The sequence below is a fragment of the Oxyura jamaicensis genome, chromosome 2 (genome assembly GCF_011077185.1).
Source record: "Oxyura jamaicensis isolate SHBP4307 breed ruddy duck chromosome 2, BPBGC_Ojam_1.0, whole genome shotgun sequence".
Classification (NCBI taxonomy): domain Eukaryota; kingdom Metazoa; phylum Chordata; class Aves; order Anseriformes; family Anatidae; genus Oxyura; species Oxyura jamaicensis.
In genome coordinates, this window is record NC_048894.1 from 69,229,187 (window position 1) to 69,373,365 (window position 144,179).

At 44.0% G+C, this 144,179-nt stretch overlaps 2 protein-coding genes across 8 annotated transcripts; one reads left to right on the forward strand and one right to left on the reverse strand.

The window, feature by feature from the left end:
- Positions 1-3,364: 3,364 nt before the first annotated feature.
- SSR1 (signal sequence receptor subunit 1) lies at positions 3,365-23,269 on the forward strand. 5 transcript variants are annotated; one of them, XM_035319420.1, is made up of 10 exons: positions 3,365-3,527; positions 4,768-4,886; positions 6,166-6,253; positions 6,431-6,693; positions 7,358-7,434; positions 9,064-9,142; positions 9,954-10,047; positions 10,580-10,594; positions 12,496-12,559; positions 22,453-23,269. In XM_035319420.1, exons 1-10 carry the CDS (start codon positions 3,449-3,451, stop codon positions 22,535-22,537), a joined length of 963 nt encoding a protein of 320 aa, XP_035175311.1. In that variant the 5' UTR covers positions 3,365-3,448; the 3' UTR covers positions 22,538-23,269. The 5 variants fall into 5 exon arrangements, with proteins under 5 accessions (XP_035175311.1, XP_035175313.1, XP_035175312.1 ...); XM_035319422.1 differs by having other exon boundaries at positions 3,366-3,527; positions 22,449-23,269; XM_035319421.1 differs by lacking the exon at positions 10,580-10,594 and having other exon boundaries at positions 3,366-3,527.
- Positions 23,270-23,548: 279 nt separating this feature from the next.
- On the reverse strand, positions 23,549-105,286 carry RREB1 (ras responsive element binding protein 1). 3 transcript variants are annotated; one of them, XM_035319416.1, is made up of 11 exons: positions 105,220-105,286; positions 90,049-90,168; positions 88,579-88,781; positions 83,851-83,940; positions 82,285-82,448; positions 64,365-64,521; positions 63,075-63,211; positions 49,999-50,188; positions 45,476-48,215; positions 30,166-30,912; positions 23,549-26,929 (listed from the first exon to the last, which is right to left on the reverse strand). In XM_035319416.1, the coding sequence occupies exons 1-11, from the start codon at positions 105,257-105,259 to the stop codon at positions 26,409-26,411; spliced, it is 5,109 nt and encodes a 1,702-aa protein (XP_035175307.1). In that variant the 5' UTR covers positions 105,260-105,286; the 3' UTR covers positions 23,549-26,408. The 3 variants fall into 3 exon arrangements, with proteins under 3 accessions (XP_035175307.1, XP_035175308.1, XP_035175309.1); XM_035319417.1 differs by having other exon boundaries at positions 64,377-64,521; positions 105,220-105,284; XM_035319418.1 differs by lacking the exon at positions 105,220-105,286 and adding an exon at positions 94,776-94,920.
- Between the last annotated feature and the right edge of the window lie 38,893 nt (positions 105,287-144,179).

The following is a 144,179-nucleotide window of genomic DNA, read 5'->3' on the forward strand; positions in this document are numbered from 1 at the left end:
TGCATGGGGTTGTTGTGGCCAAAGTGCAGGACCCGGCACTTAGCCATGTTGAACCTCATCCCGTTGGCCTCTGCCCATCAATCCAACCTGTCCAGGTCCCTCTGCAGGGCCTTCCACCCTCCAGCAGATCAACACTTCCCTTCAACTTCGTGTCGTCTGCAAACTTACTGAGGGTGCACTCAATTCCCTCATCCAAGTCATCAATAAAGATATTAAAGAAAATGGGCCCCAACACTGACCCCTAGGGAACACCACTGGTGATACTTCACTCTGTTCACCACCACTCTCTGGGCCCGGCCGTTCAGCGTTTTTAACCCAGCAAAGAGTGTACCTGTCCAAGCCATGGGCTGCCAGCTTCTCCAGGACAATACTGTGGGAGACCATGTCAAAGGCCTTGCTGAAGTCTAGGTAGACTATGTCAACAGGCTTTCCCTCATCCACCAGGCAGGTCACCCAGTTGTAGAAGGAGATGAGGTTGATCAGGCAGGACTTGCCTTTCATGAACGCATGCTGGCTGGGCCTGATCCCCCGGTGGTCCCACATACATTGTGTGACAGCATTCAAGATGACCTGTTCCATCCCTTTTCCTTGCACCAAGGTCAGGCTGACAGGTCTGTAGTTCCGTGGGTCCTCCTTACGACCCTTCTTATAGATGGGCACATCTGCCAACTCCCTGAGTACCCTTGGGTGGATCCCATCTGGCCCCATGGACTTGTGACAGTCCAGGTGGAGCAGCAGGTTTCTGACTCCACCTGAACTATGGGGGATTTCTTCTGCTCCCCATCCCAGACTATCCAGGTCAGGAGGCTGAGTACCCAAAGGATAAGTGGTCTTGCTTGTAAGGACAGATGTAAAGAAGGCATTAAAAACCTCAGCCTTTTCCTTATCCCCATTAATCATGTTCCCCCCCTGCTTCCAGTAAAGGATGGAGATTCTCTTTGGCCCTCCTCTTGCTGTCAATATATTTGTAAAAGTATTTTTTGTCATCCTTAACCACAATGGCTAGGTTGAGCTCATACTTGGCTTTGACCTTGCTGATTTTTTTTCTCTGCATATGCTGGCCACTTCTTTGTACTCTCCCCGAGCTGCCTGCCCTTTCCTCCACCAGACCTAATCTCTTTTTCTCCCAGACATTCAGCACAAATTCCCTGTTCAGCTACGCCAGTCTTTTTCCCTGCCAGCTCAAATGGCAAAATGATCCAAATGGCACAATGATCCCTGTCTAGCCCTGCCCTGAGCTACGAGTCCAGTGCTGCCATGTTTGCTTGCATCTTGAAGCAGCACTGGAGCATTCATGGGGCACTGAAATGAAGCTAACATGACCTGACAGAGATGAGCTTACCATGGGACAGTTCTGTTGCCTCTGTACTGTCACTTCCCAAAGCTTCCAGATGCAAGGATACTGGCTCTTTGCCTTGCCAAATGCAAGTATCCATGAAGAAATAATACTCTATTTATATGTATATAAACAGCTATTTGTTTTTTGCTGATAGTTTAAAAAAAGAAACACACATCTGGGGGAATCGTTTAAGTTCAAAATGAAAACCAGAAACCTGAGGTAAACTTTATTTTCCATCCATAGGCATTCAGAATGCTCACTCTTTTTGTGATACATGTTATGAAACTGAAGGCGCTTTTCCTCATAATAATTCTAGCCAAAATTCTAACTAAAAAGTTTTTATTTATTTTTTTTTAATGCAAGGATACAGTGCTTGTACAGAACTATGGCCACATGCAGAATTCCCACAGGCAAGAGGAACTCCTACCATTCTTTCCAGACTTCTCAGAGTTATCATCCAACATTTGAGATGTCAAACAGAAAAGCTGCAATAATGGCAATTATTGTCAACACTTAATTTCTTATGTCTGTGAATATACACCCAGTTTAAACAAAACAACAACAACAACAACAACAAAAATCTCCACAGCTTGCTCCAGTTATTCATTTAGTCTTTTTTTTTTTTTTTTTTTTTTTTTTCAGATTATCAATTGTTCAGATTATCAATTGTTCATTCTGGATAGGATACTTAGCACAAAAGAACCATGGCCTAATAAGGTTTTAGGCACAGCTGTGATATTGCAGTTAGTATGAGACAGCACTGACCACTAAAGGTGGTCAGTGTATCTCTCTTATTTTCAATGCACACTTATAATTAACTCCTATCTGCTCCCACCACATGTAAACTCCACACAGGTTAATTAGTAACATAAGGATCATTTATCTCAGATGAAGATGTTAAGTCAGACGTGTTTGGCCAAAGATTATGTTAAACAACTTACAGCCCCTTGCAGAAAAGGTAATGCTATACCATTGGGTGGATATTATCTGACTATAAATACTTTTATAAGCAGAAATGGATGTTCTCTAGTTTTCATAATGATGCTTCACCTACTGCCAATACTGAGCAGCATTTCAGCAACATTTTCAGCATGTTAAAAATAAGACTGAAATAAAACTTACATAGAAAGGTAGCTTTTTGTTGTTTGTTTGTTTTAATTTGCAGGTTCAAAATCAAATCAATGAAAATATGGAAAACAAAACACTGAAGAAAGCTGCCATTTACTACTGCCATCATAGGAAGTTGCATTTGCATGGGACAAATTAAAGTTCCTGCAAAATACAGAATACATCCAAACACTACCTGTGTTTCATTATACTCTCTGGGTGAGCCACTGTTATTAACTGTGGGAGAAGAGAAAGCTGGAGGGCAGTTCTGTTCCTTGGTATTTTCACCGAGTGTTCTGACTGCGGGATCTGAGCTGGCTTTTTCATCTTAGTATGCTTTACATTTAAATGTAACCAATTAAATTGGAATAACGGGCCACTTTCAAAGACATTACCTATCACCCTTTGAGAAGCCTTTTCAGTTAAACCATCAAAAATACGACTGAAAAGCAGAGTGATCTAAAGGAAGAGGGCTTCTGTGAGATTGCGGCACGTGGGATTGTGGTAACGTCAGACTTAGATACAAGAGATTTTGTGAGCATGTCAGCACAGCACGCTTTATCCTTGCTCCTCCCCAGGGCGCGTTAACCTGCTCTACAAGAAGAAACCCTGCCTCGCCGCCTGTCCCCCTGCCCTCGCCATGCGCTGACATGGCCCGGCACAGCCGCCATTCCCCGCCCCCTACCCCCCCGCGCCTTGCCCCACATGGGCCACGCGCGCTAAGTGCCGCGCATGCGCACCGAGCACGGCCGCCCCCAAAGTAACGCCAGCCCCTTCCCCCGCGGGAGCGACAAAAATCCCGGGCAGGCGGAAGGGGCAGAGCCGCGCACGCGCGGGGGCGGCGGGGCGACGTGTGCTAAACCCGCGTGACCTCCCCGCTCCTCCCAGGCAGCGCCACGTCCGCTGCGGCGCGGGGCGGGGCCGGATGGCGGCGGCCGCCATTTAGAGGGGAGGCGGGCGGGAGGCAGGGTGCAGGGCGCCGCGCCGCAGCCAGCCACCACCATGGGCAGCGCGAGGCGGCTCCTCCTGCTGCTGCTCCTCGTCTTGCCCGCCGTCGTGCCGCCCGCTGGCGGCCGCGCAGGTAGGGGGGCTCGGCCGGGACGGGCAGGGGGCGGTGTGTTGTGTTGTGTTGGTGCGGGGGTTCGCTGACGGCTCCCAGGTGCTGCTAGGGCTGGGCAAAGGGAAGGGGAGCAGCCGCCTCGCCGCGCGCTCCCAGAGGGCTGTGTCAGGCCTCCCCGCAGGGGGAAGCTTTCCTGTCCTGCTCTTGCCACATCATCGGCTCGTCTTTTCATCCACTTGAAGAAAACCCTAAATTACGGGTTGGGAGGATGTGCTAGTACAGCTGCTGGTGAGGGATAGCCGTAACTTAGCCATAGCCTAGTCGGCTGCAGGGGTTTCAACTAAAAATCTGTTATTTGCGGATTTACACTCTCTAAAACTTCATCATACAAAATCACTGCACTTACATATGATTAATTATCTTCCACTATACCTTCTAAAGACCGTCAAGTGAGGTTTTCTATTTGCATTTCCTAGCACAGAGTGGCAGCCCTCAAGTCCTTGGGCACACTTGTGGTGTTCAAGGATTTTTATTCCATGTGAAAGCTTCTAAATATTTATTTAACTTGTGTACCCAACTGGCTCTCTTAAGCTTGTGCAATTCAGTCATCCATTCACTTTTGTTCTTCTACTTTTTTGGGGAACCTTAGCTTCATCAAACAAAACCTATACTCATGTGTATTTGTGAAGAGTTCTTAGCCTCGCCTGTATGTGTTCTAAATACAACCCGTGTGAGCTCTGTCCTGTGGCCACTCTTCATATTAATCCTCTGTACGTGCTGTTTAAAGGTATGAGACTCAGTGCCATAAAGGTAGGGAAAGAGTGAACTCTCTGACTATTCTTGTATTGGAACATTGCTCTGAAGCTTTCTGGTTTTAGAAGGAAGAGAACTCCCCAAACTAGTTTACTCATAATAGGAACTCTAACTTTTACATTCATAATAACAAAAAATAAAATACCGTAATAACTTTAGGTAAACTGGTTGCTCTTTGCTGTGCAAATGCTGAAGTTTTGGTTTTCCAGATGTAAAGCTTTCCGTTTTGAACTCACTGATACATAATTGAGCAGTTCAAAGTAATTAGAGAATGAATGGCTGAATGGTCAACATAGGCAATCACTTGAATGTGAATTTATTTGCAGTGAAAGCTTTAAAAAAGTTTGAGACTTTCAGGAAGTCGTTCAGGCAGTTTGAAAACTATACTGCAGTGTCAGCTCTCTGTTGGTTAATGAAGTATTGAAAAGCCTTTGTCTTGTTTCTGTAGGTTCAGGTTTATTAGTTGCAGCTCAAGATGCTACAGAAGATGAAGAAGCTGTGGAAGATACTGTAGTTGAAGATGAAGATGATGAAGCTGAAGTTGAAGAAGATGAGCCTACAGACTTGGTAACTGTACATGAATGTTATAAGTAGCAATTGGAACAGAAGTGCTTGCAGCTATGGAGCTATACTTGAATATATTTGTTAGCATTGGTATTTCTAAGTAGTTTCTCTAAAGTCTCAAATTAAATTTGACCTGCTTGAAGTTTCAAAAGGATTTGTCTTTTCATGAATTACCAGCCCAAGAATGCACATGGGGACAGCTAGGTTTCTAGAAAATACCAGAACTGCATTAGGATGAGAAGGCTTGCATAGTATAAGAGACTGGGTACACTGTTGTGTGATTCTGTTAGTTTTTGGTTGATGTTGGTGAGCTTATGGTTGTCCAAATTCGCTAAATGGTTGATGTGCTAGGTATTCAGTACTGATAGTGTATTTAACCTTTCAAATGTAACTTTAATAGTGTATGACTAAGCAGGGTTACAAAACAGCCTACTTCTTAGGCAATACATTTTATATGTCACTGAAATAGTTTTACATTTAGAGTTGACTTCAAGATGCTAGGCCCAGTTCTGGTTCATGGTCTTCCGCTTCCCTACCAAGTGGCATGTGTACAACTGATTCAGTACGCTGCGTGCTGCTTCAGAGTTGTCTGAGCAGCAAAACCAAATGATTGAACTAACTAATTGGTTCAGTAGACAGTGAAGTTGGGGACAGCCTTGTTTTCATTTGGTGGAGGCAGTACTGATCCCTTGATTGCTACCTTGATTGTTTTTGAAAATAAGCCATTAAAGATTCTAATTACCAAACTAAAAAGTGAATAATCACAAAGGTGAGCTTGAACAAATGAATTTGTATAACCACTTTGTTCCAAGAGTGTAACTGTTTCCATGCAACAGAATGCTTCTTAAAACTGAATAAAAGCTTCTATAAGCGCTCTGTATGGAAACAATTCTCCTTTGCTTTGTCCATATATTTGGAAGTGCTTATCTTCTGAGTAGAAATAGCATAGATGTGATTATTTAACACTTAGATTCTACTCTTTTCCATCTGACCCTAAACAGAAACCTGCTGTTGCTTTCTGATCAGAAACTTCGCAATACAGCTAAGTTGAGCTGAGTTCAGTCACCATGTCAGATACAACAGCTAGAAGGATAAATGCTGAAAACAATGTTAACTTAGAGGGAGAATGCTATCTTACCTCTGCAGTGGCAGGAATTGGTACTAATGCTTATTGTATGTGTTGACACACTGATAACTGTTGCATAGGATTCTCATAAAACAAGCATGGTCTTTGCTTCACTGTTCATTATAGGATTTTTTTTTAAAAAGTCTCTTGTCTTAGACAGAAGAAAAAGAGGAAGAAGACTTGTCGGGAGAACCTAAAGCCTCACCTAGTGCTGATACAACCATATTATTTGTGAAGGGTGAAGGTAAGAGTCCTGTGCTGACCTACCAGCTTTCTTACTGTTGCTCAGAATATATCAATGTGTGTGTTAAACAGTGAGGCTTTTTTTAAGGAAAAAAGTCTGTTCTAGAGACTCTGTTTAGAAACAGGGGCTAGGTGTGCCGTACCAAGTTTCTAACAGTTAAATACTTCTGTGTTTTAGATTTTCCAGCAAACAACATTGTAAAATTCCTGGTAGGCTTCACCAATAAGGGTACAGAAGACTTCATTGTTGAGTCTCTTGATGCTTCTTTCCGGTACCCTCAGGACTACCAGTTTTACATCCAGAACTTCACAGCTCTCCCTCTGAATACAGTAGTTCCACCACAGAGACAAGCCACGTTTGAGTACTCTTTCATCCCTGCTGAGCCTATGGGTGGTCGTCCTTTTGGACTAGTTATCAATCTCAACTACAGAGATGTAAACGTAAGCCTGATGTTGTAATTCATTTCAATCTCTTCTGTTGATGTGGAAATGTCAGGAAGGAACTACTTAGTCAAGTTACTGTTTCTTCAGACCTTGCTTCTGAGATACTTAAGCAAATCACTATATGCCTAAGGATAGTAAGAGATTGCCTGTATGTTTCACAATTGTCCCTTGTGTATGTTACACTTGATATTTATATTAACAATGGAATTTGGAATGTCATTGAATAGAGTAGCATATAGTAACTTAAAAAAATACCAGAAAGCTTTAATTTCACTATTAAGTTAGGGCTTTTACAAACTTAATAGCCTGAATCCCATCTGTAAATTTGATACTGTGAGCAAATAATCTTACCCTGGGAGAAGACTTTATCCAAAACCATAAATGGGGACTAAAGTAGACATTTTTCCTTTTAGTGCAGGTTGGAGGCTCCTGTACCTTCAATGTTTTCTTTGTGCTAAAAAGATCCCTTCATATGTACTACATATCTCATGGTACAGGAAATAACATCTTCAAGGCTAGACATGACTTTCCTGCTAATATCTAAATTTTTATTTGTACTTGCAGTTTTATATGATGAGTTCAACTTGCATTATTTATAAATGTAATCAAGCCTTATCTATGCAGAATTTACTTTAAATATTTTGTGGGAACTTTGTTATAGGGCAACATGTTTCAAGATGCTGTTTTCAATCAGACGGTTACAATTATTGAAAAAGAAGATGGACTGGATGGAGAAACGTAAGGAAGCTGGAGATCCCAATTTAGTTGGTGCACTGGTTGAATGGGTTATTAATGGGGACCAATAAGAGTAGTTCTTGTACCTTTGTTTTATTGAGTTTTAGGTCGTGTGTTTTGCTGATGGTGTAGAAGGCACTGACTTCTGCAGCATTGGTAGACTGAAAATGTGAGTTTTTCCCTAAATTAAGATCTTCATTAACACTAGGGATCTTCAGGGTTGTTACTGTGTCAATTAACAGCTTATGCAACTGCTTTGCTCAGAGGATTTAGCCTGGAATAGGACCTGGTGTCATGTAGCCACATAGCAGTTCAAAGCTGTTAAGCTTTTTTATACTCCTGTGCCTTTTTTCTGAGTTAAAGATGCTGCAGGACCACAGGACTGGGCTGTGGGTCTTAGTGTGTAGGCTAGAATAACTTCCTTCTGGAGCATTCAATATAATAAGTGAAATACGTTTTCTCTTTAGAATAGAGGAACTCATGCTCATTCTTTGTTGCACCTCTGGTAGAAGACTTCTTTCAGGAGTGCTTTAAGGACAAGTTAGACCTGACACACCTTTTATGTTGCAAGCATGTGGTGTGCCAGTATGCTCTTAGAATATTCTAAAAGAAGTGGAACTTTAAAAGAATCTGTGTTTTTTTAAAAAAAGGTCTTCAGAAATCCTTGAAGACAACACTGAATACTTCAATACTCCTGCCACAGGCAGAATCTGTCTGAGCAAGCTTCCTCTTTTAGAAAAGCTCAACCTGAAGAAGTAGTTACTGTAGGAATTCACACTTGCCAAAGAGAATAGCATCAGAGAACAAATAATTGGTAATGTGAAAACACATGATACTGTTGTAAAAGAACCCCTGAAGAACTCAAATCATTATTCAGTACCAGTTTGAGTTGGTGTCCTGTGAATGAATAATTACTATAAAACAGGGATGTTCACTTAAGTCTCTCCTGCAGAACCCTTAACTGTTCTGTTACAAATTTGAGTTACATGATATATTCCAAGTTAAACTCTGTATATCTAAAGTCCTGCCTGCTCCCCAAAATAACTTTAGATCGTTCACCTCCTAAGATATCAACAGGAATTTTAGGTAGAATTGTTCAAAACAAAATGCATAGATTGAGGGGGAAAAAAACATTTAAAAATGATATTTATTGTTGATGGAATTTAACAGTGCAACACAAAGCAAGATAGTCTAAGGAAGGCATATCAAAGCTCTGTAAGTAAATGAGTATCCTAGTGGTACTTCCATTAATATAATTTAAAGTGCATGAGATACTTTAAAGGTATTTGTAAGTGGTTAAAGCAATCAAAAACAAATTATGTGGCCCAGCATCCTGAAATTTGGTGCTTCAAAAGAGTTCTTGCAGGTACTAGGTTTCAGTAATTACTCGATTTCCCAACCTGTATGGGATTGAACAATTAAACTCAGGGTTAGTTTCTGAAATCAGCAAAATTATTTAATATTTGTTAGCACTTAAATTTCAGATTTGTTTCTTCCCCCCCACATGTACAAAAGGGATTGGAAAAGATCAAGCTGGTGTGTGGCCAAAGTAAGGTTTTAATTTCTATGCTGCTTCAAACTTCCTTAAACACTTACGGTTTTAGCTAATGCTTTCCTAAATCTTTTGTAAAGGATCTTCATGTACATGTTCCTTGCTGGACTTGGTCTACTTGTTATAGTTGGCCTACATCAGTTGCTAGAATCTAGGAAGGTGAGTAGTGTATTTCATCTGTGTAGTTGGTAACAAACCTCTTACTGGTATGGGGGTGGGAAGGGAAGTGATTCAGTAATCACTTGCAGTGTACAATGGTACCAGTAGAGCTTCAGAAGATGTACTTTCAGAATTAAGACTGTGAAGAGTACTGCAGAAAACTAGAGATTAAAAAAATCAAAATTGGAGACACTTTGTCTAATATTCTCTGGGTCTGTTCTTTACCACAACACTGGAATGGTTGAATTGGAAGCTTTGATATGTTCCAGTCTCTAGATGTGTGTAGCTACTGATTTGAAACTTGATAGACAGCATGGGGAAGTTTGTCCGTTTGTATCTATTGTGTTAGATTAGATGTAACTTTGAAAACAACTGTCCAGCCATTATTTTTAGCTCTAAATAGCTTCCCATGAGCAAAAGGATGTAATTACTGTTTTTTTCAAATTGTATTTTTGCAAGGTTGCATAAGAGTATTGTGCTAATCTGGGGAAGTGTAATGAAACTAATCATCTAGTTTGGGTTATCATCAGCCATTTGTTTTTGTAGCAGGTGTAGTGAACTTGCAAAGGTGTTCATGAAATCTTGCTGTCTATGAAATAAGTATTGCAAGGCCTTGCAAGTATTAACACGAAGCCTAGGTGAATGAACTGCTATTGGGTAAAGACAGCTAAAGCTGTTATAAAGCCATATTTTGGCTTAACCTTAGGTTTGTCTCCTAGTGAAATAATTGCAGTTTATTAAAGTATTATTTCTAATATGTGCTACCAGAGCTTTATGTGGAAGGCAAAAATTTCTTTTCTTGAATTTTCAGAGGAAAAGACCAGTACAGAAAGTAGAGATGGGAACATCAAATCAGAACGATGTTGATATGAGCTGGATTCCCCAAGAAACTTTAAATCAAATAAGTAAGTAGTCTGTGTGCCACAAACTGGAGCAGAACTAAACTTATTTAATCAAATAGCTGTAACTGAACAGGTAGTTAATATCAATTTCTCAGAACAGCATACCTCTGTTCTACGGAATAAAAAACTGTCTAAAGCACTGGCCTTAATGATTAGATTATGTTATCAGCCTGTTCCTGTGTAGAACAAGCTTGACTGGTTGATACAGTAATGGCTGTCAATGACTTCTATGCTTTGTTCTGTAGACTCTTAACAGTATAAAATCTCTACCCAAAACCTGGATCATAAAGCAGGCTTAAAGAGTTATCTAAAAATTTCCGCAAGTTGATTGGAAGTCTGCCTACAGCCAAATAAACAGAGTGTTTTAACCAAAGACATGAAGACCTGAAATCAATGTTCTTCACAAGTACAAAATGACTAAATTCTTGATGTGAAATGCCAACAGTAAACCTAGTCTGGTTTCTTTAGAACATATGTTTGAATATTTCTAACTTCTCTTGCTGTTTCTTCTGTTCTTGCTTTCCCGTGGCTTCAGTGCAAAGTAGAAGAGGTGAGGCGAACTCTGGTGATTTAAAGAGTGGAAGTTCTTAATGTACTGTCCATGTGATAATTGGGCATGGATAGAAATATCTTCCTGCATGCAGTGATTGGTGATGTAGCATGAGTAGTAAAGATTACAGAGCAGATGCATACAGCCATCCAAACAGGAGGAAATGTATGTGTATATATTTTAACAAATACTACAAACATGTCTAATTTATTGATTAAAATATTGCTGAAGTATTGTCTCTACCAGTTCCCTTTATCTAAAATGCTGTGTACTACCTTAGTATAGTGTCAAGCTGTTGTTGAAGTGGTGGAGGACTGACTGGTTACAATTGATGGTCAAGTGTATCTTGTTTCAGTGAGAAACAAACCTCAACTTGGGGTATAATAGCCAGATGGAGTTATCTTCCTTATCCCAGATTAGCTCTTATCACCAATAGCATTGGCTGTCTGAGGTGACTTTTCCTCAGTTGAAATTAAGTGCATCCTAGAACTTTTTACTTGAAAAAGACACCCTATTTTGAAATGAACAATCTTAGTCTGACAGCTGTATGCAGCCTAGAGGACTTGCGGGCTCTAGATCTGACACAAAGTTGTGCCAGGAGTTGATGACTTAAGTACAGCTAATAGGGAAAGGAATCAAAAGTTACTACAAAGGTATGAGGGCTTGTTTCACATCTGAAAATGTCAGCTTTCTTGTACTGTACTGGAATATACAGTGAAATGCTAGTATGAAAACCTAGACAAAGTTTAGAAGGCCTCATTCTAGTAAGACTGAAGCTCTGAATGATAAACTGCTCTGAAGAGCAGGCTGTCTTTCAAAGGCTTCAAATCCAGCCAGTGTTGTTCTGTCCTTGCCCCCCCACTCCTTAAGGTAAATTCATCTCTTAAGTGCCATTTTTTTTTCTAGACTTCAGGTATTTTTTCTTAATTGTGGCTTTCTTTAATTCTTGGTTAGGTTTCATTAAAACTCTATGCTAGAATCCTTTGAGATATCTGGCCTTCAAGATCCTCAGAGGTTCTTTCCTGTTTTGTTGATGATACTTCAAACTGTACTGACTGAACAGCCATCATGCTGTTAAGAGCATTGTTTGCCCATACTCTAAACAGTGAGACTGGGAGATGATCAGTTTAAGAACTTGCATTAGTAAGCAGACACCTAGCAATCACCTTAGTGCTTTTTTTCTTCATACAAGTGTTGTTGTTCCTCTATAACACTATAATGATTAAAGATGCTACCTATGTAAGAACCATCCCTGAAAGGACAATTATAGACCTGTCAGATTAAAATGTAAGAACAGGCTTCTGGCATCCAGTGATCACAGGGCTAAAGCTGGATGACTTCACCTTTTGGAGTTATCTGATTTCAAAGTGATAACTTCATAATCAAGTGTGGATTCCTGGATAAGGGTGTTTTCTTTTGGACTGAAACACTTCTGCTGTTAGGCTGCATGAATTTGGAAACATTTCATTTAAGACAAAGCTGTCTAAAAGAGGGTCAGTCACATTGTTTAGGCAGGTAAACTAAAACCTGTAATGATAAATCATTAACTCTGAAAGTATCTGTTGAGCATGATAGTTTTCTAAACAGCAGAGCATGTGGTTTCATCAGGAGATGCTGTAGGTTTTTGTTGTGCATTTTAGTAACTGGCAAACTGAATGGCCCTTACCTTAGAATTGCATGTTACAGAATAGGAATGTTATTTCTTTGTTAGTCTGTTCAGGATGCTAATAGTTTAAAACAAGAAACCATTAATGAGATGTTTGAAGTGGCTTCTCTGGTGATGCATCACATTAGAAGGGCAGTGTGGCTTGTGTTTGGGAGGGAGAACAATGCATTGTTATATAAGAACTAATACGAAATAGCTGTAGCAATTAACGCAGCTATCATTTTTTTTCTTTTAGATAAAGCTTCACCAAGGAGGTTGCCCCGCAAGAGGGCACAGAAGAGATCAGTGGGCTCTGATGAGTAAATGTTAACTAGTACAACAGTTGAACGTTTACTAATCCTGCCTGTTTGGGATTTTTGGATTGGAGTAGTGCAAAGAATCCATATCACCATAAGGAAAATACTGCTAAACATTTGGACTGAACAGATTAACTGAATGGTGTTAATATTACTGAAAATGCACTTCTCTTTTTTGTTAAATAATTGTTGGGGTGGGTGGGGGAAGTCATTAAGATTTGTGCCTGCGTGTGTAAGCAGTTGGTCTTAACAGAATCATATTACCTGAAATGTGCCTTTAGAATCCTCTTTAATGCTGGTTTGTCATCTGTATACTTCGAAGGGTTTTTCCCTCCCCCTAATCTGAATGTCTAGTGACTTAATTTGTCTTGATTGTATCCTGCCTGTATCAGAATCTGTATGCATTTTTCCTCTCAGTAACTATTCTCTGCAGCACACGTACACTGAAGTTTGTGTGCACAGTCCTATCTCAGCAGTGAGGCACTCATCGTCTGGATTTCTGCATTTATTTAGCATTCTAAAGGCACAATTGGATGTAGCTGCTTGTAGTGGTAGATATGTTGCTGCTGTTTTGATCTGGGCATGCAGTGACTTAAATCTAAACTTATCTGCATAAATGTTAAGAAGACTCTTACACAGCAGCAGAACTTGTGAAGCATGGAATTTGTGTGCTGAATTGATATTACTACATAAATTTTTTATACCTGACTTGTTAAATGGTTATTGAATCATCCCAGCAGCTTAATTATTCTGACTGCAGAGCTACCACTATAGCGTTTACTCAAGAAATTTAGTAAGCCAGAACAACTCTAGGTTGTTCTAGGTCTTGGTTCTCTCAAGACTAGGTTGTTGTATGTATCAAAACACACAGATTTCTCTTCAAGTTGTACCAAGGACTTCAACTTCATTCCATGCACAGGAAACTGACTTTGAAAAGCTGTTGGCTTCAAGTAATCTTTTTAAATGGCTTTTTATTTACAGTTCTTAAATCTCAAACTTCTTCCCAGCTGTCAGTGGCTTGGTCTGAGTTCAGTTCATCATGCTGGCTTTCCTACTACAACACAGATGCATTTCCATTAAGTACATGTTACCTCAGTACTAAAACAGAAAAGCTCTATGTAATCAAGTCTCTTTATGCCTGCTCCAGTTCACAGAATTACTAGGAGCAGATCCTGATCTGCATATGCTGCATTCAGGAATTCACTGTTATGGGGCTGCAGAAGAACAGATAAAACAGCATCAGTTTGCTGCAACTCAGGCACTTGAGAAGGCTCAAACTGTTTCTGTCTGTGTGAGGGTTATCTGGGAGCCTCTTCAGTTCAGGAGAAGGCATTGATGTGAAACTTTTTTTTTTTCTCCCCCCTTCCTGATCCCCACATGTGAAAGAGCTTTCTTTGATCTATACTTGTTCTGCAGGGACTGAACTTCTGAGCCAATGAGTTGAGCAATGCTTAGGTCTCACCTAAAACTACTGGCAGTCTTACTACACACTGTCAATTAGCTGTAAAGATTTTCTTGACTCATCTTGGTGTGGAAAATAGAATGGCAAGAAAAACCCATCAGTGATGCTTTGTTCAACTTCCAGGTAATACACTAGAATATGCTATCCAGGTAGAATATCTTTTAATTGGGAAGATAGCTGAATGATCATATAGATCACTTAACAAATTGTTGAACAACTTTGAAACAGGTGACTGCTCTTAAATCTACTGTGTACAGGAACTTTGCCTTCACTGGTGGCTCTGTGGTAGGTTTATGGGTCTACATTCAGTCTGCACTGATACAGCTAAACTCTCATGTATTAAATGCTTTGTATGGTAAAACCCTATAGCTGCTATTGGATTCAGTATTTCAGCTGAAATCAAGGTGGTATTTTTCCCACCTCCTGGTAATTGCAAACCTTAAATTGCATTAACTTTTCCCAAGATTTCAAGATAGGAAGCTGTCCATTTGAGGGGATGATAATGAGAGCTGCTGTGGATAATAGTGGTGCTCTAGGAGAAGAGGCAAAGCACTAGAACACAGGAATGTTAACTTTTAGTATCTTAGTGTTATTTCTTCAAGTATCAGTTTGTCTCTTACTGATAACAGCAGGTTAGTCCTGGCAGCTGTCAGAAGGACAAGCTTCATCTCGATTACTTGTGTACAAGTAGTTAAATGTAGGCCATAAAGCTGAATGGAGCAGTCAGAAAGGGCTGTACTTCTGTGTGTTTCAAAACAGTTATGCTGAATACTTCCGTTATGTTGGAATGGGTGCAGTCAGGCATCACTCCCTGCTTTTATTTCTGGTCTGCATGGCACTAAAAATGTTGCAGTTGAAAGCTCTGAATTCAGGGAAGTAGTGGAAAAGTCAAATAATGTAGCTTGTCCTGTTCTTCAGTGTGCCCAACGTGCTAAGCAGTAGTTATGTTTCCTTTTTCGTCTCCAAAGGAAAGATAGTACCTACCTCATAGGAGTGACATAAGGGCTGTTTCAGGATTGTTTTGAAGCTACTTGAGACTTGCACAATAAACTTCCATGAAGATAGTAAGATATCACACTGATCTAGTGTGATGGTAACTACACAAATTCATGTTATATCAGTTTAATCCCTTCATTGAAGAGTTTAGCAGCTTTATATTAAGACTAAAATATGCAGAGGAAAATATGCAGAGGAATGGCAATTAACTGATGGGAGTATAAAGCTAGAATGAGCAGTTTCTGCAAGAGCTTAAAGGTGGGATAAGCTCTCCTCTCAAACTTTTCCATTTAACTTTAAATTTTCCCAGGGATTTTTTAATGAATGGAATGATACAGATTCTTATCAATACAATTGACAGTCAGAAGTTAAGAATGACTGATTGTTTTGGATGATTAAGTTTAGATGTACTGCAAGTGAAATGTCAATTTTAATAATTTACCTGCTGGTTTTCACTTATAAGTGAGATCAGATCTCTTGAAAAATGGTTGCAGGTTTTTTTTGTAAAGTAAACTTGAAGTTTTCATAGCATCATGTAGCTGCTTTTTTTTTTAATAAAGCATGAGTATGGCATTAAAAAGCCTGAGTGGTACTCGGTTGCTCTTTTCCTTTAAGCAGCCTGTAGTAGCAGATATGCAAAAAGAATAAAAACATGCTATACTTCAAAAGCTGCTATTTTGCAAATGTATTTGTAGTGGAAATAATAGCTAGGAATTATTCTGTGAGGCAGAAGTATTGTGTGATATTCTGGACAGTGGTTAAACACTAGGATTAAAAATGAAAAATCCTTATAAGAATAAAGGAGGGCACTGGGAAAACAACTTGTGAATCCTGACTTGTTAAAAGCCAAGCCCTAGTTCTGCATTTGCAGCTGGACTAACCTATAGGCAGTGTGAAAAGGATCTGTTAAGATGCTTAAAGGCTGCTGAAACACAAGGTGGTAACAAGGCTAAATTCCTGCAGCTTTCAGGTGCGCTGTTGTCTGAGAGAAGACTATTCCAGGCAGTGATACCTGAAAGTATCACTGAAAGTTCAGGTGTGTGTACTACATCTAAACAGAAGATAGGGTAAAACTTCTGGGGGGATTAACTCATAAAGCAAGGTAAGTGTAATCAGTGTGATACTGTATTACGTTTGTGTGGATGTAGATTCTCACTAAGGCTATGGGAAAGAATTCACTATTAAAACCTGTTTTTGTTCCTTCTCTTAGCATTTAGTGCTAGTTGGAGATAATTGAGGTGATAATATCTTATGATAATCTTCCACTTAGCCTCAGTTCATCTCTGAACTATTGTAATTAAGTGATTATGAAGTGGTAGATATTAATGCAGGTCACTATAGCAGAAGGCAGTGTCACTCATTTACAAGTAATACAAAAATTGTGGAACTAGAGGAGAACAGCAGCATATCAATAGTACTTAGGGGTGATCCATATAGTGAATTAAGGCAATAATAAGATACTTATATTTAACCCTGTAGTTAACTGATTTAGTGCCAGGCCCTCTTTTTTTGTCAATGAAGACAAAGAAACTCCCTATGGAGTAAGGTGCTGGAAAGCACTGGCTTCTTAAAGAGTAGGTAGATACAAGCTGATAGCTTGCTTTGCATTAAAATTGCCTTTGAGCTTTCTTCTAGCAACATAGTCTCACTGGTTCAATCACTTTTAGTGTATATTTGCTGCTCTTTTGTGCTTAGGTGTAAGTAATATTAGTGACATCTGTTTGATCCCTGCTTCCAGGATGCAGTGACTGGTTCCAAAATAGCATTTAGGCTCTCTTCCTACTCTGTTACTTGCCTACTGCTAGGTATGGCAGAAATGCCTTAGTTTTCTTTAAAGATAAGGACTGCAGAAGAGTAATTTAAATTATGCTTGTCAGAAAAGGAACCTTGTACAAGAACTTACTAGAGACTTTTTAATAGCTTCTAGTTTTGATAGTCCGCTACCTCTAGCCTGTACAAATGCCTCTTAACTATTTTTTGTCCAGAACTAGTTCACATATCAAAAGTAGTTCCAGCAAAGTTAAAGGAGGGTGAAAGTCCTACAATTGTGAGCTACAAGTAAGGAAGAACTTGCAAGTAGATACTCTAACTTATTTTTACATTCTGGCAATTAGAATTAACTTTCTTGATGCTGAAGTCTGAAAAGCTCAAGTACAAATATTTTGCATTTGCATTATAAAAAAATCAGGGCTAGAGCCACCTGAGTCTGCCTTAGGTATTGCAGGAGTAGGGGTAGTGATGACGCTATTCGCATACTTCCTGTCCTATGGTTCCCTAGCTATAAACTGCCTTTAGGTTCCCTGATACTGAAACTATGTAAATCAGGTCTTTCAACTCCCTGTGAGCTGACTGTTCATATACAAATAGGTTCAAATTTTGTTTTCAAAGTATTTTTACTATATTAAACGTAAGTCAGGGTGTAGTCCTCGTTACCCAAAACTCTGAAGCATCTCTTCTGGCACAACCCTGCTTCCACAGCACTACAGAAACAAGCAGTGCACAGCACTGAGTTTGGATCATGCATGCTAGATCCCAACCTCAACCAACAAGTCCACCAGCAAGTTTCCAAGAGAAAGAATAAACTGCTTTGGCTTATTTAGTAGGAGTCCATACAGAAAGGAGGAAGTCTCAAGACAGCCTAGTGCAGGCTTCCATTAGAAAGAAAAAGCTAGAATCTAAATAGCAATGTTGCTGTTGTGCTGTGTTCCTGGGATTACAGCAGCTGCCCCTGATTGACTGGAGCAGTAATACAGGCTGCTAGCAAGGACCTGTTGACAAACTGCAAAGGGAGAGCCTACAGCTGCACTTCTTCAGTAGAACACTACAAGGAACTCTGGGAGGAGTTGCTGTCACTTAATTGTTCAAATTAAGTGCCTTCATTTTTTAGCAGCTCTAAGACACCTGCTTAAGAGAATGTTTTAGATCAGAAAAACAAGAGGTATATTCACCAAATGCATGCAATAAACACAGCACAGGGCTTCACATCCTGTGCCAAAATCTGTTACTCATTAGCTGCACAAGTTGTTCACTTCTCCAGCTCCCTTCCTTTATCTTATTTACAGCCCTGGGAAGCCTTTCTGACCAGTGCAGTGCAGAGCTGGGTTGCAGGTAGCTATGCATGAAGGCTGCTGTGGTTTCAGCTCTTCAAGACATTGACAGATAACCCAGATAACAATCTGGGCTGGAGATCAAAAATCAGAACAGCTATGTTACGGTACAGACTTCTGGTGGATTGTGATGTCTACACAGAGAAAATCAAAGTATTGAGCTGTCTATCTGTGGCATATAACTGACCTGGTGTATGCAACCTTGAAGCCTGTAGTCATATAGTAAGGCTCCAGTCACAAGTATCTTGAAGGCAACAGATGAAACAGTGTTAAATATCCTGCCAGCAAAAATGGGTTAACTGGCAAAGCAAGCAAAGGTACAAGCACTGCATCCCACTCAGTGTGTGAGTTAGCACATGTCCCCCGATGTTCTGCCTCCTCCCGTAGTTGCTGCCTGGGAGCTCTGTGCAAGTAGGACTACACTTTGAGAGAGAGAGAAAAGTATTACATTCTCTTTTGTTTACAGCCAGGTAAATGCTTTTCTGTTTTTAAGCACAGGTCACATGTGGCAAAGCTTGACTTGGAAACACTGCGGAAGAAGTGTTTATGGGTTTAAGCAAACCTCTCACAACTAGCACTGCCCTCACCCTAAAAAAAAAAAAAAAGTATCTTAAGTGTAGATTTATTAGAAGTCAGATGTTACTTATTTAAAACAGCAGCTAGCTTTTGGTGCAAATGTAAGCAGTCATTGTTTTCTGTACCATCAGGTAACAGGAGCTGGAAGGAAAGGTTAACACACACCATACCAGCACAATCTCCTCATTTAGGCACTAGGCATTGCAGAGTTGTAAGCTAGTGGGTTCCTGCAGTATATTCCCTTGGCACAGCAGAAGTTAGAATTAATACTGTAGCTAGCACTACTTCACTAAAAATAGCTTTGATTCCAGCCTGTGCATACAGTGGCACAGCTGTAGGTACTTTTCCCACTAAGAATTGCAGAAAGATTAAAAGGATTAGCTCACCAAAAGCTCCTTCTTCGGAGTACGTGGACCTTATCTTTTTAGGTACAAGGTCCTTGATGGTGGTGGGAGATGAGAGCACTCAACTGCTCCGTGAGCTGAGTCTGCACCAACAAGCACACGGGCTGCTTTTACCCAAAAGTAACTGAGCTTGCTCCTGTGCCTGTTCCTCGAGTTAGGGGAGGAGCTGCTACGCCTGTGTATGCATGCACACACTTGCACAAGACCATTTTTTTAATAACCACCACAAGCACATACATTTTGCTATTCCTAATCATGCATTGCAATAGAGATGCTGAGCATTCTGGCTGATGTTTTGTCCTAACCTTCCCACATTTTTACTACTAGCGTGGCCACAGTCTACATGTTGTTACAGGCTAAGAATTACCCCCTGGGAGTCAGCCTGCAGCAAAGCTGGCCTTTACCATGTTAACCTCTGTCTCTAAGATGGTGAAAATTGATTGGGTCTTCTGCCTTTTCTCCAGCAAGCTTCTTATTTACAGTGTAATACTAACTGATGTTTGTAAACTACTTTACAACCATTTGTTGAAAGGCCCTGGAGAAGTTCAAGTGATTTCACAATAGTGTATTGCAAATGCCCATTGTACAGGGTTTCCTCATATGCTACTGGCAGTTTTCCCTGCAAGACCAAGAGACAAATCTGGCAAGGGAGAAATAAACACAACAAAGGAGGAAGCTGTTTTCAGTTCCTACTAAAAAGACTGCTACAAGGCTTTCTACCACATTGCACAGTGGCCCAGCCTATCCTGGATGCTGTGCCTTTGTTACTACGCCATTTTGTGGGGCAATTACTGACATTTTCCTTTCCACCAAGGTGAGAAGTGTTACACTCAGGGTCAGGTTCTGTAAGCCAAGTCTTCCAACTTACTAGTATTTAAAATAGGAAATGCCCTTCAATGTATTTTTTTAGGCAGAGAGGGGACTTAAGAAAGGACTGAAAATAGGAGGCAATACTGGAATTGTTGAAAAGCTTCAACAGCACTTCTCAACTCCATCTGTACTCAGTGTCAGCACCACGGGATGATTTTAGGTGCATGCTGGAATGAAGGCACCTTGGTCCCCTTCCTAGGCATATCCAAATGTTTTCATTTCCTTAGAAAATTCAAACCAACTTTCTCCTCTATTAACCACCCCATCATCACTATCACGTATGTACACAGATTGTGCCACTTACCTGAGGGGTGGCAGGCAGCCCACAACAGCAAGGTAGACAGACGGCCCCATAGCACACAGGCTGTGCAGCCTCCTGCCATCAACCCATGGTCTTCACAACTGTCCTTGAGCTGGCCAACTTCTCCACTGCCCTTCTCCTAGGGCTGCCTGCAGTTCCCCCAGCAGCAGGAGGCCTTGCTCCAAAGGACACTGCCAAAGGTGAGCTGCTCGGCTCCTGGCTGTTACCAGGCTCCAGGAGCACCTTCCGCTGAAGCAGGCAAAACCTGTGAGCTGGGTTCCTTGGAGAAACTTCTGCTGAGCATTGAGATTACAGACAGTAGACAGCAGCAAGGAGAAGATGAAGGAGCTCTGGGTGAGCATAAGGTATTGTTCTGTAAGCAGCAGGAACCCCCTCAATTATGGCTGTAGAGAAAGTTCAGGGAAGGGTTCTCTTCAGGGGTTTTCAGTGTCCTGGGCTTCAGAAGCTGTAGAATTTATTTGTGAAAATAAACTAGTAATAGCATGAGATGGGAACACAGCATAGTGTGTTCTCTGTGCTATTACAAGAAGAAACCAGCTAGTTTCTTTCGGGGAAAATAAAAAAATCTTACTGGAAAAACAGTTACATAAAGGTCTTGTTATAATACAGAACACCTGCTGCTGCTTCCACAGCAAGCATTACACCCACTCACCCACACGCAACCAACCCCTCCTTTAAGTAGTTATCCACTGATGAGCCCTGGCAGCACCAGGGGATGCTTTTGCAGCCCTTGCACCTGGAAGAGTTGCATTTGGTGAGAGGTCCTTAAAACATTGAGTAATTCTCCAGAGTACTTTTTCTGCTGTGCTCCCCCTCAGTCCCCTAGTAAGTCCCAACCAAACTTGTGCACGTCAGGACAGATGAGTCTGTAATTTCATACAAGGAACAAAGAAAGGCTCAGAGCTGCTGAGCACAAGCTGGGACATCTGCAGGACATGCTTTAGGCTCTAGAGGAGGCTGCATTAAAAATAAAATTAAAACATGGCAGCCCAGGCCAGGCACAGCACAGGGACTAGAGAGGGAAAGCACTTCATGCAGCTCCTAGGTAGGAGAGCTGAAGTGACCCGCATCACCGACTGGATACACCAGATGCCCACAGATCCGCTCTCTGCACCATGAGAAAGCCACGACACCCTCCTGGTGCCCCTCGCCACCAAGGCAGCCCAGCGGCGGCGGAGGCCTCAGCTCTACCCCAACCAAACCTTAATGCCCTGGACACGGACTCTGCACCCACAGCGCCGTGGTGAGACAGGCCCACAACACACAGGCCGCACGGTTGGGCCACACTCACCATCCACGTCAGGAGTGAGCCTGCGGCTTCATCTTTAAAAAATTAGGAAAAAAAAAAAAAAAAAGCTTTAGGGAACAAAGCGGGGAAGGACCAAGTTGGATGAGAGACGTGGAGCTCCCCTCATCTCATCCCTGTTAACTCCACGCTTCAGGCCAGCTCTGGGTATCACTGCCACAGGAGCTGGTGCAGGGAGGAGTGGAGGGAAGAGGAGAGGGAAATGCCAACAAGGAGCAAGGTTCACCTGTCCAGCTTGGTGTTACCCTGCTGAACACGCTGAACAGGGAAATTCCCTACCCAGGGACGGTCACAGTCAGACAGGCCAGGTACAAAGTTAGTTAGAAGACAGCAAGGGGCTGGGCAGACAGCTAGCGCCCTTCCGTGGCCAACATCAGGTGCTTCCAAGCCATCTACTTCGTAAATCATTGCTCACATTCTCTTCCCAGCCATATAAGCTCATCCCACAGTTTTTATTTTACACCTTCTGACACTTTTTGTACATGAGTTTCCCATCAGCCTCACAGGCTTGCAGGAGGAAGGGAGATGTCTCATGCCAATAGGTGTCAGAGGGAAAATGAGATTTTCTACAGTTCTCCCTCAGAAATCATTTCAATCCCTTCAGCCACCCCCTCAGGGTAATTCGGAGTCCTGCCTCATCAGGTTTCCTTGGTTTTAGGCAATGCTGACTGGTTTTACTGTAACCTCTCTCTGTTCAGCAGTGAGGAATTGGATCCTCACCTAAAAAAGCCATGTGGGGAGTCTTAACAGCTGCCATGATGGCACCAGAAGCTAGAAAGCAGAAGCAGGGCATGCAGTAGTCCATGGGTATGGCTCTCTGATTCTGAATTTGTTTCACTTCTCTACCAGAAAGACTCATCCCACCAAGACTTAGGATGCAGACGCTCAAATGCTCTATGGTTCCCTGGCCTCCAGAACTGCATACGCAACTCAGATGATTCTTTGGCTCACCATCCTGTGAAATGCATTTTATTTGTAAGAAAGCATATAAAATGCAACTAAGGCGGTTCCAACAAGATAAAACAAAGGATTTCTCTCGTTTGACACATGCTTGTGGCTTTCCAGTACATCCTGAAGATTTCACAGCCATATGCATTTGCGCAAAAATGAAACAAGGATGGCAGAAAGCTCCTTCTTTTACACAGAAAACAACCAATACGCTCTCCGTCACCACACCACGCCAAAAGGACACTCACTTGTGACCGTGAGGTTATGGTTAACAATGAAAGGACACGCAACCCTAAGCTAACACCTGTACAGGAAAATCAGCACCAATGTCATTTTCTTCTGCTTTCAGTTGCTATTTTAAGAAACTGCCACCAAGGAGGAGCACCATTTCAAAGGGTTTCAACTACCAGAGAACAAACGCACACGGATTTTCAAAGTGTTACAGCTATCTCTGGTTCAAACTCTGTCCAAATGAAGGAAGAGAAACAGTACTACTAGTTATGCAGGACAGCTCTGGTTTGCATGCTGTCCTTTAACAGAAAAGCTTGAAAGCAAGTTACAACAAACCCACAAGAAGAGCCACGTCCATTTTGTAACCTATAATTTTTAAATATAACATTTTATTGCTTAGATGGTTTGATACAGAACAACTTTTACTTTTATTTTGAATTTGGAAGTACTGTACAACTGAATAAAAAGAGGAATAAAAGTACCAAAACAAATGTGTGATTCTCTGTTCATGTGGCATAAACCAGTCTTGTACACAATTTGTAGCAGCAGTTTAAGTTCCCTTTAGAAAAATATGAATTCTACACATTTATTACTGTTTCCTGCATGGGATGAAATCACTAGGATTAAACTTCCTTCGTGGATAGAGAGAGGAAAGAAAGAAAGGAGACACACAGAGAAGAGAGAAAATTATGAATCATTCTGAAAATGGAATCAGACTGTCACATAGCCCCGAAAAGTTATTTCAGAATAGCCTCAAACAAGGTTCTCTCATTAAAAAAAAATATTTTTTTTCCTTTTTTTTTTTTTTTTTTTTTTTTTTTTTGCGCTTTCACAGTCAAGTGCTTAATGTAGTGATTGAATTATCTCCAAGTTAAGTCCATTGCAACTCAGGCAAAAGAATTTCAGAAGATCCTTTTTTTGTTTTTTGTTTTTTGTAAAAGCCCTGAGAGAGGAAAAAATAAAAAGATTCAAACAAAAATCGTATAGAGACAAATTAGCTGAACATGCAAACTAAAGCCTAAGATTCACCCATAGTTTAAACACATTATAAATTTCACAGTTTAATATTGGGGGAGGAGGGGAAACAAAAAACCCAACAACAGCAACAGTTCTCAGTCAAACTCAACTAATAAAAATGTCAATAAAATGTGGCAAGACCTTATACTCTACTAGGATATAGATAAAGGCTAAATAAAGCTTTAAATCAATAGTGATTATTGCTAGCAGATGTCCCGGCAGGCTGCTGGGAATTAATTACTTGCTACATTGTTCTGCAGCATATAGTTTAGTAATGGCTTCTCCCCCACAGTATTGCGCAGTTTAGTGTGGAGAGTTGCAAAACAAAACAAAACAAAACAAAAACCCCCAAAAAACAACAGAACAAAAAAAATAACAAACAACAAAAACCAAAAAATACCCCAAATAATAATAATTATTATTATTATAATTATAATAGTAATAACAATTTCAGGGATGTGTGAACTGGTTTTAATTAAGTAGAATGCACCTGGGTAGAGTTTTAAATGAATCATTGGTTCTGACTGATTTATCTATCTGGCATTAGCTTTGTTTCTGAACTGGTTCATACATCCCTATTTAAAAACAAAACAAAACAAACAAACAAAAAAACAAAATAGAAATCACATATACCTCAACCATTTTTTCTTATTCTATTTGCAAGAATATTACTCAAGAAGGGTTTCTCTTCCTTTGAATTCTGGACAGTTAGATTTCAGTCCCCAGAAATTTTCGGAGAATTTTTAATATAGATATAGATATATATAGATATATATTATATAATATAGAATGGGTCTGAGGCCCACTTCCTCCATGTCTGATGAAAGCAGGAAAAGCAATTCTGCAGGGGTGGGGAGGATCACAGTGCGGGCTGGGGGGGGCTGCAGTGGTGGAATAGCACAGTGAGGCTCCGGCAATGCTATTATGGCTCTGTCTGTCCCAGAGGTCATGACTGAAGGACAATTAACAAACAACAACAAGAACAACGACAACAACAACAAAAACGCTGTGTGCTCCTAAAAGCACACAGCTACAGTAGGAGACATTTTGCCTAACCCCTTAAATCCTGGTGGCTGGAGTGTCACCTGTTGCCGGCAACAGGAGCCATTCGGAGAAATCCCAGCTCCCAGCATTAAAGGGGTTAAATTATCGATATGAAATTTAGACACACACCTCAAGTCTTCAAGCATCAACCCCAAAATCTCAGGAAGATTTTTTTTTTTATTTACTTTATTTATTTTTAACATGTCTTATATCTGTAGTTTTATTACCAGTAGTATTCTCTTGCTCTAAAACATGACAGTAGCAAGATCACGGTAAGGCTCGCATTTCTCTCTTGCTTGCTTTCAACTGGAAGACTGAAAAACTTTGCTCGTTAAGTAACACTCGCTGCCACCGACGTGACTGCAACGAGACCCACATTGTACTTGCAGTGCCTTTCTCACGCACGCGGAGGGTCCTTCGGCCACCCCCTTCTCTCAGGCGTCTTCTCCCAGGCGCCCCCCCCCAGCACGCACACACACACACGCTCGCACACGCACGACACACGCTCATGCACACCCCACCACAAGTGAGATGTTCCCCTGTACGGGTGTGATGGTAACTTGCTGGCCTCCATTTGACTCTCCGGTCAGAGGAAGGGTTTCATTTAAAGTACAGTAGAAGAGCTGCAACATAAGAAGAGGAGTTGGTGAAAGCTTGAAGTCAAAACATTTAAAGAGGGGATCCAAGCTGCATTATACATCTGCGTGGGCAAATATTGCCCATTGGTTTCTGCTGACTGCAGAGACAAGCGAACTGATGAATTTATAAAATAATAATAAAATAATAATAATAATAATATATTGAAGCAAATCAAACATATATAACAGCGGGTGCATTATTTCCATAGGTTACGTTGCTATGTAACTCTTCTCTGTATACACACTCAGTCCACGACGGCCAGAAAAAAACCCTAGTAACTAGAACACCATTTCTAATGCTGAAAGGTGGAAACAAGTATGAGGTTGAAATTCTTTGTGTTTCCTGCTTTTGGCTTGAACCACTTTGAACACCTTCAACTGCCACGTTGTTAATGCCTGGAACAGGCTTAATGCTCCACCGTGTGGCAAATGCAAGAACATCTACTGAGAAAAAAAAAAAAACATCTCATCTGCATTTCCTCTGACTATTTTGTATGAAATTCACATAATTTTCTTCCAGTTATTGGCTGTGGTATCCAAGGGCCTCCCACCCCACTGCCCCATTTCCAGCTCAGAGAACAAACACAGCGACTATCACAGATATACAAGACCAAGCTCACACACACCAATACAAAAGGTAACATTAATGCTTAAATGAAAAAGGTCCTCTCCAAATAATTCATTAAAATATTAAAAAAATCATTTTTGAAAAAAAAATCTATGATACCAAAAGATCTAATAAAGTAGTAAGGCACTCAAATCAGTATATACTGTAGTCTCTTGCATTATTATACTGAAAGGCATATGGCACTGCATCCAGTCTGCCATACTCTCCCCACAGCTGTAGCTCGCTCTTCCAAAACAAGACCCCGGAAACCTTGCTCTGCTAGCATTAGTTTGTGTGCTGGGACGGGTCCAACCTCCTAGCAAGTCATTCCACCCCCAAGAGCTGAGGCGCACTGTCTGCAGAGGCAAGAATGTGATTCATGGGAGACTTTTTGTTGTGCATCTCCAGCAAGTCTTGAATGAAACCTGGTGGTCTCTCGAGCTCGGAGCTACCCCGAGGTTCCTGGTCTTTTGCGGTCTGTTTCTGTGCACTCTTGGTGGGCTCCGGAAGGCAGGCACCAGCCCCTTGCCCACTCGGCCTCTCCTCTCTGCCGGGGGAGTCCTTGGCCGCGCCAGCCAGGGACTCTTTTCTGCTTCTCGCGGTGGATGGGTGACTGCCAACGCCCCCCGTGGAGTCGCACTCGTTTTCTGAGATGGGGTTGGTGCCGCTGTGGCTCGACTCATTCTCACTGTCTTCTCCACACCTCGACTGGGTCTCCTCCTTGTCGCTCTCCTTCCCGTGGTTTCGAGTATTTTTGATTTTCTGGTGTATGCGCTGGTGACGAACCAGGCTGTGTTTCAGAGTGAAGGTCCGTTCACAGGTTTGACACTTGTATGGTCTCTCACCTACAAGAGAATGGAAGTGCAAAGTCAGCTGTAAGGTCACAAACGCACCTCCCTCTTGTTTCAAGCAGCGTGAGATACTCCATGCTTTGGAAATTCAGTACCTTTATTGAACTTGGGTGCCGCATTTATGCAAGTTTTTGCTTCCGTACAATCAAACCAGCTCATGGTATGCAAGCAGGTATACAGGTGGCATGTGCCATGCGGCACAAAATGAAAAACCAAAACCTGGGTGGCTGGAGGTTTCTACAAGCTTGGTATGGCCCTGCTCTAAGGAGGGAAGAAGACTATACGCCCCAGGTGCCTGTCAGCATCCCATCTAGGTTAGTCAGCAACTTTTCTGGAAGAACTTTGTAGTCATCCTATGAAGCTTAAAAGCATTTGTGAAAGCAGGCATCTGCAGTGCTACAGCAGCTTCCCCTCCACGGGTGCTGCACGTTACAGGTCAGGCCCTGGTATATGCAGAGAGAGAGGATTTGAGATGGAAGGATAAGGATACTGCCTAGGTACTTGTGGTCAACAGGACTTAAAAACTGAACCAGACTGAACAGTGTATGAGAAGACATCTCCCTCTCCTAGATGCTGGCAGGCAAGTAACGCACAAGTTATTTAGCTAAGTCAAAGAGAAGCTGTCATGAATTACTCAACACAACAACCCCTACTCTTTTTTTGAAGCAGGCTGACAGCATCACTGTGTTTCAAAAAAGAACAAGCAGCTACAGGACCTAGATTTATCAGGCATCTACAGGACACCAGAGGTGTCTGTTAGAGGTGATCAACATTTACTGACTGAGTGAAAAACATCTGCCTTGGGATGTTGTTTACAATGCTGTTGATATTCCTCAACCTGCTGCTGCTCTACTCTGATCTCTGATAGGAGCAACAAATGAAAGCCCCTAAAAAACCTCTTTACACCTGTGCAAGAAATGTTACTGTCCAGGCAAAATCCTTCCACTTACTTTGCCACCTTAAGCCTCAGAGCAACTGCAGAGCTGCTCCTGTGCTGTCATCAACAGGCATTTTGCTCTCCTTTTAGAACTGCTCTTTGTACCTGAAATACTTCAATAGTTTCCTGGGCATGAGTTCATGGAAAAACAATGCAGCCACAGCCCCACTGACGAAATTCCCCCAAAATCCTGATGAAGCAAAGTGTCCTAAGGTGCTACCTGCCACTGCTGCCATAGCAACCCTGAAGAACCAAAGGTCCCACCCTGATGGATTCATCTTGATTGTTAAAGACTTCTCAGTGGTGCAATTCCATCAAGACACCATCTTTGTGCAAACAAGCACACAGAACAACACTTTTGAGGCTAATTTCTCCATTATAATGTTTGGGATCATTAAAACGTAAATAAATTACAAACTGGAGGTGACTGGCTGCTGTGCACGAGCTGGTCCTGCTGTCCCTGAGAGGCGTGACACTTCTGAGCAATGTTTCTCCCTGGTGCCCTGCTCAGACACCTGCTATTGACTGAGGTCAGGGGACAGAGCTCCAGCCCCGTGCCAGGAGCTTTTTCAGCGGGCAGACTTTGCCCATCTACCACCTGGATGCAAACGGTGCAGTGCCGTGGCTCACCCTGCGCTTTGAAACTTGGCCCCAGAGCACCCCACAACTACGTGCCAGGAGGCAGCCTGCACCGGGTGAGGGAAAAGTTTTCAGCCTGACTTCCATCCATAGGCAGGCACTGCACCAGGGATCCCGTACACACTTATGTGTGCCCCTGTGTTCCTGTTCTGAGTAAAAGAATTACAGAAACTTCCCACGTTTATGTTGAAAAAAAAATATGTTAAAACAAAGCGTACGCAACATTACATAAAGACAGCGTTCTGCCAATATGTCTGAGTGACTGAGATGGAGAGAGGAAAGAGGAGGGTCAACTGGCAGTACTGAGGCAAAATTCTCATTTGAAAATGCACCAATCTGAACAGTGGGTATTTACATTTGTTTGAAGAAAGCACTGACCCATGTTTCTATTCAACAGCTGTTCTATGTTGAAATATCCTTCAGTGTCAAATAAGAAAGAGAAATAAACAGCAAAAAAATTGACATATCAGCAAGGTCTGCATATCTCAGCGTGCAATGACAACATTTAAAACACACATTTTGGGATCTCCACAGAAACACACCACTGTATCATTTGGGTGTAAAGCTCAGAGTCTGAGATACTAGAATCTTCCCAAGGCTTCTGTATTAGTATAAAAATAGGCACAAGAATGGGCCCCACCCCTTGTTTCACTTCAGATTTGAGTCTTCAATGCCAGAATAAAAACAAGTCATCTCTGCACTTGAGAGGTCAATATTTACAGTTCAGAAGGTAAAACATTTGGTTAAGGCACTAGCCTTGGTGTAGGTTATTAAACCCTCACTTTCAAGTATAGTACAAATATTTTGTACTCAAAGTTAATCACAAAGATACTGTCTTCAGCAGAAAGCACCTTCAAAAGACGTAAAACATCAAACTGCGCCAGCTTTCTTTCCCACATCAGAACAGCTCACTGACAGGTAAAAATACATCATTAATAAGGATGAATGAATAAGGATGAATGATTATTCACCCTTGAGCTGGCTCATGACTTCATCTCCTTCACAATGCACTACTGAAATTTATCACATAAAGCATTCTCAAGTATTTTAACTGTCAAGTCAAGTCGTGAGACAAAGATTTTACCACCTGTATTCCACTTTCTCTGCCCGAGTTTGAAGGAAAAGCAGAGTGCCAATTGTAGCTGTTCCTTTCGCTCAGGCAGCAGGTCATGCACATCATCAACATAGTACCAGGCTTAGATAATCAGACAAAAACTCTCTCTCAACTTCTGCTCAGAGAAGTCTTATCATATACTGCCAGGTTTCTTCACTGCTCATCAAAATACTGGGAAGAGTAATACTGGGAAGAGGTAGAGCCATGCACCCACCATGAGAAGGGAGTGAGAAGCTGGACAAGAACAATTGTGTGGAGCTCTCCATATCTCCCTTCACCTCTGAACACTCTAAGCAAGCATAGGGGAAAACTATTTGGGAACTGAAGATAAGGCAGTGTTGTGACTATTCCTGCTCCCTTAACAGGCTTTGTATGCAGCATGGAGATTGGGGCAGGGAAGATACCTTGCAGCTACCTGCAGGACTAAAAGCAGTGTCTCCAACCTCGAGTACTAGCAGTAATCGTGAACCTATGGAGCAGATGCACCATTCTGGTGGCATATTGGCTTGCAATCTGCTCTGCCTTGAAATCTCCTCTTACCTGTATGAGACCGCATATGTCGCGTCAAATCTTGCAGGGACCAGAAACGCTTGTTGCACACAGTACAGACTTTCTTTCTTTTGTCTGCTTTTGCAGAACTCTTAGCCCCATCAGTCTTTGGTTTTTTGTCATCACTGCTCTTCTCAGTGGACTTTCTCTCTGTGCCTTCCCCCTCAGAGATGCTTTCGCTCTCTTCATTCTCCTTTCCTGTTGCCTCACAGTCCACAGGAGACTCCACTACCTTCAAGTCCATCGGAGACTCTTCCTGCTCAAGACCAGAGTCCTGCATCAAGGGAGCTCCTGCATCATCCTGGATGCTTTTGCTTTCATCCTCACTGCTCCTTTCATCCTTTCTGTCCTCACGAATGTGGGCCTTTTTGTGACGGCTAAGAGTGCCAGCAAACTTGAAGGTTTTGCCACAAACATCACAGGCATGTTTCTTTTCAGTCTGAGAACTGCTGCCTGTGCTCTGGTCACTCTCTGTCAGCTTGAAGTCCATTAATTTGCTGGCAAAATTGAGGTCAAGACTTTTGTTACTTACAGAATCTTCTTCAGGGCCCTCTTCATATTCATCTGCTTTTTCTTCAGCGTCCTCTTCTGCCGGAGGGGAGTCAGCCTTTTGCTCCTCCTTGGGGCTGCACTCACTCCCTGGTAGCTCTGTTACTTCCTCTGGCTGTTCCTTCTCGCAGGAGGTCAGGTCCAAGACTTCATTTCCTGTGGCGGGTGTCTCTGCATCAGACTGGCTGTCTGCAAGCAAACAGAGAGAAGCTTTCAGTGGGATGCCCTCCGCTGACTCACAGCTATCAGCGGTAAGGCTTCACACGGACCCACGAGCAGCGCTGCTGATCAAGTGTCCCAACATCTGCTTCTCTTATCTGTGACCCAGGCCAGTAACTTACAGCTGAAAAGAGATCAAAACACCACAGAACCCAATTAACAAGTTGATTAAAAATCTGTGTAAAATGCTTTCTTTTCCAAAATACACGCGCGTTCTTGGCACTTTCTTGAAGTGTGATGTAATCGGTTTTACAAGTGAACACAAAATGCTGAGACACCGAAGATGAGTTTAGGTCACTGCTGTTATAAATATGCTGTATCAGAGACACATGGATGTAGTATTTATAAACATGAAATATGGATATAGGCTGAAGTAACACACATCCACGTATTAATCTAACTGATAAACTCTAAGTAGCGAGAAATATTTTTCCAAGAGAATGTAAAGGCCTCATGCAACCAATCAGTACAATTAAATGTTAAAGATTATCACACACATTAACGCAGAGGACAGTTAAAAAATCAGTTTAAAAAAAAGCTGCAAAAGTTTGTCTCCATGTGGATATTTGATGCACGCTTGTTGTTACATCGATACCACCTGGAATCAAAATATTAAGCCAAGATGCAGTAATAGGCAACATCCCTTGCTGTTTCACCATTCATTCCCTCAACTAAAAAGCAAAACACACCTAGAACGTCCACCTTAATGACATCCTCCATGCCCCTATCAGTTTGCAGCATTACCATTGCTGAGGACATAACATGTTCAAAAAAACATAACATAGGTAAGGTGAACAAAGGGGCAGAGCTGCACCTCTCCCAAGCTCCATACAAATATTGTATGCTTACAGTATTTTGTAAAAAATATTATTGCTCAAGCTTACAGTGATGCATGGCATGTGACTGCATCCCCTGTGCCACCTTCCAGCAGCCGTTCCAGGACATGAGCTTAGCAAGTCATGCTTTCTGAAAGCTGAAACTTCCCTTGTTGTAAGTCATCCCCCCACCTCCTTCTTGTCGACAGCATGCAGCCAGGGCACCACACAACTTAACAGTCATTTCAGCATTTATCTGCAAGTCCAATACCTGCTTAGTACCGACAAGGGGTTTAGAAACTATAAAAGAGCAGTGGACTTAAATCCTGCATTTGACACAGCACGATGTGTGCTCCTTTCTAAATTGCATGAATTTCCTATTAGAGGGTTTTTCATAAGCAAGGAGTAATTGCAGAAGGTATGAAGGTAGTTCTCAGACATTTAGTAGTCCAAATGTAGTCTTGCAGTGTAACTTTTGACCCCATCTCCTTGCAAAAGTGATAATCAAGGGCCATTGAACAAATACCAAAGCTAAGCAACATTTCCAGATTGTGAACTATCACTTAATACAGCATAATCCATGATATGCTTTCTCTTGGGGGTTTGGAGGGGAGAAGTGACCTGTCAAAAAAAATAGTATCACCTTTTAATCAAAACAGATCAGTTTGCATAGACAGTGGATTACACAAAAGCATTCAACACTGATCATTGCTCATCTAATTATCTACCCATTAAAACTTGCAACTGAGCTGTAATCTGTGTATAAAGCTGGAGAGTTTGAGGATGTAGGCATCTGAAAACAAAGGTCACCTACAAGTGCCTTACAAATACGCATTTGAATTCTGTGTTTTGACTTGTTGCTTCTTGTTTGGATAAGTTAAGACAAAAAAAAAATAAAGTTACTATAAACTGCAAGAGGTAATTTCTAAAAATCCAGCTGAAATCCCAAAACATAACAATTAAGGGGCAGCACTGCTTTACAACCAGAGAAATGTGAGACTGGCAAGTATGAGAAGCAGGGGGCACACAAAGCATTCTTGGTTACGTGCAGGCAGCAGGATCTTGTGGCTGATGCTGCAGGCAAGGGAGCGAAACCAGAACCCAAATTCAGGCCATGTCCATACAGGGAAAACAACAACAACAACAACAACAAAAACACAACAACAACAACAAAAACAGAGGAAGCAGCACTCCTGTGGGTTCCTGGCCTGCTGCATTCTTACACACGTGGCATTTGGGGGGCAGAAACAGCACATCTGTGTCTCTCCCTGGGAACGCCTCATCTTGGCCCAAGAGTTTGGATGAAAGGAAGGATAAATGATGAGTAATGTGACTCCATGATGCTGTTGAAAAGGTCCTTGTCCTTGTCCCTGGCCACCGACTCCTGCCCCAACCCTGACGTGGTCCCAACACTCACAGAATCACACAGTCAGCAAGGCGTTTTCTACGCTGACATGGATTTAGGTTGGACTGAAGTGACCCCAGAACCACTGCTCCAAGAGAGAAGGGAAACAAGGTGGAAAGGAGCTTCCTCACCAGCTGCCTTTGGTTGCTACCATCACCAATACATATCGATGAATGATGGACAAAAAAACAAACAAACTGGGGTGGCAAAGTGGGCTACGGCACAGAGATCCTGAAGCAACACCAATGGAAAGCACCCGAATGGCTGCTGCGCACCCAATGCTGGTGCCTCAGCTCCAGGCCTCAGCAAGGTGAGGTCCACAGGTCAAGGTCAGGAAACGCTCCCCTGAGGGTATGTGCACTAGGCCGAACTAAAACAAGGAGGAGGTTTTACTGGGGAGCAGGGCAGGAAAGGCTGTTAGGATGGAGATGGGTAAAGAGCATGAGGAGACCAAGACAGATGGCACTCCTCTTCTGTCATGCTAAGAGCCATGCTTTGCAACTCTTTTCTAACCAAACACAACACAGTGGATGCAGAGTAAGCTGACATTTCAGACAGGAAATATTGGGAGCAATGTTAAGGAGGGGAATATGCACTAGTAGCACTCAAGTAAGAGCAAGCTCAGACTGGAAGGCTTTGTTTTAAATCCCTCAAATGCAAAAGCCTTACCAACTTTTAAGTTCAACATTTTGCTTATCAGGCACAATTTTCCACTTTTCCCCTTATTTTCCCTAACTTTTCCTTGTCCTGCTTACTCCACCTCCTTTTTTCTAGCCTCTGTACCCTTCTCAGCTGTTATTCTCTTCTTGTGTGGCTGACCCACGATTACATTTTCATGTGGGAAAGAGAGGTTCTGAGGGACAGACGGCCCACAGGTAAACGATGCTGCCTTGCCAGCACAGGTAAATGGATCAGGCTGACACTGAGAAAAGGAACGTAAAGTTTCAACACCACACATTCCGGAAGGGCAAAGACTTGAGACACTGGCAGCACAGACACACAAATGCTTGCTCGTCCAAAACTGGCTCACCACAACTGAATGAACACATCCAAAATTCAGGTACGGACTTAGCCGGGAACACGTTAACGTGTGTACATGTTTGGGTGAGTGCTCTTCCTTCCTACCTGCACCAACTAGACCTGCTGTTTTCTGTGTCAAGGAAGAGTTTCACAGGCCCCTTATGAGACTTCATGCGTATCATAAAATGGCAGCTCCTGACTAGTCGAGCTGCTCTGTGGTTACTCCCAACCTGTGCAGTTGGTTTCACAGCTGGTGAAAAAGCAACCTGCTTTGCACAAAACTCGACTCTTTAGGGATGGGTGAGAAATCAGCCCTGCTCCACTGCAGAGAAACTGGAAGAGCAGCACAGGAGCCGGGAAGGTGTGTGGGAGAGATGACTGTCGTGAGGACAGCCTTGCCAGGCACCTGGGCTGGGATTCCTGTCAGTGCAAGAGACACTGCTCTGTCTGCTCCTGCAGAGCTGAGTCTTTCCCCATTTACACGCATACTGGTAGTGATAGACAACCTCGTTGGCCGCAAGAAGAATAGGTTATTTTACATAGAAGGAAGGATTTTGACCGAGCCTTCAGATCTGGGCAAACGCCCCTGCGAAAAGCCCACGCTCCTCTCAGACAGGTCATTCCTATTTCCAGAATCAGTGGCTCCTGGATTTTGCTGATTTACAGTGCCGAGCAGCCACATGCAGGCAGAGAGGAAGGCAAGTTGCATGGGACAGGTCTGCTATTTATTTCACCCTTTCCCATTTACCATTCACTAAGGCTGTAAAATGCTTTCCAGTCTGCTTTTTATCCTGCAGGTACTCACAGCTGGCAAGAGCAAGAGCAGAGAGCTGTCCTTGCAAAAGCCCCGACAGAGCACGCAACCTTGTCCTGGCTGACCACGTTTGTGTTGCTTCTGTGAGGCAAGGAAATGAAGGCGGCACAGTTTCAGAGTCAGTTGTGACACAGGAGCCAAAGAAGATGGGAGATGCAGGAGAGGGAGGGGACAGGCGGGGAGGTGAGGCCGTAAGGAGGCGGCCATGTGAAGCTGCAGTTCGGCTGCTGCCTCTTCAGCTTCTGGGAAAAGACAAACTTCTCAGGAGATATATTCATAAGCAAAACCTCAAGGACTCCATCTGAGAATGCAAAAACTTTTCCTACTGCATGAAAGAAACCACTATATAGTTGTAGCCAAAATCCCTTTTTCCTTCAAACTGTGGCAAGAAAAGACTGTTTTGCTGAAGTCTATTTACAATTCAAGCTGCAATTTTAAGTCGGTCTAGTCAGAACAGTCCACTTCAGCTTTTAGAGGTGGCAAGCAAGAAACAAAATGAGGAGTAAACTGCTTTCCCGCATACACAAACAAAATTACCAAGAGAGACACTGAACATGGAAAGTTTCAGATAAAAGAGCAGATAGAGATCAAGGCGGGGAGGCTGCTGGTTTGATTCTGTTTTCCTGTGTTTTTTTTTTTTTTTTTTTTTTTCCTTGGAACTACGGTGGAATAGAGAGTAGAGCTTGAGATGCTGAGGAGTTATTAGATAAAACAGGGTGTTGTAGTGGAAACGATTTGGGGACTTTAAAGCAAGTGTTTATTGCCAAGCACTCCTGACATCCCAAGAGAAATGTCAGCAAACTCATCACATAAATAATGCTCAGAACTGGAACAGACCGAGCACTGGAAATGAATGTTGGACAAGCAGCTGGCATTACCAGTCAGATGAGCCAATGACTTACTATTTTCCCTATGTTAACTGAAATAACCCCAGCGTTTTTTTTTTTTTTTTTTGTTTTTTTTTTTTTTTTTTTCCCATTGTTTTACAATAGACGCAGCCACCACTAGGTGGTAGCAGCTTAGTATGTTTGGTACTTTTGATTAACTTGCACCGTGCTGCTCTTACTTCTACCCACAATTCAGAGAACATCTTTCCAACCTGCAGGCAACTTGCAAAAACACGGGGGGCTATCTTTGTCCCTTTTTATTGTTAACACTCTAACATTTAGCCACCTTTATTACACCACATTAAATCATACACAGTTAAATATTTAATTTTCCCATGGTTGAGGGATCTTCGGTCCTATCTGCATACCTCTTGGAAATGAAAACATTAAAGATAGAAAAGGACGTTTTAAAGTAAAGGGTACTGAATACATCTGGGGAAAAAGGAGAGAGCCAAAACTGGAAAAGGGTTATTAAATGAAACAGCTGGTTGAAACTAATACCCTGGAGAACAGATAAAGAGCACGATGCTGTTTGCCTTTGACACAAGCTGGGATCCCCCAGTACCTTCAAGCAAGCAGTTCAAGTCACCAACACAAACAAAGGCATTCCGGACCAGATCTGACTGCACCTAGCAAGTGAAAATCTGCGCTGAACTGGGGGAAAAAAGGCCAGTGACTTTCAGTTCACAGTGAATTCTCCTGTTTATCAGAAAGGCAATTTTATGTCTAGCTGGCAATACACTCGGGAAGTTATATATCATCTCCTCAGTATCTTCTACACAACAGCTCTAGCATTCAGTCCAACTTCATGGCTCTTCTGTTTGCCACTCACTCCTGCACTAAGCAACTCTTGCTTTGCCATGAGCCACAGCTCTGGAGTGGCTGTTAAACTTTGCCTGACAGAAAATGCAGTTTCAAGCCCTTTGTCCTCTAGGAAATAACCACAAATGTAGTTCAGAGGTACAGACAGCTATGACAGTTTGGAAAAACAAAAAGTCCTCCACTATAACCAGGGCTCACATGATTTCTGTAGGGATCACAGAGTGGCAGATTTCTAGAGCAAAGATGAATTCTGCTAAACTCTAATCGGAAAATTCACTGTTGAGCATGCTTACTTTGTAAATATTTGCCTAGTTAGCGCAGAGCAATTGTTTTTGACTCTCTCACATCAGAAGCAAGCTCTTTAAAGAAAGTGATCTTTCCTTAGGAAAGTGTCTTTCTGAATTACGTAACGGATAATCCCTTACCCCATTCCCATCCCACATCTCGCCTCCATCGACTACATTTTGTCACAAGAAAGGAGCATTCAGAAAGCCCTAAGGAGGCGAGGGCAGGCTTGCTTTAACGTGATGAAAGTGGGCGATTCACTGAATTGCTCCACCATGCAGCTGCAGCACTCTGCCCCGGCCTGAGTGCTGTGAGCTGCCCCTCCTGGATTACATATTCTCCTCCTGTGTCACGAGCTGTCGTCAGGCTGCTCGTTCTGCTCCACCAAACAAGGACACGCATGAGCCCCATCGCTTGCACACATTGCCTGACTCCTATTCAAAGCCACCATCCTGTTTTTCCTTTCGTTTTAAAACAAGACCAAAAGAAGCCCTCTATAAACTTGTTCTCAATGACACTCTATTGAATTACGCTTCCTGTCTTACACCTCATCTTAAAGCTTTCCTCTCCACTTCCTTTAGGGCAGACCAAATGCCTCCCAAGCATCTCCCCTCATTCCCTTTCCTTTCAGCATACAGTGCAATCTGGACTATGGTTCACTTGCAGGTCTAGCCTTCACAGGGCTTCTCCTGTGATTCCCATCACTCACCCAGAGCGAAAAGAGAAATGGTCCCTTTTAAACTGAGTCACTGCGTCAAATTGTAATTTACTTCCACTGATTCTGAAATCCATTTTGCTTGGACAGTGGAGGGAGACCACAGGTCCAAAGCTGCTGAATGATTCTGGCCTGCGATTAAACACCAGCTGGTGAAGCCTGCTAGAAACACTCAGCCGTGCTACAAAGTGCACGCGGTAATGCTACCAGCACAGGAGCTAGGCTCCTTCCTTGCTTTCTGAAGCTGCTATGTGAAGACACAAAGCGTTTGATGACAAAGCCAATTTCAACAGCATCCATCCCCAGCGCCTCCCAGGAGATGCTGCCAGCTCCACGCCTCGGCTGCATCAATGTGCTCTTTTTAGGGCTGCACCGTGAGCCGGATCCGGGAACTCATCTCATAACTGCTGGTCCCTCCCCTTGCCCTTTTCATTTTTTTGGGCAGCTGGGTCAGTTACAGCTGTGGGGATGAAATGTTGGGAACAGGTCGAGCCAGTACAGCCGAGAAGAGCGAGAGAAGTGCTTTGTGTTATCCAACCGTGGCCCAAGGCTCTGTCTGCCAGGGGCAGGTCGAACCACTCTGACCAGCCCAGCACCGTCTGCACAAGCGCTAAGAACAACATTTACCTTCCACCAATGTCCTGCACATCCTACATGTCACGCCAGCACTCGTCGGAGTGGCTTTAGAAAGGCTTTCCCTGCCATCAGCATCCCTTTGGCTGCAAGGGAAGCTCCCACCAGACCCTGTTAGGGCGCTGCTACTTTGTCCCACTGTAAAGATTGTCGCAGAGCGCTTCCTGCAGACTTTTCTTCTGCGAGGGGATCATGTTATAACATGAGTCTTCCTCTCTCAGGCTGCAACCATCTGTTGTCTGCATGGGCAGGATCAGCCCACGTGACACCCGGATACCGTGCTGCACCGACAGCCCGTAACTGCGCCGGGCCGTTAACATGGTAACGAGACAACCTCGTCCTTCGTGGTAGGCAGGAGCAAATCACGTCGCAACATGCCTCCAGCACGGCAGATTTTACTGCCAGACTAGTACCGAGACCTGAAAGACTGCGTCTGAATCACTGCAATGCAACCTGCCATAATAAAAGGAAGAGAAAGGATGAGAGAGGCTGTGAGGATGGCACGCTTTTCCGAACAAACTTCCTGCTGCTTTTACGTTTGTTACTTCAACAAATCTTCCGTGAAACCTACTCAGGGTGACACACAGCTGCCCTGCCTCTCTCGGAGGTGACTCCTTTGTGCAGGCACTTTCCAGGGAAGGGACGTGTACCACTTTCTGCCAAGCTTCCTTCATACATTGATTCCATTTGGCCAGCGCAGAAAAACACTGAATTACTGCAACTACGCATGGCTTCATGTCAGCTCACCCCTTCTTCTAAATACCACTCACCTGCCTACAATAAAAAGCCTTGTGTGATCTGACAGCTGGTCACTTTTATTGCAAAACTCTCAAAAGATGAAAGGTGAGTTTTGGTGCAGACAAATTTAAAGTAAAAAAATATCTAGAAAAAGTAATCTACACCACGCCTATGTGAAGGTGGGACAGGCAGTATGTTTAGGCAGGACGTCTCAGAGCCATCTCTCAGAGTTCCCCAGGATCAGTGCCTTGGCCTGCATCAGCAGCCAAAATAAAGCCAAAAAACACTGGGTATCACAAGCAAGGGTACTGAAAGCAAGTCAAAGGGTGTCCCTTTGCTGAGGTGTAAAGGCCTGGTGTGCCCTCATTTCAGGCTGTGCATGCAGTTCTGGTCTCAGCGCCACAAGAAGGACATAGCTGGGATGCAGAAGGCGCAGAGCAAACCTGATCCAAGCAATGGGACAGCTGCCCTGTGAGGAGACATCAGAAAGGCTCAAGATCCTAATTTTGGAGGAGAGAAGGAGGTGATACAATTGAGGTCTGCAAATCACAAAGGCAGCAAAGAAAGCAACCAACAGACCTTCGAATCCTGCAGTGCTAGAACAAAGGGAGGCGCTCTGAAGCTTGCAGGGGATCAGCTTAAAAAATATTTCTTTACACAGCAGGTAGTGAACTTCTGGAGCTTGACACCATGTATGTGAGGCCAGAGGCAGACAGCATCAGCAGGTTCACAAAGCAATCAGAGACACTGACAGAAAGCCGGACCATAAACAGGTACTAAAGGGAGCAGGCAGGGATGTGCCCTTCCAGACACAACCCTAATGCAGTGGTTGCGGATGCTGGCAGAGCACAAGAGGAACAGACTGCAGGAAGTGGCCAGGCCCACAAGCTCACCCTAAATAGCACATCCTACTGATACCATCGGAGACAGAGTACTTGGACCACTGCTCTAATGCAGCAGGACATTTCTTCCATCTTTACGCTTTGCTTTTCTACAACACTCAGTACAACTAATACAACTCGGCCTTGCCACTCTGAACAACCTGGGTGAGCTGCCTGTTCTAGGGAGAGATCCAGCATTCCTTTATTTATACTGGGGAATAAGCCCATTTCTCCCCAGGGAGCAGATGGCAACTCCGGGTTTGTGCAACTTCTTTTAGATTTGGTAGAAAAGACAATGTATTTTTGACATGGGATGGGGGCTCATGACCTGACACAAGAAAACAGTGTGCTTATCTATGCTTGTAATGTGTAGTAAGAAACCTCCTTGTGTGTTTTTTTTTTTTTTTTTTTTTTTCTTCTATTTTTTTTTACAGCTTTCTCCCTTCCTTTCCTTTTTGAGTCACCCGGTCAGTAATCTCTGAGACCAGCCTTTTACAACCAAATTTTATCCTCTTCTGCTCCTGTGGGGGGAGGGGAGGGAAATCCCTAGTCAAAGGGGACCTGCTACAACAAGCTCATTGCAAGCTTTTCAGTAACAGGTCATCTCCCGAGATGTTTATCACATGTTTGAATTTTACACAATTTCCATCAAAGCCACTGGGCATCTTCCCCTAGACTTCAGTGGAATCAAGCCCCATATATTGAATAAACTATCAATTACTTCCCTACAAGAGAAAGTTTTTCATGTCTGCAATTCATTTAAATTACTAGAACAAGAGAAGGGACTGAGTACAGGACCAGCTGGAAGAAAAGCCAGGATCACACAGTGGAATGAGGGAAGTTGCCCTTCAAGACTTCTCTGTGATGAAGAAAGAGGTTGTGAGGATGGGTAAAAGTAAAACATCTGCTCTTGTCAAACCTTCCCCCTCTCACACATGCACACACAAACCCCCCACACCAACCAGCAGCCTCTTTGGGGTACTTGGGTACTCATTGGGGGTACTTTTCTCACTTTAATCTTCCACAAGTTGGATATGTCCTAATTAACATCTCAACCCGAACGAGGGATTCCCTGTATCTTGCGGACAACTCACGTATCACATGAATCAGTTCCTTCTCTTCATTTTCTTCCAGTGTTAACACAACTTTTTAAAAGTGTCAAGGCACTGCTTTTTGTAGGCTTTCAAGTCACTCACTCTTTCTTTTTATATGCATGCTAAATCAACCATAAATTTATGGCTACGAATACCACCACTTTCTGCACTTTTATTTGGCTTTACTCACAATGCAAATACAGAACAGAACTTCAAAGTTCAGCAGAAACCCTTTTGCTTCATGATAGCCCAATTCCTTTCCACATATTTTTTCAAGCATGCAATGACAGGATTAGCTGGGGATTAATTGCTTGAAACTCAACCTGCATCTCAGGTCACAATTTTCTCATATTTTCAGACTTTAAAACTTTTTTATCTATCAAGTATTTGTCATATGGACCAGTATCTACAACAGATAAGGTAGTATTCTTTCCACACAATCATCCCAATTGGAGGTCTCAAAACCCAAACAAAAATCCTGCTTACTGTGCAAACTCAATAGCCCCCCCCCCCCCCCCAAGTTACATTTCTGTTCCCAAACGGAAACTAAACTGCTTTACAAAAATGTCACCTTTAAAAGAACAAAAAAACAATTCAAAAAGCAGTATGCCTTGCTTCCCATGTTGTCCCTTAACGGCACCTGCTCTTCTGATAAAATATATAAACTTACTGGAGGGTAATTTAAGCATTACAGTTAAAATGTAATGTGATTTGCTTTTTTATTATTATATTTTTACATAAGAATGGTCATGAGTTGGATTAAAATACATCTGCATCTGTGTATTGATGCAGAACTGATTGTAGAACTTGTTTAGCAGCACAACAAGACTATTCTAGGCTGGACACTTCATGAAGTCATTCATTTGAAGATAGTCTTTTTCAAAATAATAGGTCATCTAAACAATCACAGAATGTAAGAAGATCATTTCTTAATTAAAATATCTCCTCCCACTGCTGTACTAGTGGAAATGCATTATTGCCATTGCAATGTTGCAAAGAAAAGATGTCTACAATTCTATTTTGACTTAAGTCATAAACGCAAGGAATAAAAAACCCTCCAATCCTTTTTTACAATTTGCATCTTCCCATCAACAGGAAACATTCAGGCTCACAGGTTAGGCATATCTGTATTCTATTTATTTATTCAATTATTTTGTTTATAGATATTTTTCTGTCTGTTTAATTTCTATGCTAAGTATTTTGCATGCTTGGCAAGCCAATAGCTGTTTTTTTTTTGTTGTTTTTTTTTTTTTAAAAAAAGAACCACCTCTGCCATTAAATCTTACCTACTACTAACAATAATGCTGGGCCAAATATGGCCTGGCAGAATTGCTCTGAATACACCTTCAAGTGATTCTCTGCATATAGATCTAAGTTATCTGTAAGTAATTAATGGCCAAAAAACACCATTACTTTCATTTTTGTATCGAACACAGTCTGACTCACATACCATTACGGGAGCAAAATTAACTGCATCATCTGCAGGGCACATCCTATTTGCCGCTCTGAGAATGAAAAAAAGTCAAGAGCAGGAGAGAAAAGCAAGACAGAAAGGCAAACTGAGTTGAACACAGAAGAGAAAATTAAATAAGGCGACATCAAGAGAAAGAAAGCATTAAAAGCAAGCGTTCAAGCATGTTCAAACAAAACACAGGTACCATGTTAAACACTGTATAAAAACAAGCTGTGCCAAATTCCCAGTGCCCCACTTGGTGAGCTTTGCATTAAAATAAAAAACAACAAAGAAGGTGTGTGCTTCCCAGGGAAATGCTTTTGAAGTAAAAAACACATAGCGGTGTTGAGGCAAGACTGAGCAGTGTGAAGGCTTTTATCAGAGACTTTTGGCTGCGCGGAGGATACGGGTTACTGGTAGCAATGTGCATTGATGTCCTTTCACAAAAGGTAAATGTAACCTTGACACCACATGGAAGGAGTCCTCCATGCTGAAATTTTATTGCACATGAAAGTCATGCTTGCAAAAATCTTTTCATGTCTTACTATAAAGACAGTATTTTAAAACTGGTAATACCTATACTGTTTAAATGCTCAAAATGATGTACCTCTTCCTCAACCACACTCACTCATTAGCTCAGGCCACTAACACCTGAGAGCACCTTCCCTACAAATGGATGGAGCTGGTTGCCACTTCTGAGCTCACATGACTGTACTGTCCTTCTTACAGCAGCGTACCACAGAAATCTTGGGGCATGGACCAGCCTGATGGCAGTGCTTCGCTACAGAAAAGATACCCAGCACATGCGCTTTGGGAGCAGTTCACCAGGACTCCCACTTACCCCACTCAGCTTATCTTGGTCTCTTCCCTCCACAGGTTAGGGAGCAGCAGTTCAGACTACAAAGTTCGCTTTTTCTCTTTGCAGTTAGATCAGTGATCAAAATCTTTCCTCAACTCCTTTTAAGTAACAGAGCTATCTAACAAGTCACTGCTTGTGCAACAGGTGGGGACAGAAGAAGTGCATCCTTCCAGGCCTAAACCTCCTCTGCCTTCCTATCTTACCTTTCCCCTTCCCCCCCGTCAGTCTCATCTATGTTGCTGTCACAGGGGACCTGCTGTGGACTCCCAGTTCAGAGACGAAGTGCTAGAGTCACCTGAAGGGAGATGCCCCAGGACCAAAGCTAGCTGCAGCATGGTTCTCCAGCACCAAATCTCCCTCAGCACTGCTCTGACGATGATTAGAAAGTGCTCGGTATTAGCAGTGCCAGCACACATCAGCTAGAATCTGATTAGTGCCACTATTGTGCCATCACCAAAATCTTGTACCCAAACCTAGGATCCAACCCTGCTACTGCTGCAGTTGTGTGTCCTCCCTGTGGGGATTGCAGCATAGGCTTTCTGAAAGGATGGTGTCTCCTTCCAAGCCCGGTTATGGTAGAAGAGGCAGGTTTTACCAGTATAGCTTATGGCCAAGTGCATTTTTCCTGTCTTCATTAAAGGTTTACTGCAGTGCTGCTACCTTGGAAGTCTGCCATCAATAAGCAGGTCAACCCCCTTAGTCTGGGCAAAGCCTCCCTTTATTGTTTTCTGTCTCATGAACAGTTCTTCAGTAAAGATATATTATTTTTGGAGGGCAGGGTGTTAGCAAACAATTGCTATGAGTAAAGAGCTCTCCTTCACCACTAACAGCAAACTGTATGCTTAGTAAGATGACAGAATTTGGTCTACGCAGGCCAGAAAACAATAGCCTCACTGTTGCACAGATACCTTGCAAGTTACGTCCTTGCGTCATTCAAAGCAAACTGTAATAGGGGCTGCTCCACAGCTCAGATTCCTTTTAAACCTCTTAGCTAACCTCTTTACCTCTCCAGGGTTCCCATTTAGGACCAACATGAATCTGTTGCTTCATGAAAACTCAACCCCTTCAGGGAAAAAAAAAAAAGTAATCTTATCACTTATGAGGCTCTACTCAATTCCCAGAAGCTTCTTACAAATATTCCTAACTTTTATTCTTTACAACATGAGTTGAGATTGCATAATGAAGAGAATAATATCAACAACTGTGACTGACTTAAAAGGGAGCAATAGCAAGCAGAGGTTCGTCCTTTTCCTCTCCAAGGAGCATGACAATCCACTGCTAGGTTATCTAATCATTACCATGTGAGTGGAAAAAGGAGTGGACTTCAAACCGACACAGCATTGAACACACTACTTCCATTACAATGAAGAACGAAGAAGAACCCCAAACCTAGAGCAAATCTTCCTCCCCAGGTCCTCTTGTTGTTTACCCCACGGTTTGAGGTTACTTACTCACCAGCACAATACTAAAGATTCCATACGCACCTCCATCTCTCAGGGCGTAAGCCCACCTTTACTTGTATTAACACTAAGAAGAAACATGTCCTAGAGGCAAGCTGCTGCATAATGTTTGGGATGATATTTCTTGCATTCTCCTCCTTTGATCTGTCAAATAAAAGCCACCGCAAGAAAAAAAAATGCTAAACGCTAAATTATTTTCTTTTCCTGCCACAATTCTGCGTTTATTTGCTCTCGTTTTGATGGGATGTTTTTATCGTTACTGAAGTAGACAGCCACTGGATGCAGCCAAACAAACCACGTAAGGCACAATGAAATATTCAACACACACGTTCACGGTCAAGATGAGACAGTAATAATAGAAAACCTGAAACCAAATTCTTCTTCCATGTACTCTAAGTTACGCCGCTGAAGTCAACTGGGTTTTAGCAGTTTAATTTGCCCCCTTGATACTCAAAGCCACAGAGATTATTCCATTACTAAAAAATTTAACACTACCACAATGCAACTGCTAGAGCTGAGGCTTTGCAAAGTAATGAAGAACATGACTCAGACATCAGAGAGAGGACAAGAAAGGAGGAGTCCTCCACGGGGAGACCCTTTAATGAGGAAAATTCTCAGGCTACACGCCCCCTCCAGGTTAAGGCACTCTTACCTGTGTGAGTGAGCATGTGCCGCTGCAGGGAACTTGGCCATGAAAAGACTCGAGGACAGGAAGGACAGGGGATTTTTTGCAGGCAGTCTGAGTAAGCGTTCCTCTTCCCTCTCAGCAGCTTATCTTCAGCAGTTTCCTTTTCATCGTCACTTGTTCCATTTCTGCCGCTTTCTTCCTTGAAATTGTCAGTGGACTGCAGAAACGGGCTAAATTTATTAGTGTCTGTGGTAGCCAGCATCTTCTCTATGCTGGCGAACTCCCCACTTGACTCCAGATCCACACCACTGCCCAATTTAGGCTTATTTTTCGTTCCTTTCTTTCTACCTCTTTTCTTAGCCAACCCAGTGTCGGCGATGGGAGACTGCTCCGGGTCACACACCTGAGTCAGGTCACTGGGAAGGCTGGAGTCTCTCTGAATGGCGGTCACGATTGTCACTTTTGCTTTGGCGTTCCCTGATTTGTCACACCCAGTGGAGCTGCTCACTGCCTTGGGACTGGCATCTGCAGCCTCAGTTTTCAGCAAAGCAGGAGCAGAAGACACAGATGAAATGATCTGTGCGATGGAAGCCAACGGTGGCAGCTCTTTAGTTACTGGAGGCTTTGGCAAGAGAGGTTGTGGTGGTGGTTTAGGCCTCAAGGGTCTCAGCAAGGCAGAACTGCCAAGGAGAGCTGGGGAAATGATCGGGACAGTCAAATGCAATGAACCTTTCAGTGGCTGGGGATGTCTGACAGCCCTGTTTTTCTCTGAGTTCCCATTGGTGCCGAAGGCCAGAGGACACTGCTGACAGTTATAGGCTTTATCACTGTTCCCAGAAGAAGCCAGCTCTTGATTCCTGGCTTCACCTGGGACATCGCTGTCCTTCTTCAGGGCTTTGGGGATGGACAGGTCAATGGGCTCCATGGAACAATCGTAGAGGGACAGGGGAGAAGAGCCAAAAAGGTTCTCCTGTTTCACTTGCACAGCACTCAGGTTTTTGTTCTTCTGAGAGAAATCCAGCGGCTCATCAAAATCCATCGGGAAGTTGCCTGCAGGTTCAAGTTTGATGGGAACGTGAGATGATGTCCCAAGCAAGAAGCCATTCTGTGGCTCCAGGAAAGGCGTGATGGGCTTGCGGTCCATGTAAGTGCTGTCCTCCAATAAAGGAGCATCTGTGTGGCTCTCCTGGGCGCTGGAGTCCACCGCCAGGATGTAATTTTCAATCTCCCTTTCCTGCACGTGCAAGTGCTGCTTGAGGATATGGTGAATGCAGTTCCTCTTGGCTGAAAAGGCTGTGCCACACTCCTTGCACTCAAATGGCTTCTTTTTCTGGCAGCCACTGTGTGTCCTCATGTGGATGCGGAGGGCCCGGTAATGCTTCAGGTCCTCACCGCACAGCTTGCACACAGTGTCCGGGGAGCAGAAGGCATCCACCATCTCTGCGGCGTTGCTGGTGACATACTCAATGTTCTTCTCTATATCCTTCCTGGTAACTTTGAGGTGCTTCTTTCGCAGGTGTCTCTCACAATTGGCTTTAACTGTGAATGGGTAGTGGCAGATTTTGCAAATGTAAGGCCTCTCCCCGCTGTGTGTCCGCAGGTGCCGGATCAGCGCTGCCTTGTCAGCCGCAATGTAGTCACAGATGTTGCACTGGTATGGGGAAATACCCAAGTGAGAACGGATATGAGCTCTCAGGACACCAGAGAAGGCAAACACCTGGTCACAGAAACGGCACGGGTACAAGACTTTCCTCATCGTTGGGGCTTTCTTGTTTGCTGCCCCTGCAATGATGGCTTTGAGGTCCCCTTCTGTCACCTCTTGCTTGATCTTGGCTTCCATGCTCAGAGGCAGGAGAGCTTCAATGATGCTGTCCTGCTCCAGCTGTGTCTTCATCTCGTGCTGAGTTAAAGGCTCTACTTTGGGTTGGAGGAGCAACTGCGAGGAAGGACTTGATCTGGCTCCTGGCTGGGGGAGGTGAGAGTTGGAGGAGGACTCCACCGAGTTCTTGATCAGCCTCAGAGGAGGCGGTGGGAGGCTTGGGCTAATGCAGCCAGGGGAGGCTTGCTGGGCACTGATGAGAGGAGGAGGTGTAGAAGTTGCGACAACTGTTCGGGGTGTTACCAAAGGCTTTGGCTTCAGTGGCGGCATATGCTTGAAAATGGACTGCACGGGAACAGAAGGTGCCTTAGAAAGTGGAGGAAGACTGATCTGAGGAGGAGCAGAAGAAGCCATCTTCAAGATCTGCTGAATGTCTGCCAGCTCAATGGCAGACTCGTTGGAGATGGGTTTTACCACAATACTGCTGTCAGGCTGGATGATAAAACCCTTCTGGAAAGGCTGCAGTGAGAGAAGCTTTATGTTCTCTTTTGTAGGGGGGAGAACTGAAAATGACCCTCCCATAGAAGCAGCTTCCAGGGGAGAGAGGCTGAGCAGGCCGGTGCTGCCGGGTTCCTGAGGTAGGTTACTCTTCAGTGCTCTGAGCCGCATTTCTTGGACCTCGTCTTGTGTATCATCCTCCTGCTTGACAGGCTTGATGTCTTTGGTGTACTGTAGGCCCAAGGATGCCATGAAGGCTTTCTGGTCTGGGTTCTCGCCGGGTGGGGTCGTGGACTGTGGCTTGTGCTTGTCTCTTCCCTGATCCATCACGTGAGTTTCTGTGTGCAGTTTGAGTGCCGAAAGCATGGGGAATGCCTTGTTACACGTCTCGCAAATAAACCGATGGAATTCGCTGATGCACCTTCGCAAATTCGTTTCGCACCACACCTGCAAGACATGCAGAACTATTTAGAGTAGACATCTCCATCTGGCAAAGGCACCACATGCTACTGTAAAACTACACCAGTTCACACTCTCTTCTGCTGTCCAAGTTAAGGAGTTTAGAGCAGCCACCACCCAGCTAGCATGGAAACATTACTACTCCACAGCCTTCAGACACCTAAGTGGTGTGTCTAGATTAGGGGCTGATTCTCCAAGATTTCCTTTCTATAGAGGCAAACTCCTTCAGATAACTACTGAGGCTCTCAAATACATTTCTACCCTGAGCTGCCCTTCTAGAAATCCCCTCTCTTCACTGACAGGACAGTAGCTTCAGAGGACTATCCAGCTAACTTCACTAAGTTGGGAAGTAAAATCACCTCCATTAGCTTTGTTACTACAAAGACACTGGGAGGGGAAAAAAAAAAGCATCCAAGAAGGGAAACCAGAAAAAAAAAAAAAAATCCCTCAAAGCCCATCAATGAAACACCAAACCAAAACAGACAGGCTTTTGGTTAGTCAAGTCTGATTACATTCATCCTCCCAAGAAAAACACTAAACTCACAAATAGATTTTATGCCTGTCCTTGAAAATGATCACGAATCTAAATGTTGTATTTGAATGCTACCCAGATAGATTAGCTCATATGTGGCAAATGTTCCACACCAAAGGAGAGCACAAGTGATAATTTAAGTATAGGGCTGGTAGGATCTTTATATACACTATACATGCTTTGTTCTGGTAACTTGTAGGTCTTGCCTCACAATGCAAGCAGGATTACTACAAAAAGCCAGTCCATACATTCAAATCCATTAGTAACTTCAAATGGCTGTCATTAGTTACAAATAAAATAAAACCAATTTGCTTACAAAGTCCTCACTCCTCAATATGTAACTTTTACATCAAAATTCTACTAGAGTTACAGAGTGACCTATATGTTCTCCTGGAGTGGTGACAGATTTCAGGTCTAGCACCTTGCAGCCAGGAGAGCTGGAAATCAACATTTTAAGCCAAGGAGGGTAAGAAAAGTACAGATTGTGAATAAGCATGATCCTGCTGCATTGTGCTGTTGATTTTTGTTTTTATTTTTTAAGTAGTTAAGCAACTTCATCTAGGCCCACAATAACTAAGACAGGCAAGGTTTGAAAGAGGGAGGAATAATATAATCTAATAGAAAGCTTTAAAGCTCTTAGAAAAATGTTTACAGACTACCCCATGCCTTTCCCTAGTCTCTTCCCCTCAAAGGTGCAAAATGTTCAAACCTCTTATAAGGAATGTAGCAGAAAGGTGTTTGGGGATGTTTCATGAAGAAGTCACTGAAGAGGTCACCTTTTAGTAAGTAAGATGACTTCCCAAAGTTTTTCATGATAAAAATCTTTCACACCACAACTACATCCTTGCTACTGTAAATTAAAATAAATAATGCTTTCCCTTCCATGTCTCCTCCCTATTGATTTTAGATGTGGAATTGTTTGGGGAAGGAGAGAACTAACGGGCAGGCTGGGAATGGTAAGGATCTACCACCACCACCGTTTTCCTTTAAAATATATGTATAGATCTTCATACCAATAGTTACCCACTGGAATACTGAAAGAAGAAACAAGGCATATATTCCTTAGATTAAAAAGAAAAATGAAAGGAAGTGTCTGAAGCCTACATAGACAGCAGTAATGTGGGTTCCACAGAGTATGGTATATCCAGCCTCTGGTTCATCAAGGGCAAGTCTTTTAATTAATTCAGAAAATAGGCACAGTATCAGCTAGTACCTTAAGCTACTAAGAACAGAGTGTACCTGAGAAATGCGGGGGAACTTTCTACAGGAGAAGTCTGTGAATCCCAAGTCATGGAAGCCTGCTGGAATTGAAGGGTTGTTCTGAATGAAAGGCTTTCCGGTGGGATCTCTGGGAAGCTGCTTGTGGATAACTGCATTATGGCGCAGTAAGCCCCGATGAGTACGAAAGGTAATGCAACAAATGTCACACCTAGAAAGGAAAGGAATAAAATAAAATGACTTATTGACTACTGCAAGCATAAGGACTAGCATTCTTCTCACATTAGGCCAGCCTCCTTCCTCTTTCCCCATGATATTAAGAACCTGCTAAATGGAGAACAAGGCCACAGCACATCAGAAACCTATTGCAACAGAAAGACCATTTCAATCACAGTGACTTTCTACCAGTTTCTGGCTATTAAGTTCACTAGAAGTTCAAAGAATAGAGCAAATGAGAACTGAACATCACACGTGAGCAGACAGCGAAGTGGCAGCTAAGATCACAACGTTCTGACAACTTTCCTCATTATCCAACATAAAATATTTCAATGCCTTCATACATTTCATTTCCCTAAGTTTTTACTTATAAGTACTGCTAAGATAAAAACCACCAGCAACAACAAAGAACATTAGTGACAAGGAAAGGCTTTTAAACATCGGGTGTTTGAGCTCTGCAGCATGACAGATCACATCCACTCCAACAAGTGACACACAAGTGACACACAGTTTCACTCAACATGGCCCATTGTGGTTACACCTCCAGCTTGCAACCAAAGCATGAGTTTCACAGAAGAGAGTACCAATGAATGCGAAGCAGACAGATTTTGTCGCTGAGAATATTATTTGCAGTAGGAATCTTTCACGTCTCTTCCCTCTTTAGTTCTCCCCATACTGTCTTTGCCTTCCACATCAAGGAAAAGGACATGTGCCTACTCATTAAAAAAACATCCTGCAATTAGAAATGAGTTCTGACAAAATCCTGAAACAACCCCCTCCCTGTCCTGTCCCTAACAAACTCCCATTGTTATTCTTTTTATCACTACATAAACTTCCACAGACCTTTTTTATTCCCTGAAAATGAAGAGATAACTGAGTCACTCACAAAGCAATTGGACTCTGAGTGGTGAAAGAGGCAAGTGTGAAGTATATGTACCACTGCCTTTGTTATCATGGTACCCAGAAGGCTGGGACATAAATATTATGCACTGGAGGTTTAATCTGTTTTATCTCCCCTGTCAATTCACTTGCATCCTACCTTTTTATAATCATTGCCAGCATAGCGCTAGCATTCCTTTAAATACAGAGCCATAGCCGTTTACAAAGCGTTTGCTTCAAGAGACCTGCTAAATGTGACAACTGTCTCTGGTGGTGTGGGGGCAATGCTGATATGCAGCACTGCTCCAGCATCGGGATTTGCGGCACTCTTCCAGCTCGCTTGGCAGTACCACGAACAGGCAGTACCTATTCTGTGATGCAAAGCTTTCATCTTCAGCGAAAACAAAAACACTCAACCACCAAAACCACTGGGGGAAGGAAAGCACCACAGGGTTAGGGCAGCCACCTCAAGAACTCGCATGCTGCTAGAACAAATTCTGTTTTAGAGGTGGCGAAAAAACCCAGTGTGAAAGCAAGCAGTGCTTCTAGCACGCTCCTCCTGGTACCTCAGCACATGGATCATGAGCAAGCCCAGCTGCTCCACAAAGGGACACAGACCCCCGCCCTCTCCTTGGGAGCCTCGAGGCAGTTCCAGGGGTCCCTGACTTGCCTGGCTTCCCCTGGACCAGCGACCCGATGTGCTTGCGTGTGACGGGACAGGCACAGCTACAGTGGATGGGACTGCAGAGTTACCTTCCGGGAGAGCCAGCACCCACCACAGTGCCCCCAAGGTTTGGGCTGAGCAGAAGCCAGTGCTCCTGGGCAAGCTGCCAGCCCCCAGGCAGCCGGGAGGCGCACCTCGTCCATCTCACGCTCCCTGCACGGGCCGGCAGCATACTGATTTTAAGCACTGCTTTACCTAGGGCTCCCGTCAAAAGCTGCACTGAAGACCAGATCTTTCAGACCGTGTGAAAGTCCTTCGCCGTACACCTGTATCAACTATTATGCTTCAGGAGTAAAAATCTGCAATTTAAAAATGGTGTTTTCATGCAAAAAGAACCTCCCTCCCTCCCCCAAAACAAATTTCTTATTTCTGAAAAAGGCATATGTGCTTTCTGTCTTTTATAAGACATAGAATTAAGTACCCCAATGTGTTTTTCTCTTTCCTCCTTAGTCTTCTCTTTTTATTTCTTGTTGGGATCAAGCAAAAAGTCAGGAAAAAGGATTGAACTCTTTTTTTTTTTTTTTCCATTTGGCCAAAACCAAGCTCCTGTCTAAAAAATAAAGAAACAAGCAGATAAATCATGCCTGTCATCTCAAGATGCAGGCACTGCAGGGAACATCAATGCTGCCCATCTCAGCTCTGCTGGTGTTGCAGCTTAGGGAACCACACTGGAGCCATGGACACCCCTTGCTATCCTCATACCCCAGGGGGAAAGCGTGCCTCTTCCTCCATGGTCCTGTCCTGGCCCTAACACCTCCCAAATGGCAGCACCAATCCCATCAACACCTGTCGGTGTTCAGAGAGCTGGAGTAAAATCTGCCTGAGAAAGCCCTCAGGGGGAACATTTGGGGCAGCCCCTCTGGGACAGGCACTGCAGGTGAGCTCCAGCGCCCTGGCTGGCACCTTGTGCCCCAGCCACCCACCGAGGACAACGGACATCACCATGAAGTTGTCCCTGATGCTATGGAGTGCCACCAGCCTGTTAGCCCCAGGAGGTCCCTCAAGCCCTGCAGACCTCACTTGGGCTTGTCATTCCTGTATGGGTGCCAGCTACTTCAGACACGGAGCCCAGTCACCCAGCTGCATGCACTAACTTTTTTTTCTCGTACCTTTATATTGAGTTCCCCCCACTGCACCTCAGTTGCTACAGGAATCTGAGTTTCTCCCCAGTGACATTAAATAAGCCTTGAATACAATTAGCACTGCAGATGTAGATAAGGATGTATACCATCTCCAAGGAAAACTTACAGGTATGGAGCTTCAAAACTGAACTAGTTAAGGCAAGCATTGTGCTGTATTGACTAACGCATGTGTTAATTTAAAATGGAGAAGGCTGCCATGCCTAACAATGCATTGACTGGCAGCTTTAGTTTTTTTAAGGAAGCCTAGGCATTAATTTGCCTGTTTTGTCATCAGTACTATTTTCCATCTTTAAGTAATATCAATACCTACAATATTTTTAAATCCAGAAGCACACTTTAAGAAACAAAAGAGAAAGAAATCCTAGGTGATACGGACATTTTTCTTCATCTTGCTTAAACTGCTTTTAAAAAAATGTAGAATTAATGTGGAAAGTCTGAAAAGTCCAGCATATCAAATAAAGCATCTGAAACATATGGTAATACTTTGCTCATGATGAACTTAAACAAAACAAAACCCCTCTCCTTACAGTTTCACAAGTCTGCCCATGTGTAGTGCCAAGTCAAACAGGGATGGTATGACTGCAGAGAACAGAGATGGGAACAGGTTCTGAGGGTGTTAGCAGAACAGGCAGAGCAATGGCTCAACACCTGAGTGGAGATAAAAGCACCGTACTTGCAAGGTAAGTTTCCAGATGTACCAAATAAGAGCTGTCGTGTTATCATGTGATTGCTGGCATTGGCCACCATTTTCCATTCTTCTATAAATATGATTACAGAACAGAGAGGAAAGCCGTTTGGTTCCAAACAGAGATTCAATTATAAGCAAAACCTGCTGTTAGCAGCTAAGACTGCTTCACAGTGAGCTTCACTCCCAGTAGCCTTTACGTTACAGTCATTCGTACCTGTACAAAGCGAGTGCAACACCAGTACTCTGGCTCGCTGACAGAGGTGCATAAAACAAGTGGCTGAGAAAAGAGAACTGCTAAAACACAAAAGCAGAACCCTAAGGCAACTGCAATGACAGTGCAATGACCAGACTGACCTTGGTGCTCAGTCCACGTATCACACCAGGAGAGTCTGTTTAATTATTACTACACTGTTGCACCTTTTTTTTTTTTGAAAATGCAGATAAGGCTTCTATGTAAAAACACACCATTAAAAAGCTTTCTATTAAAATAAATTAATATTCTTGAAATCTGTAATGCTAATAAGGATATAAAAGCATTTTAACGTGCATTAAGAAATAGTCAATCCTTTGTGCAGCTTGTTCAAGAGGCAAGCCAGGATTTGCTACACTTAGGACAAGCAGCACCTATGCAAGCAAAGTTTACATAAGTAATGCCTGTTGCCTTGCATTACACTCCCCTTCTCAGCCAATTCCAATTTGCCAGCAATGAAAATAGTAACCTTTTTTTTTTTTTTTGGAAAAGGAAAGACATTTTAGAAAGGAAATGCAGAGCCAAATTTTAAGCAAAATTAATCAGCCTTGGTTTTTATCATGGGTGATGCAGTCAAATAGCAAAGGCTTTTAATTTGATCCTTACAGATTTTATATTTCAGTAGTCAAGATTCAAATGCCAAATAGTTATATCCATCATTCTCACCAAGATATTAAACACATAGTACGCTCTGCTTTACCTGAGACTTGTGGGAAAAGCAAAGTGCGATTCAGTGTTCTTGTACTTACGCATCTGAAAACATTCACGAGTAGACCAAAACCTGTAGTCTTCACCCATATAGATCACAAAAGTTGTGTTGCACACTTTGTGGGCATTAACAAGTAAAATCAAATAAACTTCTAGGCCTTATCTAAAATAAAGAGCTTGGTACCTTTTTTCCTTTCCTGGCTCTGCTCTTTAGCAACTGCCACAAACAGAAGTGAGGAAAACAAAGCAAGGATGAAACATATCCTGAGACAGAACTCATTAACACACATTTATGTTATTAAATCATCTAGCTCCTCCCTCTTAAATCTCTAATATGCACCCTAAATAAATTTCCACCCTCGCTGTTATTATTCTCCTTTCTGCCTCACATTACTGTAGCTCCTTATGAGCGAAGAAAACTCTACCCTAACCTAGGATTAACACAGCTAGGCTCCCATCCGTGGAGGGATGTGCCTACAAGTAGGCATGAGAGAAGGATGGGCAACTGCCTCCAGCTGACTTGTGTCTGCGCCACGGACGGGAGCAGCCTCCCAGCCTCACCACCGCCAACAAAGTGCTGCAGAGGAGACTGATGAGGAGCAGGGAGATGGAGAAGAGATGGTTTTAAAAACATAAGGGCTTTCAAATGTCAGGTTACAGATGTATTCCCCTTCGGGAGAAAGATTTCTTTACTTCTCTCTCACTTCTTTTGGGGCAAAGCAAGGGGAGGGAGATGAGAGAGAGCAAATTGGTTTCTGCTCCTGTGCAACCCCACCCAGGTCCAGATACTCATCTCTTTTTGGACGAAAAACCCTTCCTGGCCTCCACACCCAGGGCCCTGGGAAACAACATCCAGCAGCTGCACTAATCTCCCCCACTTGCTGCGGATGAGTGATGGAAAAGCAGCAGCGCTGTGAGTGCTGCTCCTGCCTCCCTCCCAGGGATCCCTGCGGGTCCCCCTCCGCATCACAGCGTGTCCAGCCCCGAGGGATTTGCCGTTCTCCCACCTCCTCCTTGCCCAACAACTCTTCCTCCCGCCAGCACAGAACAGGGACAAACCCCGCTGGAATCCTGCTGTGGGTCTGTGCTATGGGGTTTGCACCGGGACCACACAATAGCACAGGGAGCCAGCTCCTGAGAGGTGCATAGGGGACCACAACTGCAGGGCTTGCTGCCTCCCGTGAAGGTGGGACTTATTTTAACTTGTCCTATCTCCTGCCTCCCCACTGGGAGTGTGACTTTGCTCCCAACATAACCCATATCTCCCTTTCAACCTCTCCCTCAAAGAAGCCATGCCTGGCTGTAGCAAAAACTGAAACCACCCTGCCAGACCTTCTATTAATAGGGGGATGCCCAACGCTGTGTGCATTCCTGCAGCCGCACTTTGGTCCAGGCGAAAGAAGTATCGTGCAGGAGCCGATGCGGGTCCGATATGAACCGGGGTGCTGCTGTGCTTCAGAGACTTGTCAGCATGCCGCAGAGACAGCACCAGTCCTGGGGTGTTGTGACTCCCACTGCCAGAGCACCTCAAGTGGGGTTAACCACCACATGGCTTAATAAGGAGGCACAAGCCATTCTTGGCACAAACATCCATCTGCAACATCTTTCGACTTCCCTTGTGTGTGAGCAAAGACTAATCAGAAAAAAAGATCTCATTTCTCCCTAACACTGTAATGAATTGTCTACATATGTCTAATACGCTTTTAAAAAAGAAAACTAAGAAGAACATACGAAGAAACACATCTACAGGCACTTGTCTATGCTACAACCATCTACTGGTGACAACAGGGCTCACAAACAGGTGCAGCCGAATCTGGACTGAACACACTTGCCCTTATCTACATTCACAGGTAAGCTATGCTCAGCACGCAGACGTGACTGTTAACACAATAAGCAGCAGCCAGTACTTTGAGAGAGTGTGCATATAAACAAACCCTGGTCATCAGGACCAGACAAGCATGCTAATAACCCACTTTGGCTCAGCCCTCTTTCCCTGCTGTATTCCCTTTTACGAGAAGCTTTCCTCTGCAGTCAGCGTTGCATTTTACCCACTTTCTATTCTGGTAACGGAGCTAAGATATTCACCGCCATGTGACACACCACACAGCTTCACATGAGAGCGTCACTCCCTGTGTCCATTCACTATCTGGTATTTTTACCCAGCTGCTCTGGACTCCCAGTCGTGTGGCACAATGAGCTCCCTGGTGTGAGCTGACCACTTCTGGGATGGAGCCGGACTTGCACAGCTCTTCAGATGGTTCCCATCTCTCTTTTCTGAACAGAAACTTCAGAAAGTACTTAAAGGGCAATTCTGGTCTGCTTTTGCAAGACAGCATACAGACAGATGCTCAACCCACAGATTTTACTTCCCCATTTTATTTGCTTAGTAAAAGGATGCACCCACCAGCTTTCCCGCAGACCCCCTCCTATGCCTTATGGGCATTAAGAGTTGCATTGTACCATGCTGTATTTTTGATCCCAGTATTTACCAGAGCTGGATTTTATTGCTAACAGCTGGCTCACGGAGTTGCTCCTGCACTGAATATGCTTCCAACAGAGATCAGGATTCAGTTCCTAGTTTTTCTCAGCCAGGCACCGAGCAAGGAAGCAGCCTTCAACTGGCAATGCCACACAACTGACCCTTGTGTCTCCGTCCTTGGTTATAAGAAGTCTTGTAGCAGTTAGCACTTGGTAACTCTAGCAGACGTTCCTACATAAACTATCCTTGCTGGTACAACCTAAAGCAATGACTAAGAAGGGAAGCATCAGGGCTACAGTGTGCCAAAACCAAAGGTCAAGGAGTCCATGACATGTCTATGGTGGAGCATCCCCTTGGAGCATCCCCTCTCTCTCTCTCTCTCTCTCTCTCTCTCTGTATTCAACAGCTGCGCAGGTTACAACAACCTCAGAATTATCCAGCTGCACTGTAAGAACTCAAGTTACACATTTTGAAGTGCTAACAACAAATGAGGCTTATCTATGCACACACCAATGCTTGTGATCAAGATGGAAAAGTATATTTCACAATGCCACATGAAGACTACTTGTCATTCATGCTCGAAGTTGCTTCCAGTAACAGTGATGTCAACTACTAGGAAGAAAATTCTCTTCTCACCACAAACCTGTAGTTTTGGCTCACAAATAATAAAAATTGCATACAACATTTGGTTTTCAAACACATTCACTCTTTTAATTTTGCAGTGTCACTAACACCCTCTTCCTACAAAATGATGACTGTATGTAGAAAGCAATGTGCTTCACAAAATTGAAATCAGCAGGATTATTCTGTACTACATAAGAAGAGAAAGTAAATTCCTAAAGTTGCTTAAGTAGGCATTGGCAAAAACAGGAATGAAACAGGAATGAAACTTAAGGGGCTTTTTCTGGTGTTTTTTTGGGGGGTTGATTTTTTGTTTCTTTGTTTTTACACCCTGTACCATGTACTTTTACTCAGTCACATTGCTGCTCTGTACACAACTCATTCTTGTACTAGTCTTTTCTACTGCTGGCAATGACTGAAATAATAATCTCAGTACACTTTAAAATAAGTATTTGATTTTCCTAGGTATTTTATCTCCCCAAAACCGAAGTACAGAACCACTGTAAAGAACCGTAACTGGGCAATGAGCATGTAATATTCTAAGTATCCGGAATAATTTTGACTCAAAATCCACTTCGTTTTGACTTGACTTAAAGTAGGTTGCTCGTGTGTTAGCTAAAATGGCTAATATTGGGATGTAGGTCCGGTACCATCCCACCACCTAACAGCACGCACCGAAGAATAGCAGTATCCTGGCAAAGGGGGGAGCCTGGTGACGAGACTGACTGAACACAAGCTCCAAGCAACATCTTATGAAACAATTTACCCACAGAGTCAAGGAGACCGTTCTCAGGCACTTAAGTTGTCCGCTTTCCTTCTGAGCAAAGCCATGTTACGCCAGGCCACAACAGAAGCATTTCCTACCTGGGAGTGTTTTCAGAAACTTGAGCTCACAGCAGTCACCCTGGAAAAACTGGAGGCAGATGACAACATACTCCAATGGTCAGGGTGTCCTGACACTTTTCATTCCAGGTCCTGAGCTGCTCTGTTGCTGTATCTTTTACTGATCTAACTGTTCAAAACAACAGCTTGCTATGGGGGTGTTCACCTCTAGCCAATCTGACTTTACAAGTTTCAGCAAAACTTGGGTAGGCTAGTTTGAAGAATAAGGTAGACTGTGAATGGCTGTTGGTTCTCTTTGTTTGGAAGTTTTACAGAAGTACATTACCCTGGAGCAAGAGAACTGCTTTTGCTGTTCTTGTGAAAATATGCCTGGGATTTGGCAAATTACAAAGCTTAATAGATTATATCACTGTTTGGACATGCTCTGTAAAAGGTCAGAAAACTTCATCTACCCTGAATCCATTCATGGCAACAGGCATCTACTGGTACTGGTCTCTAGGTCAGCTCAGTGACTGAGGCAGGCAGTGTCTTCCACACCCTGCAATGTCTTTTTTTTTTTTTTTTTTTTTTTTTTTCCCCCTGTCTGCTTGGCTCCTATAATAAAAGTTAGCAGAAACAAATCCTGTTATTGTAAGCAACACCGCACTTAACTGAGTGTGATCAAAAAGTCCACCTAATGCTCATTAAGATACAGGCTTTTACCACATTTCAAACTGTACAATCTGTCCTTGCTGAGAACTGATGTTGAAACACGTCTCTGTGAAAGGTGGTAACTGCCATGTTATCACCACCTCCTTCCTCCTCTCTGTGGAAAGATGCACGGCCACAAGGAGCAGAGTGAATGTCTCCTTGCTGCTGAGGAAGGAAAATTAAAAAAACCTCAGCTGCTGGTACAGAGAGTACTGTGAGAAGCCTCCTGGAGGAGAGAGAGAGGAAATGAAAAGGGTATGCTCTGGTTACAGAGAAACCCAATGGAGGAATTTTACAGTGTACGTACTTTTTTAAAAGCCACACGTTTTACTTTAAGCCTGTTCCATTGTACTTGCCAAGGGAAAGAAGAGAAACCTCACATAGCGCCTCGAGAGGCTTCTCCCCAGGAAACCCTCACGTCTCCTTTGCTCGGGCTGCTGATGTTGCTCAGAGCTGCCTGTCAGGCGACCTTTACAAGCACATTACCATGTTTGACAGCAACCCTCAGCCACAAAAGTTTCCAGAGAAGTTACCCCGCTCCGCGAGGTTTCTCATTTTCCCTATTGGCTGCCCAGCGTTTCAGCGCTCTTCTAATTATATCGACGCTCAGATACAAACCCACCAAAATAGACAGTGTCCTGAGGCCCCGGCTGCAGGGAAATGGCTGTCGGCTTTAAATAATCCAGGTAGGGAGGGTCAGAAAGCACCGCTGTGCGGCTCCCCCTGGCTAACAGGGATGCAGGCAGCAGACAGCCTCGCTGGGACCAGTTGGTGTCACTAATTGGGGTGCAGGTCCCAGGGCTTCAAAGGGACAGAGGCTGGCCGGGGGGTAGCGCACGCAGGATATGCAGTGCCACAGCCTGCTCTCTGCGGGACAAAGGGCCCTATTCTCGCTCCCTGGAGCAGGGCAGTTCTTACCGTAATTAGGAGACAAAGATGCCCGATTTGGGATTTTACATAATCGAGAGAGACTCTCCCAGGCGGGAGCCTCTCTCACACAATCGATGGATTAAGCATTGTTTATTCTGCTGCGAGTAAACAATGAGGTGCTCCCAGCTCGGGGCTTTACATGAAAAAGCCCTCCTCGGGAGGATAATGCGGGATGTCTTTTCATCGGCCTTTGAACAGCTAACCCTGCGATGCCCGGTTGTTCATTTGACGGTCTCTGGAAGGGTAAGGGCCCACCCCGTGAATTAGCTGCTCACATACCCACCCAGGGGCTGCCAGACAGCCTTACCTTTCCTGCTTCCCGACAGGGACAGAGAGATGCTCCGCTCCCGGAGAGAGGATGTTTGCCCTGGGGTCCAAGCAGGAAAGGCACGGCTAGGCTGACAGAGCACGGCTTATTTTTTGGCCATGACACAACAGTTTGTGCTGGGCTACCTACAGCCGTAGCCGCAAACCAACTGCCAGACCCAGAGCATCTGGCTCTGGGATGCACAGCTGATACCTGCCTCGCAGAAGTCCTGATCAAGTGACTCTAATTTTACAATGCTGGCAATAAAAGGAGACTGGGCATGTTCTGCTCCCTGCCCTTTGCTCGTAACACAGGCGGTATGCCTTTTTGTTCGTTTGAACTTTGTTTAAGCAGAGTTCTTCCTCCTTGTCTTCTACAATAAGGAAACACCAGGATTTGATGAATGCCGTCTAACACTTTGCAGTTTGCTCCCCTGCCACAAACGCGCCCATACACACATGCCTCCTGCTCTGTTATTCTAGCAATATTTTTGTTTTCTTCATCTCTTTCACTCAAAAAACCACCCCTAAGCCTCACAAGAGGAATCATTTCAGTAACTTTAACTCAGGGCTGAGAATGGCACACCACATTTGGCATATTTTGTTGTATCCTACGGTCTTGCAGAACCCTGAGAACCAGGGAATTACAGCCCCTGCCTGCCTAGGATTTTAACCCATTTTCTGTGGGATGAAAGAGTCACCTTAACAGCAGCCCTGGCTGCTCTGCTTACCAGAGGATTTTCTGCTAGGTTGGGCCGAGCAGACAGTGCCATTTGACTTGTCTAGACTAGGACGAAAGGTGTGTTTTAAGCCAGATAGACAGGGCAAGCTCCATCTGAATACGTTAGCTGATCAGAGGAAACCATGGCTTCCTTGTCTTGTCTTATCTCCACTGAAATGTCTTAAATTGCTAAAGCAAACATCTGACCAAAAAACAAAACAAAACAAAACAAAAACAAACAAACAAACAAACAAAAAACACATCATCATCTAGACAAGCCCATAAAGATCAGCATCCCAGCACCACCCTTAGCGCGTGGCCACAGAGCCCAACAATCGACAGTCAATCGACAGTAGCTTTGATTTAGGGACACATTCTAGCCTTTGTTGCTCAAAACAGCTAGGGGTAACAAAATCCATGTCAGGTGAGCGTTACCCAAAAGCAAGTCTCCCAGTCCCAGGAGAAGAGTTGCGTGAAGAGGAACAGCATGTTTGCACAGCCGGTGTCTTTCTGCCTTGCAGCAGCAGACTGTAAAGCTGCCAGGCTAGAAGGGCATCTCTTCTGTTATCTTTTATCCAACACCCAAACCCAGAACCCACCTCTCCACTCAGCTTCATGGCATATGGCCTAGCAAAGAGTTTGTATCTTCATGGAAACTTTAAAGTGAGACTAACATCAGGTTAAGCCTAATAATACAGCCATTTTCTCTAAAATGTCTCTGAGATAATTTTGCCATAAGCTTGACTCTTCGGTGGGGGTTAAATAACAACTGTTTTAGTTTTGCTCTGCAATGACAATTTACTTGATTTACTTCAGAAACAGCACACTTCATTTAAATATCTACTATTTGCTGGACTAAGTTTAAGAAATAGCTTTTAAAATCCATTCCCTGTTAATTAAAATACATACAATGACTGATTATATTAAAAAAAAAAAGAAGTTTTGCACATATTTACCAAGATTTTCTAATTAAAAAAAGTTAACCTCAGGTCTGTTCCATCTCATTCTACTAAGACAATGCATTCAGGAAGGCATGATGCTGAATTCTGCAACCTTCTGAAAAGATCACTGGAGAGTCCAATGTCCTAAAATACACCTAAAACACTGACAAGCTTCTGCAAATGGATAATATGGTTTCATAAAATAGCAGCTTCTCTACATATTTAAACTAGACTTGGAATTTCTGTTTTATGTCTTCATGTATCTGGCTCTACTTTTTTTTTTCTATGTTAAAAAACAGGAAACAAAAAAGTATCAGAAGTCCCAGGAGCAATTTCTTGAACCAAAACACTAAACCCAAGCACCTTCCCAAACTATTAATAACTAATTTTTCCTTGTTAAGAGATGCTGATTTAAGCCAAAATCCAAAACATTCCCTAACCTCAACAGGCAGAAAAGCATAACACATTTTACAAAAAGTTTGGAACCAGAAACTCATCTATCTTCACTCACTCCCACGACAAACAACAAAACCTTTATATCCAGTCTTCTTCTTTACCTCAGGAAGAAAAATATCATAGGTTTGTTACCTGAACACTTTTATTTTAAGCATCTTTAGTTTAACTTGTTAAAATTTTGCGATGTTGGCATTTCACAGTTTCACATAACAACTGTGGTGAGTTTGGAGGGGAGGAAGGGTGCTTTAATTTTCTCTAAAAACATTCCCAGCTATTAAATGGCAGATTTTCTGTATTTGAAAAAAAAAATCCCCCAAAATGTTAAGCCTTACAGCACCTTTGTGACACAAGGTGAGGCAGAAGGGTTTAAAAAACAGTTCAAAATCACAACAGGGGTCAGTTAACAGTGCAGAGGTCTGAATGACGCCTGGGTCTCTCCCCCTCCCCAGCAGGCTCTCTCAGACCATCTGGTGACCAGAAATGCTCTCAGGCCCATTTCTTACCTCAGCGAGTTATCTGGATGTGTCTCCATGTGGGACTCCAGCGCATACTTGCAAAAAAAATCTTTGAAACACACTGGACAGTGATAAACGTCATCCTCCTTCTTATCCCCTTCACCCGACTGACCATCCTCGATGACCTTCAGAGACAGGAAAAAAAACTCACTAGACTGAATTTTAAGCAACAAACCAAATATGCAGTCGGTTTGAAGTCCTCCTCTCCATAACAAATCAGCGGGCTTCACCTGCAACTCTGCTGCAGGTGACCAGAAATGGCTCATTTTGGCAGCAGCAATTCAGTGAGAGGCACAGACTCAGCACGTGTGAGAATATGCATGACAGAAACGGAGGCTCAGCAAGAGATGAAGCGTGCAGCTAAGTCACGGATATACCAGTTCTAATGAGAAACGGTGATGGGAACAACTTATAAACCCCTATGTTTATATACCACTGAACTAGCATTCCTCCCCCTTCAGAAAGCCAGGCGAGCTGTCAGACTAAATTATTTATGCCACTGAAATACTGCCAACTGCTAACTCAAGTGGTCCATGGAAAAGCAATGAACTTCTGCATGTTTTCTATAGCCCTCTTCTGATTACAGGGAGAAAGCTTGCACAGGAACAAGGGGATACTGAGCTAAATGGAGCTGCTACTAGTTTATCATTTAGTGATTATAAGTGGGAAGGGTCGAGTTAAGTTTGGCAGTCACTATACATTTTGTATAAATGACTGAAATGCAATAAAATATTTCATAAACAAAACCCTAATGGAAATGTCTAGCCTTCAAATAAATATTTTCTGGTTGCTCTTGCAACTCAAATAATGCAGGATTATGCTACTGCAAAAGGGAAACATGCTATGCATTTTTTTTCTCCAAACCAAAACAAAAATGCACTTAAGTTTTTTCTGCTTTTGAAGTAAACACTGTTTCTTTTTTAAAGTTCCAATCACTATCCTGCAAGAATACTAATAAACAAGGGAAAAAATAGGGGAAAAGTTACGGTAGCAGAAGAATAGTTCATCCTCTTCACATCCAACATCAGCTAATACAAATCATAAGCAAACCCAGAAATTTATAAACAGCATAGAAAAAAAAAAAAAGCAATTCTTTCAGTCTCTGAAATTAGAAATTCATTGTTGATTTCAGACAACAGTGCTGACGACAAAGGAAAAACATGGTATCTTATAATGTAGGGCTGTAACAAAGACCAAATTTAACTATTCCCATGCTGACAGCATGAACACAGCAGCTGGAAGTTTGGGAGGCAGCCAGGAAAGCCTTTCACTGCATGCCCGGTAAAGAACCTTTTTTGCAGGTGTCCTCTCCTCTCTGTCCATCTCAGCATCTTGACTAAGTTTCCGTTTCGAAGACAATCGCCTGCGCTTCAGCGGAGACGGGGGAGTTGTGCTCGCTGTGCTGTTTGGATCCTTCTCGTGAATCTTCATGTGCCTGAGCAGGAGGGGGAAGACGACACTGTCAGAGGGCAAATAGTCGGGACGGGAAGTCCACGTAAATTTTAGTGCCAACAATCTTCCAAGGTTTGTCTTTAAAGGATCGCGGCAGAGATCCCATGAACTGCACTGAGCTTCTGAAAGGCAGCTGGGGCACGATTCAGCACGATTCAGGCTCTTTACAGTGCCTCTGAGCATGCGGGGTGGTGGGCACAGAGCCCAGCATCAGTCCCCATGTTCCAGCTCACAGGATGGCTCTCATCCCGATACCGCCTGGCCCCAGGAGCACCACATCTATCCCCCATCACCCGTGAGGCCCTGCTTCTGCCCAAAGCCACTCAGTGATCCACACATCTGGCCACAGTCTGGTGGTGGTCAAGCAAGTAAAAGCCTGCAGCTTAGCATCCGCTTTTCTCAACGCAAAAGAAGTGCCCTGTCTTCAGCTGGCTCTCCTTGTACTGCTTCAGACCATACCCCAAAATTCATCGGTATGTGCCAAAGTCAGAACGACACTTAAATGCACTCCTGTTTCCTTCTCAGCCTTAAGACAGAATACTGGCACACCCAGAAATCAAATTTCAGCTGCAAATGTGAAGTCAGGATATACCTGCTAACGCTGCTTAGCTGCAGCAGGTATGGCTTGCAAAATTCAGTCTTGCCAAAATGTGTTCACAAGCCCCTGTCCCCAGGACAATGACTATTTCTTGTCACAGAGGCACTGAAAAAGGGAAAAAAAGGTTCCACAAAGCCCACCCATACTTCTCCCAGGTGAGAAGTACTGCTGCTGCAGGATGGGTCTCCAAACCCCAGCAGACTGACCGAGAGACACCTACTGTATTTCTTGGGTTCTCTGATGCTGTGTATAAACCTGAGGGAGAAAGTGGCTCAGGAAGGAATCTCACAAGTATCTGTACACCTGACCCACTTGCCCCACAGTCTGCTGTGTTTGCAACCCCAGGAAGATACTCCCGCCTGGTTAGATGACAGGTATTACTCCCGCATTTCTTCTTCGGAGTACTCAAAGCTTAACTAGTACTTTTTTAAAAAACAGATGTAGGGCCTTCAGCCTTAAATTTTCTGTACTCAAGTGCTTTCAAAAATAATCTAACTTAGGCTCCTACCTTCCTACATGCAATGGAAATTCTCACTTCTAATAGTTAGAAATAGGAGTGTAGGAGAGAGGTGTCCTTTGTCTGTATGACTGACTTCAAAGCAGCACAAGGGAGACAATGTTAATGGCATTTGGGCACACTCCTTCAGAAGTCACACCACCAACTCAGCTCAGGACGGTGCCATTTCACTTGACTGCACGCTATCATGTTCAAACATGAGAGAATGTTGTAATCGAGACAAGTCTCATATGTCCTCATAACTGCTTGGGTGTTATGACATAAAATCAATTTTAGTTTTGAATGCCAAGGGCGTGATGCTGCAAGATAACACACTGGACCAAACTGACCCACGGGCAGAAGCTGCTGGGATGACTGTCTCCCAGCACAATGCTTTTTATTTGTTTCCTTTCACAATCTGTGAACGTTTAGATAAAGCCAACTAAATTACTGTCTCAAACTACACCCGGGCTTCTGAGGGTGTTTTTTAGGAACAGCCAGCATTCAAAAGCCCCAGATGTATCAGAACCCCTGCAAGATTAAAATGGCTGGTCAGCTGCTGCCAGCTTTCGCCTCCCAGCCTTTTGGTGGACCAAACTGAGTCCCCTTGTAGCCCTCACCGATCACATAACCAGGGGATGGGTGCTGTTGACATATGTTGGTCACACTGTGGGAGGCTCCAGAAGAAGAGAGTATCTGTGTGCAGATGTGTCCAGCAGGCTGGGTAGCAAGAGCTGCCCACAGTGGTTGCAGATAAGCCTGAAAAGCAACTGGGAACAACCAGCCAAAAACACAGGACACATCCAGAGGCACAGCAAAATGCAGAAGGTCGTTTTTTTTCTCTTTTTTTTCTCTTTTTGGTAAAGAGTTCTTTCTGGTTTTGATGAGATCTCCCTTTTGCACGTGTTGTCTGTCCCCCCAGATAGAGCCAGCCAGCCAAACAGACACCTGGGCTGCATGCTCACCCTTCTGGCAGCCTGGCTGACACCTAGCTAGTATTACTTGGCCAGTAACTTTTCAGAGAGGTAGAGAGTGAAAGCAGTCGAGCTAAATCACATTCACTCAGAAAACAAATAACAACAAGCTGCTATACATAAAGTGTGGGACTTTTTGTTTCTATTTTCTTTTCAAGTCTCTTTTCCGTCAGTACCAAGTATACAGAACTCCTGTTTAGTAGCTGCCCATGCAAAACAGCTTCCTTAGGGCTAAGCTATTTTCCCTGCTGTTCATCCATCTTCTTAACTCTGCCTGTTTCAACAGAGCTGCTCCTACGTGAGAGGGGTGCAATGGTACATCCACAGTGTACCAACAGGAGAAACTGTGGAGACGTCCAGGTGAGTGCCAGTCCAGCCTGGCACCTCTGCCTGGCTTGACACAATCCATACTAATATCCCAGCTCCTGCAAGTCCCAAAAGCAGTCCAGCTGTGTTTGCAATATAATGCATGCTAATAAGGCAGGGCTTGTTAATGTGGGTGCAGCACTGCAGTGACAGGGCTTTGCTACTACACCTGGTGTTGAAGTCACCAGCTGTCCCCAGCCTGCAGTTCTCCTGCATTCCCATGCATGCTTTTGCCATGCCCGAAAAGCAAGAGCAGAATCCATACCCCCAGCAGGGAATGTGGTAATCCCTTCATGTTTTAGGTTTGCATATTTGAAAGGAAGCAGCCTGAGCTATTGAGCTATAAACAGGAAGACACCCTGACTGCACCTTTGACTTTTACTGTGTAGGTCAAATATCACAGACACTGTGATAGCTCTCTGCATCCAATCATTAAGGAAAAAGAAAAATCTGAAACCAAAGCAGCACGTTCCAGAGCTCTCAAGGAGAGTTGCAACCTGTCCGCATTACAACAAGCAGGTTTATTCCTTTGACAGGTTAAGCAAGTTTCACTACATCGAGTCAAGGGTGGAGAGGAAAAAGATTACTAGAGCTACAACCCAAGATAAGCGTGAAGATAAAGCTGAGCAGTACAAAGGATAGACACGATCTTCATCTCTCTCTTTTACCTTGCAACATGGATGTCATTCTGCCTCAAGAAAACATTTATCACCCAACTTAGGTTGAACTGCAGCAGATGCCAAGTCACATCCACATCCACAGACTTTCTTTTAAAGTTAAATGTTCCCTTCACCAAGGCTTCTTTTACTTTAAAAGTTTCCTAACGATAACTAAAGGGGGGGGGGAGGGGGAAGTGTTGAATTATTCTCCTTTAAAAGAGTTTGCCTTGATTAGATCTTACATGTAACACTGAAAATGCTCGACCTCACTGTTTAGCCTGCCAAGACACCAGGAGAACAGGAACAAAGCTGTGCTTAGAAGTTATTTTCCCATTGTGACTATAACAACATATTTTGGCCTGACAACACTGGCATACTTTGAACACGAAAGCCTGGCTCATAAGTCAGCCTGGCTTTCAGCATCTACAATGACAAAGGAAAATGATATGACATTCATAAATTCTAAAAAATGAAGATAAACACTCAACACTTTAAGTGAGAAAAAAAAAAGAAGGGCAAAATAAGGACATGAACGGAAATGCTCATGTTCAGCCACAGAACCAGCTTATAGTAACACTTGCCAGCATCTCTGAAGTGTCCACTACCTCGGCTCAGAAGAGCCATGGCTGAGGGAACTTTGCTTTTTTTTCTAATTTAAATCAATGAGCTCTGTAGCTCTGAGCCATCCTACAGGGCAGCCCACAAGCAGCAGACAAGCTCAGGATGGTGCAGAGTCCTGAAAACTGCACTTCATGCGGTGGTTATCAGTCTCTCCAGCATGCAGGTAGGTCACACACACTTGGACAAGTTCTGAGGGTGCAACACTAAAATGCAATTATGATGCACAAGATGAAATGAAGGAGACAAAAATCTGTGCTTAATACCAGTGAGGATTCTGAGCACTATGTGCTATTTGGCTTTGATTAAACTCTCCGAGTAAGTGGTAGAACTCTATTTAGAATGAGTCCAGACACAGAGCCAGAAGAATTTGCAAAGAATAATCCTGAAATGGCAAGAGGAAATTAAGTATTTTCCAAACAAGGTCTGATCCACCTCTGAACTGAACTCTTAATGTTTAAGAATTGCTATGCAAAAAATGCAGATAACTTACTACACGTTCTGCTTTTCACAGCACAGCTGTACGTGAAAATGCTCTCCTCATAATCTCTTTCCTCCCCCTCACAAAAAGAATTTCACAGGTGAGCCAAGAGGATCCAACTGTGCTATGACTGTGTGCCAGTCGGCCCTCACAACAAAATCACATTTTTCAACTGCTTTACTGCAGCTGAAAAATTCCATCCTCCCTGGGAGAATCACCTTCCACTTCCCCTCTTGTGCCACAGCTTTCCTCTTCCCTCAAGCATCACGTGAACAGAATGACCAAGATGATAGTGCACAAGAATTCCCCTCACTTCTGTTCTTTTTTATTAAAAAAAAAAAAAAAAAAAAAAAAAAAGGGCAAGGCAGTAAATTTTTGTCCCAACAGCACAGTGCAGAGCATGATTTCAGAAGGGTGAATACTGGACCAGAACAGTGGCAAGTGAATACTTAACTGCTTTTCACTGAAGAAGAGACTTTTGTGAAAACAAACAAATGCAGAACTCAAGTGCCTTACTCCTTTTTCTCTCCTTGGATGGTGTTGGATCAGTGCCTAAGGGAGGTGACTCACGGGGGGGGGGGAAAAAAGCATGTGCCCTACTGAACTGATAGGCAGTTTCTATTGGTCACATCCCCATCTTTACTGCATCTCCAAAAAGGGTTGCTGCATTTTCTTAATGCAGAGGGGATTTGCATGTTGATCATAAAAGCTTTCTGGAGGTCTCGAAACAGGGCAGCCCACAGCTTCAGTGCCAAAACCAGAACGTGGGAAGGTTTTGACTGGCTGGCTCAAGGCTAGAACCAGGAGTCAAAGCATCCTGAAAGAGGCAACTGCACAACACAGCTGCTCCCAGCTCCAGGTCCCACTGAATTATGAACAAAACCAGGAGCTCCTGCTTTGCATGCAGATAACCCGAGCAGCACCACTTTGGCTCTTGGGGAGGAAGCATCCCTCTGCCTCAGCTTGTGTGGGAATCCCTCATCTCTGTCTCTGGGGAGCAAAACCGCACCATCCCTGCGCCCCAGGTTTCTGTGGCTGCTGATGTGCTCCACAGCCCTGAAAAAGGGCATGCCTGCCCCAGAGGCCCAGGCGAAAGGAAGGTGTGGAACAAAAGGGTGGATCTACAGCCTCTGAGCAGGGTCCAGGGTTAGAGCCTCTCCCTTATAACCATGGCAGCACAAGCACTGCTGGCTTTCAGTCAAGAGGTTTATGCCAGGTAGGTCTGATTAGAAGGAGCAGCATGTCCAGAGGGGGAGCAGCAAGCAATTTCACTGGGGCCCGGTTGGGAAAGTCCCAGCATCTAAATCAAGATTAATTCTTGAGTGCAGGATCCAGTGCATGTATAAACACTCTCCTCCTCCCTCACATCTCCACTTCTGTGAAAACACAGTGGGGAGGCCAATGAATCTGGGCATTATCAGTCCAGAGAGATCATCTGACAGTATCAAGTTCAGGTTCTGGCTTCATATCCCACATATTATTCTAAGTTTCTCCATTTTACCACTAGATGTACTCTATACTCTACTGAATTGCACATTGCTGTTCCTCATCTCCCTTGTGATTTCTGAGCAGTCTGAAATCAAAATCTAGGGGATGATTCTCACATATCTGATACTTATCTAAAGACACATCCAACCACTCAGAGAATGAAAATAAAAAATAATGCTTTTTAGGCTTTACCTTATTGAAAATATACTAATGTATTATTATTTTTTTTTCCCAAAGTAAAGAGTTCCTCAAGTTCACTAAGCTAGTCTGGGAAGGACTGAGCTGGTCATATTCCCTAAGCATAATTTGGTTGATACAATTGCTTTACTTCTTCCACTGTTTTCTTCCCTGAGACTTTTCACTTACACTACTATTTTCAAATAACAGTAAAATTTCTGAAGAATCAAGAAATATATATTTTCAGTAATCTGCAGTAAAGAGCACACTTAACATTCAATGTATGAGCAACTATTTATGTTTAAAAACAAACAAACAAACAAACATTTGCTTTATCTAAGTTTCAACTTTGTGTCACCATATCAGGACCAACAAGAGCGCGGGAAGTGTGCACAACGGATGAAAATTTGACCATGATGTTCTTTGGAGTCCACAAAATGAAAAAAGTCTCAGAGAGTAAGAGAAGGCAGCCTTCAAAATTACACTGCTAATGTCTCCTCTGAGAAATTTCTATGTCTTGTCAGCTTTGTCACTGTTGCTTTGTTCTGCTTAACAAAACTTACTTCAGCCCAAATGGTCCAGAAATGTAGCAAAACACAGGGGACTACTCTTCAAAGCTTCTGCTATTTGACATGCATGGGAAATGAATCTTAAACAAACAGAAAGTGAAGCAGCAGCATTTTTTGGAGCAATCACTTAATACACTTCTGCTAACCCTCTCCTTAGTGTCTCGTGAATATGACTGGAACTTAAGTCAAAAGTACAGTAACATTATACCCTTGGGTTAAAGAGTTTAGTCAGTTGTTTGTTCGTTAAAACATGTACAGAATCTGTATCGACAATGTATTTCCAGTGCTAATTACAAACAGCAGCCACTTAAGAGAGCAATTCACTCAGCCCTTGCCAGTTGTAATCACAGGAACCAGAAAGATGCAGGTAATTTTGCAAATCAGACCTGACCTGCACTTGGATGAGTTTCTATTTTTCTTCTCCTTGGCTCCTTTGCTACTTTTATCCTCAAAATTACAAAAATGATCCCAAAAGCCCTAAGCCACACAAGCACACTTCACAGCAAATTGAGAGGCATGACAACATGAAAAACTCAACTACTTGGGAAATATTTTCTTACAATAATCTCAAAACATATTTCAAGCCCCACCGAACAGCCTAGTCTTAGCCAGTGACGGATGCTAACTGTGGCGAAGGGAACAGCCAGCAATCTCCAGGGCTCAGCTGCTGAGAGCCATGGCAATGCAGGTGATTCCATTGAAAAGTCCAGGTGGGGCGGACAGGTCCCGGGAGGACCAGGTTGGGAAGCACTGACTCACTTTGGTAGTGTGTCTGCAGCCACGTGGTGCCACACAGACGTGCCCCCAGTGCCCCTCCAAGCCCAGTGTGGGCTGCTGGGCCTGTCCTTCTCCCTGTGACATGAGGCAAAGCAAAACCAGCCTTACAGCGGGGTGGCAGGCAGCACCATTCGGGTGACATGAGCGTTATTATTTAGATCTGCCTAGACTACCTTGGAGCACCATGGTGGCAAAAGCCACCTGTGATTGGGTTCAAATGACAGACTAGAAACCCCTTCCAGCGCTACCAGGACAGCCTGCAAAGTTAACAGTGCCATGTAGCTGCCAGTACGTGACACCTAAGGACATATGATATACGTACATGCACACAAAGCATTTTGTATTTTTATCCTAGAATAAAATTTTTGCTTTCCTGTGAATAAAGACAAGTTGCAAGCATGACTGAGAGGAAAGATACTGATCTACAAATCCAAAAAGTGGGGGGGAGGTACCATTTCTGAATAATTATGCTGTATTCACAGATATTTAAGCAACTACTTGAGACGCAGAATCAGCAAGTTGTAACAGGCTGAGATTGATACAACTGCATTCCCAGCTTGGCTCAAAGTCACTCCTGTTCTCTCTACCCGAAGTGTTGTCAGAACACCTCAAAGGAAAAAAAGGGAGACAAATATTTGTCTGATGATGCTGTGACAGGGAAGTGATTCAAAACATGCCTCCAAAGCAAAGCTCACCAAAAGGCAGCAAAAGAAAGCATTCACTTGCCATCTGCATCAAACCTTGCAGAAGGGAGGGCAAAAGAGGTGAGAAATACAGTCTGAGCTTCCCAGTATCACTTCACCAAACTGCCTGCCTGCAGTCTGCATTAAATTCAGAGTAGACCTAAATTAACATTGCCAAATACTGCATGGAGACTTCTAAGCCGTAAGAAACTCTTTAATAAGTATTAAATAAGATCCCTCTGCGGCCCCCATGCTTCTTTAAGCTTGGAGACAAAAGTTTATTAACAACAGTAAAACTAAGCAGGAATAAGGCTTTTAAAAGTGTACCAAAAACCTGGCCTGGGACATTCTGAACTGCTGTTTTCTTTCATCTTTTTGGAAATTTGTGGTTTTCAGGCACTTCCTTTAGTTATCATGGTATAAAAGCCTTGTCAGTAAATTCAGAATTGATTTTAAACTTCACAGTAAAACAAGTGTGACTAGATGGTAAGGACAACTGAAGCTGTTTTAAATTTTAGCATCAGGGAAAAAAATCAGAGAGAAAAAATTAGAGAAGGGATGTCAGAAGGTCTTATCTGTAACAGCAAGCAAGGCTGAAGAAGTCCCAGGTACGTCCTGCCTCCCCCAAAACCGCACCCTTTTAACAAACAAGCAAACATAAGCCTCAGCTACTTCCCAGCACCAGGCAGAGCCCTCGTGCAGTTGCTGCCCTGTCACACTCCACTGTTGAGCAATCCTGATGGCACAGAGCAGAGAACAACTTGCTGCGTCACACAGCTCAAGGAGGAAAAAATAGACGGCCACAGGGCCACAGCAATGCTGGGGATGCTGCGCAGATGGAGCCCAGTACCTCCCCCCACACGCAGGCCTGCAAACAAGGAAGCTGCGCCAGATAACAAGCACATCTTCGTTAACACAGGGTCTCCACATAACCCTGATATCAGCAGTCACCAAGTAACTCGAGGGGCAAGGAAGTAAGGGTTATCGCTACACACACAAGTTGTGCAAACTTCTGCCAGCACTGCAGACGGCATCCTAGCAGGCCCGGCTTCACGTGTTCAGCCCATTTCCTCTCCTGTTCCTGAACATGTGGTCCTCCTTCCTCACCAGCGGTGATCTCACACACAGCACCAGGAAAAGGCTTCTCGTCTCATTCCACGGCTCTGCTTTAGTCCAGCAGAGTAGATGGAAACTGAAGTCCCTGCACAACTTGTGCTACTTTACAGGAATCAGCAGAAACTGCAGCAGAACATGGGCTGTTTAGGATGTGGGGCCCACACAGAAGTTGCACACCATGTCTCCTTTACTACATCTTTCCACACAAAGCACTGGAGAGCTGGCTGCGAGGAATTACTGAAAAATCACTGAGACTGTTCAGAAAACTTCAGCTAAGAGAGCAGCCTGACAAAGTCAGCACACCTACTGATGCCCTCAAGGAAGAGAAAGCAGTGCTTGCACTCTGTGTGGTATTCACCAGCTGCACCGTGCTGCCACTGCTTTGCAGACCTTTTTATTTTTTATTTTTTCCTGAAGCTGTGCATCATGCAGGTGAACTTCACAGCTCAAAAACATGAGTGAAAGGCCCCAGTGAATGAACGGCTTATTTTCAAAGGGGAGAAAAGAGAAAGGCAAAATAAACCCGCTGACCCCGAGAGGGGGCACATACTGCAGTGTGCTGGTTGCAGCATGCTGAACTAGAACAGGTTGAGCAGGTTAGATACTGGGGGGAGAAAAGGTAAAGCTGGAAGATACATTAAAGGTGGAACAACAGCAACCACAAATGCAGTTTGAGATAGACTTTTTCCTCCTTCTCTTTGGTAGCTGGCCCAGGAGTCTCTTCAGACAACATTCAACACGCGCTCATTAGAGCAGCAAGGCAAGCATTTCTGACATGCACGCACAACAGGCTAAGCAAAGATTTCCCTAACATACAAACTTTCCCAGCAACCAGCATTTCCTACACAGAATTGCCCAAACTGAAGTACAGACCTAGAAGACAAACCAGAATGCCATCCGGACACGCTGCTTGTTAACCTTGAGAGCCAACATATCCACAAGGCTTGCTACAATGCCGGGCTTATGGCAAAGGACTAACAGCCCCTCAACTGGCTGCAAAGATCACCTGGATTTTCTAGTGCTTGTAAAGTTAAAGCTTCTATTTATTTTGTGGCTCTTCCAAGGTGAGAATGGGAGGTAACATCCCCAAGAATACTAAACCTTTAGAGGAGGAGATGTTCCTGAAAGGGTACATATGTGGAAAGATCAAGGTCACCGCAGCCATGTGCTCTGCGACTAGCGTCTAATCTGTCAAGTGGCTTGTGCTCATTTGAGCTGTGACACTGGTAACAAAGCAGCACTAAGCTATGCTGAATACACTCTGTTACACGGAGATTTATGTTACTGCCTGTGAGGAGGGTGGTATTACCCAGCGATGTTGGACCACCTTCCCCTCGGCACGATTCATACCCAAAACCTGAAGTGACCACAGAGGGCAGAGCGCCTCTTTGCCTGCAGAAAACCAAGCCATAAAAACCCACAACCTTACAAGGTACAAGCTCAGATTTAGGTATTAATTAAAGGACACACACACACACACACACAATCTGGGGCTGAAAAGCTCACGGAAGTGTTTCTTATGTTTAGGTACCGAAGAGCTGTGGAGATGCAAGTATAATGTTCCTCATTGTGTACGCTTTGGTTCTCAAGAACAATGGAGCTAATTAAGGTCAGCATATAAATCTTAACTCTGCACTTCCTTGCTTCGCTTGATTCTAATCAGATCTTAGCATTAGTGTTTTTGTGTTAACTTCCTTTGCTGTTCTTTAATGATAACTGAAGGGGATACTGTCCAAGGCTGCAAGCAGTGCTCAACACATCTGAAATCATGGCATCTCCTTACAGCTCCAAGGGCTCACAGTGGTACTGCGACATGAGAGCTCCTTTAGGGTCACTTACAGCTGAAGATATCCATGGTAGTTTTTTTTTGAGCATCCTCTTTATGTATCATGTGAATTAAATAACAGTTTATGTAAAGTCTTTACAAAGATGACCAACCTACTCAGCGGCAGTGAGACAGACAAAAGTTTCTGCCTGGTACTATTAAAAATACTTTGTTCCTCCAACTCTTATCAAAGACACAGAGAAACAGACTCTTTCTGCTATACACTGCTGTTGAAAAGTCGTGACCTTTTCATTCTTTCTTTTTTTAACATGGAGGTCCCAGCAGGGTACCAAACGTTTACTCTGGACATGTCTGCTGACAGGAGAGACCAAAAACATTTCTCTCCATCTATTTCCACACCTTTATTTACAAAATGTATTAGTGAAAACATAAGGAACATTTTTTAACCACAAAGAAAACCAGAACAGGTATCACATCTCACTTGTCTCCTACAGCTACAGTTATCAATTACTAGAAGCAGAAATTAGCCCTTTGTGTTAGTTATCCCCGCTCAAGAATTAGGGCACTTGTATTTGCTGAAGCTTATCTGTGACAGTGGTTAAATCACTCCCCACATATAAGGAATGCATCTGAAAGCCTGTATGCATCCTGCTTCTTCATATTTAAGAGCATGTTAATAAAAGCTCCTCAGGAGATGACCAAAGAGACATTTCTGTTGTGCGTGACAGTAATCGATGGCCTTTTCACACACGCAAAGTGTCAGTCATTTTCAGTGTGGCAAGTTCTTTGGGTACTTGTTTTTTGTTTAAAAATCTTACGTGTTCAATCTTCCAAAGCTACCCAAAATTTGATACCAAATTTCCACTTGGCCATCTTTGCAAACCACCATAAACCAAACAATGTTGTAACAAGACAGTTCTTCTCCCCTTCCGCAACTCCCCTCCTGTTATCTCCTCGTCTCACCCCCCCCAAAAAATAACAAAAACAGCTCATCATGCCTTTTTAGCTATGTTCTGCCTCCAAAAATTCCCATCTTAAGCAAATGCCAGACTGCATGCATGTGCTAGACTGCAGAGATCCTATTTGTACTTCGAGGCTGGGCATTGTTACTGCACTGCACCCTACAAAGCACACACAACTTACTGGAAGCGGGCCAGTGCCATAAATAACATAGGATAAATTCACAGGTGGAACGCAGGGAGAGGATGGATTTAGCCAGATCTTGAAGACAATCTGCGTATTGGATGTTTGAGAAGTCACAGGCAGCCTGTATGCGTGCCTGCCCATAAAACACAGATCCATGTTAAAGAGAGCTGGAAAATCATTGAAGCATATGCATCTCAATCCCTGTGCCTTTATGGGGATCCAATGCTCATCATCCAAACAGTAAGTTACAGCCTTCACTAAGTGTACGCTCTTCATTTGCCAGTGAAGGTGGCTGGCTAAAACAACAAAATTCACAGGTTCCCCTCCAGCACATGTATTTTCTGTCTTTCTCAAAAAACCTACATTCAGCAACATATACATACGCACGAAGCATCATTTAAAAAATTTGAATAGCAGAACAGTACCATGCACTGATAACAAAAACAGCTGTTTGTCTCTCTAAGCACGTTAAAAAAAAATAAGTTTGGGAAAATTATCTAACACTGAGAATAAGATTGAGAATGAAAGTGCCTTCTTAATTAAAAGAAGAAATACCTTCTTTGATAGGACCCTTTGTAAGCATGCTTCAAAGCATAGCTTCTGCAATCCAGATCTTCCAATTTGAGTTTCAAAGACTTCTGCATGTGGTTGTTGCATGTGGTGTTTTGCATGTGCCAAAAAAAAAAAAAATCCCCAAACTTTGAGACCTATCCCTGAGATAGTACATAAACAGCCCATGAGTTCTTAAGTAGGATGTAACTAAAAGCCTTTATGAAGAATTTTTTCCAGGCAGAGGGCAAGGAGTGGAAGGGGAGAAAAGGACAGTACCTGTAACATTCTGGTTTCATACACAACGCTTCAGTTAGTTTACATTATCACACTTACAGACAGCATGGCGAACACCAGCCGTAGACACTGCAGCTTAGTTTACCGAATGGGGGAAGTTGTGGTTGAAATATATATGTTATCCCTTAACTCTTTTCAAACTTGCCACAGAGCGTTTAATAGCTACCCACTGGAAACTGGCAGAAAGGTCATTTCTCGCCTCCTGTCTGGCATTTATGTTCTATTAACATTTCCAAGTTGCATGCAGAACATGTCTTTGGCAGGGATGAAAATGTGATTTTAAAGTGATAGGTACAGACCATCCTTAGCTACAGAAATGGAAAAGGAGCTGTTGGCAAAGTCTCCTACCCCGAAGGAAACCCTTCTGGAGCAAGTGGAGGCATCACTCTTCCCACTGAAGTCTGATGCACGTTCTACTGGAATGCAGCACAGTAAGTCAAGCAAACTCTTTTCTCTACCTTAAGATCCCTTGCTAAAGCTCACAAATCAACACCACCATCAAAACCATCAGCAGCAGACTAACTCCTCTGTCTACATTTTGGGGAGACGTAGTGGGGGAGATGGAAGAAGAGGCTTGCAACTTCCTATTTGGTGGCAGAGTCTAGACCCAAAAGGGCTCCTCACTATTCATAGATAAACCCCCAAGAGAGCTACAGATGGCAAGCCTTTAGTAATTGCAATCTATTGATTTTAGACACTTCTTCAGAAACACCCAGCCATTTCAGAGCCACAGAAAACTTATATGCACACACCTTCTTTCCATAAAGTTTATGCTTCTGCTGGAGATCTGAGAGTATTCAACTTTAATTTACTGCAACCGAGATAAAGCCACAGTGCCTGTGTCTCTAGCACAGAAGTTGAAGGATTACCATGTGCTGTATTACAGTTTTTCTTATGTACTGATCATCACAGTTCCATTCCAGTTACAGGAATTTTGAACTCAAAATTACTATGATCTAACTAATTCTTCTGAATTTCTACAAATCACGACAATACAAGCTCCTCAAACCCCACATCAGTCCTGGTCCCTTATACTACAAGGCTTGCTCCTTCTGGAACTGCTCAAAAAGAAAAAGGCAGCACTGTCTCCAGCTCTCCTCCTCCTGAGCAATTCATGTTCCTGATAGGGATCCCAGGCACAGACAGGTTTCCCAGTTACCACAGCAGACTGCAACAACCCCCCTCTAACAGGAGCCTGGACACTGATACAGAGGCCATTAGGTTGACAGCACCTTCTGAAGAATGAGAAAATTAGCTCTTCACTCTAGCCACTGAGCACTCTCCAGAGACCTCTGCTCTCTCCAACTGCAACTGTCCCCACAGGAGGCTGAGGCCACTCCTGAGCAGTCTGGCAGCTTCAGGAGAGTTTTTGGGGATGCCCTGGGCTCACAGTTCCTTGTTGAAAATCCTGACCAAGAGTCACTCTGGTCAGAAAAGGAAGCAGGTTTTAACCTCTTTTTCTGAATGGTGCTGCACAAGAGAGCCTTCCTTCTCCACCCCTCCATTTGCTGTGCCCATTCAACTTGACATGTTGACAAGGAGCCAAGGAGCACAACAAAAAGGAACTGGACCTTATGTGAGAGGCTCTGACTCATTTACAAATGAAGTGTTTGCTTGTATTGTGGGAGTCAGGAAGGGCAGCATCAGTTTAACAGGTAAAGGGTACAAGCAACACCCCAGCACAGCTAGACTAACCCGGAGGAGAGCCAGGCAGAAAATTGTGCTCCCACTTGCCAAAAAGTTTGGGTACTGCAACCAAGTTTTGCCATCATGCAAAAAAAAACACCAAATTAGAGCTCTTTTTTTTTTTTTTTTTTTTTTCCTTATCAAAGGGAGGGAGGAGAAAAATTACTTTCCATGGAGATGATAGGCACCCGAGAGTGTAAGAACACATTTTCTAACCCTGAAAACCAACTGGAACTTGTCTCCCTCCCTCCTCTTCTCTACCGAATGTCTAATGATCTGGCTGCTAGGAGGTAAAAAAGTGGATCACAAATTTCATCCTCTATCAGAACAGTAATAAACACTCCTACAGTACAACATTGCTCTTGACAAAACTATTTCATTGGGCTTTTAACCCTAAAAGGTCTTTTAAAAAAAAGTCTTGATTCAAAAAAAAAAGCATAGGCAGTGAAGTAAGAGCCAGAACAAGGCACAGATGGAGAAAGAATGTAAGCAGTATGTGCATACATCTTCTCCCCCCCCATTCAGATCCCAGAAGACTAACTTCTCCCTTGGTCCTGCCCTGTGCACTGAGCATATTTGGTGTAAATACAGCAACACATGGGAAGACTCCTTCAGGACCTCCATGAGCCATGCTGATTCTTTAGCAGAACATTCACACCTTTCTGCTAAACCCATGATTTCTCCCTCTGACCCCACATTTTGTGTGATGCTCCACAGGGATTGCAACCCTGGCTACCGGAGGCACATTAGGAATCTTGTTCTTTGCTGGTTTGGGCACCCATCTGTCACTGCTTAGACACTCTAGCACAAAACCAGAAAACAATAAAGCAACTGTGTGCAGGAGCAGAGAAAGGTGGACTGGTGTTACCACCCATCTGGCACAGAAGAACAGACGTAGTACCACCACAAGCAAGACCTGCAGGTATTGCACACAAGGACTGGGAAAGCAGGTCCTTGCCCCCGGATCCTGAGGCAGAAGCAGTTTTGAATGTGATGCGAATGGCATTCATCCACAGCACTGGCAGGCCATGGGACCTGATGCTAGGTTTGCGGTGCCTACAGAAGAATTTATTTCGGACCATCTTAGACTAGAAATACCTGTTTCTGAAGGAAGTACCTGGTGGGCAAAATCTTCCTTGTGAGCATGTCATAGTACCATATAACAAATATCATTTCACTTGGTATTTATTCTCATCTGCCTACTTGCACATTCATATTTTCCACCTCGGCATCAGGATTCACTTTTACAGTGTATTACAGCATCAAGAAATGGTTATTCGTTGAAAAAAAGATTGTTTTGGTGCTGTCCTGCCAACCATTGCCCTGCTTTTGCAAAACTACCCTCTTTAGGTAGGCTCAGGATCTTGCCTGTCCCAGGTCTGGGGCCACTTGCTGCAGTGTCAGTGAGCTTTCTGCAGTATCCCAGCACGCTGCTGCAAAGTCGGCCTACACAAGAAGGAATTTTACAGAGCAGACAGGAACCAACACCTGTCAAAGAACTTTTAACAGGAATCTTTTCCTTGCATGAACTCAGGTCCTTCTTAGTGTGGGTAGTAAACACTGTGCTCCATCCTGGAAACTTCATGTAGCGTCTCATTAACAGGAAAAATTTTAATTGAACAATCTTCTCATTAGAAGGTTCTGATCTATGGTTACTTCTTTTGGGCAAGTCAGTCAGCCTGGCAACTCTGACGAACTGCTTAGAAAATGATAAGGGTTGTTATACAGGGAAACCCCAATAAGCAAAGGGTATTACATCAACATCTGATAGGCCTGGAGTAAAGTGCCACAGGAAGCCTCTCTTTCCAGTTTCTGGGAGAGGATGAGCAGATGCCTAGGGAGAAAAAAACTAAACAAAACATGCAAGCAGCAAGCAGCCTGGGTTGAGGAACAGGACACAACGGTGTCCAACAACACAAGGTTCCTGGTGCTGGAATTCACCCTCTTGATGCCAAAAGTGGCATCAGCTGCAACTCAGAAACCGCCCTGCCTTCCTCATGGCACATGGAGCAATGACCCAGTCTGGGAAACATGTGGCTCGCAACATCTCTGCCTCCTGGTCAGATGAGTCAGACGTGATTTATTCAGTGCCCAAGGCCACTATCTCCTCTGAGCATCTTTATGTCTTCCCCTTCCCATTTTACATTTCTCTCCCCAATTCTGATCAAGTACAAGTTAAACAAATACAGAGTTACAAAACCGCATACACTCTCATTTCTCCTCCATTTTTAAGTGACTGTTTAAACTGTTCAATAAGATATAGAGAAGGTAGAGCTCCAAGCAGGTACTGCTTTCTTTGTTCAGGAGTATGTTATCTCTTCTATTGTCACTGAAATCACGCCTTTCATTCCACCCTTTCCAAGCATATTGCTTGGAAAATGATTGGTAATAATCAAGGAAACAAGTTATCTTCCCTCCCACACAAAACCAGTCCGTAACCATGGCTCTTGTCATTTTGCTTATAAGCTATGTTCCTTTCCCCCACCTGTTTTACAATTTCTTTGTAGGTTGTAAACTCTTTGATATGGGGACTAAAGCTATGTGGGAATTCACAAACTGTTAATCAGCTCTGAGGTGCTCCACCCATGCAAATAAATGAATACTGAATTGGGGGATGAGAGAGGGGAAGGAACATACTTATGATTTAACATTCAGTTTCCCCACTTCATAACTGTACATATTGCTTTATCCTTACTAAAGAAACTATATGAAACATGTTTGATAACTCTGGTTACAGAGAATTTCCCATATCTACAGTGCAGTAAGTTGTCTACAGTGCAAGTAAGTACTGATTCGTGTATCTAAAAACCAAGATCTATTATACTAAAGAGACATCTTCATGATGGCACTTGGATACCTCACTTCTTAACATCCTCCAACACCAAAGATGTCCCAGTACAACCATTTGCATCTGCTACACTGAAGTTAAAAAATCAGAAGCTCCTTTACAACTTGGCTATATATTTTTATCCTTCAAAAAAAATCCATCCCATTTGTCAAAATAATAATAATAAAACCAAAATACTTCTGGATATCCACAACAACTCAGTACTATGTGAAGAGAGCTAGGAGACCTGTCTCAATCCTGGTGTCCTCCCACAACATAAGCATCCTAGTAGCTGTAGAGCGCGCATGTGTGTAACTCCGTATTCAATACCAGAGTCCGTATTTTCTGCCCAAGTAAGGATCTTTAGTCAGCTTCAAAGTCCTTCCACAGAAATAAAACCAGCCCCCTATCTCGTAATGCTTTCCAAACTCCTGGGTCACAATCAGCACTCACCTGTGCATGTTTCCATTGGTGGTGAAGGACTGTCCACATACTGAACATTTATAAGGCCTTTCACCTGAGTGCACCAGCATGTGGCGATCAAGGGAGCTCGCTGAGCTCAGAGACTTTCCACAGATGCTGCAGGAATGGTCTGTTCCTCCAGTGTCAGTGTTATGCTAGAGAAAGCAATGATTTTTTTTCATTGAATGCCCCTTCTAAAGTGCCAGTAAAATACCAGAGAGATTTACAAACATCTTAAAAGCAGCTTTGAAGAGCCACTTAACACAATACATTATATCAAGGTGTGCCCCATATAAACTTCTCTTTTCCTGAGCACTCCCCCCTCAACTCCACCCTCACACTTCACTTTTAACTCCTTAATGCACCAGCACGGGTAATTGCTTTGTGCAGCCTGAAGTGCCCACCACTTTTCCCCTGGGTGTGCAGCAGAGGGGTATAGAAAGGGATCCAGCAACAACCCATCAGACAAATGGTACCTTGGGATACCTTAACTTATGCAGTGATTTGGGTGAGTGGTAAGGGGGAAAACAGAAAGAGGATGTAATTATGAACTTTATGGCAGAAGACACTTAACATTTAATACTCTATAAAGATAATAATTTTGAAGTAACTGAGAAGTAAGAAAACAGAAGGAAGCTGCTTCTGAATTCACATGCAGGCTCCTATGGCCATAAGAACGCATTACAGGGCAAAACATGGCTATTAGCTACCTGTGCTATATGTACCACTCTGTTACTTGCATTCAGATATATTTTTTCCTCACATAGCAAAAAAAAACAAACAACAAAAAAAAAAACACAACAACAACAAAAACAAACAAATGAGAAAACAACAACAAAGCAGAGAATTAGGAAAAAATAAGTAACAGTTACAGTACAGAAGGGAAAACTGAAGTAGTTATGTAGTGGAGTCACAAGGGTGAACTCACAACTTAACAACTTAACAACCAAAGTAGAACTTTCTGACAGAAAAGGCCAAAGCTCCTTATAAAATGCATATACATTTCAAGAGGAGCAGGAGGCAGCCTGTAGCTGACAGGAAAAAAAAAAAAAAAAAAAAGTATCATATATTTGTAAAGTGTATTTTTAATTCTGCCTCCCAAAATTGCTGTACTATGGTAAAGGACAGAGAGGCTCTTCAATGCTGAGATGATTTTAAAATTGTGTCTTCCTGCTTCTTAATTTGCATGAACAGTAAAGGGAACTGTATTCAAACAGGATAACAAAACAGGACTTATGCTTCATGATGGAAGTGGTTTTCCGGATCCTTAGGATACCTTAAGCTATGCAGAACAGGACACACATCCTTGTTTGAGCCACTCGGGGGGTGGGGAGAGGAAGGGGAGGAAGGGAGGAGAATTACCCCGTTGTTTTTGTTGTTGTTGTTGTTGTTGTTTTAAAGCAATACCAGGGGAGGGTTTAAATAAAAGCAAACCGATTGCAAAAAAGTTATAATGAAGCATTTCTGATTTGTACACAGAACTGTTCTTCACCATTGCAAATGCATACTGGCAAACCAGACACAATTAATAAAGAATCAAACTTGTACTTTGTGTACCTGACGAATGTGCATAGTTAGCTGGTGCTGTGTAGTGCAAATCTTTTCACACAGAGGACAGGTATAGGAAGACTTCTCTTCTTTTGTTTCCTGTGAACAAAAAAATCAGGAGTATCAATATAAAAGAACTGGAAAGCTGTTACTGCTTGGGATGGAAAAATAGAAGCCATCCTAAGTACAAAAGGCTACTGCTAACAGAACAACTTGTATGTGTGCATTTATCATCCTGATAGATCCCTCAGGGAAGTTTCAGAAACTTCTGAATTTATAAATAGGAGCCATTTCAGCTACCACAGAAGTACAGCAGCTGTTTTAACAGCACACTGATACTCGGCAGTAGCAGTTTAGGACAGGAAGTGAAGGCAATTATTGTGACCAGCTCAAACTGCCAGGAGGAATTTAGGTGAGCAGAAAGTAATTACCCAGCCTGGAAACCTGCCAGATTATGCGGGCAAACACCACTAATCTTACAAAAGATCTTTAATAAGCACACGTCTTCAGGATTTTGGGTTTTCCACCCCATCTCAGTGGCAGGGCTCTATCCCAGTGCCCTTTTCTCAGGGCTGTGCTTTCTGCTCCTCGTCTGACTCAGAAGGAAGAGCGGCATTTACTGAATCACCAGCACCATTTCCCTGAGCATCCTGTGTTTCTCCTGGAAGCATCCCATCCAGGCAACACCGGCCAGGCCCAACCCTTCTTAAGCTTGCAAGATCTGATGAGATCATAGCGAGAAAGAGGTGACAACGCAGGAGTGTACGTGACTCAAAAAGAACACATTATGAACCCAGCTTTTCTCCACCCAGGTGAGAATCAAGAGTTAGCATGGTCAAACCACGAGTACAAACAGTGCAGCCGACCCAGAGAGCTCAGCCTGATTTAAGTATGCCCTTGAGACACTGAGTAAAACCACCACTCTTTCAGCCAAGGATGAAATGGCACTCACACAGGAACCAAAGGCATTTGCCTGAATTGTCCGCAAGGATGACTACTGAGTAACATATGGGCATTTTCACCACCTCGCTAACAAGCCCAGATGAGGCTTCTGCACTCAAGCCTGTATGACTCAAAGCAAGAAGGTCTGCCACTGAGTTAAATCTTTGTTTTCTGTAGAATAATGCACATCTTTACCAGCTAGAGAGATCCACTGCCTGTTACCTCAACTTCTGGTGATGAGAGTACCAAAAAACCATCTCTGCGTGACCGATGAGAAACAACAGTATTTATGCTAAAAGGAAGCATTCTACTGAATCTCTTTGCTGGCCACTGTAGGTATCATTAGTAAAAACAAGCCTAAACAAAACAAAACAACCAAAAAAACCCACCACCAAACATAAGCAGTTTTTCAGTCAGAAATGAGAGGGAGTTGAAGTGACTATCTATCCATTTCCTCTCCCTCTGAACAACTCTTATTCCCTATCGCTGTCCTGAAAGTCATCAACTGAGAAAGGACTGTTTCTGGATTGTCAGACACAAGCATTTGTGGGGAACACTGAGAATGAACACTCAAGCTCCTCTGACAAACCCTCTGGCATTTGGGGTGGAAAGATGCTGACACAATGATAAAGGTTTTTTTAAGTCTCAACTTAATAAAGCATTGTTGCTTTCCACATCATTTGGGGAAAAAATCTATAGAGAAATCTAACTAAAATCTACAGAATCTGCTAAAATCTAACATGTTTTCAAATGTAGGGTCCATGATACTTTTCTGTTAACTTCAGTGACGTGGATGTGAATGAAGAGCTACTTTCTCATTTTGACTCAAACAAAACTTCAAACCTCACTTCTGGAAGCACCAGGACCACAGCAGTTAGGCTCTCCCATTCCCCCGTATTGTTTCTCCTGTAGATAATTTTCCAAATGTTTTTCAGGGCTCTCCATCCTGAAGTTAATCACTGCAGGCCGTGCACACGGGCCAAAGCCTATTGCACTATTACTCAAAAAACATTAGAAAGCAAGCAAGAAAGGCTGCCATTATGAAGTCTGAGCACACCAAGAAAATTAAAATGCATTATCCCAGTGGCCCACACACACATTTTTATACACAAACATATAATTCACACACATGCATTCCATCCTACTTATACAACTTTAATTTTACTATATGCAACCGGTCTGTGGAGTAATGTTCGGCTCCAATTATACTGCAACCCTGTTAAAGTTGGCTCAGGACAGAGAACAAACACACTGTGCTGCGAGGAAAATCCCTGCAGCTGTGCTGACAGTTTAGATGGTGTTTAATCCCCAGGGTATTTCTGTGAAATTATCAACCTACTACTTTATTTTGCCACCCTTCTAAATGGGTGATACAGTTCTACATGATGCAATTAATTGTTTCAGAGCCTGCTTTCTAGACTGCCTGCTCTTTGAATCAGCAAATTAACAGAAGATAGAGTAATTAATGGTTCACCTTGAAGCAAAGATCAGAAACACACTATAGCTCTGCCAGAGCTGATTAGTATTGAATCTGGGGTTTATTATTAACTAAAACCCAAACTTTCTCCAGTGGTCACACAGGGTACATGCTGCATACCGTAACACAGCTCAAGCAAATCAAGGGTAGCTACAACAGGACTGCTGTTGACTGACTCAATCCAGACCAAAAAACATTAGCATCCCTATTGTAAAAGCACCCTGCTCACAAGTGTAAAACATGGCACTTGGCTACTTCACTAGAGCCAGGCTGGTGAAAACACACTTCCTGAACTAAAAGATTAAATTAGCAGCTAATTTGTTAGTTACTCTCAAGTTAGTCAACCTGGCAGGAATGCTCTGCATTCAGCTGATGGCAAATGCTTCAAGATTTGTGCATTAGGGTTTTCTCTGGCTCAGGAAACACCTTTGTCCCATCTTTTCTTTTCAAGAGCATAGCGAATGAGAAGCTCAAATGGATGCAGGTTGATGTGAGAACACGTTTATTAGGCTATGGGTAGACTAGAGCCAAGATAAAGTCAGCATTATAAAGAGAACCATCGACTTGGGACAAAGGTTCAGGGCAAAATGTTTCACTGCCAACTCATGGGAAACAGCAGTCAGACCCAGAAAACTAGCTGTTATTATCCTTGCAATTATAATAAGGGGCACATTCTGATCAGAATCAGAGATCTGTGTGCTGTTACACACTGAAACAATTCAGTGCTTTCATTCTGCTACTCTGAAAATGGAAATCCACTGTATTAGATGTTGCTAAACAGATTGATACCCACTTAATATTTCACATCACACTTCTATTTTCTCAGTAATGTAGCCATTTGCCCCTCTGGCAATAACAATCTTTGAGCCTAAAAACAAACAGGCTATTTACTATGTTTTCAATGTATTTATTTATTTTTACACTGTAAGAATCCCTCTTAATCCTGTCACATTTACTCTCGAGCTTCCTTTGATTCGATGCCCATCGAAATATCAGGTGGAATAAAGGTCACCAATGCTAATAAACTTCCCTGAAGCCAAACCACATGGTGTACCAGCAGACAGCTGTGTAATAGCATCGCCACTGAGACTTGTCTGAACTCCAGTGCCTTACTTCACATGATGAAATCAAGGAACCATGGCAGCCCTTAGCTGGGAACACTGCAAATAAACCTCAAAGCCAGGTGCTAGACAGTACGACCCCACAAATACAGTTGCCAGTACACTGCCCAGGCTCTTCATTTAAGAATTCCCATGTTCATTTACTATTAACAGCTTTTAAACAACAAAAAAAAAATCAAGACAAGTCATAAGTCTGTCAACTGGGCAGCTATTTTGCAAGCTATTAATAAACTACTATAGGAACATCACATGAGTCATGCTTCTCAACCTTTCTGGTCCCTGTTACATCTTGATTCATTTACAAATTTTCCATGCTTTGCCACAAGCTTTGAAGTCAAATGCGCAAAGGGATTTGGGGTATTTCTTGCTGTTCTGCAGCACCTTCATTGGCAGGGCTTGATGCAGCAGGAGAGAAATATGGGTATCAACAATCACAGCTTTAACTGTCTCCTTTCACTTCTCTAGATCAATATTGCTATCAACTGATGCCATCAACTGGTAAATGGAAAAAAAAGATAAAAACTACATATATTTGCTCCCTAAGATTTATACAAAGTATTCTGCAATAGCTCTTCATACTTTCATTAACAATGAAGTAAGGGCACCTTACAGTACAATTGTGTGAACTGAGCACCCCGATGGATGTTTCATTCCAGCATCACCTTTAACCTTAAATCACTTGGATCTTCCCCTGGAGCAATCACACACTACATGAAGCGACCCCCACAACAGCTGAGCCAAGCCCCACAGCCCCCTGCCATACCACTCTGCTCCCTCTCTGAGCAAGCTCAGTTCCAGCTACTTCTTTTCTCCTAGGTTAATGGAACAAAATGGTCTCCCAACAAATCAGGCAAACGCAAGAGCCTGGTAACAGATGTGGCAGGGAAAATGTGGCAATTTTGGCTTTGCCTCTGCTGTTGTCATCTGGTACATCAGCTTGCCCATTGCATGATGTGGGAGTGTGTGCTCCAATGTTTTACATGTGAATCCAAGCCAGTGGACCCCTTCCATCCCCAGTTTTCTAAAGTTAAATTATGGAGGGACACCAGAAAACATCCATATAGGGGCAATGGCAGAGGCAAGGCATACCCATTGAGGGAAAAACAGACAAAACCATCAACAAAACATAATTACATTTTATCACTTCCCATGCAGCTGTTTAACTTCCCTTCATCCCCTGTACTTGGGCTTACATACCTGATTCCTCCTGCCAATCCGATTTGGTGCAGGAGACTTGGAGGGGGATTTAACATTTTGAGAGTTCCCGCCATTTTCAGCTATCTTCCCCACATTCATTACTGCTGACATCATGGCGTCAATGGAGGACAAGTCTGCTCCGTCCAAACTGTTGGGTGAACTTGGTGATACCTTGTAGCTGTTTAAGGTTTCCAGCTGCTTCTCTGGATTAAAAACAAAAACATACATAGGAGTTGCTAGGCCATCTGAAAGAAAACAAAACCCCACAGTATTTTCAGCTGCCTGTACCTTGCACCACACTGTTTGATCTTCATGGACCATATACAACGTCCCATAATAATTGGAGTTTTTCTTGTTAAAGTTTCTTATATTTGAATGTGTAGGATAAGCTGTGCATTTCTTCTCATAGAACATCCATGTTACCTTGATTTTCAACCTTAATTGAGTATGGCACATGTGGAGTGATTTACCTTAAATTCTCTTGCTATAAAATGGTATTATTTGTGGTACCTAGCGATCGCAACCAACTATTAGAGCAGTACTGATGAATGTACACTCTGGCAAACGCCGTCATTCAAACCAGCATGTGTTTTGAGCAGAACTGCTCAATTAAGGCATTAGTAACAAAGCATAGGATACTGGGTTCTCAGTCTAGCATAGCTTAAGCCAGCTCTGCATATGAGTAAACTAAATTAGCAAAAATCCAACCCCAAATCCCCTAAAATGCCTCTTTACTGCCACAGCTGTCATCAGTGTAGAGTTGTTTTCTTTTTGGTCTACTAACTCCTATCAGTCCATGGAGTATGTATTACATCCACAACTAATGTTGCCTTGCAGGCAAAGCTGTTCAGGTTCAGACTTCTCCACCATGTTCCCTATTTAGTACATCAAACATATAGGTAAGGCCTTCCACTTTCCTCTTTTGGAGTTTGAAAAGGAGAATGTTTTCAAACTATACGTTCCTTTCCCTGAAAAGGAGTCTCCCAACTGAACAGGAACACCCTGTGAGTCTACCACTCTGTCATCTCAGGTGGACAGCACAGGATCTTAATGTGTGTTGTGAGAGTCACTCTAACACAAGAGGATGTGAGGGTGAACAAGGAGGAACGTGTTTGTGAACATTTGATCTCTGCATAATGCTGTCTTTGAAAGATAAGCTTGAGTATTATAAACAGGTGTTTTTTGAGGCTAAGTAATGTGGTGCCAAGTTACTTGGAGCCAAGAAAATTTTAGTTTGGAAGCCTGCAGTGGTAGTTGAGAATTTATGTGCCCATGCTTCTGCTCAGCATATACTCTTCACACAGACAAAGGTTAGGGATGGGGAGAGAAATTTATGCACCAGTGCCTCTGCTCCATGTATATTAAACCCTTCACACAGATAAGGGTTATGGATTGGGTAAGAAATATTTCTACAAGCTTTAATCAATGTCCTAAATTAGAGAGTCACTCAGAGCTAGTCAAACCAGTTACCTTCATTTTTATCCCCTGATTGACTGAGGCTCTCTTCTTGATTGCTGGTCTCCTCACTTAGTGTAGTAGGTTTAGTAGCGTCAGGCTCTTCGGCCTCTTCTTCAGCAGCACCCTCTAGCACTGGGTGAGGGAGATGGGAGAAAGAGAAAGGGATTAAGTTTCACTGGAAGACATTTTAGCAAAGTAAGACTATACAACCCCTTAGTTTGAGAGCTCCCCCAGTGGGTATGTAAGTTTGATGATGGAAGAACGTGAACAGAGCCAGCACAGCACAGCCAAGCGCCTGCCCACAGGAGCGGCCTGGCACAGGGCTGCGAGGTGCAGCTGCTGCTGCCTCTGCTGGAAACCAGGCAAATGAAGCGAGCAAACACTCTTGAATTGGTCCCCAGTACTCATCCAGAAAAAAAAGGAGGAGGAAATAAAGGAGAGAACAAGCCAGCACATCACTGACAGTTGTGATATCTGGTTAGGAGGCTGGAAGAACATTCTGCAGCTAAAGATACAATAAGTAATTTGTTTTCATTCATGAATATCCCACCCTCCTATTTCTCTTCTTAGAGGATTAACGTTTACTCCAGTAAAAGACTTCATGGTGACCTTATTCCTTCCAGCAGTGGTGAAATGATTACTGAGGTTTCTGGGCCCATTTGGCACATTCCTCACACCCACTGCCCAAGGGCTTTAGGTGAGCTGAAGACATAAGCAACCACCACATTTGCTGACGGAATTTCTCCACGCCCCTTTCTGAAACCACAACCTTATCATGTTATCATTGGGGTTTCAGGAATGATGCCTGTTCTGGCTGGACAATGATAGGGCAGTTGAACACCATTTTGAGAGGTGACAGTGAATGATCAGCACAGGAGAAAGAGAGGAGTTCTTGCCTTGTGGCACCATGTTGATAGCCTCTGAAAAAGGTTATTTGTAATATTGAAAGATACCGATACATTTTTAATGGAGAAATACATCTTCATAACCTTACAAGCAAACTAGTTCATTACGTAAATTAACACACTGTGGACATTTCATCAACTATGATTTCCAGTTTGCATCCAGCAGACTTAATGCAATTTTTCCTTTTTTTCAGAAAGCAGAGGCCTTCAGCCTCAAACTGTGGTTAATGGGGTTTCTTTCTTTTAAAACACATGCTCTCTAGGGTGATATGCAAATCGGTCACTCACATAACACTTTCAAATGTTTTCTGAACAGCATCTGCAAACAAGAAATCACAGCATCCTAACTGTTAACATTTTACAGTGCACACCAAAAGGCAGACAAAGAGAAAAGGCCCAGCTTCTGCTCTCTTGACTTCTGTCAAGCACATCCTTGTTTCACCCAACGCAAGAAAAAGCAACAGACTCGAGCTCCCTATGGTTAACTGCCTACCTTACTGGGAGCTGCACACAGATTAATGGTTTGACACAGTGAACCAGCACAGTCTAGAGCCAAAATGCAGGACCTGACTAAGGACAGACTCTAAGGCTCTAGATAACATTAACTTCTTAAAACACCATTTTTGGTTTAAGTCTCCAAAAACTGATAAAAAGACCATTTTGATGCTATCCTCAACAATTTAAGTTAATTATTCCCTACTCATTTTTGTACTTTTCTGCTAAGCAAAACACTAGTGTTCCCTAAGATGGCAAGGATTGCTTGATCCAAAGAGAAGCCAAGCATCTATCCTTCTGTATTTTCTCCAGCAAGCACGAGAGCTATTGATTTGTTAGGGTCTTTAAAAAAGGTCCATCTCATTCCAGAGCAACACAGTCATTTATTTTTTCTTTCTTTTTAACCACTTATGTAGTAGCTGGCTTAATCCTGAATAGAACAAACACTACAGTTATTTTCAAGACTGGTATAAATATTCTAAGTTGCTGCTGTATCTGGTTAGTACCACCATTTTAAAATATTTGGAGGGATTGCTGTCGGAAAATTAATGCAAGTAAGTGTTTCAGCACTTAAAAACAAGCAAACAAACAAACAAAAAAACTTTCTTCCAAAGTAGACCTATTTTTTTCTCTTTCAGTCAATACCTATAACATTATTGTTACCACTGTTACATCCTGGAAAAAGTTAATCTGTTGTATAAGTGTGAAGACTGCTGTGTCAGCCAACGTAACTTTAAAATTGCGGAGGATCTTTCCAGAGTACTGGAGTCAAAATTCCTAGTGCTGGCTTTAGCGAGAGTGAAAATGTGACTTTTTCATCAAAAAGAGAAGAGGCAGGCATACAGGCACACATTAACAAACCTACCTCCTGATTTTGAAACACCTGCCAGTCTGCTTTCTGTTCTTCTTTCAGGAGGAAAAGTATGTATTTATGCTATTACAGCCTTTCACAATTTCTATGAATCAACAGCTATTTTATTTCTGAATCTAAAACATCTTCCTGCTAATGCAAACAACAGACCTTGTTTTTAAAATTGTTTTCAATACATTAAAATTTTCCTAATTTAAAAGCAGTTGAAAAAAACCTTAAATTCTCAAAAGATATATACCTTTTATGCATGTTTTTATTTACATATGTATTTTCCATTTTCTTGCACAAAATAAAAATGTGCCTCTGAAACAAAGACTACTGCATGAGCAGCACGCACCAATTTCAGAAGCCTAACTTTCTATTTGCAATAGGATATAGGAACAATGAGGATACTGGGCCAAATCACTCCTTCCTGTGGGAAAACCCATGGCAGAAAGCCTTCAGGCAGGAACATACTGAGAGGTTTCTCTTGCAGACTTTTTTTTTTTTTTTTTTAAATAAATGCATCACTGAGGATAGGGAAATGTTTTTTTTCCACAGACCTAAGAAACCCAGGGAATCTGTGAGGCAGCGACCAGCACGGATGCCCTACGCCAGGCTGCCTTCAGGACTGCAAGCCTTCTCAGCTCACAGTGAAGGCCTCAGCTCGGAGGTCGTGCTGATGGAGCCTCCTTCCTCCCTTTCCCCAAAAGAGAACAAAGACCTCCTGGAAAGAGGGACAAACAGGAAACAGGCTGGCAAACAGTGCGGCCTCAGGTTGCATTCAACATCTGACCAAAGCCTCTGGGAAACAGGGAAGTGGTCACGAGCATTCAAGTCATCTTCTTCTTTGATGAACACCCCCCCCACACTCATCCTCTCTTATGAAAGCAGAGAGTGCTAAGACATGTGAGGAGAAAAAAAAAAAACACACACACAAAAACAACAACAACAAAAAACACCATATAAAAACCCCACAGCCCTCTTTGCCTGCCATATCAAGAGACCCGGCTCCCTCCACTTGATGCTGTTTATAAAATCATGTAACTGGGGCAACTGCAATCCTGCTGAGAAACCTCTGGGGCCTTCAGCTCCTCCTCCTGCCAGAGGCCCACCCCTGATGCTGCACATCACCAGCTAATGGGAGAGCCACCGAGAAAGCAGAGGGCTGACAAAAAAAAAAAAGGAAAAAAAAAAAAAAAGAAAAAAAAAAAAAAAAAAAAAAAAAAGCCTTGTTGCTTCCCATTCAGTCTGAACAGGAAGACACTTGCTAGACCTATTTCCTCCTCTGGGATAAAGTGGGACTCCACTGTATGTTAAAGCTAAGCACATCAGCAGTTACTTCCCCCCTCTACTTATATGTATTTATTTATATTTATTTTTTTTTGTTTAAAGACCACTCTCAACAGTTACATCTGCTTCTCCTTCTGGTGAAGAGCATCACAGATGAAGCAAAAAGGAGAACACAGGCCACAAGGGAAGGAAGAAGAAAGGAGAAGAGATGATGAGTCTTCAGAGTCACAGTCACTTGACTTGCCAGCGAGAGGTGGCTACACAAGCATGGAGCTGGTACAAGTCTCTGCTCCAGTTTGCTCCACTGTCTCTGCACATGAGATCTCCCTTCGGAATAGATAGGAAGAAATACACAATACAGGCAAGGAGGGGGAAAACCTTGTGTGTAGCACAAAGCTGCTCATTGTTCTGCCCTAAAAAAAAAGTCCACATCAACGTTAAAGTAGAAGCCATGCACTAATTGGGCCAGGGAAAGATTAACACTCTCTGCCAAATACTTTTATTGGTTTCATTAAACATGCCGCAGTACGTAGTACAGAACACGGTGGGAGGAGGAGAAACGGGGGGAAACAAGGAATGCACCCCCCCCACACACATGCATTTCAAACCACGTTCTCCCATGAGGCCCAAACAGGAATCCTGAGCCTTCCTCATCATTTCCATCTTAGCAATGCTATTAGCTTATTCAAGGCCTTCCCGCTTTTTTTTTTATTATTATTATTTTCCCTCAGTGGTAAAAAAAAAAAGAAAAAAAAAAAAGAAAAAAAAAAAAAGGATCATTTAAATGAAGGCCAGACCTACTATACAAATTTAGACAAGAACAGAACTTCAAAGAGGGATATCGCATTTGAATAAACAAAAGTTTACGGTTTACCCTTGAGATTATAATACCTAAGAACTGCTACACCACTTTCAAAAACATTTCTGATGCACTGGTCTCATACCAAGTTTCTACCCGGAGGAGCAGATTTTCTTCCCAGAGCACAAGGTGACACTCCCAAGCACAAACAGCTACTCCCACCCCCAGAGATGTGCACATCGCCCCAACTACTTTTTGAATGCGATTTTGCTTCAAAGATGACAGGAAGGAAAGAGGGTGAAAACGCGTTGTGTGGGAAGAAAAAAGGGTTAATGCTATTCAAAGCCACTGCCTCAAGGCAAAGGAAAACCAAAAGAAGAAAGTTTTCCCAACTGACCTTTTTAATACCAACTCTGCCCTTGCTACTGAAGTGTTGGTGCTGACTCGGCACCCCAGCGGTAGAGAATTATACTGGCAGCGTCACCTCACTGTCACCACTGCTGGAGCACCAGTACAGAGCAGCCTACGGGGAAAGGAAGACAAGCATAAAAAAAAAGACAGTGGCATGGGAATATTTGGTGGTCGTTTGTTTGCTTAGTATTCAGAAAAAAACAGACACTAAGAATATTACCCCAGTGTTTTTGAACTCGTACCTCTAACTACAATTTTCATCCCGGGACAATGGGGGGGGGGACCAAGGGGAAGCCAACAAAACAAACCTTCAAAGACACCAACTAAAGAGAGCTACATCTCTGGAAAGGCACTCTCGGAGCACTAAAAGACAGATTGCTCATCTTCCTGTTTGACCTCTTGGAGCTATTACTGATACAGTTGTTCTACCAGTGTTAGCATACCTTGCCCTGTAAAATAACCCTATGATCCACCATGGCCATATGCCTCTTCTTATTTAACATAGACACAGACAGATACACACAGACATTGAATAAACAAGTGAAGCACATGCTCATGGCCATGCCTTAAAGCAGAGCTGGGGAGTACCACCTGTTTGCAGGGCAGGGCAGGGGAGGAAGCACCAAACGAGCAAGAAGACCCCACAAACAGATGATCTGTGTATACAGATCATTTTGTACACTGTTGTTACAACACCTAACTGCCAGCCTAAATTTTGAATATTCAAGTATGTTTACTCCTCTGGTTTTATTCCTTCGCATGCACGATGAGATATGCAAGCACATCTAGTTTATATGCAGGTTTTGAAATCCATGTCTGGATGACTTATCGAACGTTAGTGGTCCTCAGGACTTTGACTTAGCTGACCAAAAGCATCTCTCATAAAACACACTGGAATTTGAACTCTGTTACTGCCTTAAGAGAACTGCAACTCTGAATCATCATGATACCCTGGTACCATGCTGATAAGGTCACCCTGAAAACAAGGAAGCTACACTAATCTAACAGGCAGATGCTGTACTGGCAAAGAGAGGCTTCCTGGATGAAATTCTCCCGTATTTTCCAACTGGTTTACAGCAATACAAGGAGACACCAGGCAGCACTAATATAAGACGCATTCATACCTGTCTCTGTGGCCCTGCGCTCAGCTTGCTAACTTACATAGCACCCCCTGTTTGTTCCTTTCACAATGGCTTTGTGCTGTGGGACTGGCAGCTCACACAAGAGCCTGTGGTCTTGCTAGGCTAGAAAAGAGAAGCGAGGCACATGCTGCTTGAGAGCGAAAGCAAAATCTGATGGCTCCCAGGCCCCTGATGGGAAAGCCTAGTTCTCTGCCTGCAGACTGTGCACCTCCAGGGGTTTGGTCTGAGCCTGCACGAGCTCCCCCCCAGCATCACTGTGCCCAGGAGGGCCACGCCACACAACACGCACAGCCCTGCAGGAGCTGCAACCACCCCCTTATTTTGTCGGACCAGCTGCTGAAAAATTTTGAGATTGCCTAACGCCTTATCCCTCCTCCCCCATACCAAAGACGTGTCTAAAAGCTGTTCCTCATCCTCACCGTTTGTATCAGCTTGCGGGTTAGCACCTGGCCCTCCAGGAAGCCTTTGTCACCAAACTGCAGTCAGCTTTGAGAACTTGTTCAGACAAAAAGGCCACTGAGATTTGAAGACAGCCTAACAAACTTGGGGACACGAGAGCCGCTTTCAGACACATGCAAAAATATGAAGTCGGGAAAACAGCAAAGTAATAATGCAAGCAGCTGTAAACAGACGTCCCTCCACTCCTTCCCGTGTACAAACGCCCCTCCATCCTCATCCTTGCCGGCTCCCTGTCCACCATATCTGGGTGCAAGGAGGCCTCTGGGGAGGGTTTCAGCTCCCCGAAATGTGGCCAAGGGAGCACGCCGGGTAAGGCGAGCCTTCGGCACTACCCAGTGTGTCCCCTCCCCTGCTCCCTCCCCGCGCGCCGAGGAGGGACACAAAAGCAATACTGTCTGTCCTTATAAGCTCTGCTTTGCATGTGTTCGGCAAGCTAGGACAGCTGTGTGGACGGCTCGCAGAGTTCCAGGAAGTTGATGTGTTTCTTGGCTTTGACTCCAGTTTATTTGCCTTAGATGAAGTGGCGACCCAAGAAAAGTCCCTTTGCATCCCCCCGGGCGGGCAAGCCGCAAGACAGCAGCGTGCCTTGAGACACCGTGCAGGGTCTCTCCCCGGACTGACGGGCCTTCCTCAGCCTGGCCGCCGCGGCTCTCCCTTGGGCCGGGGCTGGCTTGCGTCCCGCTGGGCGAGGAGATGCCATGGGACGTGGTGCAGGAGAGCGTGGGAGCCCGGGACTGCAATCCCCTGGCAGAGCCGGGGGCTGGAGGACCCAGCCCCAAAGGCACGAACGATGCCGGGCTGGCGTGAAGGAGAGAGCAGGCTGGGCAAACAGTGCTGCACCATCTGCTGCAACAGGCGCTACCCAAAAGGAGCTGAGGAAAATGCAGGAAAATTTAGCAGTGAGGAAGCCCAAAATGATGACCAGCAGGCAGCCCTCGGCCTTGCATGTCCCCCTGCTGAGATGGGAGGTGTGCCTCCAGGAGCTGAGCCCCTCCAGCAGCCCTGGGAGAAGCAAAACCTCACTTGCTGCTGCTGCTGCCTGAGAGAGGGGCAAGGGATGTAAAATGAGGAAACAATCTGAAGCATAGCAAGTAGAAAGCCCTGTGTTTTTTTTTTCTTTTCACATTTTTGCCTTGCGCTGAGAGGAAGAATCACAACATAGCTAAACCCAGTAAACTTAAAACCCTGGGGGAAAGAAACAAACAAACAAAAAAAAGCTATACATTGATGTGCCATAACCTAGACAGCTAAGCAAGCACTGTGCTGAGAGAATGGGATGCTTGCCCAAGAGTCTGAGGGGTGAACTAGACGGACTGCACTTGGGAAAGCCAGATGGAAAACATTTCAGAGTAAGAGAGAAGAAAAGTCACCTCCCCTCCAGCCAAGGCAAACTGCAGCTCCCCTCAACTCTGATGAAGAAAAGGATGCAAGGACAGGGTGCGGGCAAAATGCGACGCTTGGCTCTGCTGGGTGGCTGTGACGGAGATGCTGGCATCCCTGACAATATATGGCCAGTCTAAACCACGGGATGTCTTGTCCTTTTAAGGTGGGCCAAAAGCAAGCATCTGTGCAGCAGCAGCACAGCCCGAGCCTGCAATCAATAGCCCCTGGTGTCACTTAATAAAACAGGGGCTTCTGTGCCTTACTAACTGGCTGTGCAGATGCCCAGGCACCCACCCCGCGGGGAGACAATCGGTCTGGTTGTTCCTCCTCACAGCATCACAGAAAGAAGAAGGAACAGTAACAGCGAGAGGAAGAAAAGCCACGAAACACTGCCGCTGTGCCACTTGCTGGCAATCGGTGCCTGCAGCTGTTGGGGCAGGAGGGGGGGCCCGGCCCCAGCCCTCGCCCCGGTGGCCCTGATGGCCAACAGCTTGGCCAAGGGCAGCCTCAGACCTGCGGCTCTGGGCGAAGGTCCCAGGCAAAGCCCTGGAGGAAAGTGGTAGGAGAAACGAGCAAATGTTTCACTTCTTCACGCCTGTTCTTCGCACGTAGCTGGAGCCATGTGTGTGCAGCAGGACAGGTTTGGAAAGGATTAGAGAGAAGCAGGATGAATCACACAGGGGAAGGCACAGAAAATCTCCTGCACCGGTGCCCTGCTTCTTGCACAGCACCCTGGTTACGATCCTCTTCCTCCAGGAATGGATTTAAAGAAGGCTTCACTGAGGCAAGTTTACAAAAAACGTTCTGAAAACAGGGCATGCTAAACCAGGAAAAGACACCTTCCTTTTGCGCTATGTCCTGCGTGGAGTTTCACCTCTGTAAGTGCATCCACACACAGTAACATTCCTTGTGTAGGAAAGCCCAGAGGGGACAGCATCGGCTCACTTACTGCATCCTTTGCAGCCCACCATTGCTGGCTGTGAGGAAGATACCAGCACACTCCGCATGCAGCACCTTACCAGGTAGCATGCCAAAGCACTCTACACCTCACAAGGTAACACAGTAAAACGATGCGTGATGTGAAAAGAAAGACGGAAATTACAGGGATTAAAACTCATTTCCTGGTGGTGGTGGTGTCAACCATCACGATTTTATCACGAGCCCAGTAAAAATCTGAGCATTACATTACTGCATAAGAATCTCGAACTTTTTTTTTTTTTTTTAAGCGAAAGTTCTAGTTTTCCGGGTTGTGGAGAAAGGACAGAAACATTAGATGCTCAACAAAATATAAAAAAACAAACCAAGATGAATGGTTTTGTATCTTAAAGGCTCAAGCTTTTAAGGATAATCATGACCTCAGATGCTAAACCTGAATTAACACACAGATATCAACATGGAGTCCTTTCTTTACACAGTGTGTTTTGTACCCTGTAACATACACCCTCCAAAACTAAAATGGCTTTTTTTTTTTTTTTTTTTTTTTAAGAGGGAACAGGATCGCTACATCTCGGCACGTTTCTAACTTTTTATTTAAAAGCCAACACAGCTGCACTCTAATGCTACTTAAAGATGAGAGCCTCCACCAAATTCGTTTTAAGCAGAAAGGGATTCAACATGCAAATGTTTTGCAGAGAGAATGATTCCAGAGTTTGCAGCTCTTCTTGCTGCTCTTTTCCAGGGAGCATGACTTGCTGACAGGATTAACTACTGCCAGGCTCACGAAGCTGGGAGACAGCTGCCACATGGCAGCCATTTATTACAAAGCTCCACTTCTCTAAAGTTAGGAAAGGCAGACAATTTCATCTGTGTTATCAGCAGGGTTCCTCTGCTACGCAGGCTTTAGTGACTAGGCTTTTTCTAAACAAACACCTCCTTTTCTCCCTCACCTTGTTAACATCATTATCTTCCTGTCTTCTGTATCTGGTCAGCACAGGAACTATTCCCTCTATCACACTTTCCAAACAAACAAAAAAAAACTCTATAACTAAGACAATTTAAAATGTTCAAACACACACACACACACAGAAAGAGATTTTTAATTAGAAGGTTTTAGTTTGACATTTTAGGAGGGAAAACCACATGTCAGAAGGAGGAAAGAGATGTGCTGGAGCAAAGGGAGTCAGAAGTGTTCTGCACAACCCTCATTCTTTTTAGATCAGCCTCCAGTGCAATATCCAACACAACTACACATCTTTTTCATGAGCAAGACAACCTGTAGCGCTCCTCGTATCCCCATACCAGGCAAACCCTGCACAGACCCACAAGCCAAAGCCACCCTCCTGCCCCGCACTGCACGAGACACAACAGGTCAACCACCTCCTACAATCTGCTAAAGACCAGAAACACATATGTGCCATCCACATCATCTCCATGTGATACTAAGTTTAGATGACCATTGGATACCATTCTCCCACTATTTTCAACCAGAGTTAAGAGATACAAGCTAGGTGTTCAATTTTACCTGGAGTGTTCTAATTCAATGTTTGCCATAGATGCCGGAGTACCAGAAATCACTCAAACTGAGGCTTATTGCCTCCTGAAGGTGAAGGAAGAACCTAGCCTTAAGAAAAATGTCTCTCTCCATCGCTGATGAACAAGTTGCTGCAGCCCTTTGTGCACACACACCGGCTTATACCAGCTGGGCAGGTAGCCTCCAGGGTTGTTTGTGGAGCTCTGAATTCTGAAATAAAGTGTTTTCTTCTTGTTTTAGTTAGGTAAATTAGTTGCAGCAGTAGATGGTGCTGGCAAGCAGGCAAAGCTGAGATCCTCACAGGAGAGCCAGCAGGAAAATTTTAAACAGTAGAACTACTTGTCAGTGGTATTCTTCAGTACGAGTTTTCATTCTATTTTGAAGTAAACACAGTGAAACTAACCTGTGGGAGGTTCTTCCTGCACACTGACAAAATTAAACAGCATCTGTCAATTTTCATAGAGTGCAACACACATGCCAAACACGAGCACAGAAATCCAGATCTACAATTTTTATGGAATTCAGAAGTCCCTCAGCTTTATCAGATAAGTAAAAGAAGCCTCCTCAGAAAAGACATCTATCTAATCCAAAAAAGATGCATACTAAAACCAATAATTGCCTACACACTCACAAACATAAATCCCCCTTCATCCACTACCGCATCCAGCTGCTGACCTTCTACGTTCCTTGTAAAATAGCTTTTGCTCTGGGACTTAAAAAGCCTAGCAGGCATTTCAAAAGGATTTTACAAAGTACACAGGCCCGGCCTTGTAAAAGCTCATGAGGAATCCATGGAGGTCATCATGGAGCTTAGACAGTCTGCAAACAGCATAATCCACGTGAGGTGGTGAGGTAAGGCATGACCAAAGTCGGGTGGGTAGGCCTGAAGACTTCTGCAGCAACTGGCTCGTCCAGCAATGCTGTAGCCCCTGGAGGAACCGCCTGCTGATCTTCAAAGCTCTTCAGTGGGAACAGTCTTAAGTTTCCTGAACACGAGCATTCTGGTGGCGAGGCCACAAGCCTTGTACACACGCAGATAAAAACACAAACTCAAAGTAAACAAACGAAAAAAATCCACTAAGGTTAACAACTGCAAATACCAGCGAGACTGACCCTCTACTCTGCAATAAGCTGTCAGATCCACCCAGCAAAGTTTTGATGCTCCTCGGCACCACAGCCACAACAGGGATTAAGTAGCAGTTTACAATCTCTGCAGCTTTCTTTTGTCTATTATGGGCCGTGCTCCCCATGTGTAGACTTCTGGAATGCAATACTCAGTTGTTCAGCCTAAGAGGGATGCTGCAGCCTGTAGGTGCACAAGGTATCCACTGTAATTCTGCCAAGACCACTGCAGTGTAGACCCATAGGCAGAATTTTAGGTACAGCCCTCAGTTGGCTGATGGGCTGCACAAGGGAGTATGAGTAAAGGGGAGTCTGGACACCTGCACACTGCGAAGAATTGCAGGAAGTTTATTTCAGGAAAGCTGGGAAAAAAAAAAAAAAAGGAAAACAGACAAAATTGTGAACAGGTTTCTTCACTAAGTGAAGTTTCAAGTTGCTATTCCTCCAGCCAGAAACGTCTGCTGCTGGTCCAAAATCATTCTTCTCTTCCAAAAAAACAATTTCACTGCTAGTGCTTCACACATTACCATCAAACAGATGACACAGACAATTCTTCCCATAATTTATGTATGAAAAGGGCAGCTTATTTCATTCTGCTCACTCCCATTGACATGTAAGATTGCACACCAAAACATTAATCTGGAACAAAGTAGTATGAATTATGCAAAGGTTCATCCCGATTCTCTGTAGTTGCAGATGTTAACCATAGAAAAAATGACCAACAACACGCGCAAACAAAAAAACTGGACCAAGTGACCTTTGCATCCACTCATGGCCACCCCAATTCTACAGCAGAAGAGCAACAGTTGGCTAAGTGGAACCCTGACCAATTGCTTTCACATGTGCACACATAGCAAAGCAACATTAAAGTATCATAATCAAACTTGTGATACTGAAATTCATACTTATTTTCATGAGTGATGTTCCCACATGAACATTTTCCCAGTCATATACATACACACCCACACAGCCATTTTCCTTTAATTCTAAAAACGAAATCACCTTCCTTTACAGTTTTTAGCCACTCCATATTATGGCAATATATATATGTTTACACTAATCTTGCTGAGGTCATTTAGGATCTATTCCATGACAAGAGGTAAACAAGAACAAAAGTGTTTTAAGAGAGCCAAAAAAAAGAAACAATAATCATTGGAGGTGGTTCTTTGAATGGGGTACAACTCTTCAAAGGCACAAACGGTATTGCTACCTGACAGATCTCATCCTCCAAACTTCGCACAAAATGGATATTAATTCCAAGCAAAAGTAAAGGATGAAGAAAACCTCAACGCCAGTATTCACAGTTTCACTCAGATACTAAACAGCAGGAGCTATTTTCCAATTCCAGTTCAGACATTATTGCTCTGTATTGTTTTATAAGCCTTCTGAAACTCAGCTGTTCAGTATAACAAGGTACATGAGAAGAAATCAAGAAATTAGCAGCAGTCTCACCTGTTGAGCAGAGAAGTGCATATTTGAATGAGTTAAAACAAGAAACTAAAAGGAGAAAGCAAAAAAAACCACCAGCCAAATAAATAATTTTTCACGGTAAGGTGAAAAACTTTTCTCAGCCTACCCACTCATTTCACACATGGTAATGTGGAACTACCGTTCTACCAAAAATTAGAAGACAGTCACCAGATTTGTTTCCCTTGTTCGTTCATCTGAACTTCAAACAGGGTTTCTGAAGCTGGAGGATTTTACCAGCCCAACTTACTGACAGCTGAAGACAGAAATGAGGCCTTTCTTCATCTGTTAGGGTCTTGCACGACATGGAGACTATGGAGGTAGACACTTTCATAAACAGAAGCAGTAGCAACAACATGTTCGGCATATTTCGCACCGAACTTGAGACATTATTCAATACATATCTGACAGAAATAAAAATACGAAAGCTGGCAACTTCAAAAGTTCCTCAGTAAATATAGCCCGTTAAACTCCCTAAAAACACTAAAGCATGGATAATTTCTGACGTAACAAGGTCTTTAAAATAAGCAAGCTCCTGAAAGGGTGGGGTAGTTGGGAGGGTTATCACACCTCTAGGGGAAGTCAGAGGTTCTATCTTGGCAGCATTTCATTCCTTCATATACCCGGGGGACTGATTAGTTCATGATAAGCAATTAGGCACCCCAGGGAGGGCAGTTAACTGTCTTACCAAAACAAAAAGGCTGCACAAATGTAAGTCTCACTAGATTAAAGAATCACTATCTGAAGAACAGCAAATTTGTGTTTGTTCCCTTCTACTGGAACTAGCAAAGATTACATTTTGCCTACATATGGCACACACAGATCTTAGAAATCCCGAATTTGAGCACGTACTTGCTGCTAAATTGGTAACAAATGCTCTGAAGCATTTTCTTTCCCAAGACACCAGTGCTGGGATGCAGGAAAAAAGGGGGAGGGATGGAGGGGAGGAACACAGTAAATAGTGATTAGAAGACCTGAAATAGTAATCTCATTCAGTTAAATTTGTTTTCCTCATTATTAAAATAGTGCCCAATCAAGGATAAGCTGCAGAAAGCGGAACCTGGAAAGGCCGTACGTAGGAGGCTCCTGCTTGCTGCGAGGCACCTATGTGTGTCACGATCCTGCCCATGTTAAACATTGATCTCTGGTGAAGCCGAGGGCCGAATTCGTCTTTCACCTGCCAACTGATGTAAAAGCTCCAACAAACACCACAACGACAATGCTTCTGACTTACATCAGGCCCAATATATTTCAAAGTACTTCGACAGTTAAAATATGAAGGAATGCTTTTCAATAAGACGACCCCCTGTTCTTTTCTGTCCTTTTATCTTTTCTTAACAGTTTGCAATCCAGTGATAGGAGGGAACCCCAGCTGCATAGCCTGAGCTTTTATCTTCTGCTGACCATGCAACAACACAAAGCTCAGTGCTGGATTTCCTGCTGCTTGCCTAAAGGGGCTGTTCAGCTTGTTTAAATATTACTTGCCTTGGGAGCCTTGGAGTTGTGCCCAAGCACTGTACTGTATCTTCCCAGCATCCATTTCAGCATGTACTTTAAAGGTCTTTAGGTTCGATGTACTATGCTCTCCCTCGCTACAGGAGGAGCCTGATGCCTCCAGAAAAAAAGAAAACCCACACAACTCCTCCCCCTCTCCCTGTCCCCCCCCATTAATGCCCGCGCCTCATACTATTACACAGCTAACAGAAGTCCCTCTTCATCCCAAAAGCATGCAAACATATTTAGTTCAGTAAACTGAACCAATTACAAACAAGGCAAAGACATTCTGGTATGAAAGGCCACAACTAGGAAGAAATCAGGTGCCATGTATCAAAATACAGCAAGCTATCAATGCCCCGTCAGCAAACAACCAGAAAGTACAGTACCAAAAGCAGGCTTTTAGGCTGAGCTGTGGTAAAGCAGCCTCTTGTAATGCTAAATTTAAGAAGTCTCCACAGTGGATTTTAGAAGTAAGAATCTTCAAACAGGACCTTCTCGAAATTTGTGAATTTAACACGAAGTCGCTTTCTTTCCTAGTTCAGCGTGGTGATGAAAATAAACTGTGGCTTTTACAAAAGCAAGTAAGGACAATCAGCCTTTGCAGATTCTTTCAAAACCCCTCATTTTCACAATTACTGTGCCTCTGAGAGGCTGAGTTCTGGCTACAAGGTCAGCTGCAAGATAACCTTGGCCAACTGAGAAGATCTGCATCAGCTCAAGCAGGGCGTGAGGCGGCCACCCATGCAGCCACCCCGCAGGCCTCACTGCTAACCCGCCGATATGGATGGAGGAGGAGATGCAAATCCAGTTCAAAATCTATTTGTGGAAGTCATGGACACAGACGTGCCAATAAGAAAAAACTGTAGCCAATACCGACTGCATGAACTGACCTGTAAGAAGACGTCTCTCTGCTGAGATGCAGGAATACATGTCCCTCACACAAGCTGATTTAGAACTACAGCTGCAAGGAAACTCAAGGTTAGAAGTGGAAAACCGTTTTTAATCCATTCTGCTTTGCCTCAGCCTGCAGAGTACAGGCTGATTTAACCTGATGTAAGCCACGGCTGTCATTCAGAAGGAGAGACAAGCCAGTCCTCACTTCACCCCTCAGCTCCAGCTACACCTTCCCCCCTCCAGCGTTGTGCCAGTCCTGGCATTTGAACAGCCGCACAGTGATCTGGGATCATGGAATTGGTCACACTGTTTTGGGATGTGTGATTTTTTGGGGGTTGTTTTTCTTTATATATGCACAGACATACAGTTTCATCAACAGCCTTCAAACAGGGTAGCTGAAGCATCGTCAAATTACACCCTCTATTTGAGTGCGGGATGAGAGACCTGAGCAAGAATGTTGTCTGTAACTCTATTCCTGCGGTGCAGCAGTACCAGGGAAAGATGAAAAGATGTCGTGGAACGAACTCACTGCCAGCTCCATCTGCAGTCCCTCCTCCTGCTCCTCCTCTCTCCCTTTGCTCCAGCTCAGAATTCGTTTGCAGTCCTTCTGCCACTGAAGAAAATTCCCTCCACTTAAAAATCTACCTGAGGTTCAGCTTTCCAATTAAACACAGTGAAAAGAATCTCACAATAAAATGAACTATGACAATTAAAATGTCTGCACTGCACCTCTCCATGGCATCCCTGGAAGAGGGGAGCAAGAGAGCAGGAGCAATCCCAGGCAGTCAGTCAGTCATTTTCTACTTGCCTGTCCAATCTCTCCCAGATCAAGGACTGGGTGTACCTCTTGCGCAGTGCTAAGCACAAAACAAACAGAAGTCTACAATATCTCCCTCTGGCCTCCCTCAATTTTTTCAGGGCTGAATAAAACGGCATTTTCAAACTTTTTTTGCTTGTAAACCTCTGTAAATGATCCCTTCCTCATGCACAAAGATGAAGTTATCCCCCTCCAAAAAAAAGTACAACTCATGCTTTGTTAAGCCACATCAGTAACAAAGCTGAAACAGTCTGCCACCACGTGCCACCACATGTCTCAACCAGAGCTACAGAGTACCTGGTAAGTAGGGCAAACTGCTCACCTGGAGTTCTCAGGTACTTTAGAAACAATATTTACAAACCTTGGACCCTTGGACTTAACATGCAGCACGGTGGGAATGGCACACATGCTCCCACACTGGCAGCTGACCACCTCCAGAAAGCGGCATTTATTGTACGGTGCCTCACCTCAAGAGGATGGGGTGGGACAGAAGTGGAGAAAAGAAACCAAAGCTGCACAGAGAAAGGACGTGTTGCCTGGCTGCATGTCCTCAGGCGCTGCTAGCTCACATTGCTTGCACCATCTGATCGCTCAAAGCTAAACATGGAATGTAGGTAGCAAGTCATAACGCCGTGCAGGGCTGGAGACGTGACCCATCAGCTGTTTCTGCATTTTAATTATTGCACTGGGGTACAGCAGGACCAAAAGTTTGCCTGCGCAAATTTCTGTCATGTTTTAATTTGTTAAAAATAACAATAGAAGCTGCATACCACTTACAGATTTGAGATTACACTTGCTTTTCTGCAGGCCCAGCACACCCTGTTTAAGTCCTCAATCCTCCAGACAAGTGGAGGGACCAGAATTATTTTGCTTTAATCAAAACAGCATTAAGAAATCAGATTTCACAGGTCTGTGATCTCTCCTAACCAAGACAAAAAGGAGTTTCAAAGAAAGAAAGCAATACTCCTGAACCATCACGCTCTGCATTTCTGAACGGGACTTGGTCATTTCCCCTTCAAGCCACTTCTGCTCCCATGCTTTCTCTTGCTCTCATCTTATTTTTAAAGTTTCTGCTAGTAATAAATATTAAAAAAAAAAAAAAAAAAAAAAAACATTGCAATACCATTGTTTCCTTGTATTATCATATTTTCTAGTGAACTGATTAATTTGCAGAGTGATCCTGACCCTCAGCTCCCACGGGCCTCAAGTGATGCAAAAGGTTTCTTTCAGCTCTTCCTCCATTTTATTTTTGTCCTAACATGCACTAACTACAAGCACAGGGCTAGGTTTTGCAACCCTGGACTGAAAATGCAAATATCTTCACTGGTACAGCTGGAAAGGAACACTTAATTTTTAAGCAATTGGATTGTTACTCTTACATGTTCAGAATTAAGCAAAGCCCAACTGTACAAGTGATTTAAACCAATACATATTCAACATGACTTACTGTTCAGGCTTTGCCCTATGAGTGAAGCTTCAGTTATTAAGAACACAATTTGTCACACTGTGACATTAATTTTAGTACGACAAGTCAGCAGAGAAACAACAAAAACTGTATTAAAACGGACCAAGAACCTGCAGCAGTATGAGGACAGACATTTTATGTTAAATGAAATGTTACAGGCAATGTAAACCTTGATAGCACAGTCCGTTTCCAAACAATTGCAGGCCAGCGGGATGCTTTCAAGATATTCACAGCTACTTAAAGCTTCCCATTTGAGCGTGGACTCCCCGTGCCCACCCCTTCACCAAAGCAACTGAACAAACACGTTAGCACTTCTAGATAAAGGTGTCTTCAAAGCAAAACGCTTGTGAGGGCTGAATACAAAGGGATACTCCCCAAACTTCAAAGCTGCCATTTTTTGCAAGAGCAGAGATGTACCCAGATGCAAGGTGGCTATCAGGAAGGCAGCAGGAAGGGAAAAGCTACAAACGTACCCTTGCAGGTCAGAAAAGCACACTCGTGGCTAATAGACCAAAACTTCTGTTAGCAGCAGCAAAGCACCCATCTCTAAGAAACCACTTCCTATCCGATTCTCCCCATCCCCTCCCAGACAGCCTGCTCCCTACTGCAATTCAGAACAACCAGGCAACTGATCTCTAACCATCCATCAGAAGAATTGGCTAATACAATGTCACCCGGCCTACCACATGAACAAAAACCACCAACGATTCAAGCCGGTGGTTAACTGCACGTTTTTGCTTTACTGATGGTATTGCACCGACGAGGGAGGGTTCCCTCGCCTTTCCACGTACACTGCTCTCTCAGAAATCCGCCCTGCACAACCTCAGATTTACAAATACGTATACAAATACTCTACACATTTGCTTCCACCTGGTGGATTACCAGAGACGGAGACGACAGCGTTTTTTAGAACAAACGCATAAACCCACCTCTAAAATTAGATGCATGGTAATTCTGTGGGCAACGGCGGAGGGGAAGAGTGGTTGGGTTTTTTTGGGGGGAGGGAGGAGGTTGCAGGAAAAGGAATACAGATGGCTATTTAACCCCTTTTCAAACTCATTTTTTTTCTCTCTTGGAAAGCAAACAAAAAAAGTGATTTTTCTTTCCTTTTGATGAGTTTCTCAAAACAGAGACGGATACAGCTATTCAATGCTGCTCCTGGGTGCTTAACGTGAATAAATATCTTCAGTCATGTGTTTTGTCAAAGAATGTACAAAATACTCTTTCCGTTGTGTCTACTTCCATAATCAAGCAATAAAGGAGTTACTTTTAAAGTGTATACTAAAACACACATTATACACATATACTGTATATAATCAAAACAAAAACATAAAATAAAATCCTGAACTGATTTATTAACTGCTAGCCTTAGCAATGGAAACCAGCGGTCCTTCTAACACTTCAGCAAAGCAAATGAAACAGATCAGGGAGTGTCCTGAAATACTCTCTGCTGCTAAACCTTTCGGACCTAGTTTCTAAAAACTATGATACCTGCAAATGCAGCTTTGCAGTCACTTCCAGTTCCGTTTTCATATGCATATTTTTAAAGACAGCGGCCGCCTTCACCCTGTGCATGCAGTACCAGTGGTATCTCATCCTCTGCCCTCTCAGCTCCTTTCTGCTCCTGACTGGAAGTGAAGGTGATGAACACTTCTGCAGCCTTCCTCTGTTTCTCTCTCGCACCCACAGCAGCTCGGGAAGATGCAGGCAGGCCATTGCAAATCACACTGCAGGGTTCATCACAAATAAAGGCCTCGCTCGGCCTTGCAAATGAATTCATACCAACAGGCTCCTTCCATGGGTGAGACCCATTAACGTCAACAGGAGCTACTAATCGGCATGGCTAAGAGGTCCCTGGGCAAGCTGTGGTCTGCAAGGAAGGGCTACAGGGCCTGTGCATCATCAGGCTTATTTACGTCACGTGCCCAGGTATTTATGAACTCCTGGGCCTCTGTTTTAATTTAAGAAACCAGCTGTGTTTGGCAAGGTGTGCAAATCTCGCCAGACAACTTTCAAGGTACCCTTACTCCATATAGAACAGAAGTGCCTATAAAGCTCAACACATCCACAAGAAGCACATTTTCATCTTACACCAGCAAACCCCTCAAACAGAAATTCTATACCCCTATGTCACAGCGCAAGAGAAATATTTGGGCATTCACATTTTTTGCTAGTGAAAGAGCACACAAATACACAGGTACTCAAGACTGCTAACTTGGTAAGGGGCTAGGTTGCCAACTTGAGTATTCACATAGCTGAACCAACATAACCCAGTCTGGGGTCAGAGGGTCTAGAGGATGCTTGGCTTTCATCAGCCCTTTTTCCCCACACATATTACGACAGATGTTAGGAACAGAACACACCAGACTAAGCGTCACTGCTGACACCTCTGCTAGCTTATTCAACCATTAGCTGTAACTGCAACCTCCCACCCCCTTCCCAAATCTCAGTGCTCCCACAGTAGTGCTTTAAGGACTAGAAAAAAGGTCAGACTTTCTCCCCACTTTTAGGTATTCTTGTTTTGTTTTGTCTTCTTTCTAATAAGAAAATAGGGGTCACAAAAGAGAATTCAAAACCTGAAGTTATTTTTCCCTTAGTTGCATTCTTAGAAATGACTGAAGGATTTTTTATTTTTTTTTACTTTTTTTTTTCTTTCAAACAAAACAAATGTGGCCTGAAGCTGAACACCTGAAATGTGGTGTTTCAGTGCAAATGGTTAAAGCTTGGTAGAATTGTATGCAAGTGAAAACAGGGCTCGTAATAAAGCTGCCTGGTGATGTCCAGTTGAAAATACTCCTGGCAGCCCAGCTTCTTTCATGCAGAGGAACTTACCACCATTCTCCACTCCTGTTCCTCATGGCTCTCCCAGCATACCTGGAAATCAGGAAGCTAACTAAGCTCCCTAAAAACTGGTTAGGTCAGTCCCAGTCAAGCCCATTCCAAACCAGCATAAGTTCAACATCATCTCAGAAGATGAAATGGTGTCTTGGACTCCACTGGTGGAATTGCCATCAAACATCAAAAATACCTTTTTTCCTCATGTCCAGTCGCTGTCATAGCCCCTCAGCTCAAGGGAGATTTTCAATGCATTTTTGGCACTTGCTGACTTTAAGCCCATCAGATAAACTCCACTCATGGTTGTTCATGAGTCAGAAAACGTTTGCTTGGAAAAACAAAGCAGAGAAAAGCTGCACTTCTCCCACAATCACTCGATTCCAAGAGCCATAGGCTTTAGCACTGCCAGTTTCCCATCTCATTAAGTGTCTTGCAATACTTGTTTTTGTAATCGTTTTCCATGCTGTCTACACAAAAAGCTATCTCGGAAGCCAGAAGAACTACATTCCTTACACGTGGACCCTTTCCAGATTCACCCCAATACTATCTGTGCTTAAGGTTCTATATATTCATAGATCATTCCAGGCCCAGCAGTTAATTCGTTTTCAAGTTGCCTTAATTTTGAGGTTAAACACTTCTTAAACTTTTCCATCCCTGATGTTCCCTTAACTCTTTCAGGGAAGTCAGGCTGCCTCCTGAATTCTCTCCATTCACTGTTGCAGTGATGCCACTACCACATCCCGACTTGCCCTCTGATGAACCAGAGCCAGTTTGCATTTCCATGCACGCGGAGTGCCATTTGCATTAAGTACTACATACGCAGCACTTTTCTTTCCAAGAACTTTTGAGTGAGAAGTCACTCATTTTCCAGTTTTCCCTTTTCATCTCCTTCAGGACATGGACACTTCTTCCCCCTCTCTCCTCAGCACCTCCATTCAGAACGACCACAGCTCGTGGCCCCCTTGGGAGATGGCAAGGCCTTCAGAGTGCTACTCAGTGGCTGTTAGCTACCAGCCTCACCAAGGTCTGGACAAGACACAAAGCACACACACTCTTTCAAAAACTCTGAAACCCAAATGCAAATTCTCTGCCCATCATCTTGAAGGCCAGGCCAACAGCAATGCTAGTAAAGGATGTTCCAGTAAGAGAAGTCCTCAGCTAGCTGTCTGGGGGCTCAAGACTAGTCCTTGGGAGGAGAGGACAGAGCTGCTGCCACCACTGGTGGGACACATGGGGCTTATGAACACCTGTCCCCCTTAGCTTCTCCACAAGATCTTGTCCTGCTGGCTGGGCCCCACGTCCAGATCACCACAGCCCTTAGCTCTCTTTGACCTAACGAATGAATTATAGCTGAGCACCACTAATGGTGGCTTGAATTCACATGGACAGTGTGTGCGCCCTCTCCTCTTCTTCCAGCTATGCCACAGACATTCTGGGGCTCAATAGTACAAACTCAGAGTTACAACAAGAAATAACCGGATGGTCACTTCCTGAGGTCAGAGTGTACCTATAAATGGAGGCACACTATGCAATGCGCAAACATTTATTTTCTCTGCATACTTTAATGTCTTTGGAAAGCTTTTTTAAGAAAAGGAAGAAAAAAAGAACAAAAAAAGCCCAGCCCTCCCAATTTCTGTGCAAGGACTAAGTCCTCCAATACTCCCTTTGTGTGCTTAGGGCCCTGTAAGCTGTCAGAAATAGTTGAAGGATGGGGGGAGAAGAAAGATTTCTGTGATGAATCCTCCTTTTCAAAAGGTTTTAGAATTAACTGTATGATCAAACAGATGTAATGCATTGCTCAAATCAATATGAAAATTCAAAATGTAAACTCTCTAAAAAATTGGTACGGCTTTAGGTTTTCTCCTTCTACTTGTTTACAGTTTTGACAGGAAAAGATGAATCGTTTCCCATAAAGGGAGTTTTCAACTTCAAGATACAATTTCCTACAGGATCTTTGCATCTTTCCAGTGCATTCATATCACAGACTCAAGGGTACAAACACGAGGATGCATATCTGCAAGGTTCAAAATCATACCTTTGCATCAAAAAGGTTACTGACCAATCTAACTGAAGGTTGTTTTCTTTTAATACATACAATTTTGTATCACTCAACCCATTTGCATTCTGCAGTAGTGATATAATTTTACACAGGAGACAAGAGGAGCCACTTTTCTGCCTCAACTAGAAGCAGCAGATGCAGGGAAGTCAACACAAAACCAGTCAGAGATGCCATCAGAGAGAAGGCCATCAGAGAAGGCCATCTGGCCTTCAGGATGGTGCGCTACTGTCTCCTGCATGGTTAATTTTGATGAGCTTGTTGAAGCACAGCCTTTAGCCAAGTGCTTTTTCTTACTAACTCATCCATAGAACAGAGACGATTAATCATCATTTATTACTCACCTTCTGGCAACACCCACGTTAAGCTAGGCACCGTCCAGACTCATCAGGAAGATGGTCCCACTCTGACGGCTCTGCGATAAAAGGGAGCCATAAAAACGAGACCCGATCCCCATGGGCAGAGCACTGCAGACACCAGCAGTACACTGCACGGCTACCAGGATCTGCCAGAATAAAGCTGCTCACAGGATACCTTAAGCACACATGCAATTCTTTCAAAAAGTGAGAAGGTATGTAGTAAATACACCAGCTGTACCTACTTTCACTGCCTGCCAACTCCTACCGGTGTTACGGTACAAATAATTCTTACGAAAGGATTTTGCTGAAGAGAGATGGTGAATCTTCACAGACTTATCACAGCAGTTAAATGATCAGAGCACCTCACTTGGTTACAGTACATAGGAAAGTAGTTATTCTCTTCTTCTGGAGCATTAGTAACTTCTCAAACAAAGAAGCCTGATTGAGGCAGACAGTGAGGGGCTTATCAGCTTAGGAAATGGGAAGGATGGTCCAATTAACTGCCAAGCAGTCAGACATAATTCACTCTGACGAGGCCAATGAGAGACAAGTCAGAGAAATGCATGTCCTGTCCATTTATGTAACACCTAAACATTCCCCTGCTGCAAGCTCTCTCCTTCTGGGAGCTTTGCCTAAATGAGGAGCAGGCCACTGGGAGAAAATCTGCCTGTATCGATCTGCACCTATCCAGCACCCTCTCTGATTTAGAAATCATCTCAGTGCTGTAGGAGGCACCGTCACTCACTAAACTGCTGGAACCAGCTGCTAGCAGCCATCACCAAACAGAGAGACGAAAAGCTTTGTGCAAGGCTGTCTTGGGTCCACACCACTGTGCTGTCTTCTCATAGACCAGGGAAAGGAGCAAAAGGCAAACAAAACCTACCCCAGTCTAGGCAGACAGGCTTCATCTCCTTTTCCCAAACCACTCCTGCTAGCACAAAAAGAGTCAGAACATTACTGGAAGTCATTTCACAATGTTAAAAAAAAATAAAAAGAAAAAAGCTGTAGGCTATCCATATGTAACAGCTGATTAAGAAAGCTGTGAATCCACCTTAGTGCTGATTTTCATGTCCTCTGCTGTGCTGAGTACACTGCTTGTGCTGGGTAAACAAAAGGAGGGCATAAAGAGGAAGGGCAGAAATTCTACGAAAGATGCTAGAATGAAAAGAGAAAGTTCTCAATGAATCATAGCTCGAGCTTGGGACCCAACCCACAGGAGGCAACAGATACTTCAAGTGGAGAGAGGAGAAAAAAAGGAAAAAAAAGAGTCGAACGAATGATTCATAAATATGAGCTTCGACTGACATGTATGGCAAGAGCAGCATCTTTGCTCTGCAACCACAGCGCACGCATGGGACCTGGCCCATCCTTCGACAGGCAACTTGTTCTGGGCAATCCTCTTCGTTTTTCAAGGCACCAGACTTAAAACTGTCATGGTCAGCACCACAGGCTTTATGCTCTACGGGCAGGACTATAAAAAAAAACAGTTGTGGGGAATATTTATGTTACATATGGCACCATCCTATTTGTCAGCCGGTTACCAGGAGCTGAGGAATCTGTGCAGTACTGGTGAAGTCGCCTTGCGGCAGGGTGTTATAGCGAGCACGAACCAGACTATATATGGTATGTTTACTGAACTATTAGGCATAAACATGTTACAGGAGAAATGATGTCTCGTATTAGACGCCGGGCTTGCTGCTGCAAGGCGAGCTGTCTCGCTCGGAGAGCAGTTTGTCACATATTCCTCATATGCTCCTGGCTGCGGGTGCCAGTGAAACCTCTAGAAAACAGGAACAGGTTATGCTGCAAGTAATGATTAACTACGGGGAGTATCAGCCCGGCAAGCTCCACCCGCCAGCATTCCCCATCTCCTTGCTTCTCTTCCTCCCCCGCTACTTTTCGGCTCGGCCATCCGCGAGGCAGCCGGGCGGAGGGCATGAAGGCACACGGGCGCATGCCACGCGGAGCACTGCCTCTGCTGCGGGATGACGGGCACAGACAAGTGCACCCTCTCTTTCTTAAGAAACAGCTGGCAGCAGGCGAGCAAGCGCTGCAACTCCCTGCCTGCCCCGCATGCGAGCCACGAGTCCGCGCAGGACTATTTCATAACTGGGGGGGGGGGGGATCCTGAAAGGGTAGAGGGAGGAGGGTGTACTAAAGATGCCTTAAAGTACAGGAGAAGGTTCATATCTGGCTGCAGAGTCCTGCCTAACCTGTTCTGTGGTATGTTTCGTTTAACTCTCGTTTTGTTGGTCTGGGTTGCTTTGTTTTTTTTTTGGAAGCCAGAGGCGGGCGACAGCCCCTTCTCTGCTCTGACACCTTTCACACTCCATCGCACTCCAGCAGAAACATCGGCCCACGGAAAAGAGACGCCAGAAAGCAAAACGCTGAGTCTGCCGCAGGCTGAAACTGGACACACAGCTCCTTTATGATAGGGAACTGGATCTTCCTTACCAACTCGTCAGGACCGCCAGCCCTCAAGCGCCAGACTTCCCGCCTTTGTCACTGCTTTTCTACGTTAGCAACTTCTGCAGCGCCTCAAAAATAAAAACTATGCAAAGTGGTAAGGGGTGGGGAAACAAACAAAAAAAAACAACCCCAAACCACACACCCAAAGGACTGCATGCCACGAAAATCTAACCAGAGTGCGGTGAGGGGCAGCAGCAGTGATCGCAGCATCAGGACACACTTCCATCACTGCAGCAGATTTATTTCTTCCTTATGAACAGTATGCACAGGGTTAATGGAGAGCCTGAAGATCAGAAATATACCAGCTAAGCAATGCAGGCATCAACTCAAAGCTGTGCGGGGTGGTTTTGACACAGGCTAAGCAGTTTCTTAGTGATGGCAAGAACATGTTTTTGTTTGGTAGCCATTTTAAGCAACAGCTGTAGTAATCATGGGAGCACCGTAACAAAAGAACCAGGGGCAAAAACATGGTAGAGAAACAAGGACCCCTAAAAGCTCAGCAACACATGCACAACTCGACCCCAACAGCACCATGTGTGAACTACACTGAAAGAAACCAACAAAGAAGAAAGATTATTAAATGACCTTCAGAGCACAGCAAATCCCTCAGAGCAATGAGTGCTGGGCATAAGAAATGTCCTGGTTTCCAGTCAGTTGTTTCACATGTTTTCCGGGGAGTTTTCATGCTGTGGGAAAGGTTTCTAAGTACACTGAAAGTAAGCCTGCAACATCCCCTTCCACTCCCACAGCAAGTATGCAACCCATAAAAGATTAAAGTGCTGGAGACATATGCTTGAGCTGAGACTTTTTTTTTTTTTTTTTTTAAATTGTATCAACAGTTTAACACTTGATGCGCTTTATCAAACTATTTTGCCATCCCTTTTTTAAGGCAGGGTGGGGAGAAATGGAGCACAAGCACAGGACTCATGCAGGCTGTAAGTTGAACAGTTTTACAGATGTATTTACGATACTACTTGTCTTTGGGGGCTTTTCAGGCCAGGGCTGCCTTTGTCTCTGCACACTATCTGCTAGCCAGCTCCTAACAAATGAGCCATCACAGAGAAAGCAAATCTGGCTCATTCCCTGGACCTGCTAGGAAGCCGAGACATGAAGATGTGCCTGAAAAATTTTCCTCTGTTTACTAGAAAAGAATCTGATCGATCCCTTTGGTCACGCGAGTGCTTGAAGTCTGCTACAACTATTAACTGTGCTGCAGTCACATGAAAGAGAACAAGCTTCCCCTTCCCGCCCCTCATCCCGTGGGCAACATTATGTGGGCAGTGAATGTCCAGGGGAACATGGTGAGAGGGGGGCAGTGGAAACCTCCTCAGAAAGGCTGCAAAGCTGTACTTTTTATTATTTCTCTTCAGTAGAGGGATTATTACATTTCATGCAAGCCTGCCCCATGCTCAGAGTTGTTTGGGTACCCAAAGGAAGGTGAGGTGGGGAATCCCCATTTCTGCACCACTGCCTTCTTACAAGCAGGAATATTAGGGGTGCTTGTAGTTTTCCCCATTTCTTAAATGCCATGAAGATGGAGCAGGGAAAGCATTTTTACCAATGTAAAAGTGGGTGATCTTTGAGGTAGTGGGGTTGCGTTGGAGGTGTTCTTATGCGCTTGGGGCACTCAGCAGGTACATAAGTGGAGAGATGGAGGAAACAATGCCTTATGCTTCTGAGGAGAAACTCCTAGCATTGAGACAAATGAGGCAGGCAGCGTGGACTAAGCCATGACTTAGTCGCTGGGGCCAGGGCCTCACACAACCTCCCTGCTTTGCAGCCTGTGCTCGCAGCACTGCACACGTGGGCTGCGCTTTCCAGAAACTGCATTTAAGGGGAGAAGGGGAAGGGTGGTGAGAAGGCAAACAAACAGCACGGTACCCACTCACCCATGGCCGACTCTGCCCCCACCGCAGCACCTTCACTTTTGCCAGGAGGCTGCAGCTGCCGCATTATACATGTGAAACGCTGGCCGCAGACATGCAGCTGGTGCGGAGCAGTGCCTGTGCAGCCCCTCTGGCCGCCCTGTGCACGTTGTTGGCTGAAACCTTGGAAAGGGGGTAACTGGGGGAGGCAGTGAGGAAGAGCACTGGGTTTCACATCACATGACACTTCCTAGACATCGTTGGAATATGTAAAGCACAAAGCATCTTTAATTTGGTACATCTATACGGTCGCCGACCCTACAGCACTCAAAAAAAATAAGAGAAGGAGGGGGAATACTGTGGGTTGATGACAGAGAATAAAACATAACTGAGCACATACGCTTTCAACGTGCTAAATGCATTTTCACTAAAGTTATAGTTGAGCGTGCCCCCAATAACACTACATTGGTAATGTTACACCCTGCATCCATTTTATAAAATATTTAAAAACTTGTTTTTGCCTTGGCCTGCCTACACAAAATAACGAAGAAGTATCACTCATCAGGAACTCCCTAGGAAAATAAACCATAACATGGAAATGTATGCTCACTGAGAAACACATACTTCTGCAAAACTGCTGCTCTTTATATATTTTGCATCTGAAAGCTGCAAGTCTCACACGCGCACACACAAAAGACAGACAGACTGCTGCTGTGGACAAAATGGTGCCATTTAATACAAAAATCTGGTTTATGCACAGACTGGCTGTAGTGCATGCTGGTCCCAAGCAGAGTGGGATGCAGCCAGTTATATCGAACAGTTGTGCCCTCAGCAACAAATGGTGCATTCATAAAACTGGAAAAGCCTCTGTCTAGGGGCTCTAAGCTCTGCAAAGGAAACAATCAGTTGCTGACATTTTCTGAGGGAGGGTATGGCGAAAAGAGGTTGAGGGGGAGAAGTATGATCTACAGGAAAGTTTTGTACCGAAATACAGGGAAAAAAAACAAACTGCCATTGAGCTACCTTTGCACTCTTCCTGCATTAGCTAGACTCTAATAAAAGAGCGACGCCACCTGAAAAGGACAAGCACTTGGAAAACACTTGGTCAGTCAAGAGTATAGAAGAAAAGGAAGAAGAAAAAAAAATGGCTTTCTTCTAGAACACTGGCCCATGAAGACGCGACAGACATCACGCAGGCTGCAGTACACAAAGCCGCATCTGACAGCCAGCTTCACACAAGTTTCTCACCCTTGCCTTTATTAGCTATGCCACCTCCACACTGGTAACTAAAAGTCAACATCTGGTAATAGCTAAATGTCAGCACAGACAATCCCTTTAATAAAAATTTAAAGAGTCTGGGTCCTAACGAGGAAGTCATTAGTGCTTTGAATGTAAGACCCTGCACCAGAGCTGCAAGACTGAAACAATCCAGGCTTTTCAGCTGGGCAGACCGGGGGCTTCGGTGTGCACAGGGAACCTCCCGGACTGCCCTCCACCTCGCAATGGGGATGCTCGGTGCCCTGTGTACCCGTCTGGGGGATTCACCAGGCCAACACCTCACGCCTGGGTGTCCATTAAAAAGCCACGGGATGCAGAAACCCTGTCGGGGTGGCAGCCCTCAACCTGGGCTCTACAGCTTCCCGCTCCGAGGTGCTCCTGGACAGAAGGCTGCCAGACACTAGCTGTGGGTGAAACCTGCAAGTGCCCGAAATCCCAGGACATCCCTGTGTGTAGACCGGGCCTGTGGATGCCCAGGTCCTGCTGCAGGATGGAGCTATGCCCTACAGTCCGCCCTCGGCCCAGGAAGCGGGCACCATCGCCTGCCCCACACACAGCCGGCACCTGCAGCGCTGAAGTGGAACCTGCTTGAACCTCAGACACGTGAGACACCCACGCAAGTCAACACTGAAGTGTTCCTAAATGGCAGCAAAGAAATACAACGTATTAATAAATACATATGACCTCCTCTGTTCTACTAAGATCGGCCATTAAAAACCAGCCCAAAGTCACAGACTGTATCTGAAGTTCAACAGGAAAGCCAGCAAGAGTTTCTCTAAGAGGAGAAATGCACTGAGGCCTGCCGACACGTCGATAGGAAATGAAAAAAGTCTCACCAACCCCTCTTGGCTGCCCCAAGGCTGTGGCGGGGCATCCACCATGTCTTCTGCGAGCGCCTGCACGGCACGGAGGCCTCTCACATCTCACCATCACACCAAAGGTTTTGTAGCAAGTCAAGCCTGAACACAGTAGTTATGCAGTAAAGAGATGTCTCCCCCAACCAGGGGAGGCCCAGCTGAAAGAGAGAGGACACATTTTTGGTAATGGTTGACAGAGCAAGTCTCTACGTGGTATTATCAAAAGACTTGGTACATCAAAGATTTCAGAGGGTGCTTGTGCACTGAAGCCTCTGCAAGGGTATCTAAAAGGGGACACAGATGTAATTCTTCCTGCCCACAGCATACCTAACTCTTCTTTGAGAACCTCTCATGAAACAGTTTCAGAGGGGAACAGGACTGTGGTCTCACAGACTGACAGCACGCGTATTTTTCCACAATGCTTTAAAAAAAAAAGAAAAAAAAAAAGGCAAAACAGGATGAGAGGTTCTTCAAGAGTGAGCCCTTCCTGCTCCACGTTGCTATGAGCTGACAAAACCTGTGGGTCAGCTGGAGACAAGGAATAAAAGCTGGGAGCACACACGGCCGGCTAAAGCGGACAGAAGTGAGCTGGCTTTCTACAAGCTATCAAGGCACTGGAGAATGAATGGCAATGCTTTTGTTTACCAACTGTGCATTGTAAATAACTGTGCTTACAATAAAGTTTGCACTGTATTTGCATACATAATTTCAATAAAACTGCATGAAAAGCCACTTCATTAATGCTGCTTATCAGTGGAGGACCTACAGCAACCACAGAACTGCAAATGCCTTTGCAAAGGCATTAAAACAATCTAAAAATCTTTTTTCTTACTTTATTCCTTAGTCAGTTTCCAGGCAAGACAAAAGTTTACACATATGTAGTGTTTTGTCCACATTCATGTTAAACTTCCCCTTAGTACCAAATTAATATATTTTGGAATTCAAGTTGCACACATGATTTTTTCCCTCTGCAGGCTTTATAAAGGCTGCTAATACCACACATGATCTACTTATTAGGAAAGGAAGGGAGTTTTTTTGTTGTTGTTGTTTTTAAACTTCAGAGAGGGAGGCGAAAACACCTGGGAAGCTATGGAAGAGCATCATCAGAGTTAAAAAGAAAATTACATCTCAGCCTCCTGAAAAAAAAAAACTGTAAAATAAAGCTCTTTAAGGGAAGTCTGTGAATAATAGATGAACAAAGAAGTTCTCAAATTGAGAAATGTCTTCCCTTTGAACACTGAGTCACAGAATACAAGCCTCCACATTACCTTGCAAACAAAAAATAAAAAATAAATCCTGCCTCAAACGTGTCACTTTTTGCTGCTGTTTGTTTGTTTGTAGTGGTTTGTTAAAATCCCACAAATATTTAAGACCAAAACCACAGTCCGTATTTTATACTTAGACGAATGGCGGCATCTTCCAAGAGGCTGCAACAACTGCTAGCCTGCACTTCAAGCTCCTCTCCCGCTGCCACCCCCAGCAGGATGTGCAGCCACCACAGGAGGAAGGGCTCAGGCCACCAGCAGGGCTGCAGTGCTGGCCTCCCCTGTCTGCCGGGCTGGCTACCTGTAGCTCAGCTGTGGCAAGAGTGCAAGCACTTGTGCCCCTGCACCTCCTGTTGCTGGGGACAGCTTCGAGCAGGATGGCTAATATCTGTAGTTAAACTTAAAAAAAAAAGCACCAGCAGGAGATTCCCATCTTGTCTTTCTTTGATCTCTCAGCTGCTCCAGGTAGAACGAACAGGAAGGGATTTGCATCTCGCGCCGATGTTGATTCAAATCAGCAGAAAAATCAAGAGAGAAGGGAGCCCAAAGCTTTCTAGCCGGGTGTGCTGAACACCATGACCTCCTCACACCCCCGCCCCACAAATGCTTAGCTGCTGAATGAGATTCCTCTCGTTTCCTGCACTGAATCATCTGTGTCACCACAAAGATGAGATTTTTAACTGTGAGCACACGTTTCTTATTTGAGGGGCATGCAGCAGAGGGTGTTTCTCAAACTACTGTCAGATCATCCACAGACTGTTTGGATTTCTTGTGTGTTTGATGTGTCATTTAAGTAAATCTGTGTTTTTCCAGTGAGGTACAACCTTTCAATAATTCTAGCTTCTAGGAAACATGCAGGTGAACGCTGCTGCTTCCTTCTTTTGCAAAACGTTATTTGACTGGAGTTAGGAGGGAGAGGATATGTTGATTTGCACAATTAAAAATAACTTAGAATTTGAACTGTAGCATTGGTTGTTTCAACAGAGTTCATTAAGGCAGGTCGCATACTCTTCAAAACGCTTCTTTTTACACCTCAACTTAAAATCATTTAATTAACTGCAATTTTCCCCGTTTTCATTGCTAAGCTAATCAACTCTTTTTAATCGCTCGAGCATATCACTTTGCATCAAAATTAGTAGCACTGCACCCCTCAAAAGCAATAAAGAAACATCCATGCCACCCAAAAGAAAGAAAGGTGAGGCAAGTTGCTAAACCACAGTTTCTTAATCAACTCTTCTTAATCAGGATGGCTTTGTATCATTGCTTCATGCAGGCAAGGCAGGGAGGAAATTACGACCTCTCACTGCCTGTGCTCGTCTGTGCACTGCTGAAGTCAATGGTAGTTCTGGTGATGCTGGGCTGGAGCAGGCCATATAACAATGTGTCAGCGATAACAAAGATCATACCCTGCTCTGACTTGATCCAAGTCAGGAGGAGTTCACGTTGCCAGCCGGTACAAGTGTGAAAGAGCTGATGTCTTCCGATCATCTCACTACAGCAGAAAAATACTGACGATGCGCATCCTCCTGGCAGTACCCCCAAGCGCTTTCACCCTGACAAAAGCTGAAGGACAAGAACCTTATTTTTCACAGACCTTTTTCCACAAAGTGGAGTCAACTTTCTTCACCCTGTATTTTAATAAAGGAAAATCTACCATCCTTTTGACCTTGGACTTGTTCATTTTCTCTGTCTCTCTCGGTACATGCTCTTTGCTAACCATTCAACATGCTGCGAGCCCTGATAAAAGTAGTTAATGTTTACTGAAACCTGCGTATGAACTGTACTAAACCCGATGGGGAGGAAGGCAAAGTTCTGCTAGCAGCATCCATGACCAGTTTTAAAAAGTTTTGTTTTGTTTTTCTCCAACTCATTCCCCCCATACTAAAGCAGACATCAGTAGATGGGCAGGCAGCACAGGGAAAGCACTGTAAAATGCTTCTAATCCCTCTACCTAAACACTTAAAAATAAAGTACTATGCTGAGTATCATATACACAGAATCATGGAATCCAAGAATACACAAAAGCAATGAAAGAACCGATTACTGGGGTTTTCTTTCTTGGGGATGCATATTTTATTGCCAAATAATAGTTTTCCAAAACAACCTGAAAACCTACAAGTCTAGCAGAACTACTGATTTTTCCCTCCCAGCTTTCCTATTAGGAAGTTAATGCATCCTTGTTTGAGCAAAGTCTTCAAAATATCCTCTCATTTAAATAACTGAAAAAGCATAGCATAACTGCTATAAACTGAAACTACAACTAACATTTGACCACGATGTTTGAGAGACCTTAAATTCATATTAATTTCTTCCCCTCGAAGACACACATCCTTAGAAATAATCAAGTGTCTCAACAGTGGTACCTGTGTACTATTTAGGAATAATGTTTCATAGCATAAACCAAATATATGCATCACCACTTTTTAGATTACTGACATTGTCTTTGTTCTAATAAACAGCCCAGAGAGCTATACCAAAAAGCTTTTTCCTCCCTCCCACCATCTCTGGTGACAGTGGGATGCTCTCAGGTGTTTAAAGCCATTTTATTTTATTTTATTTTATTTTGTACCAGAGGGCAGCAACAGAGCCACAGTCACCTTGGAAACAAACATCACCCACTGTTTGCAGAACAAACAATGGTACCTTTTCAGCCAGTACGAGGCAGGCAGGGCAAGGGGCAGCCAAGCAATTCTGGGACTTACAGGAGTGTTAACATATTGCATTCATTCACTGCGTCAAAAAATAGTTCAGCACGAGAAGCAAGGCTCTCTCAAAGTGAGAGCCTTTGGCTAGAAACCACAGACAAGCGCATAAGGCTAAGAAGGTCAAACACGTCTCCCAAGTCAGCAGTGAGGTCCTTCCTCTGATTTTTTTACTTGCCCTTCTGTTCCCCTCTCTCCTACACACAGAAGGAAGAAAAACCCACCTATTTAAACTGATCTTAGCCACAAAAAGTCAAGTGCCCGGCTTCCAAGTAGCACTCACTGAACTTTTCTCAGTGTGCCAAAATATTTTAGAGAACTATTTACCCGCACTTGTAGTGCTTTGTACCCAGCGCATCAAGAGCCGTTTCCAGAAGCGTTCCTTGTGAAGTTAGCTGCAATTGCAGTTACTCAGCATTTCAGACCCTACATCTAAGTACTCAAGCAGTTATATACTCCTCGTTTCAAAATATCCCATTTTCATAGAACCACAGACCATCTGACTGCTTTAAAAAACAGATAATATACAGCTGCCTCAACAGTAACTTCTGAGTGGTTTCCTATCTCCAGAAGACTTTTCCCCCTGCTTAAAAACCAAACCAAACCAAAACCAAGCCTTTTTACCTACATCAAGCAGGAAAAAAACCTAGATGGGTTTTAGGGATTTATGGATGATTTAGGGATTCGAATTGTATCAGCTTTAACACCCTCTCACAAAGTGCTCATTTTCCTGGTTTGTCCTAAGAGGAACATTTAAAACAGAAGGGAGACTGAGGTGTCACGTAGGTATTTCAGTGCTTTTCAACCTTCCCACAGCAACTAGCAAACTCCTAGATGGTTTTGAACAAACTGCCAGAAGCCCAGCTGCCCAGCTCATCTGTAAGGCAAAGGATTGCAAGGCCCTATGAAATCATGCTGCCATTTGACTCGTGCATAAAATAGCATTCAGGTGTGCTGTGAAGGAGTGCCAGGCACAACACACCCATTTGAGAACTGCACCGAGGTGATGAGAGCTGCACAAAGGTAAAACAAAGCAAGTCCTGGTTGAGATCTGTAGATTTCCACATCGCAAATATAAACATTTTTCTATGGCCTTTGCTCACCTTGCTCCGTGTTTGTCAAAAAAAAAAAAAAAAAGGCAAATCATCTTAACTAGGCCATTAGAACCACTAGTGCTGTATTGCTAACTTAAGCAAGCTCGTCCAAGTGGGCTAGACAGGTTCACTCACGACTGCAGTCGTGTCAGCTCAGTTGAGTCAGACTAACATTACTAAAAATCCATCTGAATGTTCATTAAGATGCAGGTTAACACATTAACTGGTCTCACGCAGCCACAAACATGACTTCGGACATGGTAGGCTGTACCTTAAGGAGCATCAAGAGGGCTTTTTTTTTATTATTGTGTTCAGCTAACTCAGTTGACCTCAAACAGTTGAGACACACACCCTTTTTGCCTGTCAGGACAGGGTCCTTCTCTGTCTTGCTGCTGGGACAGGAGAAGTTAGGTAGGTACAGAGGTGATTCACAAGCAACCCATCCTTCGCATACTCCTAATGGGGGGTGGAGGGGAGAGAAGCACATGGGCGAAAAGCCACAGCTGCTCCAAGGCTGTTCCAGTTTTACAGCATCCGATTTATGGAAAACAAAGTGAGAAGAACGGCAAAAATGGGATTTGAACACTTTTGACTTGCAGGAATCATTACAAACTGCTCCTGCTCTGTATAAAGGCTACCCCGGGCTCCATCTGCCTTCAAGGCCAAGGAGGAAACATTAAACTTGAACAGTAGCCAGGATTCACCATCCACTTTCCTTCTGGGCTGCGCTTGCACAGGGAGGGCTCTCCCTGTGGCAGGCCAGCAGGTAGCAGTGACAAAGCCCCGCTAACAGGGCTTGGGGCTGCCGGGGCACCAAGGGGCAGCTCTGTCCCCAAGCACCTGGCAGCAGCACCTAGTGCTTGCTCCTCACACCCTGGTGTGTGGGCTCCAGCACTACAGGAGAGGCTGGAAGGCCTTCCCCCACCGGATGGCTTTCCAGCAGGCTGTGTGGCATCTTAGCCAGCAAGGATGGCTCGTTCCCTGAGCTGGGACATCGCCATGAAAGCTTCCCAGTGCCGGACACGAGCGTGCAGCCGCGGGCCTGGCCTCTGCCCCCGCGCCAGGGGAGGCCGGAGCAGCAGTTGGCGCTGTGGCATGGCCGGCCCTTCCCTTCCCTTCCCCTCCCTTCCCCCCGCGCAGCCGCCCCCACCCTGCAGGAGCTATCGCAAATCCCCAGGCTGCGCCGGCTGCCAGCTGACATAACTGTTTAGTCAGCAAGCAGGCAGAGGAGCGGCCGCCCCCCCTTCATCCTTCCCTGGCTCCTTCCCGTGGTACCTTCCCCACCGCCCTCCCATCCGGGGAAATAATCTCTGCCCCCAAGGATGAAGAGTTCTGGTAAAATTGGCCTCGCTTCGCCCGTAGCCAAGCGGTTTGGGTTTTTCCTGCCTTTTCCCCCCCTCGGTGCTGTGTGCGGCCCGCATCCAGCCCACCAGCCCCATCCCCCTGGCGCGAGGAGGCCGCCGCCAGCACAACTTCCTCCATTTGCTGCGAGAACATCACCGGGGCTGGCCCCACGCGCCGCATGAGGGAAGTGCAACGTAATAGCCAGGCCCCAGGTGCCAAGGTTAGCTTGTCCTTTTCCTCTCCCTGAGATGACTTCCAGTCCCCCAAACGCCAGTCTCTCGAAGAGGCTTAAAAACCGTGTGGAAGTTAGAAGCAAAGGGGGTAAAAAAAAAAAAAGATACAAGAATGCCCTTTAACTTGCCTTTAACTTGCATTTCAGGGAGACAAAAGTCAGGCTTCATCCACACGCATGGAGACTGAGTGACCATAACCATACCTCTTCAAGGCAGAGTTGCACGTCCCTGGCAAGCACGGGTGCAGGACGACGGGCAGACCTAGCAGCCCCTGACTGCCTTCTCAGCCCACCCGGTGCAGGCACAGTAACTGCACCACTACAAACCTATCAGCCGAAAGGGAAACTGTGTCTGAGGCGAGGCTGGAGTAATGAAAAGCCTCTGCAAAAAGGCAAGGTCCGAGACTGAATGCTACCAGGGACAGTGGTCATCCCCCACACCCGTGTGCAGGAGCACCTGGTTCCAAGTTCCCGGACACCGTGTCCGTGCGATGTTCCGAGAACACCCGCCTAACCAAACGCACAGCGTGCTTGCAAAAAATAGCTTTCACCAGGAAGCCTCACAACCTATCATCCCTCATCTCCTGTGCCAGTGTGCATGCATGGTATGAAACTGCGCACCTACGTACCCCAGAACGCACATGCTTGCAGTGTCACGTTGGCAAACTGAGGGAATCTATGGTGGCTCATTTTGCAAAATTCCCTGCTTTCCCAGGTGTAACTAAGGGAGATTAAAAGGTGCTATGATGCCGCCCAGAGTTTATCCAGAAACAACGTGATCCAAACCAAAATGGTATTACCACTGCTGATGTTCCTAACTGAAAATGTCATTTGGCGTATACAAGAGTCTTAATGGAAAAAAAAGTTCAGTCTCCCCTTTCCTCCTCTCCTCCCTGTAAGAAATACACACATGTTCCATTTCCTCCCAGCTTGGTATCAATGCAACTGACTACAATTCATCTGATTACTAAACTGCAGAATAACTGAGAAAATTAAAGAGTGACTTGTCTCAGTTTCTCATCTTGTGAATGCAAGGAGTTCCCATCAGAAAAAAAAAAAAACACTCTACAAGTAGTTCCCAAATAACTAAGCAACGGTGAAGACTGAAATTCCCTAGAAAAGAAAAGCATTTTAAGTCCTGAACTGCCTTATTTCACTCTTTCATGCTTCAGCACTGAAACCTCACATTCTACACCACACTGCCTGCTGCCAAGAGATAGACAGCTGCAACACGTAGACACAAAAAGGAGGTGTCTTTTGGCTGGCGTTTTAGATTTCCACAGGCCGTCCTGTTTTACATGCTAGTCCCCGAAACAGTAAGAAGTAACTTCAGAAATCTAAAAACAAATGGACTATTGTAACCGATGATAGCTGCTGATAGAGCTTGCATCAAGTCTGCATATGCCACAAAGCCCCTTCACAGTCCATGTTCATTTTTAACAGAACAATTTTCTTAGAAATGTGCTGTTGCAGTTCTTACTTGGCCTTTCACATATATTTAATTCTCTATCTTATAACAGAAGCCTGGTCATTCAAATAAAATCTCCATCAGTTCTCACTATTATTTCAGTTAACCCGGTATCTCCATGCAGTGATTGATAACTTGCTCCTGGCTACACAAACCGACTTCTCCCACAGAAGACACTGCACCAACTTTGGCAAAGGTGCACCCGATTTGTACCAGTTCAGCCAGAACAAAACCTGGACCACAGTCTGACATGATGAAACATGATCTCCTTACACAATATCAAGCGTAATTAAGAAAGATACTCTCTTAAGATGGAAATTACTTTGGGAGCAGAAAGAACAGCTGAAGAAAACAATTTACAGAAGCAACAGATTTTTTGCACAGCTAATACCATCAAGTTATTTGCATCAAGAGAGCAGCCAGCAAATGTGTGGCAAGGTGGGAAGACGAGTCTATCTTCACAGCTGAAACTCTAAAACCTATTTACACAAACAGCATGTAGCTTTGTGATGCCTGCACTCAGGGTCAACACCTCTCCAGAAGTTCTTCCCCTTTCTCCAGTTGCTCATTGCCGTGTCAGGGAAAGCCTACAGTTTGCTTCCCTTTCAGTGAACAAAACAAAAGTTTGCAGAGTGTGACTGTTGAAAGAAAGAAAAAAATGGAGGAAAGAAAAAAGAAAAAAGAAAAAACCTGGATCACTTTAATGATTAGGCGTACAGGGAAACCCCACAAACACTTGTATCAGCACCTCTGGAGAGGAGACAGGAATGAATGGCTAGAGGAGAGGAGGTAAACAAATTATGGAAAACAACAAAAAACCCTCCAAAGCTGTTTTTGCTGTAGATTGTAAACTGCTTCTTCATGCTCTGATGTCAAATGCACATTTAGGTTGCCAACAAAACCATTCTGAGGTCAGTAATTTGACATCACTATAATTTTTTTAGTTATACAGGTAAAGACACACCAGAAGGGAAAGATGGAAGGAAATACCTAAATATCAAAAGACTCTTAAGAAAAAGACAGCTTCAAAGAGATAACAAACATCACGCTCAGATCTCCATTGAGATTTTCCCTTTGCATTGTTTGTAGTCACATACCTGGAAGAATACTTGCCTTGAAGTGGTGGGAGGAAAAAGCATTAAACACAAGTGGTGTTAAACACAACCTTTGAAGGCAAATACCACAACTGTACCTGAAAGACAGGGACAAGTGGGAAAAGGAAAAGGGGGAAGAAGGAGGAAAGTGACTCTATTAACATAAGCATGCCACTCTTTCAGTACTTTACTATCATCATGGTACAAAATGCCTATGAACTAAAAGCAACCGTGGAGTGGATACTCACACTTACCCTCAGTGACTCTGGAAGCCAGAATGCAGATAAGAATATACTAAAATTAAAAATAAACCATCCCCCCCCCCCCGGAGGAGAAGAAAAAAGGGGGGGGTGTTGCTCTTTCAAAATTTCAACTCCAAGCCGGCAAAGATCCTAAGCCCAACAACAGGAACAGAGCAGATGCAGTTCCTATACACCAGGTCAGATACAACAGACATTGCTAATGACCCCCCACCCATGGAGCAGAGCTTGGATTAGGCTCTGTGAGCAGGAATTAATCAACGCAGCAGCATAGCTGCATGGAGTCTAGGATCCATCCTAGCAAACAATGCCTTCTGGTTCATCTAAGGTTGATTTGAGGCCCCAGCAAAGATAAACTGGCAAAAAGGCATTCCATGTGGTTCCTCCACTTTTCCTCCTGGCCCTTGCTTTGCTACAAGGATATGGTGGTTTTGATGGTTTGAGCACTGGTCTTTTTAATGATGGTTGCACGGTCATTTTAAATCTCTCCTATCTGCATCACAATCAGAAGTCCTGTCCTCTTCTGTTATGTCTTCTCCACTGCCTCCTTGTGCCAGCACAGCTAAATCAGCTGCACAGCAAGTCAGATTAGGGAACTGATCCAGCCAAATTTAAACTTCTTTTGGAAGGCAGAGGAACGAGTAAAAAACATCTTTATCAGCCTCTTGGTCTAGCAGCGTAAGATGTACCTTTAAGAAATTTAAGACCTTTAATATTTAAGATAAGTACCCTAAGAAAAAAGGCAGTAATGAAAATACTTCTAATTAAAGAAACCAAGATGTGCCCTACTGTTTACACATATACAGTGACTCCATGTTAGCTTTTAGGTTTTCTTGGTCTGACATCCAACAGCAGAGAGAGTTGCAAAGCGTATGCCATGCTAGAGCTACATTCCTTGGTCCTTGTGCGACCCTTAAGATACTAAATTTAAATGTAGGATACTAAATGCACAGAGCAGCAGCAGAGCACTGCAAGACGAGCTCTGAATTCAACAGTAAGAACTACAGACACAGCTTGATAGTTTCAAAAGACAGCCCCAGCCTCCTTTCTCTGAACAGATATGCTAGCTACTTCCAAACACTACATAAATCACAGGGCCCACAGAGTACAGGACTAAGTGCTCAGCGGCTTATTAGAATGGTTTTATACACAGCTACATTGAAAGATTATCATTATAAACCAGTACTACACGATGAGCAGGGTTTGTTTCTCATAAGACCGCTATATTTCATAAATCTTCAGATGCTTAATAAAGGAAATAAGTAACCTAGATAAATTTGAGTTCTGTTTGTGAAATGCTTTCTTTACCAAAGGGTTTGAAATCACTGTTGTCACCATTCATATTACTTGGAACGAAGTTCCGTGTTCTGGCAAGTCAGAATAAAGTTTTACACCAACTAAACACGAATCAAGTAGCACACATCATTTGGTACACAGGTTAAGTAAGGTAGGGCTTTAAAAACCACGGTTCCTTTTTAGGCTATGTCAGTACTGAAGAATGTGCAGCACTTTAAACTGAGAAAGGGGTTAGCATGACCTGATCTACAGCTCTCCGTTCTCACTCTGCACTTCACAAGTATCTGCATTTCAGTAAGTATTGTAGGCATTGATTTGTGAAGCGGCCTGGGAGTGATCTACCATAATTAAATACCAGCAGTATGGTAGTGCTGAAGCAACATTCCTTTGGTTGCAAAAAGTTAAAATCACCAAGTTCAGCAACATGCAGCAGTCCTACAAGTGGACAAGTGGGTAGGCAGATTACTGTAAGAAGGGCAAACAAACATAAGCGAGTTACATCAATAAGCATTTCACTTCAAGGAGCTCAAAACAATTCCTCTGACAGCTGCTGAGACCGTACAGATGGGCGAATCCCAGTTACCATCCCATGTAAGCAGTGCAGATGAAGAAAGGAGGCTAACTTTTTTGTGGGCAGTATCACTTGGCTCGGGTGGAGCTCAAAGAAATACCCCCACAGCTGGCAAGGACAGATGCCCATTGTCTCTGACTAAATTCCACTCACTAATGTTTCAGATGTGCAGGGCGTGCTTCAGGCTGCCATCTGTAGGGGGAAAAAAGATATTAAGTGGAGGGATACACGGACCGGACGCTGCTCTTAGAAACCAGTAGTATACCAGAAGGGAGGAGGAAGGCAGAGAGCTAAGCACCATCTAAACAAGCAGTTCTCAAGTACTCAGGAGCTCAGCAGCTGAGCCAGATCTGCAAACACCCTCACCAGTCAGCATCTCCTGTCTCTAACCTGCCAATACAGAGAAAGTTCCACTAAAAAAGCTGCTGAAGAGGAGAATCCTGGCAGCACCTGGAAATCTTTAAGCCTGTCCAAGTATATGTCTTACAGCAATAAATATGTAGGCAAATAAAGTACTTTTGGCATGTGTCTGTGATAGATGTTAACAAGGCAAACCATGGCTTTAACAAGTGTTCAGTGAACAACGTAATCAAGAGAATGGAACAGCTTCTGCATAATCACTGATACTCAGATCGAGGCTCCAGCCTGGGAGAAAGGCCACAGAGGGGATACAACAGAGGTCCACACAACCCCAAAAGGCATGGAGACGGTAAGTAGTGGTCAATCACACGTTACTTCCCATAGCCCACATCCTATTTTGTACCACGTGGAAGCATCAAATGGCAGGTCTACAAAGTTGTTTTTTTTCACCTTCCCTCCAACAAAGCATGTAGTGAAACTGTGAGACACATGCAAAGTGCCTGTACAGGTTCAAAGAGCCGTTGGGCAAGCTCAGGAAAAAGGATTCCTGAACCTAAATACTGAACCCTTTGGCTGAAGAGATTCCAGAGGCTACAAAAGCCTGGAAGACTTCACTAGGAAAAGCATCAGCAGCAGATGCCCTTTTGCCATACTCTATCTTGATAAGCTCACATCAACTGGCAACCTGGGCTAGACAGGCTTTAGGTCTGACTTGGTATTAGACACAAATAGACACACTTGAGTTTTCAGGTTTTCAGGTGAAAAATGCAACATGACTTACTTACTCCATGGGACTGAAAAACCTCCAGCCAGAGGTCCAGAGGCATTTCTTACAGCAGCAGCGCCAGCTTGAAGAGGCATTCCCTGCTGTGACCCGAAGTTTCAGTGGAGAAGCAGGTACCAGGAACTGCTTATTCCAGGGCAGGGCAGAACTGGGGAAACGTCCCTGGAACCGCAGCTTCAGCGTGATTCAGGTCAGAGTGAATTCAGAGGTTACCATACCACAGCTGTCTTCCCTGTCTGACAGCCAGAGGTTACCACGCTTGCAGCAGAGACGCGTCCAACACCAGAGCTGCCCATAATTGAAGTTTTAACTATCGCTCAATTCAATTTAAGCGCAGCAAACTCTGAAGTGCAGCACTTAGGAGGCCCCAGACACATCCACCCTCCTGCCTTCTCAGCTACTCAAACCAAGCCCTTCACCCAGCGTCAGAGCAGCAGGACAAGAAACCTTCAGAAACCCTGAAGTCAGTTCTGCAGCAAACATTTGTCTAAGGCCCTCACCTAGGCAGCGAGCACTGGCACCCTTATTTCCCAGGACTTACATGAAGGCCTTTGGGCAGGCATGGAGGGTGGCGAGAGGCAGGCCACCTCCAGCAGAAGAGCCCAGCACAGAGCCAGGCCTCCTGTTGGTACTGCTACAGGCCATATTAACTTGTCGCCTTCAATATGCATCCAGCAGAGTTCAGGTCATGGATTTGTTGGAAGTTCATCACTTATTCAGGCTTTTGTGCAAGAGGTCATTGCTGTCAAACTGTCTGCTTTCACAAGCACAAAAGCTCGTGTTAAAATGTAAATACTTACAGGTGTTCCACCAGGCACTCAAGATGAAAGTCAGGACAAATATATTAGCCCTAACTGTATTTTACGATGCTGGTAGTACTTGAAAGTTATCTGTTTGTGAACCAGGGGGTTTATGTGGGTTCATCTGCCTAGACAGGAAGCAGGATCTAATGGTGAAGACACAGGACTGGATTTAGAGTATTTGGGTTCGTTCCCTGACTCTGTTCCTGTCTCTCTGTCACCTTCAGCAAACGTATTTTTCATGCCACTCTCAAGATTGAAAAGCACACGAACATATGCTTATCCTGGCCCATACAACTTCTGTGACCCTGTGTCGTTTCTGCTAATTGCTACAGGAATTCTGGAACGATACAGGAGACGTTAACCCAACTTGTAAAGTTAACAAAAAGCATCAGCCTTACACAAGAGCACAACGACCTCCTCCCTGAACGCCTGTGTCACGCTGTTTGTTTTTCAAGACAGACTCTCTGCAACTTATTATTACACTGGCCTTGATGGAGACAGCATTTTGCAAATTCAGCTTTGCAACAAGCCTGGATAGGTTGGCTTACCCCTGTCGCCTAGATGTGTGCGCTGCATACCACTTGCAAGCAATTCAAGCATGACTTCTGTGTAGGGGAAACACCGCAAGACTAGCAGCAGGACCATGCTGGCACAGGCCTACTGGGAAAATCAACTCCCCAGCTGTGGGAAGAAGCAAAGCCGGCAGAGACTGCAATCACCACGTCACCCTGGAATCCAGTTTCATGTCCAGTCCAACCTCGTTCTGCGATCGAGCTGTACAGTTCTGGAAAAGCTGGTATCCTCTTCCCTCAGCATTTCAAGCCACACGTCAGATTCTCCTGTGACTTTTGGAAACTACTGCACTAGTGTTTACTTGGAAGAAGTCGTCTCAGGCCTGAGAGGAACTCGCATTCATTTGGTTCAGTATCAGTCGAGGGTAATCCTCCTGCACTGTGAACCCCACAGCAGGGCGGCCAGACAGACAGCCCCACAGCCCTTATTCACAGAGGTCTTCCCCACCAGGCACTCCTGCTATCAACGTATGGGGCAAGACAGCTTCAGTACACCACAGGGTGAGGCGGGTGCCATCTCTCTGCATCAGCAGAAGGGAGTGCAGACAACGCTGCTCTTATGTGCGCTCCCTGCCCCTTCTCAAGCCAGCGCAGGAGGCAAAGTGAGCGTACGTTACACGCGCACTGCAGGACGCCACATCCTGCCGTATTTCATACGGCTTCCCAAGGCATGCCAGATACTTTTCAAACACAGTACGATGTTTGACAGTATGATCTGTCACAGTATGACAAGTTCTCAGAGACAACACAGGAGAGAGAGAAGGGAATGGCACTGACAGATTTTTCCAACAGCACCCAACTGTTCTTAGCCACGCTTCTCTCAAAAGGAAAAAAGCAAGCAAACAGACACACCGCAGACACACACAAACTTTACAACGCTTATTCTTTCTGCTCCTTGCTTTTGGAAACTTATTAGACTTTTACGAATTTCTCGTAACTCTCCCTCACTCATCCAAAACCTTCCCATTGCTACAGAACAGAAAGCAGAGGTCTGCTTCGGAGAGCAAACACGGGGAAAAAAAAAAAAAAAAAAAAAAAAAAGCAGCTTTTTAATGCACTGCTTTCCCCCCTCAAACCTGCTCCCAGCCGTGCCCCCCTGCGCCCCCCACACACCGTGTGGGGTTTTAAGGAGCGCTGGTTGTGCTGACATCAGTGAGGCTCCGGGGGCCATCCAGGCAGCTGTTCCTGCTCCTGTTCGTGGCCGAGAGCCAAGTCGCTCTGCCTTTTTGGTGATGTTCCCTCCTGCCGGCTACCCCCACTCCCGCCCACACGTCTGCAGGGTGGGGCGAGGTGGCCACTGGCAGCCTTTCCAAGGAAACCTAAGCAGAAAAAAAAAAAAAAAAAAAAAAAAAAAAAAAAAAAAGGCTGTTTTCATTTCCAGCCTCTGGTCAGAAGCGTTCAGTAACTTTTGACAGCCGGGCTGTGGGGTGAAGGAACTGCAGTTCTTCTTCCTGGGCAGGCAGGGCCCACGTTGCCCTGAGGACTTTGTCACCTAGAGGAGAAAGGCACGTGCTCTGTCCTCCCCCTGCCCAGACACAGGACTGCCTGCCAGCCTGCAGGCCCCGCTCTGTACAGCTGTTCCCCTGTTTTAAAACAGACCCTCATCCTTGGAGGCAGCTGTTCAGCCAAATGATGATAGCAGAGCAGCAGAAAGCTTGCCCAGACCAACCCAAGAGCGCAACGCGGGTGCGAGATGTCTTCCAGAAGCAGCGAAGGGGCCACTGCAGGACCTTTCCTTCCTTCTGCTGCTCCCTGCAAAGGCAGCAAGCAGCGCGAGGACGCGTGAGCTGTGCCAGGACACCTTTTGGTCCGGCCGGCCCCACAGGCGCAAGTTTTCGGCAGCTGGCTGCCTGCAGTAATCCCAGCGGCAGAGAGCATCCCTCTGCTGAGCCGCCGCCAGATTCGGGGAGCGAAAAGGTGGCAGCCAAGCCAACTTCACGTACGGCCTCGGAGCCTGCAGCTCAGACCCCATGTCAAGATTAGGAAAGTATGCACACAGAGAACACATGAGCTGCTGGAGCGCTTTGCTTTAACTCTTGCAGACACCATGTGTTGAAGGCGTTTGGGTTTGCAGCCACGTCTAGCGCCGTGTCTCCTCAAGGCCGGCTCTTCTCAGGCCACGAGACCAGCTACACCTCCTTGAGCTGAGCAGTGTTTTCTCTCGTAGGTCAGAAACGGAAGGCAGTAAGGTGCATTCAGAGACACAGCTCAAATGGGTTAAAGATTCTGGCTTGTGTCACGAATACTTTTTCTGCAAGTTAAACACAGGCCCCAGTCCTGAAACACTTCCCTTGACTTCACCCATGCCAGTATTTTGACTTAAATGGAACAGCCTCCTTAAACAGAATTATATCTGTGTTTGAAGTGCCTGCAGGATCAGTGCTTGGCATGATCTAGACTTGCCTCCGACATACACACAAAGGCAAATTTTAAAAATACCGTGAGAGACATCAGGCCAAGCTGCATTAAGACAAAAAGAAAAAGGTAAAGACGGTAACACCCAGCACAGCAAATTTTACATCTGTGTGTGTTGAAGGATGAGACATCGGGACAGGAGACGTAAAGGTGCCTGAAAGCTGCAGCTGGAAGCAAGAGGAAGGTCCCTACCACTTGGTTTATCGGGACAAAGGGGAGTCTCAAAATCGAGTAGCCACATACACCACCAGTTCCAGAAACACTGACCATTCCAGGCATCACTTGGGATTTTTTTTTAAGTTATTATTCCTTAGAAGAGGTCCAACTGAGTGCAGTAATGTTAGCAATTCTCCACTGCAAAGAAACCCCCTTCACCCAAGAAACAAAACCAACTCCTTCCTTCTGTATACCCAGCACAAAAGTGGCAGATACAAACACGAGTTTCTCTGGAACAAACCAGTCGAATTCATTCAAATCTTCACGAAGTGCAGTAGGGTAAAACCCATTCCTGTTCCCAGAGCTTATTACAGTAACATGACTAAACATGCTCAGCAGTCCAATTTGATAGGATGCATCCATTTGCTGATGCCAGAGGAAGATGCATGTCTCTTATACGTGGCACCGCTCTCACAGGCTGCTTTTCAAAAGATGTTTTGAAAAGCGACCTGCTGCGTACATTCTTAACAAGTCATAGTATCACCGGCTGTGCAAGTGTTTGACCTCTACTTGCTATGCACTGTGGACAAAAAATCTGACATCAGCTTATTCCAACCTTAGTAACACCAAACTGCTCCTATAAAGGTGGCTGGAACGGCCTACGACAGCGCACCGATAAACTCCCAGACGGACCCCCGAAGTGCTGAAAATGCAACTAGTTTAGTACACGAGCCCACATGTTTTAAATTTGGTTTGGTTTAATCCAAGTAAGTAACCTGATTAAAATGGGAGTCTTCTCTGGAGGTCTGATTTCTAGATGTTTCCATTACTCCATATGCTTTCATGTTGTATAAACACAACGAATGATACATACATCACTGTTGGGGTGATTTAAGAATTCAGTTTAAAGCTACAATGCAAGTCACTCAAGGCAAGAGAATTAGATTACTTTCTGAATGGCACGAGACAGCAACTGCACTTCGTTTCAGTCTTGGGAACAGGGCGTATCGAGGGGTGGTATCTTTCTAATCCCAGTTTCTTCATCTAATTTCTACATTTCTGAACTTTAATATTTGTCATTTTTACATGCAGATCTAAAGCAAAAGCGAGAGAGGACGCAGTCTGACTGTGATGTTTTCAAACAAGTATTACATTGAGGAGCATATCTGCTTCTAAACCAGGCACCACACAGCCCCCTGAACACGTGCAGATTCTTGCACCGTTACCTAGAGAAAAAACACCTGAATCCTTGTCCCTCGTGTGCACCCTAGGCATTCAGGAGAGCTACCCAAATTGTGCCTTGCAACCAAAGCTCTCTGTTTATACATGGACACCTCAGCGGCAGCAGCGCAGGTTCCCAGCATGCCTCAACCTTGATATCTGGAAAGACTCCACCACGGGGTAAGAAGATAGTTATAATTAAACATTTATACTGAGGTAGTGCCGAGCAGGTCAGTTCCACAGTGTGTTAGGTGGCTTTTCAAAACTCAGTAATTGAATGCTGATCCCTGCCCCGAAGAGTTTACAGTGTAGGAAATCAAAGCCTAACACTTGGCATCTGTATAGTGGGAATTAAACAAAGACCACCACCAGCTCTTTTCTTGGGTCTGTGGACTAGGCAGCTCATATAAACATCCATTACCAGAAAGAGTGGGAATTTTTACATCAGCAATCTGGGCTTTCTTAATCCACATCAGTGCTACCAAGTTGCGCAGCCCTGTTTGAATCACCCGCCGGGACAGCAAATACAGCGTGCAGTTTGTACGTGCTGCTGGCATCCTCTTGTCCAACGTAAATTATTTTTGGCCCACACACTTTTTAGTGATCATTTGGAAAAGAAAAACAGCGAGCACACAAACGGAAGCATTTACTTCAAGTCAAGCGCAGGCAAGACAGAGGCTGCCAGCGCACCAGGCCAAAAGTTGGGTATCAGCAGATCCTTCTGCAGGGGGTAACTCGCTGGACGACCCCAGGCAGGCATTAGTACATTCACTATGCAACACCAGCACACGTCGGTCGTCGGGCAGACCACAGCCACATGCAAGCCTGCGGTGTTCCAAATCTACTAACCCACATCTTTTCCTATGGAGATTGAGGGTTACGCAAGGGTGTAAATAAAAACACCAGCCCCAAACACGCAGGGGCCATCTCTGCCCCAGATCCATCCTTGGGGAGAATTCTCTGCATTCTCCTTTTCCTGCAGGGAAGGACGGGCTTGGGAAGGACAAGTCCTCCTCCCACTCACCAGAGGGAATAAACTCACGAAAGCTAGAGCATAGCCTCTACGAGTTAGAAAAGGGATGCAGCAATGCCCACGCTGTTTCAGCGTTGTCCAAGTCCAGGATGGAAGAAAATTTAGTCAAATAGGCTATTATAGCTCAAATTCAGTTTGTTGTTTATCAAACAAGCTCCTAAAATAGATGCACTGAATTTATAACTACACCTGTAGGAATTTCAAGCAGCAGAAAAATACAAAGGCACCATTAGTGTTTCAGTTTTTTAAAGTTTCCTGGTGTCTTTCATGCTATGAATGCTCAAGAGCTTTCAGCTGTACATACCCCACATAAAATCTTAGTCCAGTGAAGTCTGAAAGAATTTTGCTGTTGATTCGAGTGAAGCCATGTTTTCCACTTCTACATATTATTTACACATCCATTGATTTATTAAACATGTAAAAGCAACCGTAATGAGACACAATCTGTGTTCACCTTGGCCCACTTAGCAGTTCCGTGAATGCATTTGCTGACTATGGAGCACTTAAGATGAGAAACCTTACCACTTATTCCAATCTTTTTTTTTCTTTCTCAAGGGAAAAGGGAGCCATGGAAAATCCTGAGTCACTAGATTTAAAGAGCTTACAAGTTCCAAGAGCTTTGAAAGTACAGATTGGGAACGGCTTGAGGTGCAGTTAACGGGGCTGCTGAGCGTACAGAATCCACCAGTTCCTTCCTGCCGAGTTTATAACCTGCATGGCTTCCTTCTGGGGTAACTGGCATCCACTCTGAGGTATCGATCACTTCACCCACCCCTAGGAATTCACCCTCTGGTTAGGCAGAATGCGGTGGTCATTCCCAGTCACTTCACACTCAGCAAAACAACACCAATGCTTCCCAAAAAGGAGGAATGGAGACAGAGGACCAAGAAGATTTCTACTTCAAAATGTAGGTGACACTGATATGAAAATGAGAAATTCCTCCCAGTTTAAAGAGAAGCACGGTTTCCAACAATAAACTATGTTTACATCAGGGAATTAGGGGCATGGTGATATAGCTCTCTTTACCATTTCGCAACACAACAGCCGGGCTCCTGCCAGTTCCAACACTGCTAAGAGATCTTCCCAAGCAGAAAAGCCACCTATCTGCTGTGAAAGCTGGAAGCTGATCCAAGACTTGTTCCAGAAGCTGCCAAGGACCACAGCTTTGAACCTTACTTGGAAATGTGGTAAGATGTACTAGCTGGCACCTGGCTGGGCCGTCTGATAAGGAAGAAGAACCATTGATACCTGCAGCTGCTAGAAAAAGAGAACAAAAGAAATACGTCCTTCAAATCAACTAAATGCAAGGCATAAGTTACATCTCCATTGAGAAGAACTCATCATTGCACTCATACTTCTTTGCTTGGAAAGCAGAGTCAAAGCTCATAAACGGAAGCCCTCAGTAACACAGCTCCATCTCTTCCACAACTATCTTCTGCAGCACGCAGTTCCACCTCCTGGAGCTTCAGAGTCTCACCTAAAAAGTGAGCCTCCTGCTGCAGCTTTCCTTCCTTCTATCCAAAAAGATCAGGACACTCAGACTGCAGAACATCTGAGCGCTGCCACAAGTTATCCAAGCCTTCCCTTAAGGCTTTTGGGAAGAAGAGGACAAAGCCAGCAAGCACATGCCCAAGACGCCACAGCCACCTGTTGTCCTCAATACACAGGCAACTGCATAAGCAGCAGAAAAACACGTGCACTTGGATGAAGAACAGTACATGGGTATTCACGTCCTGGCCGCTTCTCATGTGCTGAAAACCCTAGGAGCAATGAGACACAACGAACTTAATTTGAGGAGGAAAATGCGTTTTGTGCAATAGAACAAGGAGAGGAACTTGAACTAGGCTCTTTCCCTACCCAAAGCTGCGAGTGGTCCAAATTAACAGTGATGTTGCTCCCTAAAGGAAACAAAAGGAAGTACTGCTGCTGATTACTGCAAAATCCAAAGCAGTTCTCCCTTGCCTAAGCTGCAGCACCAGCAGTGTGAAGGAGCACGGCCTCAACACAGGAATGGGTTTATTGCGGTGATGCAAGTACTGCAAGCAGAACACTCCCAGGCGCTGATACATCTGAGCGCTGACATCACCTGCCGTAAGGAACGGGACTAACAAGGGCTCCTGCTAAAGCCAGCTAATCACGCACGGTAAAAGCAAAGGCCAGCTGCACTTCAACGTGAACATTTTGTTCCTCTCACCTTTACAGAGGAGATACATACCTAAATTAACTAAAAAAAGTTTGTCAGCAGTTGATCATCCCCAGTTTTCAAAGGATGGGTGATGCAGGCCACCCGTTCCTACAACACCTGCAAGTCAGTTTGTGCTGTATCTAGAAAGCATGCTTTAAAATCTGCACCAGGAGATGACAACCAGAGAAGTCCTACATGTATCAGCGGCTGACACTTACATTATTAACCACAAAATACATTTATTTTCAGAGGCAATTTAGCAACTCGCCCAGGCATACCAGCATAGAAAACTTCTAAGGAGCTTAATGTACTTTTTACTCAAAGCCACTTAAAAGCCAAAATTTAATTTTTCGAAGCTGCCAGTGATTGCGCTGTTAAGTCCCTTGGCCACGGTGTGTAATCAGCTCTCCCAACGCTTGTTGAGAGTTCTGCACAAAGTAACAGCCCTCGTGCGAACCCATCTTCAAAGGAACATCAGACACCTGGCCAAGGAAGGGAACGTCTTCTTCACAAGGAAAAAATCTTTCAAGATCCTAAGTGAATAAGGTTAAGCACGACCTGGTTTTGGTGAGTAAGGTTAGATGCAGGAAGGCAGCGGAATGTGAAAGTTGCATTCCAGATGCTTCTGCAGGGACACCAGCAAAGGAGATGGGGGAGGCAATCAAGGCGTTAAAGGCCTCTCTCTCTAATGGTCCTTGAATACCTATTTCAGGCCAGGAGCCTAACAACGCCCCTGGGGGATATTGACAGCTTTTCTTTTCCCTTGCTCTAGCATCTTTGTGGACTCTGCAGGTGAATCCTGTTGTTAAAACAGCTGCCTTTCTCTACATCTCTAAAGAGGTATTCAGATTCTCTTAGCATTACTTAGTTGAATCACTCTGAATAAACAGTCTCCACCCACCTACTACTTCTTTTGTGTAAAGCACCTATTCAAAGGCAACCACCTTTATTGATTCCTAGGCCGGCCAACCTGAAGGCTGAAATACTACTAAAAAAAAAAAAAGTAGGAAAAAGTAGGATACACCAGAAGTGCCTGTGTCATTTCTAAAGGAAACACGGGTCCAGGTGCTGTTTGGTTACATCAAGCAATTCATTTCTGACTGCAGCAGGCATCTGTAACAGCTTTAATGCTGGCACAGCTGTGAGCCAAGTATCCCACTGACTCTTCTCCCTTTTGTCCAGGCCCTTTTTCTTGTTCCTTTTCCACCACTGGGATAGAGCAGCACAAGCCAAACGAGCCACCCAACAGGAGTCCACAGCATATGGCCCAACTGGCAATTACCTGCACTTTCCCCATAAAACGTTAGCCTGAGCTCTAGGTGAGTTTTGTCACACCCTGCTCTGAGCAACACACGGAGGGAAGGCGGGTGAGATGCTCTGGTACTGCTGCCCCGCACTCATTTCTGAGCCTCTGGCCCTCAAAACAAGAGGACAATTTCAGGACAATTCCTGTCCAGAAGTACCCCGGAGCAGAGCCAGCACTTCCCACCTCAGCCGAGCTCACCTCTCTTCATTTTTAACCAGAGGCTGATAACCAAACCTGACCCGGCAAAGCTTGGCAGCTTCCGAGCCGTCCCCAGCTCCACAGTAACAGCTAACTTTTCAGTGCATCACCGGAGCACAGCGTTTCCAAAGACACCCAAGTCCTGCCTTGGAAATCACTGCCTATAAAGGTACCTCTAAATGGAAGGCAGGGGGCAGCTCCCACAGCTGCCGTTTCGTGTAGGATATTACAAACCACCACACACAGGAAGGACTCATCTTGCGCCTCCCCAGAGAAAATCTGCTTTAACTTCTGGACAACAACACGGCAAGTCAAACCTCCCACCTCAAAGCCAGAAACAAGGCTGTTTAAATCATCACACAGTCTCAGGAGGCAATTCCTTCTCACCCCCAAAGCTGATGTTTGCTCCTCCAGATGCTTCTCAAAGAAGCAGGGTACCTGAGCACTACATCCACGATGAAGCTGTGCTCAAAAGAACACAAAGCAGTTCCTGGCCCCTTTCCAAAGTGCAGAATACTCCTGGAAAAGCGTATTTTAAAGCTGTAATCCCACGAGCGGTCATTTTGCTTGAATTCATAAAGGAGGTAAAAGAAAAAGACACGGAGCAACAGGCATTCTCCCTGCCTCCTGAGACCTGAAAGCAGCGCTGCCGTCCTCCTCGGAAGACGATTACCTCCCAGGAAAGAAACTACCACATCATCAAGGCAGCCGTCTCAAAGCGCTACCAGCGCAGTCCGATAGCGCGCTCCCTTCACAGCAACCTTTGCTGCACTGAAAGCAGCAGACATGACTTCACACGTTGCAGAAGCATACACCTAAAACACGGATTTCCAAGCTTAGGCATCATCCATCAAAAAGTTAAAAGGGGCTTTTTCTGCACTTGCATAGATTTGAGACTAACAGGATTTACTTGTTTTCTCCTTGCTCCTGGGGAACCTTTGCAGTTTCTTTTTTTTCCAAGACTGTCCCTACAGGCTGTTATCCAATACACATCAGATGCTCTCAGAGAAGTGAGCAACGGATAACTCTGGAAGGACATTTGCAAAGGGCACAAATGGAGGGCCCGATCCTGGTAACATTTAGGCATACTGGGGGAGGCTGGAATTACTTCTCTACTTAGACAACTTGACTGTTCAACACAGTCCTCTGGAAAGCATTATTCACACATCTAATCATTTTTTTTCAGATGTCTTACTATCAAAACTTGCATTTTAAGTTAAACAAAAGACCACTGCAACTTAAAAAGTGAATCCCTTACAAAAACACTCAGGTTAATTTTAGCATCCTTCTGTTTAGCTGCTTAGCAACACTTATCCTATGACCTTCTAAGCACCACCTACTTTTACAAGGGATAATGAATATGACCAAAGGGATTTATCTATATGTTTTTAATCTACACAATGCACGTACGTGAACAGTTTTTATTTAAATAAGAAATCCAACTGAGAGCAATCCAAACTGCATTTCTGCTTAAGAAGAAACTTGCATTGGCTGAAGTCAAGCTTTTGTTATGATTGCAGTGTGACTTCAATGTAGACAAAGAGGTAACATCCTTAAGGACTGAGAAAAGCACTACAGAAGTCACTGTCACTGTCTGTATGCCTTGGGAAACACTACACCTGCCTTTGGTACCGATGCGGATTGTAGATATTACGCACGGATAATTAAGACATTCAGCTTTCCCAGTTTTGAAACTTCAAACATCTCCTGAACCCTCAAAATCAAAGCCAAAAGCCATTTGGTCAGAGGGCCAGCAAACACAGTAAGGAGTTAAGGGGTGCACAACCTGCGTAAGCGGAGGCGGAATGAGATGTTCCACCACACTGAAATCTGCAAGCAAACAAAGCTTCAAACCCCAGGTTTGCGTGAGGAGGAACAAAAAAAAGCCAGCAAACACCCTGTTATATTGTCTTAATAATGAGGCAAAAAAATAGGTATATATACACATGTATACGTATATACGTAATATATAAGTATATAGTAAATAAATAATACATATATACACATGTATTTTTTAGGGTCGTCAGTTATTCAAGGAAATGTGAAATAGTGGCTACAAAAATAGCCACTCCTGACGGACAAATGGCAGCCTGACAATTAGAAGCTTCCTGTGAAATAAGAGCAACAGAAAAGTTTACTCAACTGTACCTACAGGACGGTGTTTTTCCAACTGCACGATGCAAATTCCGTTCCAGAGACGGATGCCGGGAGAAGGAAGGTGAGGCAGCAAAAGAGGCCACACCAGGCTGAGCAAAGCTGCCCCGTAGCAAGAAAGCAGGCTGGATGTGTCCCTGCCGGCAGGTGAGGGAGAGCCCTGGTACTTGGGCTGATTGGATGATGGATTCACGCTGGTTCTGGGTTTCTAACAAACAAAAGGCCCCATTCTTCCCTGGACGTACCTAACTCCCGTTAAGGCTAATGGGCATTATGCAGGCGCAACGAGAAGAGACTATATACCCTTAAGTCTTCAAAGGGAAAATTAGAGCCTAAAACAAATATGGCTGGCCTGACCCCGAGTCACTGCATCCCTTTCACGCATGCTGGCCCTGTGGAAAACAGGAACTGCGGTAACAAAACTCGGTGCTCGTGTCAGAAC

What these genes read in the sequence shown, in the direction of transcription:
- RREB1 (XM_035319416.1), bottom strand. Translation starts at nt 105,259, where the DNA reads ATGTATTCCTGCATCTCAGCAGAGAGACGTCTTCTTACAG. An exon ending in GGATTGGCAGGAGGAATCAG is followed by an intron (nt 83,941 to 88,578) that starts GTATGTAAGCCC and finishes TTTTGTTCACAG; the next exon opens with GAAACAAAAGAAGAGAAGTC. An exon ending in CATCCAGATAACTCGCTGAG is followed by an intron (nt 50,189 to 63,074) that starts GTAAGAAATGGG and finishes TTTCCTTTCTAG; the next exon opens with GTGTGACATTTGTTGCATTA.
- SSR1 (XM_035319420.1), top strand. Translation starts at nt 3,449, where the DNA reads ATGGGCAGCGCGAGGCGGCTCCTCCTGCTGCTGCTCCTCGTCTTGCCC. An exon ending in AAGATGAGCCTACAGACTTG is followed by an intron (nt 4,887 to 6,165) that starts GTAACTGTACAT and finishes CTCTTGTCTTAG; the next exon opens with ACAGAAGAAAAAGAGGAAGA. An exon ending in AGTTGCTAGAATCTAGGAAG is followed by an intron (nt 9,143 to 9,953) that starts GTGAGTAGTGTA and finishes TTGAATTTTCAG; the next exon opens with AGGAAAAGACCAGTACAGAA.